The 141,136-nt window shown below is 52.0% G+C and overlaps 2 protein-coding genes and 3 long non-coding RNA genes across 5 annotated transcripts; 4 read left to right on the top strand and 1 right to left on the bottom strand.

Annotated features, from left to right (window-relative positions):
* The first annotated feature begins 10,160 nt into the window (after positions 1-10,160).
* Positions 10,161-29,744, top strand: LOC115515501. The gene is made up of 2 exons (XR_004343743.1): positions 10,161-10,601; positions 29,415-29,744. It is a non-coding gene; the product is annotated as an uncharacterized LOC115515501 (long non-coding RNA).
* A 20,764-nt stretch (positions 29,745-50,508) lies between these two features.
* ZNF710 (zinc finger protein 710) lies at positions 50,509-62,994 on the top strand. Its single transcript, XM_030317368.2, is given in 12 exon segments — positions 50,509-51,016; positions 51,018-51,072; positions 51,075-51,152; positions 51,155-51,223; positions 51,226-51,591; positions 51,594-51,861; positions 51,863-51,945; positions 51,948-52,268; positions 52,271-52,386; positions 55,912-56,103; positions 56,576-56,753; positions 60,309-62,994. Coding segments are annotated over 12 exon segments (2,181 nt in total). The 5' UTR covers positions 50,509-50,728; the 3' UTR covers positions 60,476-62,994.
* Positions 62,995-63,740: 746 nt separating this feature from the next.
* On the bottom strand, positions 63,741-81,198 carry IDH2 (isocitrate dehydrogenase (NADP(+)) 2). Its single transcript, XM_030317370.1, is given in 22 exon segments — positions 63,741-64,661; positions 65,060-65,132; positions 65,135-65,151; positions 65,241-65,274; positions 65,277-65,337; positions 65,510-65,533; positions 65,535-65,624; positions 67,465-67,484; positions 67,487-67,576; positions 67,579-67,612; positions 67,787-67,875; positions 67,878-67,923; positions 68,607-68,634; positions 68,636-68,732; positions 68,735-68,747; positions 68,840-68,971; positions 68,973-69,001; position 69,967; positions 70,574-70,711; positions 70,714-70,740; positions 70,845-70,936; positions 81,008-81,198. Coding segments are annotated over 22 exon segments (1,335 nt in total). The 5' UTR covers positions 81,123-81,198; the 3' UTR covers positions 63,741-64,576.
* Positions 81,199-81,433: 235 nt separating this feature from the next.
* On the top strand, positions 81,434-97,014 carry LOC115515503. Its single transcript, XR_003969300.1, has 3 exons — positions 81,434-81,664; positions 81,751-81,869; positions 96,926-97,014. It is a non-coding gene; the product is annotated as an uncharacterized LOC115515503 (long non-coding RNA).
* A 26,821-nt stretch (positions 97,015-123,835) lies between these two features.
* On the top strand, positions 123,836-131,252 carry LOC115515502. Its single transcript, XR_003969299.1, has 5 exons — positions 123,836-123,977; positions 124,467-124,625; positions 126,433-126,551; positions 130,733-130,835; positions 130,966-131,252. It is a non-coding gene; the product is annotated as an uncharacterized LOC115515502 (long non-coding RNA).
* The last annotated feature ends 9,884 nt before the right edge of the window (positions 131,253-141,136 follow it).

The raw sequence follows: 141,136 nt of genomic DNA, 5'->3' as shown, positions 1-141,136 counted from the left end.
CCTTGATGTAAACCCCGGGCCCTGCACCCGCAGCACCAGCATCGTCCGCCCGGCCCGCCCAGGAGCTTGTTAGCAATGCATAATCTCCGGCCCTCAGCAGACCTGCTGAATCTGCATTCTAACACGACTCACCTGCGTGGTAAAGTCTGAGAAATGCCAAAGGAATCAAAGTTCTGAACGGGGAGGGAGGGGGGCGATTCTCGGCTTGGCTGTGAATGAGTTGGATGACCACGGGAGAGTCACTTCTCCGGTTAATGAGGGAATTAGATCATCTCGCAAAGTTCCTTCTGGCTTCTGTCATCTCTGGCTTTTGCTGGTGTGTGCTGTTTCCAAGCTTATTAAGAGTGAGGGCCTGGGCGTCCACACCATCCACCTCTGCGGTGCCTCTGGTGGGCCCGCCCCCCCCCCCCCCCCCCCGCAGGCGCTAGTCCGTGTGGTGGTCTGACTTCCCATAAAGGCTGCAGACCGGCAGAGCTTTGGGGAAGGATCAGAATAATTCGCAAAGAGCGTGTGGGGCTTTGTTGCACGCAGAGAGATTGTCTTAAGGTGACCCAGGGAGGATTTGGCCTGAATCGAGAGAAAAAGTGTTCAAGGGTCAGAAGGGCTTTGGGGAAGAAAGGTATACCATTTCTGCCAAAAGCGGAACCTAAAACGAGGGAGTTGCTCAATAGTTCCTTGCCTGTGAACATAATACTTTAAGAATGGCCACGGAGTGTTGTGCCTGAGATCCTCACATCAGTGTGGAGAGGACCAGAGGGCCGAGGCCAGTGGTGCTGGAGCCTTGCAGTCTGGGAAGGGTGGGGGAGGGAGGGCTTCGCTTGTGCACGTGCAGCCGTGCAGAGTGTTGTGTGGACGTGTGCGTGCTTTGCTGGGGAGAACATCCAGAGCTTTTGCCGGCCTCAGAGGGACCTGCGACTTGCCCGAACTAGGGGCAAATGCCTTTCTTAGCTCATTGCACCCAACTCTCTTCCTACACAGCACTTACTGTGGACCAGGCACCATCCTAAACACTTTCCATATATCCGCTCATTTAGGATGAATAGCTTTCTGGAGGTCACGTGTCAGAACCAGGCCTGGCACTGGACGGTTGGGCCCCAGAGTCCCGGCTCACAAAGCCTAACTTCCTAGCAGGGCAGGTGGGACTAGGGGAGAGCACTTTTAGGAGAATGGAAATTGAGATGACAAAGGTCCCTAGGTTACAAGCAAGTGTCTCCCAGGGGCGCCTGGGTGGCTCAGTCAGTGGAGCGCCCGTGACTCTTGGTTTCAACTCAGGTCATGATCTCGCGGTTCATGAGTTCAAGCCCCACGTCGGGCTCTGCGCTGACAGCGTGGAGCCTGCTTGGGATTCTCTCTCTCTCTCTCTCTCTCTCTCTCTCTCTCTCTCTCTCTGCCCCTCCCCCACTTTCTCTCTGTCTCCCTCAAAATAAATTAAAAACAAAAAACCAGGTGTCTCCCAACTGCGCGTGCATAAGACAGAAAAGTTTTTCCCCAGGTTGCCAGGCTAGCCCACGAGAGTCTGTGTCACTACTGGGCCTAAGTCATTTTGTTTGCTTAGAAAAAAGAATTAGGAAACAAGACAGCTGCAGCACTGCAAGCTAAATGAAAGATTCTAGATTCGGCCAGAAGATGCTTGAAGAAGTGCACTGTCGAATAAGGGGTGGGGTGGTAGCAGGAGATTGGGACAGATTTTGAAAGGGGGATTAAAGGATATTAGAAGCCAAAGCAGGGCCAAAAATGTATGTCGAATCGGCAGCTTCCAAAGGTAAAATGGACTGGTTCTCATTACTTACTAATTAATGCGTGTAGCTCACAGACCTGACCCTTCCCCCATCCCTAATGCCTTACCCCCAAGTGCAGAGGCCTTGTGTTTTCTCTTTAATTCATTTCTGTGCTATTTGAATTTTTATCAGTGTGTATGATGTTTATAATTCATATACTTATAAATGGAGGGAAGGACTGTTAGAAGTGGGTTGACCTCTAGGGGGGTTTTAATTCTGTCTTCTATAACCGTCATCCTAAAGGCATCTGTGATATTAAATATATATGCTCTATTGTGTGTATATTTTGGGAATACTGAGAGAGGTGTTGGAAGCGGGAGGATTTTCAGTAAAGTCAGAAGCTGAGACCAGGGAATCCCAATGTAGCCCGACCACCTTCCCTTTCTTCGTTCCATACCCTCAGTGTGTAATAAATAGGGAATCAAGGTCAGGTAGGAAGGATCGCCACAGAAAGCGGGAATGTCCACCCTCCAGATTGACAGGGGAAACTATGACTTCTGTAATGACTCTTGGTTCAGTGTGGTTTGTCTTCTGGTCATGCCCGAATGCCATCTATGACCCCATCCCATTCCCAGTGGGGCAGCCGTGGAAGAACGGGGTTCCAGATGGGGAGGCTATCCTGCAGGTGTTCGGTAAGAAACAATAGCCGAACTTCAGTGGTGGTTTTATGCACCACGTCAGAATGTCCTCAAAAGGACCACATCCAAGCCGGCCTCTTGAAAAGCATCAGGTTCCCTTTGGAAGCTGGTGGTGCTGGTAGGTCAGCCCCACCCTGCGATGTTTGATCGTGGGGCCCCCGAGTTCACATGCCTCCTCTCCCATCAGGGCTCCGTTCACTAGCCACAGACCACAAGTGCGCTGTGGACTTGCTATTACCAGGAAGCAGGTCACCTCTGAAATTCTGAACTCTTCCCATCTCCCCACTGCACTTCCCTCCTTGAACACCCCTGCGCCAAGCTGGGAAACCTATGCCTACCCACCGGGGCAACATGTCTACCATCAACCCCATCCCTAGATCCCCTGTGTCCTGCCCTGGCTGCCCCGTAGGCCTGAGCACCCCACATCCTCCTGTGCCCTAATTCCCTGCCTACAGATACAGACACACTGTCTCCCTCCTCTTTGGCCCTGCTTCTCCCCAACCCACTTCCCGTGTCACTCCACCCAAAACTTCACAGAGAAGAGTTCACCCTTTCTGTCCCTGCTTCCTCTCCCTCTCTCCTCTCCAGCTCCAAAACAGCAGAGTATTTCAACCCCCACTCCAACCTGCTCTTGCAGAGGCCCCTGACCCACCCCCTGAGCATGCCTGGCAGTCCCTTTTGTGGCCTCTGCTTACTTGACTTCTCCATGGCAAATACTGGCTCGTCGCTCTGGGCCCTCCTCTTACGTCTTACTGTTTTCTGCCATTCCCTCCTCTCCCGCCAACACTTTGGTGCCTCGGCCATGGTTCTCTGCTACTTTTTCCCCTTCTGTCCTTATGGTTTCAGTCTGCAAGGCCAGGACTCTTGTCCTGTATCTATCTCTGTCTTCATGTCTCCTACACACAGTTCAGAGCTGGGTTTACATTGGTTATAGTTTTGGATACGTGTGGATTTCTTTGTACCATCTTATTTTGTGTTTTCTGTTTCTTCTTTCTCGGATTCTTTGTTCATTCTTTAATTAAAAAAAAAAAAAAAAAGATTTTATTTTTAAGCAATCTCTACACCCAACAGGGGGCTCGAACCCGCAGCCCCAGGATCAAGAGTCGCACGTTCCACCGACTGACTCAGCCAGCCGGGCTGTTCATTCTTTTAAGTTGATTAAAAGATTTTTTTTTTTTTCCCTTTCTTTCCTTCACTGTTTTTTTTCTTTACGGCTTTGCAGCTTACACACTCTGTTTCTATTCTTTTGATGCTTGCAGACTGCAGAAGATTTAAAGTTAGTTGGTGTCTGTCTCTTCTCAAATAATGCAAGGACCTTGGGAATGCTTTCTGTAAAGTCACTGTTGGGACACATGCAGTCGTCACCCAGTGGTTTAGCTGCATCGTGTTTCTCCCTTCAGTTCCACAAACCGGGCATTTATTTTTAATGTTCTATACAGTTAGCCTTTGCTTTCATTTTCTGCATATTTTCCATTTTGCTTACTTAACGTTTCTCCTTGCATCTCAGACCTACTTTCTGATATCGCAACATATGGTGAAGATCCTCTCATCGTAAACTTCTCGTTCCTGTTTGGCTCACGTTTTATGTCATCCTTACTGTTACTGTTCTAGTGGGTATAAAACATTAGCTTGCCAGTTATCTTCCCTAAGTTTTCTTCCCTAAGATAGTTTTCCATTGTCTTCTGGCCATTGTTGATGTTGAGAAGTTGGTGGCACAATTATTGTTCCTCGTAGGTAATCTCTTCTCCCTGGTTGTTGTTGTTGTTGGTGGTGGTGGTTTACATGTGTGTGGGTATGCGCTCATTTGTATGTTTTGCAGTTCAATATTATTTACTTAGGAGTGGATTAGATTTTATTTGGCTAAGGATTCGTTGGGTTTTCTGAAACCAAAGATTGGTGACTTTTATCAGTGCTAGAGGCTTTTCAGCCATTAGCTCTTGGAATATTGTCTCTCCATCATTATCTCTCTCTGGCCTCTCTTTTGGGAACTCCAGTTAGATGTGTTTTGATCTTATTTCTATATGTCTCTTAACTTTCTCATTTGCAATCTTTTGGGTTTTTGGTAGTGTTTTCTGGGGAATATCTTACTTGTCTTCCAGCTTCTTAATTCTCTCTTTAGTTATCTCTAATCTGTTTGGTCCACCCACAGAGGTATTTTTAGTATCAGTATTAACCCACAAATTGTAATATATTTGATGTGTTTCCATTGCAGTTATTATTTTTGATGCTCATGATTTGAGTTGTTTTTTTTTTAAGTTTATTTCTTTATTTTGAGAGAGAGAGAGAGGGAGAGAGAGAGAGAGAACAAACGCACATGTAGAAGGGACAGAGAGAGGGAGAGAGAGAGAATCCCAAGCAGGCTCCGCACCATCAGCATGGAGCCCGACGTGGGGCTCAGACTCATGAACCGTGAGATCATGGCCTGAGCCAAAGTCAGACGCATAACCGACTGAGCCACCCAGGTGCCCCTTGGCTTTGGGTTTTTAACCTGGATGATTATATTTTTGTATTGCTGTGTTTCTGTTCTATCCTTTCCTAATATGCCTGGTGATTTGTGTTTTTTAAATAATCTCTTACTCCTTAGTTGTGTTTTTAATTCTCCATTTTATTGATCACATTAAACATACTTATTTTGTACTCTGTATCCAGTAATTCCAATACCTGAAGTGTTTGCAGGTATAGTTAGTTCTGTTGTGTGCTGCTTCTGCTGGTTCCCACTCTTGAGGGCTTGCTTCCGTATGTGTCTCGTGATTTTTGATTGCAAGTTTATGTTTGTTAGAATTCTATCTGTGAGAATTCTTCAAGGTATGGGATGAAAGTACATTCTTCCACAGAGGATATGCTGCCTTCTACAACAGACACCTTCAGGCCCTCCAGATGGGTCCATTTATTTATAATTCTTAGCGTGTAGTTTTGAGGGCCTGCCAATGACCACAGATCCTCAGAGGAACTTTTTTTGAAAGTCCACCCACAGCTAACGCTAAGCCTGATTACTTCCCTCCTGGCTGTATACCACCAGACACCCCACTTTGTCTCATTGTTCCCCTATTGCCAAATACTTTCACTTCACATTTGGACAAGTCCTGGTCACGCCAGGCCCAGTTAAAAACTGTGAATCTTCTGAGCCTTCCCCATGCCGTCCCTTGCAAAACTGACCTGTTCTTCCACATCCATTGGCCACTGTTCCCTTACCGCTTAGTCTATAGGTGTGTGTGTTTAGTCCCCATGCTGGACTCTGAGCTTCTTGAAGACTCAGAGCTGTTATTTATTTCTGGAGCCCCAATGCCTAGTTCCCTGTTGGTCGTGGTAGTGGCTTGGTAGATCCCTATTGATTGAGCAGAATTTACGGCAAAATCAATTCTTCTCCTCTTCTTGGGTAGTAATTAAAGAAAAAAAATCCAAGCGCTAACCCACCCTGTAATCTTGGACAAGTCTAGTTCACCCTTTTGGATCTCAGCGTCCATACCTATGAAATGAAAGGATGCTTCTAAGGTCTCTACTTGTTCTAAGATGCCGAAATTCACCACCGCTTGTATGGTTATCAGTCACGATAACGTGGACCAGCCCTTGGCTCACAAACGGAACGAAGGCATGTGAGGACCACGGAGAGAAAGAGCATGATGTGAGGCAATTGGGCAGGATTTGGAAGAGAAAAAAAGACAAGGGACTTAGAGGTCAATTAAAGGTAAATTAATATGACATAAAGATGGCATTTTAAAATTTGTGACTTGGGACAACAACTTGATGGCCTTCTAAAAAAACGAGCACATTATAACACAGTATATTTCAGATGGCTTAGAGTTGGTAAATATAAAAAATGAATTCAGGAAAATACTAACTGTGACTTAAAACCCAGAAGTCATAAAGGAAAAGATTAATATACTTGTATGCAAGGAAAAAATTTCCGTGTGGCTAACATCATCATAAATGGAGTCAAAAGAGTCTGCTAGTTCGCAAAACTAGGGGACCGTTTTTGCAACGTAGGTCGTAGATATGAACTGGTTTCCTTAATATCTCAAGAACTCCTACAAATCATTAAGAAAAAGACCATCAACTCAATTTGTTAATGTTTTGTTTATTTATTTATTATATTTTATATCTTTTTTTTACGTAGCTCTACACCCAATGTCGGGCTCAAAATCACGACCCCAAGATCAAGCATTGCATGCTCCACCAGGTGAGCCAGCCAGGAGCCCCGCAACTCAATTTTTAAAATAAGCTAAGAACATGGGCAGTTCACAGAAAAGGAAATACAAATGGCACTTAACCATCCCACTACTAATTAGAGAAATGGAAGTCTACTATGGAGAAGTGACACTGGGAACAGATATTCTGATAACTGTTGATAGAGCACACAGTATACAGAGAGGATTTTTATTCAAAAGTCTCTGTTGTATAGAGACGATAATTTATTAAAATCAAAAGTGCATGAGGGGCACCTGGGTGGCTCGGTCGGTTATGTGTCTGAACCTAGCAAAGCGAGTTCTTTGCTGTCGGCACATAGCCTACTTCGGATCCTCAGTCTCCCTGTCTCTCTCTGCCCCTCCCCTCTCACACACGCACACTGTCTCAAAAACAAACTTAAAAAAATGTATTTGGAAAGAAAGAAGTTTGGGAGGAAAGAAAGAAGGGAGGGGAGAAGAATCTCACCTTTGCTCTGCATTTTCACTTAGGCTGTTTTAGTTATTACTCCCCTCAGCAACCCCCAGTGAGGTTACCATTTTTATAGACCAAGAAACTGAGGGCTGGAAGTCCGAAATGACTTGCCCAAGTTCATGGACAGAGCCTTGGAAACTGGCCTTGAATCCAGTTCTCACTCCAGAACCGTTGGGCTCCTGTCTGTAGATCAGCTTCTTGTTTTGGGGGTTTTTTTCTGGTTTTCGTCCTTTATCTCGAGGTGCCATCTCATTGGTCAAAGCCCAGTGACCCGTACACCGTGGCCTGAGGCCCACCGCTCCCGAGGGAGTGGATGTGCACTTCTGTCCCACCTCCCTCAGCTGGCTCGCTGGCTGACAAATGCCTATGGGGCAAAGCTCAGGCAGTAGGTGGTGGAGCCAGCCCAGAACCCAGCCAGCCACATCAGACACAACGAGGAGGATTAGGGATGGGCTTTGCAGTCCTACCTTTGAAGTTCCCAGCTTTTATCAGAGTGTCTGAACCTTCACATTATTTCAAGGGAGCTTTTATTACTGTCTGTGGACTGGCCTCAGGTAGGTACCAGCTGCTGCCAGGTGCCGAGGGAACACTTCCTGGTGCCTTAAGCTGGTGCCTTCGCTTTGTTATATGGCAGAGAAGTTTTTCGGGCTAAAGGCACTGGGTACTTAGAAGATTCTGGAAGAAAAAAAAATTTCTGTTTCAACTTTTCTATCGAGAGGTGCGATGGGATGGCATCCCTTTAATTAAAGGGAAGGAAAAGTGCTTGCTCGCTTTATTCTCTTTTTTTTTTTTTTTTTTGTCTCACAGAAACACCTCCTCTGCTGTTTTCAAAGTAGAGTATTGACTGCTTCCTTTTTGTCAAGGAGAAATGCTGTAGGAGAACAAAGCTAAAGGTGTTGGCCGTATATAATACGAGGCTGTAATTTATAGGTACGGCTTCACCCGGGGGAAGAATTTGATGTCTTTAAGAGATACAAAAATCATCCAGCACCACCTGTCCTGGGGTGTGGTGTCATATTTATTTGCAGAGTTGGAGTCATCATTTCTTAAGGAAAAAGCAGGGCTCGTGGGGGTAAGAAGTCTTCGGGATCCCGGGGTCTGAGCCGACCTTCCAACTCCCTGTCACTGTGCTACTTGGCATCTTTACGAGGGATGCATCCTAATGACCCACCCTGTCCATTTTTGTTTGTCGGGCTGGCAGACGTGGAAGTGCCCTGAACGTCACTGAGCTGTCCCCACGTGAAGTTCGTACCCAGCTGTTTGCTGAACGCGTGAACAGATAGGAGGCGCCCGGTAAACGTGCCTCAAACGGACACATTTTGATATTGGAGGTAGACTTTAAAGCTTTCGATCATAAAGAGGACTCGAGAAACGTAGACGTCTGCCATTATGCTTCCGTGGATTTTCCTGACTCTTGAATAATTGTGTCCCATGGAATTTTTCCTTCCTTGCGCTGTAGGTCATCTCTCTTTAGACAAAGGCCAACTTCTGTAAATGGTACACTCTGTGCTCTTACTGACTCTCCCCAGCAATCCCGTCCATTATCTGCCTGTGTTCTAGCTCATTCTCCAGAAAAACTTCCATGTAACGTCAGCCAAGTTCTTTTGCTTTGGTTACAAAGGCTTGTGAGAATTTCTCTTCCAAACCCCTGTTTTAGAGCTTTTGTACCTGGGTGGTCAAAATTCATTCCCTAGCACCAGGTAGATTAACAGATCTCGGCTCAGGAACTGGCCTCTCTCTCTCTCTCTCTCTCTCTCTCTCTCTCTCTCCTTTTTGAATATACTGTCTCAAGAGATGGCCACTGCCCTGTCCTCCATGAAGGACAAAAGTAACGTTTGTTTTGCCTTTTCGCACCTTGGCCCCTCGGCTTGCTGTCCTCTTCCTCCCCTGGTGACAATTATTCGAAGGAGCTAGACAGGAAAGTGGACTTCTGGCTATTCTGGGGGAGTTGGCTCTTTGCTTATGACTCACACCCTCCCTGTACTCATTCAGGCCTCCTGGAGGTTTTCATTCCCCTTCACTGGAAACTACCCCTTGTTGAAAATATTCTTAGGTGGTTTTAAGATGTCTCCATTCAGGGTTTGGGTTTTTTTTATTATTATTTGTTTGTTTGTTTTTTCAATTCCACTCCAGGTTTGAATGTCCAAGGAATGAGAGGTCTCTTGACTCCTGGATCTCTTCCTTTTTGTTTTTTTAAGAAAATAGATTTTATTGATTTTTTTTTCTTGTTACAAAGAGATTTATGATTTTTTGCAGAAAATTTAGGAAATATAAACAAGCAAAAAGAAGAGAGCAAAAACCATCTATAATTATTAATATTTTAGTATATTATATACCCTTCCAGCATATGTTTTTTAATTAAAATGAGATCATACCGTGTGTACCTTCATGTTGCTTTTTTTTCTTAATTTCCTTTTTTTTGCTTTTCCTTTTTTTGGGGGGATCCTGTTTTCTTTATTCACTCTGCCAATTTCTTTCTTTTTTAAATTATTAAAGCATATACATTTTTTTTTTTTTTAATTTACATCCCAATCAGTTAGCATATAGTGCAACAATGATTTCAGGAGTAGATTCCTTAGTGCCCCTTAACCATTTAGCCCATCCCCCCTCCCACAACCCCTCCAGCAACCCTCTGTTTGTTCTCCATATTTATGAGTCTCTTCTGTTTTGTTCCCCTCCCTGTTTTTATATTATTTTTGTTTCTCCTCCCTTATGTTCATCTGTTTTGTCCCTTAAAGTCCTCATATGAGTGAAGTCATAGGATTTTTGTCTTTCTCTGACTAATTTCACTTAGCATAATACCCTCCAGTTCCATCCATGTAGTTGCAGATGGCAAGATTTCATTCTTTTTGATTGCCAACTAATACTCCATCGTATATATATACCACATCTTCTTTAGCCATTCGTCCCTCAATGGACATTTGGGCTCTTTCCGTACTTTGGCTGTTGTCGATAGTGCTGCTAGAAACATGGGGGGTGCATGTGTCCCTTCGAAACAGCACACCCGCATCCCGTGGATAAACGCCTAGTAGTGCCATTGCTGGGTCGTAGGGTCGTTCCATTTGTAGTTTTTGGAGGAACCTCCATACTGTTTTCCAGAGTGGCTGCACCAGCTGGCATTCCCATTTTTTGCTTTTCCTTAACAATATGTGATCAAAATTTTCAGTGAGTTAAACCTCTTCCTTCAAGTCACATTATTTTTTTATTTTAATTTTCAGTTCCGGTACAGTTAACATATGGTGTTGTGTTAGCTTCAGGTATGCAATATAGTGATTCCACGTTTGGATACGGTGCAGAGCGCCCCTCCCCTCCAGCTCACTTTAAAGGGCTATCTTCTGAGCGGACGGACCATAATACATATAAGCAGACTCCTCCATTTACATTCTCTCCCCTTTTTCTCTCTTCTAAGGAATGCTGCAGCAAACATCCTTGGGCAGTTTTGCCCACGGCCTTGATTATTCCTTGGGACTTGTTTCTAGAAGGGAATCCCTGGGCCGAGGACCCATTCTAAAGGCTCTTGATTTAGAAGGTAATATTGCCCTCCAGAAAGACCGTATGCAGATTTTACTCCTTTGGGGTGAAGACTTAAGTCATTCTCTTTTAAAACCTGGCTGTGTGTTTTTCCGACATCCCTTTCCAAATGTTGAGCCCCTGTTTGTTACGAGTAAGTGGCCCTCCCATCCTCGAGGGCTGAGGCCTTTCTTAAGAGTCTCTGACTGCAGGCATCTGGGCAGGTGGGAAGCCCCAAGATGCCCATCCTTAGAATGCCCGGGACAGTGCTGGCTTTGAGGGTTCTGGAGTCTCTTGGGGAAATTTCTCGAAGCCTTTCTTCTAAGAGGATGCTCGTAAAACAAACATCCTACCCTAACGCCAGAGACCAAGGCTGCTCGTCCTGACCTGGGTTGGGGTTTGGGGTTGCGGGTGGGGGGATTTCCTATCCAGGCCCCGGAGTCTGTCCCGGAGGGAGTGCATCTGCCCAGACCTTCAGCCCTGGCAGCCTGACTCCTCCACCATGGCAGGGGGTGGGGGGGGAGACACCGCAGGGAGGTTTGATGGAATTACTGAGGAAGTAGCATTTGCTTAGGCTAAATCGGGCTTTCCTGTTCCAGCTCCACACTCTTCCCCCTTTTCGGCTCTCTTCCTCCTCCGTGTCAGCGTGTTCTTTATGGTAGTTTTAGTTGGTGTGGCCGCTGAGGACCTTCCCGACTTCTTAGCTTTCCTCTTCGCCGCTGGTGACACCCAGGCTGGTGCCCACCTCCTGGATCTGGCACGTGCAGGCTGACCACTACTCTTTCCCTGCACCTGCTCTGCTGTGGCTCCCAGCCGCCCTCCACCCTCCAGTCCCATCCGAGGCCCGATCCCAGCCTGCCCTCCTTTCCCAGGCCTGGCAGGAAGGCCACCGGGGCTCCTGGAGGCCCAGGCTGCGCCCCCCGCCCCACCCAGAGACACAGCATGCCAGCTGCTGCCCGTCGGGTTACAAAAAAACAAAAACACGAAACTCACCCCCTTGAGAGGAGGGACGGACGTTTCTGTCTCTATGAACCTGTTCTGGAAATGAGAGGCGTGGGTTGGGAGAGGGAGGCTGGAGGTTTCCCTGGGGTGGGCTTTGTTTAAAATTTAATATGCTCTTCCTTTCTCTCTCGACCCATCAGCGATGGCTTCTAGGTCCTTTGTCATTTTAGCCCCGTTATCTGTCTGGTGGATGAGATCTCTTATCTGCCCGGTCCTGCCTCTCTTCCCTGAATGGCCCATTGCCATCCCCCACTCTCCGACTTGTGACACGTGGTTAGATCCCATCCTGCTACCTCACATACGATGCAACTTGTCACTTTGCTTCTTAGCCGATTAAGATCCGGGGAAGACGGGGGTCTGCTTTTGATGATGTTGGATTCACCCAAGGCGCAAGGAGTGGGCAACTTTGGTGTCCTGTTAGAGGGGGTGTGGAAGCCCACCCTTAGCAGGTGGAGAGTGCTGGGTCCCAGGGTGGGGGTCTCGGTTCCGGGTGGCCTCAGAGAGTCCTAGGTTTGCTCCCGTGCGTGGTCCAGCTTCTGCCCTGACACCTTCTCGGCCTAAGGGAACACAGAAACACAGAAACACAGAAACACAGAGCTGCTCTTTTTCCCACAGGCTCCCCACCGAAGTGGGCTCAGAGGCAAAGGGGAGGACGTTACTTCAACCCACAGGACTCAGGATCCCAGGAAGCCTGACTCACCATCTCCTAGCCCCAGTGAGGCACAGCCTCCATGACCAAGCCTTGGTTTCGTGGCCTGTGAAATGGGTTTACGAGCCTACTTTTTTTTTTATAGCTGTGCTCTGTGCTGTGTAACACATGGTTATCATTACTACCTGGGTACCAAAGGGCTGTGAAGTCCAGGGAGAGGCCTGTGCCACCCTGGATTCTCTTTTCTCTTACAAATCTCCTTATTCGTTTCTTTATTCCTTCATCAGATCCGCAAACATTTACCAAGCACCTACCATGTGCTAAACTCTGTGATCTAAAGGGGAACGACAGGGTTTTTGTCCCCAGCAAGCCCTCAGCCAGAAGGAATATTAGAGAAGTAGACATGAGAACAGGAAGTGAGGAACGTGGTGGGGGCGGGGGTGTGTGCAAAGACTGCCTGGTGGAGGTGGTATTTAGCAGGGTCCCAGCAGACCAAGAGCAGGAGGAAGATCATTCCACTGGGTAACTAGAACACGCAAAGGCAGAAAGAACAGGCATGTTTGAAGACTCGGGCGGGGCGGGGAGGGGGGGTGGTGTTGGTGTGGCTGGAAGGTAGGATGTGCAGGTGGGATGTTGGAAGATGGGGCTGGGGGTGTAGGTCGGGGCCGATCTGGGAATGTGTCCAAAGGCTTGGACTTAATCCAGAGGCCAGGCAGAGCCCCCAGTGGGTCCTGAGCAAAAAAAAGCAACATGACAGATCACTGGCATAAACCAGGGGGACTTGGGGCTTGTGTTGTTGTTAAAACTCCATGTGGGGAAATCCCCTTGGAAATGTTGATCTGAGAGTTGAGAAACCCCTCAGAGGAATAAGTATGGCACTTTTGCCTGAACTCCTTCTCATTTCACCTAAAATTTCAGCTTTGTGCCAATTGTTTACAGATCATTTACAAAAGTACATTCTCTATGCTTCGTTGTTTCTCTTAAAACTCACCAAGAAAACAAAGAATACAAAATTAAAAAGAAAAAAAAAAAAAACCCTCATCAAGAAATAACCCCAAGTAAAATTTTTCCACCAGGGTGTGTTCCTAATACATATTTATAGTTACCAAGTTGATTTGAGAATGTAGGAAGATCTTTTGAAATGTTGCCTGAGTGCATGAGATCTTCAGGCTCGGGTTCCCAGAATCTGGCAAAAGAAAGAAAAAGAAAACCAATGTTTGTTGAGCACCTGCTCTGGGCCAGGCATGGGGCTAGACTCTTTGAATTCAATAACCCTGCAAGAAACAGCATTCCAGACCCATTTCAGAGGCAAGGAAACAGGTTCACAAAGGTGGCCACTTTCCCAAGGGCTCGCACCTGTAAGGGATTTGAACCCACAGTGCGACTGAGTCCAGAGTCCACACTCCATCCATTTGAACCACCCTGCCACCCAGCCACTAGGGCATAACAGACCAGTAAAGCAGGAGATGTAGAGGCTGGGCCAGATGAGCCACTGGAGAGCCTTTTGACTTCTAGATAAAAATTAGACCAAGGGGCGCCTGGGTGGGTTAGTCAGTTGAGCATCCAACTCTTAAGTTTAGCTCAGGTCACAATCTCACGGTTCGTGGGATCGAGCCCCGCATCGGGCTCTGTGCTGACAGCGCAGAGCCTGCTTGGGATACTCTCTCTCTCTCTCTCTCTGTCTCTCTCTCTCTCTGCCCCTCCTCCACGCGTGCCCTTTCTCTCTCAAGATAATAAATAAATGTAAAAAGCAAACAAACAAACAGGAAACCACGAGCTCACTCCCTTTCTCTCTCTGTAAGTCCTTCTGCTGGCTGATGTGGCAAGAACACAGCTTTCCTGGAGAGCACTCTTCCAGAAGGCCGTGGCTGCAAGTCCTCGGCTGCACTCTGATTTGGGTGTTTCACCCTGCCGTGTAGATGCTGCACGGAGCAGAGGGCAGGAAGTCGGTGCCTGGAAGTGGAGTCAGTTTTGAACGTAGACCTGTTTGAAGGTCACTGCCCAGAACCTCCAGGGTGGCGGGCAGAACTGCTTGGACAGAGGAAGAAACAGAGGCGGTGACAGTGGGACGGGGTTTTGGAGAAAGGATGTTCTTGGCTCTTTTTCCTGGTGGCATCATTGGGACCCTCGTCCACACCCCTTACCTGAGCCAAAGCCAGGCAGCGAGCGTTCCCCAGAGACGACGCTGCTGGGAGCAGGGCACACCCGCGTCTCTCTGCCCGCGTCCGTCTTTGCTTGGCCACCTTGATCCGTTCCCGGTGGGGAAGGGCACCTCCCTCAGGATTCTCTTCCCCAGCTTTCTAAGTGTCTCCTCCCTGTGACACAGGTGACCCCAGACTACCCACCAGACTGGGCAGCAGCTCGTCGGAAGCCAGGCGAGACATCTGAAGGTCCTCCAGGTCCCCCTTCCTCCCCAGCACGCTTTTCTCCCTCCTCCCCGCCGCCGTCTTCCAGGGCAGAGGGTTCAGGTCAGCGGGATTGGAGGGCAGGGAAACAGGAGAAAGACCCCAGTGTGAGGCGACTCCAGGTAATGAACGAGAGAGGGGAGTCAGCCCGGGTGGCTGGCTGGGCTGGGGTGCTTGTGCAGTGCGCTCACTGGCCCACGGTTATCGAAGGGTGGTTCTCCCAGGAACTCCTGAACTCCCTCTCCCCTCCCTGCTTCCTTGTCAGGGTGGGCAGTCACGGAGCAGGCTTCTGGATCTCTCCGGATCTTTCAGTCTCCAGAGCCGCTGGTATTGGGGTGACCTGCGGAGCTGGTGGGATAGTCGAGGGGGAGGTCAGCCACCTTTTCCAGTTCCAGGGACTCAAATAGGAGTGGGGGTGGGGGAGGGGTTTGGCCAGAGTTGCTCCGAATTCAGCTCTGGGAGTTGACGTGGGGCTGAAAACGCATTTTGGGGGGTGGGGGGCGGGGTGGGAGTGGGCCTTTGAGACCATGTTGAGGTACTTGGATTTTGCTGTTTTTTCCTTTGAGGGATGGCTCCGCCATCACAGTAATGAGGGGCGCCCATATGCGAGTGGGGACCCCAAAGGATGAGGGTGGCCCTCCTGGGTGCCCCCTGGGAATGAATGTCCTCTTCCAGAGGGGACCTCCAGCACCAGAGTAACTGGGTCCCTCACAAGGGCCACCGTTTTTAGGTATCATTGCTGCTCGGGGTCCAAATCCAGTCATTCTTCTGGTTCTTCATGGTGATCTCCTTCACTCTGGCCGGGGGGAGCTTTGCAAAATCAGTTTCAGCCACAGAGCATTTCTGTCCCCAAACCTTAGGCAAATAAGCATTCAAAGAAATCTTATTAAAATAGTAATTCTTACACTTACATAGAAACTTTTAAAAATAGAGACAAGTGGAGGCGTCTGCATGGTTCAGCTGGTTAAGCATCTGGCTCCTGATTTCAGCTCAGGTCATGATCTCAAGGTTGTGGGATCGAGCCCCGTGTCTCTTGGTTTCGGCTCAGGTCATGATCTCCAGGTTCGTGGGATCGAGCCCCACGTCAGCCTCTGTGCTGACAGTGTGGAGCCTGCTTGGGATTCTCTCTCCTCTCTTTCTGCCCCTCCCTCATGCGCTCTCTCTCTCTCTCCCTCTCTCTCAAAATAAATAAATAAGCTTTTAAAAGAAATACAGGAAAGTGTGAAGAGAGTAAAAATCGCCCCTAATCTCCTCAAGTAGACTTTTACCAACACTGTTGAGTACCTTTATGTATTTCCTCGCAGGCTTTTTCAGTGCACATATGTAAATATACTGTATTTTAAACATGGTTACAAACACATTGAACTTCATATCCTCTTTCTTTTTCATTTGACATAACATTATGGCAAGCAAGAACTTTTAAAACGCACTTGGGCTTTGCAAGCGAGCATATGCTTTGCAGACATTTCTGTCAGCCACCAGGAACCAACTGTAAGAACTCACGTTCCACCCAAAACAGAAATTGTGCCAGTTGGGGAGTCCTTTGATCACCAGGCAGTAAACGTAGCCAAAATAATTGTGCATTTAAACGGACTAAAACTGAAAACCCAACCGCTTGAAAACAATTTAAAACCCTCTCCTCAACTGCTATTTGGTCGAGGAAAAAATAAAGAATATAGTGACAAATATTTAGAAAGCACCGAAAACCAGAATGCCACATAACCAAACCTCTGGGAGGCAGCTGCAGCTAGTCTCATAGACCTAAATGCTTTTATTATTAAGAAGGGAAACAGAAAAAGGGAATAAGCCAAGCATTAGCCTGAGATCTTAGAGGAAAAAAAAAAAAAAAATGAATAAAAAACAGCCCCTAAGGAAAACGGGGAGAAACGGAGAATAAAGCCAGAAATAAATGAATTAGAAAACAGAAACACAGTGAAATTAGCAAATATATCCAAGAGCTGATTCTGTTTTTAAACAAACAATAAAGTAGACTAACCTCTGGCAAATCGACTTGAGAAATGAAAGAAAGAAAAGAAAAAAATAGGAGGAATAAGAAAGGGAACGTTGCAATAGAGAGTTAAAAATACGGATATGTATATATAAGCACAATTGCCTTAAGTTTGAAAATCTCAATTAAATGGAGGCTTCTCTGAAAATATATATGTTGCTAAATGAGAAAAAAATTTGTGATTGTTATCAAAGCACTGCCCCCTTTACCCAAAGAAGACACTGGTCCCAAGTGTTTTTTGCTAGGTAATTATTTTAAATTTGATGGTACTGATAACATTAAGCAGTTTCCATGGCTTAGCAAAAGATTGATGGAACGATCCAATTCATTCTACAAAGGAAAATAAGCCTGATATTAAGCATGGCAAAGAAACCATATTAAAGGATGGAAATGTTATGTCGGAAATAAAATTCAATAATGTATTAAGTCATCCACCATAACCCAGTGGGGCAATTGTCAATATCAGGAAAGCTTAATATAGTAACCGCGTCATGCTAATGGGTTAAAGAAGTACAACCGAATTGATTCCAATATATGTGGGGGGGAAATTGATTAAAGTCGAACCACCATTTCTACCTAATCAATACACCAAAAAAGGAATAGAAGGGTGCATTCATAGCGTGATTAAGAATATCTATTTCAGGGGCACCTGGGGGGCTCAGTCGGTTGAGCGTCTGACTTTGGCTCAGGTCACGATCTCGAGGGTCCCGACTTCGAGCCCCGCATTGGGCTCACTGCTGTCAGCACAGAGCCCACTTTGGATCCTCTGTTCCCCCTTTCTCTCTGCCCCTCCCCCTCTCACACTCTCTCTGTCTCAAAAATAAACAAACATTGGAGCGCCTGGGTGGTTCAGTCCGTTAAGCGTGTAACTTTGGCTCACCATGATCTCACAATTCATGAGTTCGAGCCCCAAGTCGGTCTCTGTGCTGACAGCTCAGAGCCTGGAGCCTGCTTTAGATTCTGTGTCTCCCTCTCTCTCTGCCCTCCCCTGCTCACCCTCTGTCTGTCTGTCTCTCTCTCTCTCTCTCTCTCTCTCTCAAAAATAAATAAACATGAAAAAACAAATAGATAAGCATTAAAAAAAAAAAGATGTAATTCAAACTGATGGCCAATGTCGTTACTAACCGTGAAACACTAGAGGCATCCCTGTTGAAACTAGTAACAAGCTAAGGAGGCCCGCCATCATATTCACTGTTGAACCTCGCTTTTAAAATCCTAGTCAATACAATAATACTGAAACAGAAATACGTAATAAAGAAGTAAACGTTTCGTATGTACAGTTTACCCTGCACCAAGTCTTGGGCTAGAGGTTGATTTCCAAAGTTTAGAAATAAAAAAGTCATCAAAAAACCGACAGATTTGACTACATTAAACAAATGCGGGGAGGGGCCTGGGTGGCTCAGGTGGTTGAGCATGGGACTCTTGATTTCAGCTCAGGTCATGATCTCGTGGTTTGTGGGATTGAGCCCCAAGTTGGGCTCTGTGCTGCAAGAGCAGAGCCTACTTGGGATTCTCTCTCTCTCTCTCTCTCTCTCTCTCTCTCTGCCCCTCCTTTGCTCTCTTTCAAAATAAATAAATAAACTTAAAAGTAATTGTAAGTACTATGTGAATTCTACAAAACAATCGACAGCCCAGGGGAAAAGATTTTATCATGAGATACCTAAAGGGTTAAAAATTCTATTCTAAGATCATGCATATGTTTGTTTAAAAAAAAGAAAAATCGAGATTTAAGCTTGAAGAGAAAACTGAACAGCCTATAAAATTAGCAAGAAAATACGCTGCCCGAAGAAATGCTGTGTGGTAAGTAAGCTCTGTGAGGTCAGGGACCAGGTCAGTTCTCTAGATAAATTAATGCAGTGCAAGGTTTCTTAAAGTATTATACGGTTTTTTACCGTTTAAATTTAAAGCAGGAGTTTTCATCAAGGTTTTATCATGAAATATTGCAAATCTATAGAAAAGTTGAAAGAATAGTACAGGAAATACTTACACACCCAGGACTAGAGAGAACAGATACTAACATTTGCCTTATTTGCCTCATACGTACATGTGTATGTGTGTTTGGTTTTTTCTGAGCCGTTTTGAAGTGAGTTGCAGAACACAACTTGTTCTTGAAGTAACAAATTACTTCAGTTGTGAGTCCCAAATTTCCCAGAATTTAGCTAGCTGTGCAGAGGATCTGGGAGCACCGTCCTCCCAGGGTGTCTCTGCAGATTGTCCTAGAAGGCATTCAGGAGCCACAGCTGTGACCTTCTGTTACTTAAGAGAAAAGAAAGTGCGTAATTAATTGTCAGGCCCCGCGCTGGGTGTTTTACTGACGGCCTCCAGTTTTCACAGTCTTCACAACTGTACGAAGGGGGCGTTAGGCCCATTTTCGGGGAAACTGAAGCTCAGAGAGGTTAAGTGCCTTGTCTGAGTTCACACGTGGCATTATTCAACCCAGGCCCTTCTGACACCGTCGAATTACACGTCTGCCTCTTCCCTTTATCTTCCCTCTGCATGAATGTAGGAAGGCATCTCCTGGGCAGTGTGGACAAACCGGAAGCAATCTGAGTGCCTTCGGTGTGGGTGTGGACAGGCGAAGGGGGGATCTGTGTGGACGTGCTGTGTCGATGAACATCAATTTTTGTAATGAACACACGACATGGAAAGTTGCTCGGTGGTCCAGGTGAGGGGCCACGAGCAATACACCAGGTTGTATATGCCATGATCAACACCTTGCGAAAACCACGTGCTTGGGGAGGACCTAGAAGAAACTCACAAGAAGTGGCTGGGTTAGGGCCAGAAGGAGTATTAATTTTTTTTTAGTTTTTTTTTAATGTTTATTTATTTCTGAGACTGAGAGAGACAGAGCATGAGTGGGGGAGGGGCAGAGAGAGAGGGAGACACGGAATCCGAAACGGGTTCCAAGCTCTGAGCTGTCAGCACAGAGCCGGACATGGAGCTCAAACTCACGAACCACGAGATCATGTCCTGAGCCAAAGTCAGAAGCTTAACCAACTGAGCCACCCAGGCGCCCCATCTTTTTTTTTTTTTTAATGTTTCTTTACTTTTTTTTTTTTTAAGTTTTATTTATTTTTGAGACAGGGAGAGACAGAGCATGAACAGGGGAGGGTCAGAGAGAGGGCGACACAGAATCTGAAACAGGCTCCAGGCTCTGAGCTGTCAGCACAGAGCCCGACGTGGGGCTCGAACTCACGGACCGCAAGATCATGACCCGAAGTCGGCCGCTTAACCGACTGAGCCACCCAGGCGCCCCTGTTTCTTTACTTTTGAGAGAGAGAGAGAGAGAGAGAGAACACAAGCAGGGGACGGTCAGAGAGCGAGGGAGACAGAGGATCCGAAGCAGGCTCTGTGCTGACAGCAGAGAGCCCAATACAAGGCTCAGACTCACAGACTGATCATGACCTTAGCCGAAGTCAGAGCTTAACTGACTGAGCCATCCATGTGACCCTTAATTTTTTTTTTCTCTTCCATCTTTTTCAGACTCTTTGCAACGGGCAGGTTGTTTTGTTTTGTTTTTTTTTTTTCAATTTTATAATAGAAATTTTTCATCAGAAGAAGAAATTTGTACCCATTTTCCAGTTTTGTAAGTTCATGGCAGGGGAAGGCTCTGCTGTGTGTATTGCTGTTCTTTTATTTCCCAGTGCCCAGGCCCACACCTGGCATATTACGGACATAATAAGTGTGCAGGAAGAGTGCCCACTGGGAAACCTCTCAGGGCCCGGAACACGTTTGCAGTTTCCGCCAGCTGGCCTCCCCAAGAGCAGCCACAGACCAGGCATGTGTCACGGGGTGGTGTATTTGCAGGGTGGGGAGATCTCCCGGCGCAACCAGAAAGGGCCCCCGTCAAGGTATAGGGGCCATTTGGGCCGTTCAGCATCACCATGGCATTTAGTGCTAATATCCATGCAGAGTAAACAAACTCCGGTCAGACAGAAACAGATTTTATGTCCTTCTCAGACTTTCAACGTGGATAGTAAGGATTATACGGGCAGTTATTGTTTATTGAGTGCTAGCCACGTAAGGATTATGAACTATATTATGTCCATTCTATGGATGAAGAAACTGAGGCACAGGGGAACGAGGCATGAGTTCCAGGGTGAGTGTTGGTTTTGCCAGGAACTGAACTTTCAGCAAATCACAAGCCTTCCGGGCTTCAGTTCCCTTGTTTATGAACAGCACCAGCTGACATTAGTTGAGCATTTACTCTGTTCCAGGCCCACTGAACCGAGATTGTGAGGCCGCCTTCAACCAACAAACTGGATTTATTCCACTGGTCTCTCCATGCCAGGGACGGACGCTGCCCCCGTGCAGTCAACCCAGTTGGTCCTGATCGTTTGAGCTTGTCTTATGTTCACAAGGCCAAACCTTTTTAGCCCCTGGTGACACCCTGTAACCCCCGGTTCTTACACAACAGGGGCGTGTTCAGTGGCCACACCATTTGTTATACACTGCTCGGGAACTTGTTACGTTACGGTTCCCTGAATCCAGCCCCCAATCCACCAGATCCCGGCAGGGCCCAAGAGTCCGCATCTTTCCTTCTGTGTTTAATTAAAAAAAATTTTTTTGACGTATCTATTTTTCACACACACACACACACACACACACACACACACACGGAGTGCGAGTGGGGGAGGGGCAGAGAGAGAGGGAGACATAGGATCCGAAGCAGGTTCCAGGCTCCGAGCGCTCAGCACAGAGCCGGACATGGGGCTCAAACCCACGCACCGTGAGATCATGACCTGAGCCGAAGCCGGACGCTCAGCTGACTGAGCCCAGGCAGCCCCGCCAAGAGACCACGTCTTGAAATAACGTCAGGTGGTTCCTACCTGCCAGTCTTGTTACGGCCAACGTGGGCCAACCTTGAACCGTTCGGTGGCCTTTTCCTTCTGGAGGAACCCAGCGGAGCGATGAACGCGGCTAAGGATTGCACATTTCATACTCGGACTGAACGCTTGTGGATTTCCCATTGACAGAACATTCTCTTCAAACCTCGGCTCCATGGAGCTCAGCAGGCCGTGTGCAGTTGAATGTAAATTCCGAGAACACTTAAGAAACTTAAACGTTTGTTATTTTTCTGTTTTGAAGAGACGGGAGGGGCCGCCAAGACGACCTTCGAGAGGGCAGACTGGAGGCTCTCTCACCTAGCACCGTTCGCACGAGAGCAAAGATACACATCTACCTTTAATCTCTCAAGTGTATGAGCACGGTCACACATTCTCAGGCCGGTGCCACACAGAAGGACGGGCCATGGGCTGAGGGTGTGCTGTTCTGTAGGGTGTCACCTGGCCGAGAGGAATTGAGAATGGGGTTTAGCAACTTGTCCTGTGTGATGCTACCTGGACGACATCCTGAGGGGTGGCCTACGGCTGTATCTTGAACCACTGTGGGCCTCGTTGACCTCCTGCGGCAGGGAGGAGGCCGCCCGGTAGCTTTGTTTATTTATTTTAATGTTTTATTTATTTATTTATTTTTTGAGAGAGAGACAGAACAGGGAGGGGGTGGGAACAGAGGGAGGGAGGCACAGAACCCGAAGCAGGCTCCAGGCTCTGAGCTGTCAGCACAGAGCCCAGCGCGGGGCTTGCACCCACAAACGATGAGATCGTGACCTGAGCCAAAGTCGGACGCTTAACCGGCCGAGCCCCCCCGGGCGCCCCTAGCTTTAGTTCTTCCAGGGATCTCAGCAAGCCAGTTCATGCAGAAGGCGATTGGCTGCCACACCAGCTGTCCGCTCCATTGTGAGCCCTTCTACTTGCCCCAGAGGACTTGTGTACAGCCTGGTCGGGGAGCCTGCGGGAGAGACGTGTTGTCCAGGGGTAGAGCGGGGTGGTTTTGGAGATGGCCCTGGGAGTCCCTGCAGGCCTGGCTTTGCAAATAGGCACTGGCGGCTGGGACTCTGGCCCCACTGGCTTTCTCTCTCCGTGTCTCAGGGGTTCAGAAAATGGGGAGTGGCGGTCCCTCCTGGAAGGGCTTTCGTGCGAGATAAAAATGAGATAATACAAGGGACTCCGCGCTTGAGAACGGGGGATGGGTTCTTTGTGTTGTTTTGTCTGTGTTGTTTGAAAAAGTAGATTGCATTGTGGGTCTCCAGGAAGTTGCCAGCTGCCCTCCCTGTTTCTGAATTCCGGGGTGTGTGTGGGTGTGTGTGTGGGTTTGGGTTGTGCCCTTGGTCCGGGGAAACAGTCATCAGTTTCCTGCTGATTAATTCAGTTCCTGGAGGGCCCTCCCTAGCAGTGAAGGGGCCCCGGCCTCCTGCCTCCACTCTCCTGGCCCCTTTTAAGAGGCCCACCTGCCCTCCTGCCACCCTGGGGCCCAGGACAACCTTTGCAGGTCTTTGGAGCCTGGCTTTGTCCTGGCCGTGGGTGGGGCTCCCAGGCCCCAGCTGCCTGGAGTTCTGTCCCAGGGTGTGTTTCCTTTGCACACCTGTCACCTGTGGGGACATAGGCTGCTTCCATGTCAGCCCCAGGTCGGGCCCGAGAGGTTTTGATCATCTGAACTGCAAGCCCTTGGAAATGATGCTGTCGGGGTCCTCTGCCCTTTGGGAGCAGGAGGCCGATGGCCAGGGCTCCAGAGAAGCACCGAAGTGGGAGCGGTGAGACCCTAGGATTTCCCTCCTGGTAGAAGGGGAGTTTGGAGTGTATGCCTTTGGTCTTCAGAAGGAAAGTTCTGGCAGCAGGGAGAGGCCAGTGTGTTAGGATTTGGGGTCCCTGGTCTGCACCTTGGCCCTTGAGTGAAGGACTAGCAGAAAAGGGGAGCTTGGATGCGAGCTGGGCTCGGGTCAGGCCTGTGGTCACCGTGTTGGGCTGGATCTGCTTTTCCGCTTCATGTATTTTATTTTTTTATTTATTTTTTTTTTTTAATTTTTTTTTCAACGTTTTTTTATTTATTTTGGGACAGAGAGAGACAGAGCATGAACGGGGGAGGGGCAGAGAGAGAGGGAGACACAGAATCGGAAACAGGCTCCAGGCTCCGAGCCATCCGCCCAGAGCCCGACGCGGGGCTCGAACTCACGGACCGCGAGATCGTGACCTGGCTGAAGTCGGACGCTTAACCGACTGCGCCACCCAGGCGCCCCGTTTATTTTTTTAAAGTTGTTTATTTGAGAGAGACAGAGTACAAGCAGGAGAGAGGCAGAGAGAGAGAAAGAAAGAGAGAGAGAGAGAAAATTCCAAGCAGGCTCTGTACTGTCAGTGAGGAGCCCGATGCAGGGCTCGAACTCCTGAACCGCGAGATGGTGACCTGAGCCGAAGTCGGTCGGTTAACCAACTGAACCACCAGGCGCCCCCTTGCCACTTCACTTAGAGACTCCGTGACCACACAGTGGTCCCCTGAATGGTGTGGGGGCCACACGCGTGAAGCCGTGGCCTTGTCCCCAAAACACGCAGCTCTCCGGCTCCCTGCATGGAGCCTCAGCAACCACAGACGTGGCGTCTCCACTGTGCGCCGAGGAGCCCAGCTGTTCCCGGATGTGGACCCTCGGCCGCTGGCCGACTGCGGACGGCAGTTCCCCAGGACCGGGCGGGCGTTCAGCCTGGCTTTTGCGCCTGAGTGCCACCCGCGCCTCTTACACGAGGGATGGGGTCAGGACCGTATTGTGCCCGGGGTATATGGCGGACCTGAGCGCCCCCAGCCTCTCACGCTCCTAGGAGTCAGGCCAGGGATGGAAGCCCTGTACTTGCTGATAGCTGCTGGCTGAGTCAACAAGGCCAGGTTGTGTATTTGGTTAGCAAACAGGGAGCTGCAGCCGGAGCCGGCCCACTGCCTTCCTGCTCCCTGCCTTTCCAGCAAAAGTGTCCTCTGGAAAGGTCAGCCAGGACCGGCCCATAATTTGCCGTTCCAAAATGAAAACGAGGGCCCCGTGTGTGAAAATTAGTAAGAGTCTCAAGATGGCTACAGCAGAGCTCAGTGGACCCAGCACCGGCCCTCCCAGGAGCCTGGCTGCCCAGGGGGGACCACACCCTGAGGTCAGCCATTTCCCAGCCTCATGGAGTTCTGATGCTTCTGGGGTGACCAAAACTGGGCTTCTCTTTGGAAGAGAGAGACTTTACTGCCACCACCAGCCGTGAGCTCTGAGACACGCTCTCCCCACCCCGTCCCACGGGCAGGCCAGCTTTTCTCAAGGGTTGGAGAGACTTCCACTTCTCTTTTTCTTCTCTACCCCTGTTTCCCCCCTCTCTTGGTAAACTCAGAAACGTTGGACCCTCCCTCCCATTCCTCCTCCTTTCCTTCTCACCCTCCCTCCGCCTCTGTTGCCCTCGTCCTCTCCCCATTGCTTTCATCTGGGGCAAAACCCTTCCCGTGTTTGCTGTCTAGCATCTCCCAACCATTCCTTAGGTGCTGTTTGATTTTCACCTCCCTTTGAATGAGCGAGAGTGCTCCTTGGATTTCCAAACGCCCCTTCCCCGAAGTGGCTCAAGCAACCACCTTCCCCCACTGAGGGATGTCCCTTCGGTGGCCTCTGGCTCTGTCCAGATGGTCTCTGCCATTGGGAGCCTGGAATGAGTTCTCATTGTTAGCATTTGTCACTCACCACGGCCTCCCCACATTCAGCTGTCAGCCATACTGGCCATGGTGGCGAGAAAGCCTGGCTCCATTCTTCCCTGTGACCCCCCATGAGCCCCGGTGACAAATCTGGCCACGGCTCCAAAAGTTGAGGCTTCCAGGCTTCCTCCAGGGGGCCGAGAGAGAGCCGAGAGCCGTAGGGGTGGGGACTGTGAAAGATTTAAACAGATAAGCCCAGTCGTGGCCTTCCGTCACACTGTAACCAGAAGGACTTTGCACACAGCCATTGGATCACAATCCTTCCTTGCCCGAAACCCTCCCCTGGCTTCCTGATGCCTGAGAATGGCATCCAGACCCTGGTGCTGCCTTCAGGGCCCTGTCCTCCTGAAGAAAGCAGGCAGCCCGGAGTGCTGAAGTGAGACTGGAGCCCCACCTTGAAGGATGCTAGAGGTTTGGGGAGGTGGGGATGGGAGGGGACATTACAAGGAAGGGACGGCTCCTGTAGAGGACAGGCGGTAGGGTGGAATCCTAGCATGGCTGGGGGAAGGAGGGCAGCAGGACTGGGAGAAGGTCTGTCTTCGCTCTGATCGGCTTCCTTGGGGGGCTGTACTCCACCCCGTGCACATTCGAATCACCCAAGGGCTTTCGAAATCACCAGAGCCTCTGGGATGGGCTCGTCCTGGGTGTTTTCATTTACTCCCCCAGGGCGGTGAGCCCCGGGAACCCCCTGGGAGCACTTTAGGAAGGTGGCAGGAGCCAGCCGCCAGTCCTGGCCGCAGCAAGAATGCACTAGGACCTTTCTCCGGCGATGGGAAAGGCTGCCTTGCCCAACCAGCCCCGAGCCTCCGGCCGGAATGAACTAAGGAGAGCGCTAAGAGAGCTGGGGTCCCCTAGAGAGTCAGCTGGAAGGACCCACTGTTCAGAAAGGGAAACGGAGGCCCGATCACCAGTGAGCATCACCCCTGGGTAGCAGAGCCTGGGGCTTCCGGCCTTCGCCACGGCCTGGCTACGGTGCAGTGAGGGCTGAGCTAGTACGTCACAGTTGAAATGATCTCCGGCAAGACTTTGTGGTTCTGACTGTTAGAGCATCTTCAGCAGCAGGATCTCGGCCTGAAAGAATTTGTAAGAACTCAGGATCCAGGGGGGCGATGGGCCCCGGGCATAAAATATTGAAATCTGGACACACAGGAGATGGGCCTGAGGGAGAAGAGATGAGCTCCTTGGGGGCGGACCCGAGAGGAAGCTGTGCCCAGGCACTGAATTTCCTTCAGCCCTCAAGCAGCGGGGCTGGGCAGGGCCGGGGTAGCTGGGGCCAAGGCGGGTTGTGATCCGTCTTGCCTGCGGACTCCAGTGCACGGTCCGTGTGTCTTCTGCGTGTGCGTGCGGATCGGGGAGCAAGGCATGGCCCCGTCCTCGCCACGAGCACCTCACTTTCTGCATCGGGCAGATTGGGTAACCAACCAAAGATTGGCCCAGCGCCTGCAAAGAAAAAGTCACACTCCGCCTGCGGGGCGAAGTTCTGTTTCCTCATAACTTTTTATTTTGAAAATGTCGAGCCTCACAGAAAAGCTAAGAACCTTCATCTAGGTTCACCAGTTGTTAACAGTTGTTAACATTTTGCTACGTTTGCTTTATCTCGCTCTCTTTGAGATGGTTTTGCTGAATCATTTGAAAGTGAGGTACAGGCGGCCCGACACTTCGCCCCTCAGTACCTCGGCAGGTGGCTTTTAGGAGCAAGGACTTTCCCCTGTATAGCCACCATGCCATTATCATGCCTCAAATATTACCATTAATCAATAATATAGTTGACATATATCATAATATAATATTCCCCCGTTGACCTCCAAAAATGTCTTTTAGGTTCTTTCCTGATCCCAAGAGGCTCGTGCATCATGTTCGGTGGTTATTTTTCTTTAAACTTCTTTTAATCTCGGACAGTCCCCCCGTGCCTTGCGTGGGCGTGGCTGTGGCTTTGAAGCGTCCAGGCAGGCCGCCGTCTTGTAGAACGGATTCCGGCTTTGTCTTCGAACGAGCGTGTACAAGTTCAGTTTGCGTGGTTTTGAAACTGGCCTGATCATTGATTGCTTCATTGTGTCTAAGAAAGTTCTAAGGCAGAGGGTACGGTCGAGGGTATCTCCTTTGTCCCCTAACCTTGTGTGAGTCACGGGATGCCCCGTCCAGCCACCAGTAAAAGAGGTGGCTTTAGCAACGTTACATTATATTATAAAATGTTTCCGCTGGCTGTCAAGATTATTTCAGTTGATCCCGCCAAGCCCGGCCGGAGCGGGCAGGCGTTCTCTATCCACAGTTGGTGGATGGGATTCTGAGAGACTGAGCTTGTGCACAGGTCCACGCGGTAAGCAGACCTGGACCAGAACCCAGCCCTTGTGACCCGCCATGGGGCTTCCTGTGCCTCTGCACAGAGGTGGCAGCTGGGAGACTGGGCAGAGGCAGTGCTTTGCTTGCTCCAGACTGGCTAAGTGACAAGGTGGTATCCCCAAACCTCAGCCCTGGACCCAACACGTGCATCCCTGAGTGCCAAACAGAATGTTGGATATACTCTAATAGGATCTAACCTGTCTTTAGTTTTGTTTTTTAAGTTTATTCATTTATTTTGAGAGGGAGAGAATCCCAAGCAGGCTCCACGCTGTCAGCGCAGAGCCCAACTCGGGGCTCGAACTCACGAACCGTTGAGATCACGACCTGAGCCGAAATCAAGAGTCGGGCGTTTGACCGACTGAGCCACCCAGGTGCCCCAGACCTACCCTGTCTTGACGGTCGTGAGCTTAGCATGTGATGTGGGTGCGGAGACGCCGAACTTGCCTGTCCCACCCTGGCTGGCCCCACACTGCCTGCTGGTAGTTTTCGTCCTGCGCCCTCGCCGTCACAGCCTCCAGCAGTGGTACCCCATCCACCTCCCCGCTCCTCCTTCCCATTTGCAGCTCGCATCTGCCGGCCTGGGAAGCCAGATACACAAGCTTGTTAGAACTGGGTCCAGAGGCTGCAAGCAAGGGGCGTGGTCCGGAGGGAAGAGCACAGACTGTTCTCGGAGGCACGCTCGTCCGATCAACTTCTGCGCGTTCTGAGCTGTCTGGTCTGCTCTGCTGTTCTCTGTTTGGGGGACAGGTGGGATTGCCGGAGAAGGGACCTCTGGACAAGTGGGGTTTTGCTGTTATGTGTTTCGAGTTTAAAAGGCCTACCAAAGACCGTAAGGCACAGCATGGTGGCTGGTGGGAACAGCATGCACGTGTGAGGGCCAGAACAGGAGGGCACTTTGGGCACGGTGGCCTCGATGCTGAGGGGCGGGGGCGTGGTGAGGCGTCCCAGGGCTCAGGCCAGTGTGTCCTGACCACCACCCTCCCGCGCATAGATCATGCTGCCCTTGCCCCAGTGGGCTGTGTTAACACGCACCCCAGTTTTCCCGAGGATCTAGGCCCCTGCAGGAGAGCCATGTCTGGGTCTCTGGATCTCCTCGCCGCCGCCCCCCCCCCCCCCCCAGGGAAGGATCCCTGGTGCTTTGGATCTTGTTTTTAAAACCACATGCCAATATTCTGCAGATTTTTCTCCCAAGGCACTTTCCCTCCATTCTGTTCTGTCTAATTATGTTACCTTGGGCAGGAGCCCGCTGAATTCTGTTCTTTCTCGGAGAAATTTCTGTTCTCATAAATGTCTACGCATGGTGCCCTTTCTGGGTCTCTCTTGGCTGAGTCCTCCAGAAAGATCCCAATTTGACTTAACAACGAGTCCTCTGCCAAGCCTTTTTTGCTTGTTTGCTTGCTTTTGGTTTTGTTTTTTCTCAAACGAATGCATATGCGTCTTTTTTAAAGTCAAACAATACTGGAGGTCTGGTAAGGGTACAGCCACGGGCCCCACCCACCTCCTCGCCCACCCCAGCCCTCCAGACCCATAAACAGTCTCTCAGCTCTTTTATGTCTCCTGTTGTTCACCTCCATATTTCGAAAGACTGTGTTTATCCTACCACTTCTCCATTTAGCAATTTGGGACATTATCTGTTGCTTCCGTGTTCTTGCCTTTCCTGCCAATATCGTTCTATCACGATTTGGGGTTAAACTCACAATGTTCATACTGTTCACGGCTAAGCCGAGCGCTGAGCTCTATTTCTTCTTTTAAAAAAAGTTAATTATTGTTCTCGGCAGCTTGGTTTTCTGGGTCTATTACTCATTCTTCCCAGTACACCAAATTGAGAAAACATCTATCAGGTGTTTTTTATCTATAGCTCATTGATCAATTCTGGTTTTTTCCTAGGCACTGGGGTATCTCGCCGGCGAAATTCTTTAAAGCTTTCTCAAGACAACTGAAAATCTAGTTCATGGGAACGTATTACAATAACCCGATGCCCCCTCCTCTGAAAAGGCTTCTCTGAACCCCCAGCTCCCCGAGGCTGCCCCTCCTCAGGGCGCCCACAGCCCCCTCACCCTAAATTGTAATCACCTGTTTCATTGCCTGACGCGCCCCCTATATACCATGAGCGTGAGTTCTCCAGGCAAGCCTTGGTCGGGTTCACTGCCTCCTCCCTAGAAATGCACAGAGCTGGCTGGCACATAGCAGGCGCTCAATAATATTTGTTGGAATTTGCATCTGTTGGATTGAAATGCAAGAGTAATTATATGCTCCTGGCGGTTCAGTGAAATTTCCGACCCTGCGCTCCTTTGCATTTTCCCGGTGCCTGTTCTCTCGGCTTCCTTGTTGGGTTTGGAGGCCTTTCTGGGCCCGTTCCAACTGAACAGCCCTTCCCAGATGAAGCTAGCAAAGGCAGGGTTTCCTTTCCCAGCTCTGCGGTGCACCCCCCCCCCCCCCCCCCCCTACTAGATTGGCCTCAAGCATCTCAGGGCCTCTGATTGGTCCTTGTCACTCTCTAATCCCAGCCCACGCCACTGAGCTCGGCACAGACTGATGGCTCAGTGGAGAAGTGAGATGGAGGCTCGCTCAATCAATCAGTCAATAAACCAATCAGTCTTCCCGCGCCCAGCCTCTCTGTTCCCAGGCATTTCTCATTATCCAGCTTCTGGATGATCAGAAGGGAAAAAGGAACCTCTGCGTAAAGGTGACCCCATTTCGGGTTTCGTCATGACTCCATGAGTATTGAAAGACAGGAAGAGAGCGAGACGAGGAAAGGCAAAGAAAGGGGGACCAGGGGCCTTCACCTGTGATCTCAGAGGGACATCTTGGGAGCCATTTGGTCACTAGACTGAGGACTGTGTACAAGTAGGGACAGTCCCGTGCGCTGTGTTACCTGGAGCTGAGCACACAGGAGGTGCGAGTCATTACTGATGTCTGACCGCAGGGAGGAGGAAGGACAGAAGCCCAGATCTCGGACTGTTCCGAAAGAGGGACCCGGAGTTTTTTCTTTTTTTTAATTGATCTTTATTTTGAGAGAGAGAGTGTGTGTGTGTGCGAGCAGGAGAGGAGGAGAGAGAGGGAGACAGAGAATCCCAAGCGGGTTCCAGGCTGTCAGCGCAGAGCCCGACGTGGGGCTCTATCTCACCAACCGTGAGCCGAAACCTAGAGTCGACGCTTAACCGACTAAGCCACCCAGGCGCCCCAGGACCTGGGCTTCTCGGGGCACCCGTATATCTTGCAGCGTTTGGGTCTTGGCTAACTCAGGAAAGTGCTGATCTGTGATGTGTCCATGGAGGCCCCTCCCTTGTAAACACGTGATCCCACCACCGGCAGCTAATGAAAACGACTCACCCGCCTCTCACCCTCCCTCCCAGAACGAGGCCTGACCCGAGCAGGCCTGAGCAGCGCTTCCTTGGCGCCGTCCCTGGAGAGGGTGCCCCATGCCCGAGCCGCCAGTGTCATTCGTTCCACAAGGAGCATGTGCCTCCTGCACGGCTGTGCGGCCCAGGCCGGCATCTAGCCAGAACAGCTGCCCGGCGCAGACCCTCCTCTGTCGCCCTGGGCCTGGGCCCTCAGCTCTCAGCCAGCTCTCCACCACGAGGGCCAAGCCGCCCGCGGAGACCGGGCCTCCCCGACAGTGTCACAGCCCGGGGCCCCTCTCCACCTTGGCTCACCCAGGACCCAATGGGAGGAGGCCGACCCTGGAATAAAGCCGACGGCCACCGGCCTGTGCCCCCGCTCCCCGAGAGGGAGCACTTCCCTCGCGGGTGTAGTGAGTTTCGGGGAAAGCCTTTCAAGCCACTCTTTGATGCTTCTCCAGTGGAACTGAATTTATTTTTGTATTTTTAGGAATTAACTTGCAGTTCTCAGCCTCTCCCTCCCTCCCTTTCTCCCCAGAAAGGAGAGAAGGAGAAAAGAAGAAAGGGTCTGCATTGTCGCTGTGATTGGCACCGAGTGTGAATGAGGGGTCACTGCCTCGGCTGCTCCTTTTCAAGTGCTCCCTCTCCCCTGCACCCGTATTCACGAGGAACACTCTTCCTTTCAAAGCTCCTGTCTTTCTCTCCTGCTTTGTCTGTGCGCTCTCCTTCCCTTCACGCTCTGCCTTTCATTCTGAGCCCTGCCGGCTCCCTCGGGGACGCTCTCCTCCCGCCCTCCTTCCCCTTCTTCCTCTTCTATTCACTTCTTTTCTTGTTGCCTCTTTCTTTCTTCTTTTTTCTTTCTCTTTTTGAATAGTGCTTCTGTTTTCAAGGGAGAGAACGAACAGAGAAGTCGGTTTATTTGAGCAGAGAGAATGTGAATGTGTTCATTTCCCTCCGTGGCTCCAAATGTGTTAAAAAAAAAAAAAAAAAAATCCCCATGCGGGACATGGCTTCCTCCAGGCTCCCACTCCGAGAGGGAAGGGTGTTTGGAAAAGAGGCTCCGCCAGACCAGAGGGAGCCACTCACGGGCAGATGGTTCTCACTGGGAAGTCCTGAGAGTCTGTCACCAGCGGCTGGCCTGGTCCTGCCTTGTGCAGGATTCAGACATAACCCTGGGGAGACCTGCTCCCTCTCTGCCTGGCCCTAGGGGCGGCCTTGACGTGAGGGTCAAGGTCCGAGGTGGATGCGGACCCCCCTCCCCACCAAACCACCCTGCTCTGTGGGAGCCTCGCTCTCCTGCAAGGGAGGGCCCGGTGGAGGCCGTGGGAACGCCGTGCGTAGGCCGAGCATCGGGAAGAGGGCCGGGTTCCACACGGAGCCACGGTTGTCCGGTGTGGCCTCGGCCCCGGGGGGCGGGGGCCCTGCCTCGGCTGGACCTGGAGTCCTGGAGAGGAGGCTGGGAAACCGGAACTGGAGAGGAGGATCCTTGGAGTTTAGAGGGATGGTTGACAGAAGGTTCGACACCCAGGAAACGCGGGGGGGGGGGGTGCAGGGAGGAGAGGTGTAGGCCGAGTGATGTCAGCACGGAGGGGGAGTCGGAGGAAGCCCTGGGAAGATGGGAAAGCGGAGGCCACTGAGCTGAGGAACAGAGGTAGAAGGAAGCCGTGAGCGGCCTGGAGCCCAGGGAAGATGCGGGGCTGCTGCCTGGTCAGGGAAGAGCCCTGGATCCTCTGTGTTCGGAAGTGGTCACCTATGGCGTCCAGTGGGGGGAACAGAGAGCAGGGTCCAAGAGGGGGTGGAGGACCTGACCCCGTGATCGGGGGTAGAGAGAAGGCAAGAAGTTGGGCACCGCCAGGGCTGCAGCCGGCTAGGACAGCTCGGGGGACACGGGCGTCTCTGGAAGGAGCCCTGGGGTGTGGGTGGCCTGGACGATGCACAGCAAGGGTGCTGGCATAGCCGAGAGGCCAAAGCGGAGGCCTGGGCGAGGGGGTGACTCCCAAGGGCGAGCTCTGTGTGTGTCCTCTGCCGCGCCCCGCACAGCTGGCCCACGGACGATGCCGCGTAAATGTTTGTTGAAGTGTGAACTGAATTTGTCCTCAGCAGATGTTTTAATGGTTACCGCACACAGCACACAGCCGAGGGCTGTGTAGAACGGAAAGTTGCGTTCCCAGCGGGACCCCGTCCCCCACCCGCTGAGGGCGCAGGGTATTGAGGGAAGGGGGTGGTCTCCTCCCCAAGGAAGATGGAGACAGGGTTCCAGCCACGTCTGTGGAGCAAGGTAGAGGGGACAAGTCAGCAGCGGATGGGGAGGGTGGCGTAAGCAGGAGCGGCCGGGGTCCAGGTGGAGGGAGAGGCTCGGGAGGTCCATCCGAACCCCTTGAAGGGTGGTTTATTCAGGAAATGTGCCTGGAGCATGGACTGTGTCCTCCCCGTGGGCCTGGAGGACGACGGGGAAAGGTAGCAGGCAATGTGGTTATCTGGGGAAGTTTGGGATTTGTACTCCGGGGAAGGACGGAGATGCCTGGGGGCAGGTGCTGTCCCCGCTGCAGAGAGACATGTGAGACTGGGGCCAGGCGGGGAGGCCACCACCACTGCTCTTCCTGACCCCACCTGCTTCTCAAGACGCCTGCTGGCAAACCTGGAGATTGCAAGAGTTAGGCGTGCTGGCTGCCCGTCAGGTATTTCCGGTTTGGGCAAGAACATCTCACACCCTATTAAGGCCCCCACAGCCACCCTGGCCTAGAGGTGAAAGGGGAGCAGGTCCTGGGGTGGGGGGCAGGGGCAGGGGGCAGGGGTGAGGGTCTGCCTCTCGGGAAAGGCTTTCGGAGGCAGGCGTGTTTCATGGGCCCTCAGCTACCAGGACAGCAGAGGAGCTGGTGGTCAAGAGCTACATCAAGGACCACAGCACCTCCAGTGACCCACAGTATGGCCCCCAGCAGGTTGCCAGGCGCTAATTATAGTAGCAAATAGGCGTGGCAGGTTCTTCTGTGAGCACCTTGAATTTGTTAACTTGTAAGCAGGTGCTGTCAGGACCACCCCAGTTTAGTAAAGAGAACAGAATATGGGGCACCTGGGTGGCCCAGTCGGTTAAGCCTCCGACTTCGGCTCAGGTCATGATCTCACCGTTCGTGAGTTCAAGCCCCACGCCGGGCCCTGTGCTGACAGCTCAGAGCCTGGAGCCTGCTTCAGATTCTCTCTCTCTCTCTCTCTCTCTCTCTCTCTCTCTCTCTCTCTGTCCCTCCCCATCCATATTCTGTCTGTCTCTGCCCCTCCCCCATTCACATTCTGTCTCTCTCACACATAAACATTGAACATTTTTAAAAAGAGAGAGAAAAGGAATAATCACACCTCTGGGAAGGAGCAGAGGCCAGACTGAACTCAGGCCTTCAGAAACCAGTCTGGGCTCTACGTGAGTGCTTCTACTTTTAAAACTCCTAGTATTTGTGATCCTCACAGACCGACACCTTTTCAACCCTGCCTGGATGTCCTAGCAATTTCTTTCCTTTTTTTTTTTTTTTTTCCTTTAAGCGTTTATTTATTTTTGAGAGACAGAGACAGAGTGTGAGTGGGGGAGGGGCAGAGAGGGAGGGAGACGCAGAATCTGAAGCGGATTCCAGGCTCTGAGCTGTCAGCACAGAGCCCGAGGCGGGGCTTGAACCCATGAACCGTGAGATCATGACCTGAGCCAACGTCAGACGCTTAACCGACTGAGCCACTCAGGCGCCCCATCCTGGCAACTTCAAGTTGCTGTCAAAGCTTCTAAATGCTTCCTGCAGGCATCAATATGGAGGCAGTCACGGGGAGCACTGCTCTAAAGATGTTCTTAATCTTTCCGTGCCTCAGTTTCCTTATCCGTAGAGTGGGGGTGATGGTGCACACAGACAGTGGTCAGTACCGACTTAGGTAATGCGCGTAGAGTTGGCCCCGGCGGGCACCGACACCCGCCAGCCGGTCTGCTAACATCAGGGTCGTCATCCCCCATCTGTCCAGTGGAGGAGATGCCCATACAGATGCCAGCCAGATCGGCACCCAGCAGGGAGGATCCAATGGCATTGTGCCTGGGAGGGCTTTGTAAACTGCAGAGGGCCGTGCCTGCGTGAGCGGGCGAGTTCACTCCCCGGCCTGAGTCCCCGACGAGCTTGTGTTCCATCATGTGCTTGGCGCCCAGATCTGGGGGCGTTTGGGGGAGGGACTGCGCCAGGCCTCCCGGAGGCAGCGCTTGCTCTGAGCTGGGACGCTGCCCAGCCAGGCCTTGCTGTAGCGCGGGGAGCAGGGTGACCCTTGCCCCCTGGCCTGTGCACGTGTGAGTTCGTGTGGTTCTCACACGAGAAACTTCTCGGGCATTTTCGTTTCAGGGAATCGGGCGAAGCACAGGGGATCTCATTCTCGAATTCTCCCTTCCCCTTGTGACCCCCCCCCCCCGGGGCTGTGTTTGTGGACGGTGGGTCATCCCAGCTGTTGGAGACTGAGAAAGTGCCCGGGGGCCCCAGAAGCGGGCTACACTTGTGAGGAGAGTGGAGTTTTGTGATTTGTTTCAGAATTTGGTCTTTTTTTTAAGTTTATTAATTTATTTTCAGAGAGAGAGAGAGGGAGAGAGAATCCCAGGTCGGCTCCGTGCTGCCAGCACAGGGCCCGATGTGGGGCTCGAACCCACGAACCTTGAGATCATGACCTGAGCCAAAATCAAGAGTCGGTCACTTAACTGACTGAGCCACCCAGGTGCCTCGGAATTTGGCCTTTTGAGCCGCCTTGATGGGTTCCATAGAAGAGACGATGTGTGGCATCTATGAGGACGGCTTCCACATCCTGCCAGGAAAGACACTCTTGCCTCTCCAGGGCTCCACGCTACGTCCTGGGCCCCAAGGGACCCTCATGGCCCTACAGGCATGGGGTTGGGAACGTCCAGCCCCAAGCAAGCGGAGGCTCCTTTGTGGGCTGACAACTAAGCTAGAATCTTCCATAAGGTCGGGTTCATTTCCAGCCTCTCTCCCTGTGCACCTGACTTGGCTACTTTTTCTTCCTCAGAATCGCAGCTGCTTTTTGCAAGTGGTCATGCTCGTTCATGGGAGTGGTAAGAGCATATTTTTAGTAGTAATAAGTATATGGCAAATATTTTAGGGTCCTAGGTGATTCACCTTGTGTGTGTACATATCTTGTACGTATATATTGGTGAAACCAAGAAATCACCATTTACCAAATTCCAGCCCCGTATGCCAGGTACTTTCACTCAGTTATATATATACACATATATATATATATTTAATGTTTGTTCATTTTTGAGAGAGAGAACGTGAGCAGAGAGGGGCAGAGAGAGCAGGGGACAGAGGATCAGAAGCGGGCTTTGAACTCAGGATCCGTGAGATCGTGACCTGAGCCGAAGTTGGATGCACAACCGACTGAGCCGCCCAGGCGCCCCGACTCAGTTCTTTTTTAATCTTCTCCATCATTCGGTGGAACAGGCAGCTGGCATCCCCATTTCACAGTTGGGCAAACTGAGGCTCTGAGAGATGAAGCAGGCGGTGGCCAGGCTGACTGCCGCCCCCGTAGGCTGACTCCCAACGGCAGGGACAGTGGTCGTCCTCAACCTGGACCACAAGCACCTCCGGGGAAGGCAGATATTTGCTCGTTTTATTATTGTCACCTCCACTAAAATCACTCTGGCCCTTGGGTCACGGCCCCACATGCGTTTGAATTGCAGCACCTGGGGCCCCCCTACGCAGATGAGGTCTCTGAAGCGATCTGGATTGAAGAGGAACCCGGGTCCCGCTTGGGCTGTGCTGGCCGCTTGGGACACCTCCTCTGAGTCTGCGGAACCGCCCCCCTCTGGGGACCTGGCCTCCAGGCCCCTCTCCTGGCTCTCCCTGTCCTCCAGGACTCCCCCCCACCTCTCCTCCAGCCCGTAGATGAGGCCCCCCGGGGCGCACCCCGTTAGCTCCCGGTACCGTACGGACCCAGCAGCACCCGGCTGGGATGCTTTCCTGCCTTCCCTGCCAGTCTCTCGCCTGACTTCTTATCTCACAGCTGCACTGTGGGTTCCCGCCACCCGCCCTGTGCATGTGTTCCCCCCGCCCGGGCCGGTCCGCGGGGTCCTCAAGTATGCACATGGGCTCCCACTCCTCGCGTGGGTCCTGTCCCCCAACTGGCTGCGTGAAGGTGACTAAGGAAGAACAGAGTTGCAAGTTGCTCCGGCTTGCCGCTGATTCCAGCCTGTGTGGACGGCGTGTGTGCCTGATGTCTGCACGCACACTGTCAGCCTAAGTGTTGCACCAGCTGTCCCTCCCCCCAGGAGATACAGGGAGGCATTACGTGAATGAGAGAGGCATTTTTTTTTTTCCCTCCTCTCCTGGCATAAATCTGTTCTCGAGTTGGGCGTGTGGGTGACTGCAAAATAAATGTTGATTACGGCATGGGCATCAGCAGGCAGGCGTGCCAGGGGCTCTGCCGGGATGGAGTCCCTGGGGCGACTCACACGGGTTGCTGTGAGAAAGAGAGGAGGGCTCTGGGCCCAGGCCCCGCTCCTCCCCCACCCTCGCCCCTCCGCACCTTCTCTGCCCGCTGCTCTTCTCCCCTCCTCCATCCTGGGCCTCCAGCTGGCCCGGCCCTCTTCGGCTCTCCTGCATTTCAGCCTTCCCCGGCTCTGGGCCTCCCCAGCCCCCCCCCCCCCCCCCCCACCGCCGACCTTTGTGTACTGAGCACCAGGGATCAGGCTCACTGGGCTGGTGGGCTCAGTTAAACCTGCCGGGGAGATGGTTGTCGCAGATGAGGGGATAGGCACGCACGCAAACCAACGTGTTGGGATGCGGCCGGCTCTGTGGTCCACTCCCTGCACGTCTGTGGCCGCCTTCTGAAGGGCCAGCTTACAAGGAAAAATGTTCCTGACCCCTTAGGTGGAAATGGAGGAAAAAAGCAAAGTAGCTCCGTCCCTTTTGTGGTGCCCGCACGTTACTGCTTATTTCCTGTCTGCTGCGCTGCTCTACTGTTTCGTAGTTCTTCGTCTTGTCTTTCTCACCAAACCGGGAGGTCCCTGAGAGTGGGGATCTTTGGGTCCCCCCAGCACCCGGCACTGGCCTGGCCCCAACAGAGTGGATGGAGATAGAAAGAATAAGAATGAGAGCTCCTAGAAACTGAGTCCTTCCTGTGCCCCGGCCGTGTTGTCAAATTCGATCTCCCTGGTCTCCTTGACCTTAAAAGCACCGGCATTTGAGTGAGACCCAAGAGCGGAAACCCAAACACCAGTTTTCTTGGGCGTATCTGGGACTTTGCACAGGTGGCTCAACTTCTCTGTGCCCGGGTTTCCTCCTCTGTAAAGCGGGTTCTGTTATCAGGATTCCATGCTTTCTATACACGATCCCATCCGGGACAAGCCTGACCTGAAGGAAGAACCTCGGTACGTGCTAGATCCTGTCCATACGCCTACTCCAGCTCACAAGGAAATTGCCCCAGGCCATGCAGCTCATAAGTGGCAGAGACAGGGTGCAAGCCAGACCTGCCGGACTGAGAGCCGGGTTCCTCACCTCTGTTCCTCTGCAGAGCCGAAACCTGTCCTTCCCTTCCCATGTCTTCCTCCTTAGGCCTTGCTCGTGGGGTTCCTGAGGCGCTAAGCCAGCCTCTGGGCGGAGAAGCTGAGTTGTGTCACTGACGCCTCTGTGACCGGGCCCTGCCAGCTGCAGCCGATAGGGTAGGCCGCCGCCGGGACCTGCTCCCGCAGCTCGGTCCCAGGGCTTAGGGGACCAATACCAGGACTAATGCCCTGGCCCAGGAACTGGTCACAGCTCCCATAGATGCTCACAAGCCTGCGGGGCTCCCAAAGACCCAGGACCCCTTTTTCTCCATGTGACTCTTGTCTCACAGGGGAGTAATACCATTTTCCACCAGCCCATCTATTCTGTCTGTCGCTTTGAGACGCTGGGGCCACAGTGATAATCGGCTTGCTTGTAATTTCTGTGGCAAATCTCTTTGTTTCTCCTGTCATTTCTGATCACTCCAGATTAAACACAGAAATGTAGAAAGAAGGTCAGGGGGGCTGGGCCAGGGGCGGCCTGACCTGCCCCTCCTGGGAACATGGGAAGAAGGGACGTTAAAAGGGGGAAAACATGATTATAATCCATTCAAAGCCCCCCTTTACCTCTTACTGGCTGCGTGATCTGGACAAGTAACAGCCCTCCCGAGCGTCGGTTTGCCCATCTGTAAAGTGAAAATTAAAATGCCCATCTCCCTGGGCAGACCTGGTTACAAGAGTGGACACTTCCTTATCTCAGAGGCAATTTAAGATTATGGTGAAGAGTGAATCTTGACAAATGAATGAATCCAGCATCCTGTTTGGAGGGGGAGGGCCTGGTACGTTGGGCATCCCCCCTGCCGTGTGCCGAGGGGGGCGGGTGGTCCCTGGGCGGCACCGAGGAGGGATTCTGGACCTGGCTTACCCCGCATTCTAGGTCCTGCCCTTGCTTCATCCTGGGGTGGGGGGAGGCCTCTGGCGTCTCCCCCAGCCCCCTGGAGTGCCTGCCCCCAGTGAGCCCTCACCTGGGCCCCTCACAGCTGTCCCCCCTGAGTTGTGCCTTTGCCTCCTCCCTTCCACGGGTGAGGCCAGAAAGGAGCCTGCGTGGTGGCAGGCAGGGGCCCATTCTAGGATGTGTCTGCGTCTGTGTCTGCGTCTGGGGCTACCTAAGAAAGAGAATGGTGGCTGGGACTGAATGGAGAGGCCAGGGCTGCTGGCGAAACGGGGTTTCTTTTCCCTCCTTTCTTCCTTCCTTTTTCTTTTCTCCTTTTTCTTAAGCAAGAGGTAAATAAACGTTGCCCTGAGATGACAAGAGAACATTGAAGGAGGTAAAAGCACGGCAAAAAGGGGGTGAGAGACCGGAGGCAAAGGACAGAGGGGCATTTGGACCTTACCCCGCGCTCAGGGGAGAGATGAAAGAGGAAAGAACGAGATGGGAGCGCGGGACCAAGTGGCGGAGCGGAGGATGGGGTTGCCACGGAAACAGGAGGAGGGGAGGGATGGAGGGAGAGGAAGCCGGGATGGAGAAAGCTGAGGTCTCAGTGAGGGCGGGGCCTGGTGAGAGGAAGGAAAGCCGCGAGGGGCTCCCAGGGCTGAATTAGGCCCTGGAGGAGAAACTGAGGCTGGCAGGGGAAAAACACACGCCCCAGAAAGCTCATCCCCGCCCAGGGCTGGCCTGGGCCCTGGGGAGACCCAGCTGGAGTCGGCTGCACCCACCCTGCAGGGGCCTGCCTCTCTCCAAGCCTCAGTTTCCACAACTGTAAAACAGAAACGGTCCTCCCAACCCCAGAGGGCCACCTGGAAGCCTAGAAATTGTGTGTGACGAAGTTCAGGCCCAGTGAATGCCCGTTCCTTCAGCTGTGATTCTTCTCTTTGTTCGTTTGTTTTCCCCTGTTACGTGAAGCTGGTGATCTTTGGGTCCAGCTTGGTATAGTTGTTTGGAGGGCAACATGTGCTTTTTGCTTCAGGGATCGGAGGAAAGACATGGAGTCTTCCGGAAACAGGAGGCCAGCTGTCCCTTCCCCTGGGAACAGACGGTGGTCCTGAAGCTCAAGGAAGGAAGTCAAGGCTCAGGGAGGAGGGGTGGTTCCACCTGGGGCTCAGCAAGGGACCTCTATTTTTCTTTGCATTTGAATACGGGTGTTCTCAAAAGGACAACCTTTATTCTATATGTACACATACAGCAGATAATGGGAGTGCAGAGCGGGGAGGGGGTGGGGGGGGTACAGAGACAAGCTCCCTGCCCCACCTTTGTAGTCTGTCATCTAACTGGAGTTCCAGATAGTAAGCCAACAGCTGTATAAATCAATATATCATTAAAAATTGTAATAAGGTCCAGGAAGAGAAAGGGAGAGTATTCAACATATAACTTCTTAGAAGTTGGGGCAGACCTGATTGGGGACACGGAGGGAGTCAGGGAAGGCTTCCCGAGGAAGGTCTGCGAGCTGAAAGGTGAAAAATCGGGAAGAGCATTCCAGGCACGGGGAACAGCATGCGAAAAGGCGTGTTCAGGCAAGTCTGTTAAAGAAGATGGAAAAAAGCCGCGTGTCTGGAGGGTGATAAGTAAGGGGACTTGCCGCTCGCTGTAAAGTTGCCACAGGGGCAGAGACCAATCATGCAAGTTCTTCTAAGCCCTTGGGTGAGGTGTTTGCTCTTGATTGTGGGAGCAGTGGAAATGCCTGGGGTTCTCGGCAAGGTGAGAAGCCAGGATTGTTTTAGCGTTGAAGGTCAAGAGGCGGCTGTGAGGCCGAACTCTTGAGAGCTCAGGACGCTTCCTGCAGGCTGGTTGAATGGTGGGAATCCCTTGCTGCCCAGTCCCACCGTGCCCACCCTCACTGCCACCAGACAATGGAAGGCAGACGCCCTGGCGGGGAGCCTGAGCACGAGTGGCCACCATGTTTGATGTGGTGGGACAGAAACGTATCAGGAATCAGGGTCCGTTGTGGGGCGGGGCTTGGGGCCCCAGTTCCCACATCTCTAAACGATGGCATTGGACAAGAGGGTCCACAAAGTTCCTTCCAGCCTTGCCAATGAAGATTCCAAAGCCAGCATTGAGGGTACACAGCCCAAGTGGCCGAGGCCAAGGGCCATCAGCAGAACCACTGTTCTGCTGTGGGAGAACCCATCTTTCCTGCTTTGTGGTAAAGAAACAGACGCATCTGGCCAGGGAGCCGGAGGGTGTCAGCCAGGAGGACGCAAGGCCCACGGCTTCTGGGGCCTGGTGACTTCAGGTCAAAGACACCATATCATTCCCATACTGGCATCAAGGGGAAGCCTCCCTGTGTCCTGTGGGCAGCTCTGCAGGCGGCCTGGCATTTGCCCCCATAATTTGTGCATCGGATGCCCGGTTAGTATTTAGGCTCATTTCTATAAGGATCAGAGACCCACCTGCCTTCCCTCAGGACAAAGGGTTGACTGTCGGCAGGGATTCCCCAGGCTAGAAGCAGGGCTGGCCCCATCCAGCGACCAGGGCTCCCCGGGCCCTCCCGAAGGTGCCTCAGTCCATCTCTGACCAGGGCCTCGCTCCTCTGGAGGGGAGCCTCCTTCTCCTCCCCAGCCCCCACTCACCGTACCCCAGTCTTGCTCAGGATCTCTGCCCCCTCGTGTCCTGGCCTGACTCCATCTAACGGCATGTCTTCGTGAGTTCCTTGTACGTCTGCTCCTGAGGGTGAGGCTGTGAGGCTTGGTGCCTAGCCCTGTTTCCAGAAGAGGAACCCGTTTCGCCTAAGTCCATCTGGGCACGGGAGGAGCAGGCCAAGGTGTGGGTCCAGCTCCTGCGTGAACTGCCTGTGTGGGGTGGCCCAGGCTGGGAGCGAGGCAGCTGCCCACAGGGGAGGGGGAGGAAGGAGCCCACGTGGGATGGTGTGTCACAGCTTCAGGAAGGTAGAGTACTCTTTGTTTTAATTCCAGTACAGTTAACATACAGTGTTACGTTAGTTTCAGGTGCACGATACAGTGATTCAACACCTCCATACGTCACCCGCGCCCATCACAAGTGCCCCCCTTAGTCCCCATCCCCTGTTTCCCCCTCCCTCCCATCCCCCTCCCCTCTGGTGACCCGCAGTGTGTTCTCTAGCGTGAAGTCTGTTTCTTGGTTTCTGTCTCTCTCTCTTTTGTTTTTCCTTTGCCCCCTTTGTTGTGTTTCTTAAATTCTACATATAAGTAAGGTGGGGTGGGTGCCTGGCTGGCTCAGTCAGAAGAGCCCGCGACATCTCTGGGTCATGAGTTCGAGCCCCACGTTGGGTGTAGCAATTATTAGAAATAGATAAATAGGGGCGCCTGGATGGCTCAGTCGGTTAAGCATCCGACTTCGCCCCAGGTCGTGATCTCGCAGTTTGTGGGTTCGAGCCCCGCGTCGGGCTCTGTGCTGACAGCTCGGAAGCTGGGGCGTGTTTCAGATTCTGTGTCTCCCTCTCTCTCTGCCCCTCCCCAGCTCACACTGTATCTCTCTCTCTCTCTCTAAAAGAAAAATGTAACAGTAATAAATACATAAATAAACAAACAAACAAACTTAAAAAAAAAAAAGCTCCCCGGGCCCCATTCCCAGATACCCGAGGCCCGGGCACCGGCACTCTTAATCAAACGATGCCTTTGGACCCTGTGAAAGCAGGATGTTTGCCCTTGGGAGAGTTTGAGGCAGAGAGGTCACACAGATACAGTGGGCCCAAGGTTGTCCCTCTTGCCACAGGGCTCCATCCCTTGTTTTCTTGAATTTAGGGGTCCCCGTGGCCTCCCTGGAGGAGGGGCCTCACACAGTGGCCACTCTAGGGCAGCCAGGCCCTCCGCCCTCAGCTTGTAAAGCAGAGGTGTGGCTCCCAAGGTGGGTGCGTCTGGGTGCCCCCAGGCGTGGGAGGCCAAACAGGGAAGGGCTTTCAGACCAGGCCTTGCTGCCACAGGTCTGCGGGAGGAACTGTCCTGCCTGCGAGGGTGTCCCAGGTAAATAACTCAGAGCTGCTGGCCTGAACCCCTGGGACTCTGAGCAAGGCCTCCTCTGTGCAGCCTGGAGGCCCCCCCCCGTGGAAGAGGCAGGATTGTCCTGAGGTTGAGGCAGGTAGAGGGGCAGAGAAGAGCAAAGCATCTGTGGAACAAGGATTTCCCCCAGGTCCCACTCATTCCTTCATTCGTTCATTCCAGAGCCCTCAGTGACCGTGGGCTCTTTCCTCCCGGCCTGCCTACCCCGGTGTCTTTCTGTCAGCACTCTCCCCCACTGGGCCCACCGTGTTCCCCCACCGTCACTGTCCTCTGGGTGGGCTGTCTGGTAGGGAGATGATCATAAACATACAGTTATGAATCAGCGTGATCGTATAGACTTTTCCAGAGAAACAGAACCAGTAGGATATATATATATATATATATATATATATATATATATATATATACACACACACACACACACACGCACAAAGAGAGAGGGATTTATTTTAAGGAATTGGCTCACCCAATTGTGGGGGCTGGCAAGTCCGAAATCTGCAGGGCAGACTGGCAAGCTGGAAACTTGGGCAGGATTTCCAGGATTCCGTCTTGAGGCAGAATTCCTTCTTCTCTGGGAAACCTCCGATGTTCTCGTAAGGCTTCAGCTGGCCGGATGAGACCTGCCCCCATTAGGGAGGCAGTCCGCTTTGCTTAAACTGGTTGTACGATGTTAATCATACCCACAGGTTAGTTCCCTGCAACATCTAGATGGGTGTTTGACCAAACGGCGGGGCACCGCGGCCCGGCCAAGTGTACAGTAAAATTAACCTGAGGGTCTCAGGCTGTGGAAGAGGCCCTCGCCCTGCCCCACAGGCTGAGGAACGCTTCCCCGGAGGCGGTGCCTGCGATGAACCTTAAAGGATGAGGGGGTTTTCACTCAGTGCAGGGGAAGGGCAGGCCTGGCAGAGGGGTCAGCCTGTGCAAAAGCCCTGAGGTAGGAAACAGGTTTTGTGCATAAGCACACCGCAGAGGTACGGGAAGATTTAGTGGAGGGTCAGGCAGAGCCTGGCTGGGGACAGCACCGAGCACTCAGCTAAGGCACGAGGACTTTATCCCATAGGCCACATGGCTGAGGGTGGGCTTGGGGCCACAACCCGTCTTTGCCTTGCCCTCTCACTGTGTGACCTTGGACCAGTCCCTTCCCCGGGCCTCCCTTTCCTCATCTGTAAAAAGAAGTGGTCGGGCACGCTGTACGTGCGGTTTGTGGGTCGGTGGCACTGTGTTGGTGGCCCGGCCACTCTGACTGCTGGAGGCGGGCTCAGCAGATCTGTCCACGGAGAAAAGGGGAAGCTGAGACAAAGGGAGACTCACACACTTCCCCCTGGGCCGCCGCACCCCCCCACCCCCACCCCCCACCCCCCCCCACCCCCGTCTGCTCCCTCGTTGCGGGCCTCACGCTGCTGAGTCCAGTGAGGCCCGGGGCTGGCAGAAGTGAGACTGTGGCAAGGAGCCCCGAGGTTTGCACAAGACTCCAGCTCTGGCTTCTTCCTCTTCCTTTCTGGGGACGTGAGCGGATTTACCTTTAAGTCTTCGGTGAGGGAGACGGCCGCGGAAATGGAGGGCGGTTTTGCCACAAGTTGAAGTCCATGAGTGCTTACACCTGGGACCGCCCTCTCTCCTCTCTGGAGAGCCACCTGTCGCGCACAGGCCAGGCTCAGCCTCTCTGGACCCAGGGCCCAGACGCACATAGAGCCCCAGCAGTACAGCTGGTGACGGGGCAGAAAGAGGAGCCGGATGCCATGGGGTGGGAATGCCCGATGGAGGAGTGAGACCATCCTCTGTTCTCTACTGGCCCCCGAACTGGCTCCCCAGGGCCCCACCCCCAGTGCTGCACCCCCCAACCCAGAGAGCCTGCCCAGGGCAGCTCCTTGCGGGCGGGAACTTCATTTTGCTGTCGACAGTATCCCTACAACCGAGACTGGTACCCAGCTCCTTGTGGGTCCCCAGTAGCTGTAACTGGGAGTGGTTCCATGGCAGGACTGGAGACTTTGCCTCTGGGCCACCTGGTGATTCAAGGCCAACATGAAGGGTCAGGGGGTTAACTCGCCCTCCAGCAGAAGCCCAGAGCTCTGTGGCCCGGGTCAGGGCACAGGTCCTGACACCTACTAGACCCTCCACGGGCGGTCGGTCATCAAAGTGAACTGATCGTGGGCGCGTGGGGACATCCCAAGGCTGGGATGGCAGAAGGCCCAGGGTATTCCTATGTCAGCAGTTGGATTTTGAGACGATGTCCCGGTGGTAGAATTTAGTCCGAGAATACCGGTGGTCACTTCCTTCACAGAGGCTCCTATCCCAGCAGCCCCAAGCCAGTCCAGGCCTCCCACATCTTCCACCCGAACTCTGCCCCCAGTCTGTGTTTTGGGGACCCTGGCCACCCCAAGTGCCCCAGCCCTCTCCTGCTCTCCGAGGGAATGTGCACAGGGCAGGGACTCCCTGACAGGAAAGGTGCTTTCAGAGCAGTGTGGGGAGAAGAAATGCAGCGGTGATGCTGGGTGACGGCAGGTAGGCCAAGGATTAACCCGTGCTCAAGGTTCCAACGAGCCACTTGTGCCCTTTTGACAGATGAGGAAACCGAGACCCTGTGCGGTCAGGTGACTTGTCCGGGTCACACAGCAAGTCCCTCATTAATGCATTTGACAAGAGTGTCCATGTTTATAGGGACCATTGTAGTACCCAGTAGTGAAGGGACAGCAGGACAGCGCTCTGGGGGGTGGGGGGCGTGGGTCCCTGTCTGGCTGGGGAAGGCCTGCTGCTGGGCCTCAGGGGTGTGCTTGGGGCCCTCCCAAGGGGGCTAGCACCCTGGGAAATAGGACTGCTCCTTCCCTCTCCTTCCTCTGCTTTTGTTTCTTGACCTCCACAGCCTCTCCCTCCCCTTTCCCCCCACTTCCTCGTCCCTCCCCCCTCCCCCTCTCTCCCTTCCCCTCCTTCCCTCTCTCTCCCTCTCTCCCTACCCCCCTTCCCCTCTCCCCCTCTAAGTCTCCCTCTCTCACTCTTCCCTCCCCCTTTCTCTCCCCTCTCACCTCCTCCGCCTCCCCACTTCTGCTGTGGCCTCCCTTCCCCCCACTCCCAGCTCCAGGGTTTAAGCTATTCCCTCCCCTTCGGTTCCCTGCTGGAGCCATGTCCTTTCTCTGCACCCTGGGGAACCAAGGGCACCCTGGCAGGAGGCTGAACTCCATCCTGCCCGGATGGATGCCCCTCTCCTCCTAGCAGGCTGTGGAGAGCCCGCGAAGGTCCCAGTTCCCCTCTCTCTTGGACACTGGTGAGCTTTTGTTCTGAGCCCCGGCACAAGTGGTGGGGCAAAGGCCTTGCCCTGAGAGGGGAGCGCCACCAGGGGGCTCCAGGCAGATGACACAAGGGGCCTGGGTTGGGGGAGGTGCCTGGCTCCCAGGTGGTGCTCCCGCCCTGGGTAGCCTCAAGCTGGGGCCTAAACACAAGGGCCGGAGCCAGTGTGTGCGGAGGGGAGACCTAAAAGGTGGCCCAGGAGGAGGAAAGTAGTGACACTGGGTTGCAGAGCCCCCGCCTGCCCAACGACCCGTTTCTCTGTGTGGCGGACGGAACACGCACGTGAAATGCAGGGGGATCAGATTCCGTCTGTCTCCTTTCTCGGGGCCTCTGTCTCCGCACACGGGGCCCCTGCGCAACCCGCACGCGCATGCGCAGTGTGGTAGTGTTCTGCTCAGGCAAGTGTCTGTCCCGCGTACGTGGAAGGCAGGGTTTCGCCTGGCCAGGCGGGCGCGGGGCTCGTGCGGACTCCAGGAGGAAGTGCGGTCGGGGTGCAGACCCGTCGGGGCCCCTGGCCGCCCTAGAGGGGACCCCGGAGCAGCCAGACAGGAATAGCCCCGAGGCTTCCCAGTCGCAGTTTGCCCAGGGCCCAGGAGCACCTGCTGTCTCCCCGGGACCTGAGGACCCCCGGGCAGCACCTGGGAGCTGCGGCCGGGCCCACACCCCTGACGCCACCTGCCGGGGCACAGGCAAAGGAACCGAGCTGGGCGCGCCGGACCCGGATGGGACCGGGCTGGAGGGCCCACAGACCCAGCTGTGCCCCGACAGGACGCTAAGCATGTGTCTTAGGCGCAGGGTTCCTGGGCTGTGAAACGGAGTGCATGCGACCCCCACCCCCACTCCCCATAGGGTGGCTTTTCGCATTAAATGAGTCACCTGGGACCTTCTGAGCGCTCAGCAAAGCCAGACCTGTAGCCCTTTTGCCCACATTTGTGGCTCGTTGGCCCTTCTGCGTCCCGCCCTGCGTGGGCACAGACCCCTGAGCAGGTCCCTTTTACACCCAGGCATGGGCTCCTGTCACAGAAACCTGGAGTCCAGCCCCAAAGTCAAAACCGCCTGTCTGCTCCCCCAGGAAGGAGACGCCTGCCTGGTCGGGGGGGGGTGATCCTTAGGAGGGGCCCCTTTCAGTCTTAAAGGTCACTCCTAACAGGATGGTCACCTGTACGGTGACCCGCCCCCGGGGGGGACCACACCAGACCTGAGCTCCGGCTCCCCACGGCTCCTCTGCCACCAGAGTCAGGATTTCTTTGCTCCCGCTCCCCGGGTCCCTTGAGGTTGCCAGGAAGGGAGGGTGCCAGCTTTGGGGTTGAGGAGAGGAAGACAAAGAGAAACTAACATTTTTTTTAAATTATTTTTTAAGTTTATTTATTCTGAGAGAGAGCATGTGAGCAAGTGCAGGCAGGGGAGGGGCAGAGAGAGCAGGAGAGAGAATCCCAAGCAGGCTCTATGCCATCAGCACGGAGCCCAACACAGGGCTCGAGCCCATGACTCCGGGTTCGCGACCTGAGCCGAAATCAAGAGTCAGACACTCAAGCGACCGAGCCACCCGGGCGCCCCGAGGGAACGAACATTTGCACTGACATCCTTACCTGTCCTTACCACCCCACGGCCAGGCACGGCGTCCCCTCCACAGAAGTGAATCTGAGGCTCGGGACACTGTGGGATCTGCCCCAGCGAGAAAAGGGCAAAATGCGAATTTGAACTCCAAACCTAGCATAGGCTCCCTTGCTGGGGATGGGTTCCTCCCTCTGCTGGCCCTGACTTCAGGGCAGTCTAGAAAAAGTGCTGCGTTTGTGGTTCGCTCAAACCCACAACGGGGCGTGAAGGCTGTCACCTGGAGCTGTGTCACACTGGCCACTGAGAGCAGAGGCAAGGATACTGCCCCACCGGGTGGCCCTAGGGGGCACAGTGGTCTCCTCTGAGGACTCCTTGAGGGCAGGACCCTGCCTCGCCTCCCTCGAATGTCTGAGCGCAAGGCCCAACCCATAGCAGGGATTTAGCAAAGTTTTTGTCGTGCTAGAAAATGAATGAGTTCTTAGTTCCTAGAATGAATGAGTTCTTGTCCCAGAAACACCCCAACCTTGGCAGAATTTGGGGCCCTGGAATGGAGAAATCTCTAGGCTCTGTGGCCTTACCAGCAGGAAAATCTTCTTCCAGAGGTCTGGGCAAATAACGAAGTTAATTGTTTACATTTGGTGAGGGCTTTATAATTAACTAATCCCCCTTCACCGAGTTATGACCTGGGCCCTTGCAAGCCTTCCTCCAAGGGGTAGGTGTTTCCATTCCCATTTTTTAGATGGGGAAACTAAGGTGCAGAGGTGACTTTGAAGTGACTCTCCTCAGAGTGACTCTTGTCACTTGTAAGTGACAGAGCTAGGACTTGGGGCCGAGCTGCCTGACCTCCATTTCCGTGCTCTTTCCAGCAGGGGAAGTGGGGGTGGGCTGAATCAGGTGTAGCCCCTCCAGCCTGTTCCAGGTGGACCCTGAACCCCGTGTCAGGTTCTGTTCATCTGACCCCTTCCACGAGAGCCTTCCTTGAAGATTAATAGTTTAATCTGTAGTGTCTGTTTCAAGGAAGCTAAATTCCTGTCTGGGGTATTTTATTTTTAGCCCGCTTCAGGAAGGGGAAGCTGCACCGGCCTGTGGGGGGAGGGAGACACCAGGCTCGGAGCCGGCTTCCTGAGGAAAGGCCGCAGCCCGCGCGCCATGCGCCTGACCGTGACCCTGAGACCAGACCAGGCAAGGCAGGCGGGAGCCACCCCAGGAACGTCTTTCCCCTTCGCCTGGAGCAGGCGCTGAGCGGGTGGGCGTTCTAACCGTGCCCTCCCACATCCGGGGCACACATCCTGGTCCCGGGGAGGCCCGGAGAGGGCGCCAGGGTGGGCGGGGAGGGCCGGGAAGTCCCGGGAACAGGTGGAATTTGAGGAAAGCCTGGGAGGCCCGCGGGAGGGGCTGGGTGCTCAGCACGGGTGCGGGTGCGAGAACCCTGGGCAAGGCCGGCTACTCCGCCCCTAGGAAGGCCAGTGCACCCGGGGTCTGGACCGAGCAGGTGGTGCCTTGGCTTCTGTGAAAGAACCTGGTAGGTCAGAGAGAGCGTGCCTGGGAACCTGGGAGCTGGCTCCTCAGACCTTCTCTCAAACATGTTAGCCATCACGAGGCCCTTCCTTCAAATCAGATCTCACATGAGGTTCCAGTTGTACAAATCAGATAAAAGCTGTATTTAAAAAAAAATTTTTTTTTTAATGTCTATTTATTTTTGAGACAGAGGGCGAGTGGGGGGAGCAGAGAGGGAGGGAGACACAGCATCTGAAACTGGCTCCAGGCTCTGGGCTGTCAGCACAGAACCCCATTTGGGGCTCAAACCCCTGAACCGCGAGATTCAACCCCAAGTCCAACGCTTAACCGACGGAGCCACCCAGGCACCCCAAGAGCTGTATTTTTAATTGGCATACATTTGGATATCTGAATGTATTATACTTCGCTAATCCAGAACAGTAACCTGTTGTGACAGACAGTCTTAGAGCATCAGGCTTGAAAGACAGATCGACCTCGGCTCCTTATTTATTTTTTCTTTCTTTCTTTATTTTTAACCAAAGCACCTCACTCGTATGGTCAAGCCATTACAATGGTGACAGCTGTTTAACACCTCACCGTACAGTCTGAGGGTCTGTGCGAAATTAATTGCCTTGGCAACAAAGCCAGCGGAGCTACAGAATGTGTTGGAATGAGGTGTATATTACATGTAGGGAGATGGGTTTTCCAAAATTGATTTGTAAAATAGAGGGGGGGCCCCTGGGTGGCTCAGTTTAAGCGTCAGAATCTTGATAACCCTCAGGTCATGATATCCACCGTAGGGGATCCAGGCCCTCGCCTGCTTGGGATTCTCTCTCTCTCTCTCTGCCCCTCCCCTTCTCTTGCTCTCTCCCAAGATAAATAACTTTAAAATAGAACTTTACTTTCTGCGATTTGGAAGCCGATTTTTGAGCTGCTCTTGGAAAGACATTGTGGGGAACCTACTTTAAGAACCGCCGAGGCAATTCGACCCTCCTGTGGCAGGTGGGAAGACCGAGGCCAACAAGGGGCAGGGCTTACCCGGATCCCACAGGGAGATGGAGAGATGGTCAGATATGCGGAGGGTGTCATTGCTCCCGGTCATTACAAGTGTGTCCTGTTCCCAGGGCAGGAGGAGAAAGACGTCAGGGACAGACACACCCCGGATCGGCCAAGCGCTCGCCGAATGCGTGTCTGCGTGTTGTGCGGGCGGCATTAACGTTCCCTTCTCTTCCCGCAGCGATGCCCTCCTAGCCAGCCGCCACGGGATGGAGGGCTTCATGGACTCAGGGACACAGACGGATGCCGTGGTGGTGCTGTCCTTGGCTCAGGCCGCCGTGCTGGCCTGGTCTCGGAAATGAGCTCTTTGGAGCCACCATAAGCGCCGAAGCCTTCTACCCGGACCTGGGCCTGAGCTGTCCGGGACGGCCATTGGGGAGCCCGGGCCCCCGGGCCCCGACATCTACCAGCTGGCCTGCAACGGCGGGCCCTGGAGGAGAGGCGGAAGAGGAGGTGGGAGGTGGAGGCGGCCTTCGAGAAGCACACCCGGCGGAAGACCGGCCGCCTGTGCGGCTGGTGCCCAAGGTCAAGTTCGAGAAGGTGGAGGAGGAGGAGGAGCAGGAGGTCTACGAGGTGTCTGTGCCTGGTGACGACAAGGATGCAGGCCCAGGGGAGGCCCCTGCCGAGGCGGCCAGTGGCGGCTGCGAGCCCCTGGTGCAGAGCAGCGCCGTCAAGATGATCGACCTCAGCGCCTTCAGCCGCAAGCCCCGGACGCTGCGGCACCTGCCCCGAGCCCCGAGGCCGGAGCTGGACGCGGCCCCCTACGACCCCCACTTCCCAGACCCGGCCCGGGACGGCTTCTCCGAAGCCGGCATGGCGCTGCCGGGGCCGGAGGCCCTGCCCGTGGAGTGTGGCTTCGAGCCGCCCACCTGGCCCCCCTGAGCGACCCCGAGGCCCCCACCATGGAATCCCCGGAGCCCGTGAAGCCGGAGCAGGGCTTCGTGTGGCAGGAGGCGGGCGAGTTCGAGGCCGACTCGGCGGGCTCGACGGTGGAGCGCCACAAGAAGGCCCAGCTGGACCGGCTGGACATCAACGTGCAGATCGACGACTCCTATCTGGTGGAGGCGGGTGACCGCCAGAAGCGCTGGCAGTGCCGCATGTGCGAGAAGTCCTACACGTCCAAGTACAACTGGTGACGCACTCCTGGGGCACAACGGCATCAAGCCGCACTCGTGCCCGCACTGCAGCAAGCTCTTCAAGCAGCCCAGCCACCTGCAGCGCACCTGCTGACGCACCAGGGCACCCGGCCCCACAAGTGCCAGGTGTGCCAGAAGGCCTTCACGCAGACCAGCCACCTCAAGCGCCACATGCTGCTGCACTCCGAGGTCAAGCCGTACAGCTGCCACTTCTGCGGCCGCGGCTTCGCCTACCCCAGCGAGCTCAAGGCCCACGAAGTGAAGCACGAGAGCGGCCGCTGCCACGTCTGCGTCGAGTGCGGCCTGGACTTCTCCACCCTGACCCAGCTCAAGCGCCACCTGGCCTCCCACCAGGGCCCCACCCTCTACCAGTGCCTCGAGTGCGACAAGTCCTTCCACTACCGCAGCAGCTGCAGAACCACATGCTCAAGCACCAGAACGTGCGGCCCTTCGTGTGCACGGAGTGCGGCATGGAGTTCAGCCAGATCCACCACCTCAAGCAGCACTCCCTCACCCACAAGGTAGGGCCGGCCCGCCTGGCGCCTCCCCCCCGGGGCCCCGCCCCCTCGCCGCCCGGGCCCGCCCCTCTCCCCCAGGGCGCCTCCTCCCTTACCCCCTAGGGCCCCGCCCTCTCCCCCGCAGGGCGCCTCCCCCCTTACCTTCCACGACCCTCCCCCACCCTCCAGGGCCCCGCCCCTCTCCCCCGCAGGGCGCCTCCCCCCTTACCCTCCAGGGACCCTCCCCCACCCTCCCAGGGCCCCGCCCCTCTCCTCCAGGGCGCCTCCCCCTCTCCCCCTAGGGTCCCTCCTCCACCCTCCCAGGGCCCCGCCCCTCTCACCCCAGGGCGCCTACCCCCTTACCCTCCAGGACCCATCCCCTCCCTCGGAGGGCCCCCCCTCTCTTCCCAGGTCCCCTCACCCCCCCAGGGCCCCTCCCAAGGGCCCTGCCCCAGATCTGAGGTCCCTCCTGTAGGTCTTCCACCCGGTGCTTACAAAATCGTGCTTGAGATCATCTAGGTGCTAATATAGATGGTACGCAGGTGAACTTTTCTTATGTTTGTAGTTACGTGTTTATTGGGATGAGTATTAGAAAAATACAATTGAAATTCGGGGGTTTTTTAATAGCAAAACTTACTTTGTAAAGTTTTGAGTGAGGGGACCTGGGTGGCTCAGTCCGCTGAGCAGCCAGCCTTGGCTCGGGGCTGGTCTCGTGGTTCAGGGTTGGAGCCCAGAATTGGGCTCTCTGCCGTCAGCGTGGAGCCCGCTTCAGAGCCTCTGTCCCTCTCTCTCTGCCCCTCCCCTGCTAATGCTCGCGCGCGCTCTCTCTCTCGCTCTCGCTCTCGCTCTCGCTCTTGCTCTCAAAAATAAACATTTTTGGGAGCGCCTGAGTGGCTCAGTCGGTTAAGCATCCACCTCTTGATTTTAGCTCAGGTCATGATCCCCGGGTTTGTGGAACCCCCCCCCCCCCCGGGGGTACCCTGTGCCCACAGCCTGGAGCCTGCTTCAGAGCCTCTGCCTCCCTCTCTCCGCCCCTCCCCCACTCTCACCTGCTCCCTCTCTCAAAAATCAATAGACGTTAAAAAAATTAAGATAAATAAACGTTTTTAAAAAATAAGTAAAATAAAAATTTTTGAATGCAACGTTTGAGGAACCCCTGCAGGCCCCGGGGAACACAGTTGGAGAATCACTGAAGCAGCCTGCCCTTCCTTCCTATTTTAGACCGGAGGGTCGAGGCCAGGAGGCCCCAAGGCAACGGTCATGACAGAAATACAGAGGGTTTCCTTTCTCCTTGTAATTACAAAAGTGTATCAAAACCTGTGCCTTCCCTTTAGGAAAAGTTTAATTATCTTTCTCTCTTCTCTTCTTTCTTTCTTTCTTTCTTTCTTTCTTTCTTTCTTCTTTCTTTCTTTCTTAGTTTATTTATTTGAGAGCAACAGAGACAGCGTGAGTGGGGGAGGGGCAGAGAGCAAGTGAGACAGAATCCCAAGCAGGCTCCACTCTCAGCCAGAGCTGAGACCACCCCCACCCTTCCCAGACCTGGCCCCAGAACCTAGCATCGTGCTTCCTGAGCCGGAGGCTTGGCCCCCAGAGTGTGGCTTTGAGCCGCCCTACGTGGCCCCCCTGAGCGGGACCCAAACCCGTGAAACCGTGAGATCATAACCTGAGCTGAAACCAAGAGTCAGACGCTTAACCGACGGAGCCACCCAGGTGCCCCAAAATACATTTCGTTTGAAAAGAGAGCAGACGTAAGGGGAAATACTTGTTACGGAGAAGTCCAGTGTGGCCAAACGAGGCAGAGCGGTTTGTGGGGCTAGAAGATGGAACACACCGTCCTGCTCCACTACGTCCCTTAGACGTAACTTTGACCCATTGTCCCCTGCCGCCCTTCCCGTCCCTTCAGCCACTGCCCCCCCTCCCAGAGGTCCTTCTGTCCAGGCAGACGGAACGAGGCCTCTCGGGTCCCCCAGCCCCTTCTGGCACTCAGGCTGCCCCATCGTTTCTACCCCAGATCCGACCAGCTTCACGCTTTGGCGCCGAGTGTGCGCACAGCTCCCACCTTCCCTCGTGGCAGCCTTAGGCACACTCCAGGGCCAGCCTGCGTCCTCGCCTCTCCTGTGCACACGGCAGTGAGTGGGAGTGAGGGCCTGTCAGGCCTTCCCTGCCCCGGGAACGTTTTCTACCGGCGCAGAGAGAGATGACTTGTAGGTTTAGGCAGCTGTTCCCCCCCCAGTCAGCTGGTAGAGCTGCGGAAGTGTCGTGTTAAGAAGGACTCTGAAGCTGGGTCTGAGCTCAGCCTTAAAAGCAGAGCAGGGGTGAGGGTGAGAGTGATACGCGCTCGTGCCCCGTTCGTACCGTCTTTCTCCTCTACCGAAAACCCCACAAGTCTGCAGAGCGTCCAAAGAGAAATAATACTGTGAAGCAAAACTGAAAACAAGAATCAAAGGCTAAGAAAATCGCACGTAGCTCTGTCATGGGCGTGAATTTGCACAACGTGTGCCACATGCCCTTGGGCGGGAGGCGGCCCGGGGCAGGGCCCCCTGGTGGTCAGACACCTCTTCAGCGTGTCCAGCAAGCATACCCGCGATATGACGTGTCCCCATCTGCCAAAAGAAAGAGACACAGGCACCGTTACATTATGATACGAAACTTTGTCCCAGTTAAGCACTTGGGACAGCAGCTGTGACCACAGACGTGTGCGTGTCCTACTGGGGATCTTCCAAGTTACTGACTCAGCAAAGAGATGAGCCCCCAACTTTTGTCCTTTCCTCCCGGACAATACATCAGACCCCCTGTGACCACAGCACCCTGTCCTGCACTGGGGGTTATGTCCAGACCACGGAAGACCATGTTGACAGTCAAACCAGAGGGTTCTCCCCTGGAATTTTTGTCTCCTGGGGCCGAGCGTCCCAAACTCCTTCAGTGATGGGAGTCACTTGGGGGACCTGCTGAGACTAAAAATTCCTGGGCCCACTGGATCGGGATCTCCAGGGAGGAATCTCCTGAGAGGCTGTATGGGTAACGAGAACTTCAGGTGGTTCTTATCACCAGGGAAGCTTGCAGAACTCTCTTGGGGTCAAGTGGATGGGCTCCAGAGGTTTGGGAACTCTTGTACTCAGATTCGAGTGTCATTTTTCCTGGAGCGTCCATGCTTTTAATCATATTCTCAAAGGGGTCCGTGAACCAGAAAGACCCCTGAAGGATGGGACTGAGGGGGAAGACGCGTACACAGGCTCTTGACCTGAGGACAGTCCACCAGGCTACGGCTGCCTTCTTGGCCACAGGTCCCTGGTGCCTGGCGTGTGTGATGCTGGCTGGTAGCAGGTGCCCAGGGAATAGTTGCTGGATGAATGAATGAATGAATGAATGAATGATGAATGAAATGAACGAATGATCCCCCACTTTAAACACATGGTCCCTGTTCAGAACACCCCCAGGAAGTCATTTCACTCAGATACTATGGTCCACACACACACACACACACACTTCCAGAGGCTGTGCCCGTCGTGTGGCCCTGACCATCACCCCTTCCTCCCCACCCCCCGCCAGGGCGTGAAGGAGTTCAAGTGCGAGGTGTGCGGCCGGGAGTTCACCCTGCAGGCAAACATGAAGCGACACATGCTGATCCATACCAGCGTCCGGCCCTACCAGTGCCACATCTGCTTCAAGACCTTCGTGCAGAAGCAGACCCTCAAGACGCACATGATTGTACACTCGCCTGTGAAGCCATTCAAATGCAAGGTACCAGGCTGTCGGGGCCCCAAGGCGGGATGTCCCCACGGGCGGCCCAGAGTCAGCACGACGGCCGCAGCTGAGACCCACTCAGAGCTGGCCTGGCCAGCACGAGCAGGGGAGCCCAGCTTGGGGTGAAAATGCCAGGGTTCAGAGCCTGGCTGAATACAAGCTGCTGCGGTTGTATTTTTTTCAAAGCTGGGGAGAGGGTGAAGGTCCCCGCACAGCCCCAGGGAAAGAGCCCAGGCGTGGGACTTGTGTGGTCGGAGAGCCGGGCCCTGGGCTTCTGGTAACCCCAGCTCAGGGAGGGTGGTACAGTGACCAGCAAGGAGCGGCTTCCACTCTGTCTCACAGGCCCCTGGGGTCACAGAGTGAGTGCCGTGCATAGCGATGGGGACTCCGGCTGCGCCGGGGAGGCGGGAGCGGGCAGGGGGTTCGGGGACGGCGGGCTCCCCGAGGGCTCAGGGTCGGTGTGTTCCAGGTGTGTGGGAAGTCCTTCAACCGCATGTACAACCTGCTGGGCCACATGCACCTGCACGCGGGCAGCAAGCCCTTCAAGTGCCCCTACTGCTCCAGCAAGTTTAACCTCAAGGGCAACCTGAGCCGGCACATGAAGGTCAAGCATGGTGTCATGGACATCGGCTGGACAGCCAAGGTGGGTGGGCCACGCGCAGCGGACGGAGCGGGAGCGGCGCTGTCACGGCACACTCAGGAGCCTCCTGGCCGGTTAGGGGCGTGGGGAGGCCGGCCAGGCCGGAGACCTCACTGGGATGCGCTCAGGTCTGGGGAGGAGGCACCCTGGAAGGGTCACGGTGATAACGATGGGATGTTTATGTATTCTTCAGAGGACTTAAGTGGGCCCACATAAACAATAATAAATACAAATAAATAACCTTTTTTTTTTTTATGTTTAATTTATTTTTGAGAGAGAGAAGAGAAAGCATGGGAGGGACAGAGAGAGAGAGAGGGAGACACAGAATCCAAAGACAGCCTCCAGGCTCTGAGCTAGCTGTCAGCACAGAGCCCGACGCGGGGCTCGAACCCACGAACCGTGAGATCGTGACCTGAGCCGAAGTCGGACGCTTAACCGACTGAGTCACCCAGGCGCCCCCAAAATAATAAGTAATATTGATCGAGTGCTAACTGTGTGCCAGGCCTTTATTAACTCACATGGTCCTCACGGTGAGGTTGGCTCTGTTATTATCCCCATTTTTGAGATGCAGGGACTGGAGGACAGAGCAGTTAGGTAACTCATGCAAGATCACAACACACAGGAGGTGACAGACACTTTTACGTTGACGACTAGAAGATGACATTTAAAATAAATGGAAGGGGAAGAAATTAACAAAAGGGAAAATAGCCGCTGGAAAGATGAGGGAAGCCAAGTGAGGTCACAATTCCAGATGTCCCACGGGAGGGTCATTGGACTTCCCTGGGGAGCTCTGAGCATCCCAGCAGCCAAGGCAAAGCGTGTAATGCGATCCATCACACTCCTGTAGTGCTTGCCAAGAGAACGTAGCCCACGTACTCAGGTAAGGGGCCTCACCCCTGCGCTGGGTGGAGGTTTCATAGGCTCTTTGTTGTCACATCCGTAAGGTTAGTGATAGCCTTCCCCTCAACACTTGTCAGTAGTGGAAAACATTAGTCTCTCGGGCCTTACTGAGGGGAGGAGGCACTTTAGACATTCTACCGGAAGCAAGAGATGATGGCGCTTCAGGGAGGTTCCTTGTACAGTCAGGAGCTATCTGACCCTCTGGTGCACCTTCTGAGACAAGGTAGCCGGGAACATGCCTGGACAAGAAGGGGTGAGTTGACTTGCCCGGACTTAACTCACGAGCAGTCCGTCAGATGCTGGGGGGTGCCTGCAATAATCCCGATTCGGTTTTGCAGCAGCTAACCAGGGAGTGGCCTGGGTTTTCTGGCAGAAACAGGCGTCCTCAGTTTTGTTCTTGGGGGCAAGGATGAAACCCTGTTGGCTGCAGACCGGTGCCCTCTGTAGCCCCTTCCTACGCAAAGTGTGGCACGAGAACCAACAATATGGGCGGGAATCACCTGGGATCCCGCTAGAACCGCAGACTCAGCCCTACCCCAGATCTGCTGAGTCAGAATCTGCATTTCCAAAAAGATCTCAGGGCGGTTTGTTTGCACAGTGGGGTTTCAGAAGCAGGGAGCTAGGGTGGTGGTTTCAGACATTAGTATTCACTGGAAACGCTTGGAAGCTTGTTAAAACACCTGGCTGGGCTCCACCCCCAGCGTGTCTGCATCTGTACGTCTGGGTCATGCTGCAGAATTTGCATTTCCAGCAAGTTCTCAGGGGATACCGAGGCTGCTGATCAGGGACCTCCCTTGGAGAACCTTCGATCTAGACTCTAAAAGGACTGGCACTCAAACTTGGCTGCACATTAGAAGCACCCGGGGAATTTTTTAAATGCTGATGCCGGAGTCGCAACCCCAGAGATTCAGATGTAATTGATCTGGCATACGGCCTAGGATCGGCACTTTAAGGCACTTTATAGGCTGGTTTTTTTTTAATGTTTATTTATTTATGAGAGAGAGAGAGAGAGAGCACAAGCAGGGGAGAGGCAGAGAGGCAGAGGGAGACACAGAATCTGAAGGAGGCTCCGGGCTCTGAGATGTCCGCACAGAGCCCGACGCGGGGCTCGAACTGACCAACGTGAGATCATGACCTGAGCCGAAGTCAGACGCTCAATCGACTGAGCACCCAGGTGCGCCAGCACTTTAAAGCACTTGAGATAATTCTCTGTGCGGTAGAGTTTGAGAGCCCCTGCGCCCCGCAGACCTGCCATGCATCTAACCTACCGGGAGGGAGCGGAGAAGAACTCTTCCCGTTGGAAACAGGTCTCTGCACACCTTGACCCCAGGGGGTGGTGAAGGCACAGGCTCTGTCCCGTGAGGTCAGTCACCAGGAACGTGCAGGACGGCTCTCTTGCTGGCTGCACCAGGGAGTAAGGTGATTGACACTGGAATGGCTGGGACCCAAGCCAGCCTGCCTCTCGCGTATAACCTTGATCTGAGAAGCTCAGGCTTGTGTGTCGGATGCTCTGGGTGCACGCACACACACGCACACTCAGGCTGGCCTTCTTCAGAGCTGGCTGATTCGGCCCCATAATAATGACACGGGGCGGGGAGGCTCCCTCCGTCTGTTTGAGGCATTAGCTGTGATTTTCCTCATGGTCACAAGATGGCTGCCAACAGTCATCAGGGCAGTGTGCTTCCTTGTGCACAACCAGTGGGGAGAGTAAGAGCCTCTTCCCTTTTGCTCTAGGAAACCAGTGAGAATTGGGTGACTTCAGAGATTTCACACACAGGCCTTTCCTCGTGATTCACTGGCCTGAATTCATTCCTGAACCGCTCGTCGGTAAGGGGTGAGGTTACCCTCACACCATTGGTTCTCCACTGGGGGTGATCTGCCGACGTTTGGCTGAGTCTGGAGACATTTTTGATTGTTGTACCTGGGGTACCCAGGCGCCCCCCTCCTGCCACTTGAGGCAGAGCAGAACAGTGGATCAAAACAACAGTGCTTTCGGGGCACCTGGATGGCTCAGTCGGTGAAGCGTCTGACTCCGGCTCAGGTCATGATCTCACGGTTTGTGAGTTCGAGCCCCGCGTCGGGCTCTGTGCCGACAGCTTGGAGCCTGGAGCCTGCTTCGGATTCTGCGTCTCCCTCTGTCTCTGCCCCTCCCCCGCTCGCACTCTGTCTCTCTCACTCACTCAAAAATAAAGAAGCAAAATTAAAACAACAGTGCTTTTGCTGGGTGCCCTTTGGCAAGTTGATTAACCTCTCTGAACTTCCTTTTGACCTCCTACACGGGGTTGCTGGAGTATTCGTGAGAAGTACCACGCGTGCAGTTCGTGCTAAGCGAGTGGTGTTGCAGAAACATGACAGAGAGCAGCAGGCTTGCATGTGGCCAAGAGAGCCTGCAGAGGACCCCTAGGAGAGGCAAGAGAGGCGTGACAAAGAAAAGCTCAAGGCCAGCCTGCACCCACCCACACAACCTTAGGGCTCAGGTCTGGTGACCCAGGTGAGAAGCCACAGGGAGCCTGGGGGCCTCTCCGCGCAGGAAGGGAGGCAGCTGAGAATCCTCTGGAAGCAAGGACTAGGAAATCCCGTAGGAAGGTCCTCTGCCTCCGTGTAGAAGGGCCTGGCTCTTCCCACGAGGCGGCATCCGGGCCTCACGGCGCCTCTCTTGCAGACCCCATGATGGAGCTGACGGGCACGGACCCCTCGGAGCTTGACAGCCAGCAGGAGACGGAAGACTTCGAGAACGCCTATACGTACGCTGGCGTGCACAGCAGCACCGAGGCCAGTGTCCTCACCGAGCAGGCCATGAAGGAGATGGCCTACTACAACGTGCTATAGCACAAGCCGGGCGCCCACAGGGCGAGGAGGGCTTGGGACGCGGGGGGAGACCCACGTGCCGCGGGCGCACCTCGGCTGAGAAAGCTACTGCCCCGCTGTCCCGAGCCCTCCCCTCCCACGGAGTCGTTTGCACCACTTCGGGACCCGTAGACCAAATGGAGACTGTACTACTGGCCTCAGCTGTGAACAGGCCCAGGCCCCAGGCATCTGGGGGAGGAAGGAGAGCACAGGAGGCCCAGCTCTGGGTCTCCTTGGCCTGCTGCTGTGGGAGGGTGGGAGGAATGCTGATCGGGGCCGTTGGGGGATAGGTCACAGGGGCACGGGTCCGTGGGTCTCTCCGGGGGCCCAGCCGAGCTGGGGCAGCCAGTGGGGAGGGGTTTGATGCGCTTCCTGGCGGCTCCTCCCGGGGTCCCGGCACCGGAGGAAGAGAGAACGTGAGTCTTGCCTTGTTTCTCCTCTGGACCAACTCCTGCCTCTAGGGATGTTTGAGCTCCTGTGCTGGTCAGCACTGCCCCCCCCCCCCGATCCCTCAGCCCCTGGGCCGCCAAAAGCCCAGGCCCCAGAGCCCCCCTTCCCCACCTTGTCCATAAACAGCCAGGCAGGGCCTCTGCCTTCTACCTCCTGGTGCCTCCCGCGCTCTCCTCCAGCCAGGCATGCATGCCGCCCCGGTCCTGGCCTTAGGAAAGCAGGGTGTAGCCCAGCCCCCGGCGAATGCCCGCTCCAGCCAACCCCCAGAAGGCCCCCCTCCAGCCGTTTAAAAGTGGGTGTCCCTAAAGTGGATTTCAACAAATGTCATCCGGTTCTGTGCTGAACTGGTCCCCGCACCAGGGTCCCCCGATGTGAACAAAGCTGGGATGTGCCTTTCGCTGGGCACACACTGAGACAGATGGGGGCCCCCTCGAGTGAGGGGCAGGGCACAGCGAAGGGATCACGGGGACTGAGAGGGGCTGTCCCCAGAGGAGGCCAAGGACCACCTGGGGGGTGGCTGGAGTATTTTATTATTAACAAGTATCCATTTTGAGGGTGGGGACAGCCAAGACTCAACAGGTTCCCAGAAAGAACAACATAGTTAAAAAGAAAATGAAGACCATAGAGAAAAAAAAGTTTTTGAGCAAAAGGGGTATTTTGAAGGTAATTTATTATTTTTTTTCCTTTCCAACTCTGTCACCTATTCTTTATGCTGGAGATCATTTTCTTTTTCCTAATGGAAGCTCCCTTGTGTGCCGTGAGCGCTTCACGCCTCCCCAAGCTCCGGTGGCCCGCCAGGCAGGACTCCGGCGCGGAGGGGGGCTGGCAGGGAGCCTCGGGCCCTGGCGAGAGGCAGGACGCAGAGCTGGGCAGGCCCTCCGCCCTGCCCGGCCTCTCCAGCCAGTGACTCGCTCTGCACCACCCACCTCAGTGGCCAAGGCTGCTCGATTCTGCTCAGCCGACAGCTCCCTCCCTTGCCTGCCTACTCATCGCCTCTGTCCCCGCGCCAGCTCCTGCCCTGGGAACCGAAGACAGGCCCAGGGCATGAAATAGTACATTCAGGAATGCTAGGGCACCCGGACTCCTGCCCACTCGCCTCCTGAGGCCTCAGTGGAGAGGGGCAGGCAGGGCTGTCCCCAAAGGCACGAAGGAGGTGAAGCCACCAACTTCGGCCCGGAAACCAGGAAAGGAGGGGGAACAGCCAGGGTGGGGGGGGGGACCAGTTTGAAATGCAACTGACTACCCCCAAAGCTGTACCCTTAGTGAAGGACCAAGCCAGGCTTCAGGGTGGCTGTGATCAGGACTGAGGGGAGGACAAGGTGGCCTCGGGATCAGGCAGCCAGGTGCCCCTTCCTCTCTGCTTAAGCTCATGCTAAGGGGCAACAAACGAGAGGACTGGGGGCTCAAAGGAGCCTTTTCCCCTCCAGAACCCCGAGGCCCCCCCGAGCCCCCCAGGTGCCCGCCATGATGACCCTCAGGTGGCAGTGACCCCGTCACTGTAGAAGACATTTTCTCCTGCTGAGCAGAAGCATCACCCCCTGCAAACTACCTCTTCCCACAATGTCTTTCTCCCCTGGTACCAAAAGAACCCTGTACCTCCTCCTCCTCCTCCTCCTCTTTCCTGCCAGCGCAGTGGCCTTGGTCTTGGAAACCCAAGGGAGACGGTCTGGCCCCCAGGGCGGGGCTCTCCTTTCCTCCCCCAGCCCTGCCATCAGCTCGGCCCTCTGCGAGGTTCAATACTTGAACGCCCCCTGCCCTGTGCCTTGGACCCAGGCAAAGCTAAGAGAAGGAAACAGCACAACTTAAACAATTTGAGCTGGGGGGTGGTCTCGGCAAGGCTCCTGTCCTCACCCCTCCCCAACCTCTCAAGAGAGGCGTGCGGCCTCTTGGGTGACTTGGAAACTCCTGGACGAATTCCATTCTAACTTATTTTGACGTGTATACGAACCAACTGTTTAGAAATTCCACTTGTGCAAAGCCCTACTGTTTTTATGTTCCGTTTAAGAGAGAAGTTTACTTAGCAATAATTATAAATAAATGAATATTCTTTAGCGAGGTGACTGTGAGTGCTTCTTCCCGTGGTTCTTGGGGACTTGGTCCTCACCCCTCCCCAGAAGGAACTCCCAACAAAGCTGCCCTGCCCCACACAGCAGGGCATCCGTCGCTTGCTCTCCGAGGAGGGGGAAGAAAGCAGACCATCCTTCAGACCATCCTTGGCATTGGAATGGCCACCTGCAGGGCCAGGCGCCTACGGGGAGCCGCTCCAAGCCCAAGAGAGGAGGGCTGCGGCCAAGGCCCCAGAATTCCCACCACTTGCAGAGAAAAGCCGCTTCTCCTCTTGACCCACCGACAGGGTACCAGGACAGAAGCCAGCTCACGACGCCAGACTGCGCCTCCGAGGCTGCCAGCCCTTCCTACTGACGGGCAAGAAGGGGCCGGAAACCTTGAGCTTTGCCCCAGGAGTTGGGCCCTTAAGCAGAGCCAGCACACCAGCTTTCTTCCCACAGCCCTGGGAGTTGAGTATGATTAATGCAGACGCGCGGTCCTTCAAATACACGGAGGCCACCAGGGTGAGGGGCGGTTAGAACACATCCGAGCTACCGAGGTCCCAGCTGCCCAGTTTCAAGAGCCATGAGAGTCTCCCCCCCCCCAACCCTGGAAACTGGGGAAATGGACTTTGGGTCGCCAAGTATCTGTTAGATCAGGTGAAAATGGCACAACTCTTCCCCCCGCCCCGCCGGGCATTGAGACCCCAAAAGTAGAATATATTCCCTGCATGAAAAGATAGCCCTTCAAGTTGGATCTGTTTTGCTTTACTGCAACTTTCCATCTTACTTTTCTGGTTTTGCCAAAGAATGGCGAGGAGGAACCCAAGTTAGGGACCCGATGGGCCTAGACTACAAGGGACCTCCATTCACAGTCCCAGCCCCGAGCCGCAGGCAGCCGTGCAGAGGGCCGTGAAGCCACCGCTGTGTGGAACCCATTCTGAGGACCAAGCAAAGGGTAAATAAAGAGGTCTCAAGATTTTTAGGAGGTTAAAACAAAGCAAAAAAAAATCAATGAATCAATGGCAACGTAACCAGAATCTACCAGGAAGTGGTAACAATCCCCAAGTGGAGATCAGCATATAGGAACCGGATCGTGTTTGGTAATTTCAGGCCTGCACACCACAGGCCCAGCGGCTGGCCGGGCGGCTCCTGTAGAATTCAGGACACTCACACTGCTGCCCGGCCCCCTCGCCTCACCGTGGCCCCTGTGAATGGAGGCCTGGGACGTGGGTGGAATCCCCCGGCCCTTTGAGGGCCTCTTTCTCTGGGGCCCCGGGCCGGGCTGCCTCCTCCCTCGGGCACAAACACAGCGGACGGTTTTGTGAAGAGCTTTTTAGTAGCTAAATATGGCACCATGTGTTCCAAGGGCAATATAAATTACAGTATGCAAAACTCACTGACTGGCTGAGGTAAAACACGCTGTTCCTGCCTCACATCACCATGAGGGGAAACACACAGATATTCTTAAAAACATCTTGCTTATAAAAAACCCTAGAAAGGCCTCCTGAGAGGGGCCGGGAGGCTCAGCCGCGGCCCGCTGCCCCCCCACCCCGGCCCGCCCGCTGCGGGCCGCGCCCCGCGCCCACTACTGGCCCAGGGCCTTGTCCAGGTTGTTCTTGATGGTGTCCAGGAAGTCCGAGGTGTTCAGGAAGTGCTCGTTCAGCTTCACGCTGCCGAGAGAACACCGTTCACGTGAGGCGCGGCTCTCCAGCCTGGTCCGGGCAGAGCCTGAACTTGGGCACCGAGAGCTGCCTCCCGTGCCCGTGGGGCGTGGCACGCCCAGGCTGCGCGTCAAAGGTTGCCTAGGGCCCGTCGCCAAAGGGCCACACAACTTCAGACATTTTGTACAGACGGGGACGGCAAGGCTCTGAGCCCCTAGCCTCGGGGATGGGGGCAAACTCACAGGGTCTCAGGGCTTGGACCTGGCCCACCCCAGGCCCTTGGCAGCTAAGCTGACCTGAGGATGAGGAGGGGGGGAGGTGCCTCTAAGAGGGAGCTCTGGCTTCTTCCCACCCAGGGAAGAAGGTCCCAGAAGGCCAGGCCCCTCCCTCTGCCACCAGCCACGCACTTGCTGAGGCCATGGATGCAGCCCGCCAGGTCCTTGGTCATGGCTCCGCTCTCCACCGTCTGGACACACACCTCTCCAGGGTCTGTGCAAACCTGCAGGGGACGGGCCAGAGTGAGGCCCCGATACAGAGCCTGCCCAGAAGCTGCCCTGGGCCAGCTCAGGCCCCTCCCTCTCCGCTCACCTGACGAGGTCCTGGTTCCCATCCAGCTTCCCCGGTGCTCCAGGCCACGCGTCCAGGCAAAGATGCTGGCGATGGGGTTGGTGCTGGTAGGCCGGCCCTGGGGGCGGGGGTCGTAGGGGGTCGGGAGCCGAACCGGCCGACAAGGGGGCCACCCGGATGCGACCGCCCACCGTAGGCTGACGGGTCAGTCCCATCCCCCCAGCCCTCAGAGCCAGTGGGTTCTGAGCCCCCGGGACAGATGGGCATGCGACCACGGTCCCTACACTCACCTTCTGGTGCTCCCTATAATGGCGGTGTGACCGTCCCATGAGCGGCCTCAGCCTCGATGGTCTTCCCATCTGGCAGACCAGCACAGACGTCACTCAGGCCGAGGGAGCCCAAAGCCTGAAGAGCGGAAAGACCCTCCATTCGGTGCCGGCACCCACCCTCCTCAGGACCACCGGGGTTGAGTCCCCCTGCCCTTCTGCTGGAGGAGACCCCCTCAGCTCGTGACCCCAACGGCACCCAGGAGGACAGCCACTGTTTCGGGCTTTGCCCACCCTTGTCGTGGGTCTCTAGAGCCCAGCACAGGGCAGGGGGGCGTTCAAAGGTGGCTATCATCAAGCCTATTAACATACATCTGGGTTCCCAGAGCCTGGGGCCCCCAGAGCCCAAGACCCCAGGACTTCTGCCCACCCAGCCTGGCTCGCAACCGCACGGTTCGTTCACGCAGAAGAAAGCAGAAAGCCTGCCACCAGCTACATCACAACGATCCCTCTGTGTGCCTCTCTCGCAGGCTACTGTAAAGCTTTGTGACTTTATTTCCAAATTCTCCCAAATCCAGATGTCAACCTTTTCTATGTCAAGGTCTCCTGGCTTCAAAAGCACCCCACGGCACCAAAATAAGAACTGTGTTAAGTCCCAAGAAAAAAAAAAGGCGAAAACTTCTCCAGGAAAATTCGTTGTCTGAGAAGTTCTGCTGCTGAGACACGGGAAGGGGTCCTTCTCCATGTTTTCCTGGACCTTCGCACTCACCCATTCCTGTTTACTTAAGGGCAACTTTCATGCCTCTCTCGTCTGCTATGGCTTCTCATCCTTCCATCCGAGATAGGATTGTTCTAGTAGAGGACCACTACCCACACTTAATGAAATAAAGGCCAAGGTTTTATGAAACATCAGGAATTCTTATGCATTCTCCTTGCAACCCCGGGGCGGGGCGTCCACCTGTCCTTCTCGGGAGCTAGACCTCAAACCATCTCACGTACCCTTCTTTCCTCTTCCGCTCTCTGCTCTAAACGTTGTCTACTCCTACTCTTGTGGGCGCTGCTCTTGTGCCCAACACACTGGGCTATTTCTTCTTTTCTTTTTTTAAGATTTTACTTTTAGAATTCTATTTCTATTTCTATTCTATTTCTATTCTTTGAGAGAGAGAGTGCACGCAAGTAGGAGAGGGGCAGAGAGAGAGAATCTCCAGCAGGCTCCAGGCCCAGCGTGGAGCCAGACGCAGGGCTCGATCCCACGACTGTGAGATCATAACCTGAGAATGAAATCAAGAGTCAGGCACTTAACCAACTGAGCCACCCAGGCGCCCTGAGATTTTATTTCTTACGTGATCTCTACACCCAACTTGAGGCAGGAAACCACAATCCCTGAGATCAAGAGTTGCCTGCTCTTCCGACTGAGCCAGCCGGGCACAATCAGGCTATTCTTACGGCTACTTCTCTAAGGGTCTCGTCCGTGCTGTATGTTGCAATCTGAATATCTCTTAGAGGCGTCCAGGGCTTGGGGCTCTGCCATCTTCCCCAGTATTCTCCTACAGCCAACAGGTTGACTGTGCAAAACGAATTCTCTGTAATTCGACAAGTACCCGGTTGTGCTCAAAACCATTTTTCTACTGGAGCCAACCCTGGCCCAAACCTGGGGGCACAGTCGCTTGGCTTCGTGGACAGGAACAACCGTCACAGCTGACGCACCTGGCCCCTTAGAACTTGAATTCCTAGGTTCTCCTTTTTCTGTAACAGCAGCCTTAGTACTACACCAGTCCAAAACCTAACTTGTGACCCTTCCTCCCTCAGATGCGGCGAGCTCCTGCCCCCTGCTGTCCACGGGGAACCTGCAATGAGGCGGCCGGCCCCAGTCCTGATGCCACGCTGGGACACATTTTCTACGAAGGGGGTCTGAAAATGCCCCCAGCCGGAGAAGACCGACGATTCCACCCCTTGGGGAACAGGTGCTCCCAGCATACCTGGGCCAGGATGTCCGATGCACGTCTCCATCATAGTTCTTGCAGGCCCACACGAAGCCGCCTGAAGACTTGAGGACCTGAGCCACCATGTCATCAATGAGCCGGTGCTCTACCAGATCTTATTCTTGCGAAGTCGGTCTTATAGTGCCTGGGAGCAAAAGGGCCTGTTGTGGGGAGAGGGCGGGAGGCTGACAGGTTGAGGATCTCTCCTCGAGCCGAGCCAAAAGCACTGGGACGGGGCCACCCCGTAGGACAGGGACCCGGGGGGACAGGAGGAGAAGGGCTTGGGATCCTGGGAAGGAATAAAGGGAGAGGCTGTTACCTTGTCAAAGATTTCCTGGAAGATGTCCTTGAAGCGCCCGTCGTAGGCTTTCAGGATGGTGTTCTTGGTGCTCATGTACAGCGGCCATTCTTCTGGATGGCGTACTGGAAGCAGCTGTGCGCAAAACCCGAGATGGACTGCGGGGGGAGAGAGGTCCCTGGCGTGGGGCCCGGCCGGCCTGCGGGCTACCAGCCCTCCCTGGGCTCCCCAGGTCTTAGGCCGTATGGCCGGGGTAAAGCTAACTTCCCCCAGCCCCACCTGCCTGTCTCTAGAGTTGACGGTGTGTCCCAGCCTATCCCTCTGAGCCCTCCGTGACTGGCTCAGAGAGGGTCATGTGACCCAGGCCTGGAACTTTCACTGGAACAGGAGCAAAAGAGGCTCTTTTCTGACAGGGTAACCAAGTCGGCAGGGGTAAGCCTGGAGCTGCCGGTGGTCACTTCCTCACAGCCTGAGAATGAGGCCAACCGCAGAAGAAGAACGAAAGCCAAGAGACGGGGAGGGGAAAAGACTGCTTATCCAGCTCGCTTAAGCCAAGAGTCCAGACAATAACACGCCCCCAGAGGTGTGTCGGGGAGTGAGTGCGGGGGCATCTGGCTAAGCGGGGGGTCTGTCTTACAGCCTCACTCCACACCAGGTCCACAGCAGGTCCCCCCGAAACATAGCCAAGATGCACTGGTCCCCCCCGAAACACAGCCAAGATGCATTGGCTCACGGGCCTCGGACCTTCCTCAAGCCACTGACGCGGGAGTAGTGAGCATCACCAACCCGAAGCGGCCCCAGAGGGAGGAGGGAACGCAGGAGCCACCCGCCAGGGCCTCACCTCATCCGTGTTGTACATGCCCATCCCACGCCGCGGCAGGGAAATTGAACACTTCCCACTCCTTAGCGCCACTGCCATCCTTCGGGGAGAAGACGATCTTGAACGTGCCGGCCCGGTCGACCACAAGTCTGTGGCCTTGTACTGCAGAGACAAGAGCACGGCTCGGGCCAGGGGTTCCGAGCGAGGGGCCCAGGCCGGGAAAGAGCCGAGTCCCGCCTCCTGCCGTGGCCAACCTGGTCGCCCATGGCGTGCCTGCCAATGGTGATGGGCTTGGTCCAGCCGGGGACGAGGCGTGGGATGTTTTTGCAGATGATGGGTTCCCGGAAGACGGTCCCCCCAAGGATGTTTCGGATGGTTCCGTTGGGGACTCTTCCACATCTTCTTCAGCTTGAATTCTAGGAGGACAGAGGTGAAGGGACCCCACTGCAGCCCCCACCTTCCAACCCAAAATCTGAAACCCTTAGCAAGAACGCAGCCAGATGGGAGCCCTAAAAATCACCCTGGGGAAGGTCTAAAATGTAAGTATGTGGGCTCTGGGACCATACTTCTTTCTTTTTTATTTTTTTTTAATGTTTATTTATTTTTAGAGAGAGACAGAGAGACAGAGGGCAAGCAGGGGACGGGCAGAGAGAGAGGGAGACACGGAATCCGAAGGCTCCAGGCTCCGAGTGGTTAGCACAGAGCCCGACGCGGGCTCGACCCATAACTGTGAGATCATGACCTGAGCCAAAGTCGGACACTCAACCGACTGAGCCACCCAGGCGCCCCTCTGGGATCAGATTTCTTGGGTTCAAGGTCCAGCTCCGCCACCTGTAACTGTGAGTTTTATGCCAGTGAGTTAACCTGAGCTATAAAATGAAATTACTGATAAAAATACCTCGCATCTTGGGTTGCTGTCGGGATTAAATAAACCTCTATGGAAAGCGCCTAGAACAGCGCCTGGCACATCGGGGCTCCTGCAGCTAGTGTATTATTCCCGCGTCATGCGTGGACGTAGCTCGGTCTGACGAAGTCTGGCAGTATGGCGTCTCGCTGGACAGAGGCCAGAAGACCAGAGGGCAGGCCTCAGTACTGCCACAAACCGTGGAGTCCAGCCCACGTTACCAGGACTGTTGGCTCTCTACTTCCCTTCTCCATAAAACAGGGGTACAGAAATCCCAGGGTTCAGGAGAAATGAAAAGAAACCCCACAAAGAAGAGCTTAGCACTTAAATGATCCCGATGTCCCAGGGTCAGGTACAAACCCGAAAGACGGAAGAAGGTCTGGAGTGTTTGGAAATGTGCTTCGAATGCTTCCTTCCAGCTCCCTCGTGCCGTAGGACGCAGGCAGAGAGAAAGAGCTCTGCACACCCCTGAACGACCCTTTCTCGAATTTTCCAAACGTGGCCCCTTTATCCCCGTACTGGTGCCATTGTTTCGGGAAACTCTCAAAAGTGCTCCCCAGAAGCAGGGACCGGCCAGCCGGTCCAAGCCTGGTGAGCGCACCTCTCTGAGACCCCTCCGCGGCCGCAGGGGGCAGGGGACAGACCCGCAAGGCCAAGACAGCGGCAAGACACTAGCGACGCTCCCTAGAGCCCGCTGCAGCTCTGAAAGATACAAGCTGACACGCGGCACTCCGCTGGCCAGAGGTGGCCCCGAGGTGGTGTCTCTGTGAACCTGCCTGCAGGACAGCCCAGGAGGCGAGAGGGGCGCCCGAGGAGGCTGCCCTTCCTCTGACGGCTTCAGCAACGTGTCCGTGGCCCACGACACCTACCGGTGCTGGCCAGAGCCGCGCGAGGACAGCAGCAACGCCACGGGCCTGGATTCCGCCCTGCCACACCCCACGTGGGTGCCAGCCCCTCACCGGCCCTCCCAGCCTCCTCTGCAGGAAACCCCACGGCCCCAAACGCCTCCCGCGAAGTCGCATGGAGACGGGGTTCGTGTCGCGGCCCCCTGCGCCCCAGCCCACCCGCCTCCGCACCCTCACACCTTCCCACGGGCCTCATCGGGGGTGATGGTGGCGCACTTCACAGCCACACTGTACTTCTGGGTGGCCAGTGCGGAGGTCTACGGTGACCTGGTCGTTGGTCTGGTCCGGTTTGGGAGCCCCAGGTCGAAATACTTGGAGGCTGGACATCCACGTGCGGCAGGATGAGCTAGAAACAGATGACCAGGGCAAGGCATCAGCCCAGATGACTGTGACTCGGGGGCTCGAGGGGGCCTGCGCGGGGGCTGAACGCCCACTTTGGGAGGGAACTACCTTCTCCTTGATGAACTGCCAAATGATCCGGGTCATCTCATCGCCGTCCATCTCCACCACCGGCTTCGCCACCTTGATCCTCTTGTCGGCATCTAGGACCGGGCAACACGGCGCATCATACCTCTGGGGGAGGGGGGGCGTTCTGGGCGGAGCTCCTCTCCTCCCCCGCGGACCTGCCCTTCACCCAGGAGGGCAGTGTCAGCCAGGGCTCGGTTACCCACACTCACTCCCCCTCGGCAGGACCAGCTCCCGGGCGGGCCGCCTGGGGGGTAGGGAGGGGGGGGACCCGGACCCCCCACGAGGATGGCCAGCTAGGACTGAAAGATGGTGGCCGGAATCTGAAGGCAGAGGAGCCCAAGAGCCAGAGGTCCAGAGCCAAGCAGGGCCACCTGTCCGGGAGCAGGCAGGGGAGGGAATGCCTACAGGCTGTCGCCACCCCAGTTCCGAGGGCAGGCGCTGTGGCCAACCCCAGCGATCCTGTGAGTTTCCTCGTAACCTTGTTACAAGAGCCGACTAAATCAAGTGGGACGGAAACTGCACTCGCACCTCCTCTGCGCCTGACGTGGTCCCCTACCCCCTTTGCGGTGATTCCGGTTCATCCTCAAACCACTCCCAAAGGGAATATGGCTATCTCCACTTTGGGTGCGCCTGGGTGGCTCAGTCGGTTCCGCGTCTGACTTCGGCTCAGATCACGATCTCACGGCTCGTGGGCTGGAGCCCCGTGTCGGGCTCTGCGCCGACAGTTCAGAGCCTGGAGCCTGCTTCGGAGTCTGTGCCTCCCTCTCCCTCTCTGCCCCTCCCTGCTTGTGCTCTGGTCTCTGTCTCTCAAAATAAATAAACGTTTAAAAAATTATTTTTTTAATGTGGTGCAACTGAGGCTCGGAGAGTTTGCCAGCTTCCTGCCAAAGATGACACAGCTTGAGGACAACAGAGCTACCAGGATTCCCACTTGCTCAGTGGCAAGCAGAGGCTTAGGGCACCCAGAATGAGGACTCCGAACCCTTGATCCAAGCTGGCAGGCTGGCCAGTCCTGCCGGAGAAGCATCAAAGGTCCAAAGCGACAGTGGAGGAGGACAGGAGCCGGGCGGGGGAGGCTCTTCAAGGAAAGTCTGACTCATGAGAAAAACAGCAGTCCTGGGAAGTGAACTCCCGAGCAAACTCAAGAAAATGACCCATCCAATTAAATCAGCGCAGGCTACCTTGAGCTGAGACTTGTTGAACCTTAGCCTGTAGCACGGAGGTACCCACGGCCTGGGAAGAAACAGCCCCTGCAGAGTAGGAGGGCAACAAGACAGGTGCAAAACCTACAGCCGGGCCTCGACCATCAGAAGGCTCGCTCACCGCTGACACCCGGGCCGGAGTGAGACAGCTGAGAACTGACTGGGCTCTGTCCCCAGCAGAGCCCCCTCCGCCCTCGCTTAGGGCCCATTTACTCTTAGGTTACGCACAATCCTTACAGATGTCATCGTCGTGGATCTTCTGCCTCACCAGACACGAGACGGCGAATCAGAAGAAGGATTAGGATGTTCACTTAAAAACACCAACGGTCAGAAGAAGCGACATCTGCTAGGTGGACGGCAAGGGACGGACGTCTACGAAAAGCAGGCCCTGACACTGAAAAAGCATGACCGCCTAAGCACGTTACAACAGAAGCGACTGGGGCGCCTGGATGGCTCAGTCGGTTAAGCGTCTGACTTCAGCTCAGGTCGCGATTTCTCAGTTCATGGGTTCGAGCTCCGCATCGGGCTCTGTGCTGACAGCTCGGAGCCTGGAGCCGGCTCGCGATTCTGTCTCCCTCTCTCTCTACCTCCCCCCCCACCCCCACGCTCACGCACACGCGCGCACATGTTCTTTCCCCCTCTCTCTCCTCTCTCAAAAGTAAATAAACATTAAAAATTTTAAAACAGAAGTGACCAAACCCAACAGATCCCCCACATATCACTGCCCTACAACACGCACCATAGCCATGACTCGTGCTGACATCCCCAACCCACTAAGAAAAAGGTGAATTATGTGCAGCGAAATGATTCACTATCCAAACATGTGCGCAGATTTTTTTTTAATCTAAAATAGTCTCCCAAAGATGTGCAAACAGGTTTTTTTGTTTTCTCTTTTCTTAATCTAAAAGGAATCTTGGAGGTTATTTAGGAAGACAAATGAGACCCAGGAAGCGTGGCTCTGTGTCAATGTCAGGCCTGATCCCAGGTCTCTGGCCCCAGTGTGGCCTCTGGACACCCTCGGGGGTCACGTATGGAGAAGCAGAAGGCAAACACAGACTCCAAACATTCCATTCCCTGGAGGACAAGGTGAGCTCAGCCGGCACCTCTCCGCCCCCCCTTTCCAGGAGGCACAGGGGCTTTGGACCCAAGCCACAGAATTCCTTCACCTTTCCGGGCTGGAAGCCGAGTGGAAAGGGCTTTAGGACTTGCAGAAAGTCTACTGGGCCCACTGAAGAGCTAGCTTCGTTTTGTTTTAATTTTTTTTTTCAATGTTTATCTTTTGAGAGAGACAGAGCATGAGCAGGGGAGGGGCAGGAGAGAGAGGGAGACAGAGAATCCGAAGCAGGTTCCACGCCAAGGAGATTCGGTGCCAAGCCCGATGCGGGGCCTCAAACTCAAGAAACCGTGAGGACCATGACCTGAGTTGAAATCAACAGTAGGACGCTTAACCAACTGAGCCACCCGGGTGCCCCAAGCTAGCTTAGTTTTTAGAGCATCTCCTATGAGTTAATGTCATGCGAGCTAATCAAGGTTGTTTTAATGTACTGAAGCTACCTTAATCATAATCCCTAAGGAGAATTCATTTGTGGCCCAGTCTTAAAGGTTTTCTGCCTCGATGGGCTCCACTCCAGTTTTGGGCTTCAGACCCAGCAGCCTGTGGGCTGTGGGCTCCACACCTGCTCATCTGGGAGTTCAATGTCACGATCATAGCAGGCAGCCCTCCCTGTGGTGCCTGCAGGTGTCAAACCCTCAGAGACCACAGGGCCCACTTATTTACAACCAGGTGTAAGCACCTCTTCCTGAAACACCAAAAAATATAATAGTTCCTGGCCTAAAGGAGTGAGTATGAAAGGGAAAACCTACAGACAACGGAGAGAGAGCAAGCAGCCCAGTTATCAAAGTCAGGAGCACAGCCTCCTTGAAAGGGCCCTTCCCAGAACCGGGGGGCGTGGGGGGCACGGAAGCCAAAGCAGCAGAGACTCCTGATTGGCTCGCGCAGCGATTTTAAAAAAGCATATTCAGGGGCGCTGTGGGTGGCTCCGTCGGTTAAGCCCCTGACTTCAGTTCAGGTCATGATCTCCCAGTTCGTGAGTTCGAGACCCAGGTCAGAATCTGTGCTGACAGCTCGGAGCCTGGAGCCTGCTTCGCCTCTGTGTCTCCCTCTGTCTCTGCCCCCCCGCCCCCCGCTCATGCCCTGTCTTCTCTCTGTCTCAAAAATAAATAAAAACATTAAAAAAATAAAAATTAAAAAAAAACCATATGCATTGGTGACCAAGGTTTAAATCAGGCGATTTCAACAACACAACAACCACAAAAACCAATTAATAAATGGGCAAGGACTTGAATCGACATCTCTCCAAAAACCGATACATAAAAGACCAATAAGCGTATGAAAAGTTGTCCACAGCACTCATCGTCAGGGAAATGCAAATCAAAAATCACAATGAGGGGCGCCTGGGTGGCGCAGTCGGTTATGCGTCCGACTTTCAGCCAGGTCACGATCTCGCGGTCCGTGAGTTTGAGCCCCGCGTCAGCTCGGGGCTGATGGCTGCGGAGTCCTGGAGGCCTGTTTCCGATTCTGTGTCTCCCTCTCTCTCTCTGCCCCTCCCCCGTTCATGCTCTGTCTCTCTCTGTCCCAAAAATAAATAAAACATTGAAGAAAAAAAAAATTTAAAAAATCACAATGAGATACCACCTCACACCCACAAGGACGGCTGCCAACAAAACCAAAACAAACCCAAAACCCCAAGCCGAAAACAACAAGTGTTGGTGAGCATGTGGAGAAGCTGGAACCCTTGTGCACAGCTGGTGAGAATGGACAGTGCGGCAGCTGCTACGGAAGGCGGGTGTGGTGCTTCCTCAAAAAATCAAAGATGGAACCGCCATATTGTTCGGCCATCCCACTTCTGGATATCTATCCAAAATAAGTAAAACAGGGTCTCAAAGAAGTATCTGTACACCCACGTCCACAGCAGAATTACTCACAATAGGCAAGAGGTGGAAACAACTCCAGTGTCCCTCAAGGAACGAAGGGAAAAACAGAAATGTGGTATGAGCCTTCGAGAGAACAGGACTCTGGAAACGGATCCAGGACGGCTAAGAAAAACGTCCCTCCAAAAGGTTAAACGAGTTCACGATTTCGAGCTTCTCCCAGACTGGGCTCCCCGCCACTTAAATGTGGATGTGCTTGCTCAGAAATTGAAAAAGGAAGTGCCGCCATTGTGAGCAAGAGCGATGGATCTGGACCTTCCTCAGTAGCGTTTGCTGCTCATTCTTTCGTCTCAAATTCCACAAAACAGTTGCCCTTGGGACGGCCGGCAGACCTCTACTGTGGCATACTTATATAAGCAACACGGCCACACTTCCCCACACACTTTCAATCCAGCGACGATGAACATTTCTGAACTCTTAAAATAAATGAGAAGCAGTGATAAATAGGCAGGGAATTCATAACCATATCGCCCAAGCTTTGCACAATTCCCGTACCTACCCAGAAAGTCAATACATTTTAAGTGGGATATTTTTTACGTGGGTATACACATAGAATGGAATATCAGCCTTAAAAATTAGCAAGATGCGGACACAAGCCACAGCTCCGGCAGGGATAAACCTTGAGGACAGTATGTGAAGAGCAAGCCAGTCGCAAAAAGAAAACTACGTCTGATTCTCCTTACATGCGGTACCTAAAAGCAGTCAAATTCACAGAAACAGAAAGTATGATGGTAGTTGCCAGCGGCCGGGGGAGGAGGGAATGGGAGCTGTTGTTTAACGGTACATACAGATGTTTCAGTTTTGCAAGATGCTGAAGCTCTGGGGGTTGGTTTGCCAACAGTGAGAAAGTACTTAACACTACCGAATGGCACACTTCAAAATGGCTAGGACAGGAAATTTGTGTTATGCGGTATTTTTACCACAATAAGAATAAGAAATAACGGTTTTTTAAGTTTTTAAAATCTAAATCAGTCAAGGGGTGCACCTGGGTGGCTGAGTCAGCCAAGCGACCCGCTTCGGCTCAGGTCGTGATCTCGCGGGTCCGGAGTTCGAGCCCGCATCGGGCTCTGTGCTGACAGCTCAGAGCCTGGAGGCTGCTTCAGATTCTGTCTCCGGCTCTCCCTCTGCCCCTCCCCTGCTAGCACTCTGTCTCTCCTCTCAAATATAAAATAAACGCTTAAAAATCTTAATCTGAACCACTCAAACAAAAGCAACCCAGGAGATTTTACACAAAGATTCCAGGCCTATCGCGTACCCTCCAGAGGACCAGGCCCCAAGGCATCAGAGTGGGAGACCTTGTGTGTGGTTCAGCCCAATACGGCGAGCCACCCCATTGTCCACCCCTCTCTGGGTGACAAGAGATGACGAACAATCTGAAACCCAAGGAACAGCACGGGGGTCTCCCTGAAAGCTTCAAGGGACAGCCACCGTGACATTTTCGGATGACATGTTGCACACTGGCCTCTTGGCCAGAGTGTGGGATGGAGTTACACCAGTCCACAGGGAGTCCGGGAGGCCAACTCTCCTCCCGGGTCTGGGATTCAGAGCACCCAACACCAAGTAAGGATTTCAAAACCCGGCCGCCTGTTTCAGGATTGGCCCGCTGCTCCAAACTCAAGGCTAAGGTCCCTCCCAAGATGGCCACCCCCAAGAATAAGTGCGTAACCACACGCCTGCCCTGGCTGTCGGCCAAGAAGCTGCCAAGCCGGCGTGGCCCAGCAGCATTGTGGGGAGAAGCCCCCAGTTCCTGGGAGCTCAAGAAGGCAGGGCAGCAAATCTGGAAGAGATTTCCTTGGGGTCATCCTTCACTCCTCCCCATTCCCTCACACGCGCGTGCCAACCATTGAAACATCCTATTGGCTCTTCCTTCAAAATGCCTCCAGAATCCAACCACTTCTTACCACCCCCAGGGCCAATAACCTTGCCAGAGTATGACTACACCCTCCCACCAGGACCCTGAAGCCAGAATGCGCCTGTTAAATGTAAATGGGGGAGGGGGGCGGCGGGGATGGCTCCTGGGTGGCTCAGTTAGTTGAGCATGACTCGGCTCAGATCTCTCAGTCTGTGGGTTCAAGCCCCATGTGGGGCTCTGTGCTGACAGCTCAGAGCCTGGAGCCGGCTTCGCATTCTGTGTCTCCCTCTCTCTCTGCCCCTCCCTACTCACCCTCTGTCTCTGTCTCTCTCAAAAATAAACATATAATAAAAATAATTTAAAGATTAAAAGAGCTTTAAAAAAATGTAAATCAGGCCACAATACCCTTCTCAACCCTTGCAAAACTTCCCTTTTCAGTCAGAGTAAAGGCCAAAGTCCTCACAAAATGTGTGGTCCCCACAACGCTTGACCCATCTGTCACTGACCCCCTTCCCCTGACCTCTGCCTGGCTCAGGACTCTTCCCTCTATGCTTCTCCCAACAAGCAAAGGTGTACTCCTCCATCAGACACTCCTCCACAGAACGCTCCTCCATCAGGCTCTCCTCCATCACTAACCCTTCATCAGACACTCCCCATCACACATTCTGACATCACACTCCTCCATCAGACACTCCTCCATCAGGCATCCTCCATCACGCACTCCTCCATCAGGCACATCCTCCATCACAATACTCTCTCCTCCATCAGACACTCCTCCATTAGACACTCCTCAGCAGGCACTCCTCCATCAGGCACTCCTCCATCACGCATCCTCCATCAGACACTCCTCTCCTCCATCAGATACTCCTCCATCACGCACTCCTCCATCAGACACTCCTCCATCACACACTCCTCTCTTCCATCAGACGTTCCTCCATCACACATTCCTCCATCAGACACTCCTCTCCTCCATCAGATACTCCTCCATCACGCACTCCTCCATCAGACACTCCTCCATCAGACACTCCTCTCCTCCATCAGACACTCTTCCATCAGGCACTCCTCCATCAGACACTCCTCCATCACGCACTCCTCCATCAGATACTCCTCCATCACGCACTCCTCCATCAGACACTCCTCCATCACGCACTCCTCCATCAGACACTCCTCCATCACACACTCTCCACCACCCTCCATCAGACGCTCCTCCATCAGGCACTCCTCTGTCAGGCGCTCCTCCTTCAGACACTCCTCCATCACGCACTCCTCCATCACACATTCCTCTCCTCCATCAGACACTCCTTCATCACGGCCTTGGCACCTGTTGGCCATAACCAAATGGCCTGTTTCCTTTGTTCCTTCGGTGACTCTTCAAGGAGGTCTTTCTGTGCTTCCTGCCCCCCCCCCAAGTTCCAAACCTCCACGCACACCTTCCTGGCCTCTTTGTTCTCCAAATGCCATGCTAGCCAACTTCTACCTTTTTACTAACAGTCCCCCACATTAGCATTTAAGCTCCACACGGGCAGAAATCTTTGCCTCTTACTCCTGGCTCTGTCCCAGCACTTCACGTGCCTGGCACACAGCAGAAGCACGACAGTTGTTGAAGTCACAGATGAATGTCAAGTACAGTCTATTTGGTCTATAGTAAGGGCTGCCCTGCCCCCACTCCTGTTGGGATGAAATGTGCCCCTGGGATGCACTGTCACATAGAGGCCACTGAGTTCTTACCATCAGATTGCACCAGACCAGCACAGATGTATGGTATGGGACAGGGGTCTCTGCCAGGCAATGGGCAACTTGCCCTGAGAAGATCACAATTATACTGGTTTTTTTTTTAATGTTTATTTTTGAGAGTGAGCGAGGGGCGGGGAGCTGAGAGGGAGACACAGAATCCGAGCAGGCTCCAGGCTCCGAGTTGTCAGTGCAGAGCCTGATACGGGGCTCGATCCCACGAACCGTGAGATCATGACCTGAGCCACGATCAAGAGTCAGATGCTTAAACGACTGAGCACACAGGCGCCCCTCCACTGGCATTTTAAAAGTGTACACAAGTGTCAACTCCAGGGCAGGTCACAAGAGCCCGGCTTCCAATAACCAGAAGGCAGTTTCCAGCACCTCATGCCCTGAACGGAACCAGTGCCAGAGGCTCCCAGCTCAACTGGAGCACCTGGGGGCGGGTCCCAGGCTTCCAGAGACTTCTCCAAACGTTCCAGGCCTAAACATGACCACCCAAAACACCTCTGATGGGGCAGCCCTGTTCTTATCTGATGCAGTTGAAACAAGCCTCGGGGAGGAACACATAATAACTCCCCAGGCGGGCCTCCAGAACTTTCAACAATCATTAAATAATAATCTGCCCTTGAATCTGAGAGTGCAGGCAAGTCACCAAGATGTGTAAAGTGAAGAGGCAGTGTGAGGAAAAGTAAGAAGTTGCCAGGCAAGGAGTGAAGCTAAGGAAGGCCAGATAAGTCGTTCTCACAGTGAGGCTTGGGCACAGCCCACCCTCCCCTCCAGGACGTCGGGCTCATCAGAACCGCCACCAGCCGTCGCTGGAGGCCTAGGAAATGCAAACTATGGAGCCGGGGAGTTACCAAGCAGCAAAGACACAGAGTGTTTTAGCCAAAAGAAAACGTATCCGTTCCTTGTCATCAAGGGGAAATGCCAAATATTCTGTCTCCGGTGGTGTTGCCGGGTGACAAGCTCGAAGAGGCCACAGCTGTAAGTCTCATGTCCAACTCAAACACTAAGCCTTCTCCCCATTAATAACCCAACCAGCTTGGGAACTTCTGGAAGGACCTACAGCTAAAGAACTTTCTTTTTTTTTTTTTACCATCAATGCAGGGGCACAGAAGGGAGAAAATATCTTTACTCTCACGCTGTTTTGCTAGAGGGTGGTTTGGGGCCTTGGGGGCACTTGGAACCCTGGAGTTGCAGGCTAACCACTTACAAGACAAATCCCAGAAGTACAAAAGCAGAAATGTCCCTTTCTCCTTGGCAGGAGAGGTGGGGGCTGGAGCCCACGCTCCAGCCCCCACCTTCCCCTCCCCAATTCTGGTCAGCTGCTCCCACACTAGTTAAAGATTACCTACCGGAACAGTAAGGCCAGGCTGCCTGGGCCCCAATCCCTCTTCCTCACTGTCTGGCTCACTCCAAGGGGTTCCAGGCCAGTCAGGAAAGGGGTTTCCGTGGCAACAGCAAGACACACGGGCCAAGGGACCCTACATTCTCCCTGCCTTTTGTCGCTGGCAATGGAGAGCCACGGTGCAGGCCACATGCCACAGAGGGCAGCCTGCGAGGGTAATGGGGGTTCAGGTTAATCCTGCTTATTATGACCCGACTGTCTTCTTTCCTAAGGCAGGGTGCTAAGGGCACCACAGGAAGCATGAGTAACTAGTGGGGGGAAAGTGACATTTTGGGAGCAGCTGCCCAATCACCCAGTCTGGCAGTCGGTGAGTGGGGCCGGCGGAGCAGCGTAGAACCGCTGGCAGAGAAAACGCCAGGTCAGGCCAAGGAGAGGCTCCAGGATGGAGACTTAAGTGCGACGGGAGGGGTGGGGGTGTCCAAACACAAGGGAAAATCAAAAGCACGCTCCTCCAGCTGTCGCGTAAAAGGCTCCAAAAATAGCTGACGCGGGCCTGACAGCGAGAGGGATTTACAGCGCGCCCGGCTGAAAAGGAAAGGGAAGTGGAGGCCGTCTCCCCGCCTTTGTCTGAGCAGGGACCGCGCCGAGACCCTCCCTCGCACGGGGAGACCGGGCCTGGCGCTCCAGCCCCCTACTCGCTGGCCTGGCCCCTCCCGGGGCGCAGGGCGCGCAGGACACCCTCCTGGCCCGGGACACCCCCAAGCACCCGCCACGGAATAGCTGGGGGGCTCGGAGCAGCCGGTAATCCCCGCCACGCGCAGGGCCGCAGGACCAGCAGCTCCCGGGCCACCGCTGCCACCGCCTTCAATCCCGCCCCCCCCCCCGGTCTTTTGTGTGCCAACCCCGCCGTCCCCGGCCCGCGATCGCCCCGAGTCGCGCTCCCCGGCCCCCGCCCGGGAGGCCGCCACGTCGCGGTGCCGGCGCGCGCCCCGCCCGGACCCCTCCTCGTGGCACTCACAGTGGCGCCGCGGCTGCTCCTGCAAGTTCGGGCCTGTCGGGGCTGCCGGCGCCCAGGCCGGCCCGGAGCCGGAGGCCCTGCAGAGCGAGCGTACGACCCGCAGGTAGCCAGCCATCCCGCCGAGCAGGCGAGCGAACCGACCCGCGGCGGGCGAGATCCGAGCGCCGGTGCTGCTCCCGCTGCCTGGCGGCGGGCTGCCAAGGCCCTCCAGGCGCCCGGGCGCGGGCAGGGGCGGGGCGGGGCTGCCGGGGGGCCGCCACCCGATTGGGCCTCGCCGGGAGGAGGAGGGGCCGGGGCCGAGCCGGACCCCTCGGGAGGCCCCCGCGCAGGCCGACCCCGCCCCAGCGCGCAGCCCGCGCTGCCATTGGCGCCGCGCGCAAGCCCCGCCGAACTGCCGGGCAGAGGCGGGGGAGACGCGCACCGGCCCGCGAGCGGGGCAGGAGCTGCGGGCTCAGGGCAGCAGGTAGCGAGCCGAGCCCCTCTCTCCAGACGCCCTATTTAAGCCAGGGTGTCAGTTGCTGACGAATCATCTTAAACCCCCCCAAAGTGAGCAAACTCCCGCGCCCTTGGCGTTTGCTGGCGGAAACTCCTTCGCCTTAACCAAGCGCGGGTTCCGTGTTCCTGAACTGAGACCACGGGCACGTCGGCTCTTTTCAGGTGCGCTCTCAGATACTCCTGTCCCCTCCACGGGTTGCGTAGACTGTCGGAGTCAAGAGCCGAACTCTCTCCTCTGCTTCTCCCAGAAGGTCAAGCGGCTAATCCTCGAAGTCATCCGGCATAGCCAGAGTCTGTTTTTTTCCCCCCCGTCCGAAATGGCAATTGTAACAGCCACAGGGCTCCCAGGAGACGTGGGTGCAATAACGTAAGTAAAAAGGCTCCGAGCAACCCTGTGCTCAGCGGTTGTAGTTGATGGCTTATCACGATCCAGATGAGTCCTCGTGCAGCCTGGACTGAATGAGCGAGCTCAGCCCCCACCCTGGCAAACAGGTCCATGTTTGTCTGTTTACACGCACAAGACCATACTGATTGGTTCTGTCATCAGCGACTAAGCTCTCCTCACCCATGTTCTTGAAATGGGACACCAGCCCGGGCTGGGTTTTATTTAGAAAAATCTGACCCCAGCCCCCACTGTCCGGGTCACCCCATCTCACTCCGAACGTTAGCAACCAACGCTCTGCCCTGTGTCCCCAGCTCTCCCCTAACATTGCCTCAACAGTCAACATTGCCAGATGGGGCTGGGCCAGGAAAGCGACCTTGAATTACCGACTTTAGTGCTTCTTCTCCCTGTCTCCAGCCAGACAGAGCTACTGCTTTGGCCCTGAGATCCAGCAGACTGGGTCCAAGGGGAGGTTGCTTTTGGACCCCCTCAAAGTCTGAGGTCTCAGTCAGAGGCCTGATCTGGGCCAAACGTGTCCCAGAATGACTCCTAATCCCTTTCACTCCGTTCCCAATTCTCTTGCTCAAACACCATCAAAGACCTTGGAGGCCTCTGGTATTTGGATTTATGCCATCCTGGCCTTATCAGGCACCTGGGCCTCAGTGTCCATACCTGTCAACGGGGAGAATGGACCCCCTGAGATCCTTCTGGCCCAAACAATGAGATTCAGTTAATGTATGTCAACTACCCAGACTACCACTTCTGAAAGGTCGGGAAGAATTTGCCTGCCTGTCCCCAGGGCTCATCTGTTCCTTTACATGGTAGACCAGGGTGTCAGAGGCCCCAGTGAGAGGCAGCACGGAAGCCTCCGTGTGTCCCAGAGTCCAGCCCTCACCTGCACAGGGATCAGGGTGGGGGCACATGTGTTTTTCGCAAGCACAGTAGCAGCCCAGGGCAGTTGAGGCAAAGTCTTGAGATTAAACTGCTTCTTACTCCCTGCCTCCCAGGGCTCCAGCTCCATGCCAGCCTCCCCCATACGGTGCCCGTTTGGCGAGGCAGCTGGTGTCAACTCCTTTGGCTCAGAGAGGTTAGGACACTTACTCAAAGTCACAGAGCCAGGAAGTAGCAGAACTCTAGTTCCTACCCATGTATGTGACTCATAGTCTATTGCTCTTTTAAGAAAAAAGGAGAAAACAGAATCCCTATTAAGTACACTTGCTTGGAATTCTTTTTTTTTTTTTTTAACCTTTATTTATTTTGAGACAGAGAGAGACAGAGCATGAATGGGGGAGGGGCAGAGAGAGAGGGAGACACAGAACCTGAAACAGGCTCCAGGCTCTGAGCCATCAGCACAAAGCCTGACGCGGGGCTTGAACTCACGAACCGCGAGATCGTGACCTGAGCCGAACGCTTACCGACTGAGCCACCCAGGCGCCCTACACTTGCTTGGAATTCTTGGTGGTCATAACTACTGGCCCTGACAGCCACTTCATAGAAAAATAGTGTTTAAAGGAAAAATGCTCAGATCCTCCCGTTTGGGGTCAGCAGGAGGCGAAACTCCACCCTTCCATGTTTTTTGAAAATTTTTTTAAATTGTATTTTAGAGAGGTTGGGCAGAGGGAGAAAGAGAATCCCAAGAAGGCTCCACGTTTAGCATGGAGCCCAACTTGAGACTCAATCCCAAGACCCTGGGATCATGATCCGAGCGGAAATCAGGAGTTAGATGCTCAACTGACTGAGCCACCCAGGCACCCCATACCTTTCCATATTTTAATCAAACCGAAATTGGTATTGAGACTAGGTCATACGCAAGTTTCCTGTGGGGGGCACAAAAATGCTCATCGCTCAATCCCTTTGGGAGCCAGACACACATGTGTGCAATCACCACAAACCAGGCACGAGAGGCAAGTGTCCCAAGAAGAGCTTAGATGACAGTGAGGCATCTCTCAAAGCCAAAATTATTTCTGATGAGGGAGAGCCTGGTGAGCGTAGGGTCAGAGCATCCAGCAAGCTGGCCCTTAAGGATATTTAAGATCCGGGAACACCTGGGTGGCTCAGTCGGTTTAAGCGTCTGACTTCCGCTCAGGTCACGATCTCACAGTCCGTGAGTTCGAGCCCTGACGGCTCAGAGCCTGGAGCCCGCTTCGGATTCTGTGTCTCCCTCTCTCTGCCCCTCCCCCACTCATGCTCTGTCTCTCTCTCTCTCTCTCTCTCTCTCTCTCTCTCTCTCTGTCAAAAATAAATAAACATTAAAAAATTTTTTTAATAAAAAAATATATTTAAGATCTGGGAGAAGGCTGGACAAGAAGGCGGGAGAGGCGAGGGGCTTGTACTTCACCCACCTGAGCATTAGTTTCCTGGTATGTTTGCAGGCGGGGTGTAGAGTCTGACAATAGCCGTGAGGGGGTGTTGGGGGATAGAGGATCAGGACTGGGCAAGGGAGGCCAAGAGTCCCTGAACCGGGCGCAGGCCTGACATAACGTCCTGGCAGGACCCTTAAGACTCCAGAGGCCGGGTAGAGATAGAATCAGCAGAAATTGCAGCTGGCAGGACTTGGGCAGGGAGAAGAGTCAGAGTGACTCAGACTTCCATCCCTGGGTCCCTGGGGCTAGAAGAATAGGAATGCCATTATTAGAAATCCGAAAAGAGGAGAAGGCAGGGTGAGTATATGTGTGTGGGGGGAGGGGAGGGTGTTGATAGCAGAGCTATTTATGGTCATTTCTAAACTGATTTCCCTGCCAGCAGTCTGTTCCCTCCCCTTCCCAGTCACCTGACCACTGCTCCCACCACGCCACCCTGAAGCACAGCCCCGAGAGCTTTACCCCACAGCCAGATACCTGCACTAGCTCCCCACGCCTGATACAGTAGAGTCTGAATTAGCTTATAACATTTCCTGGCCTTTACTTTCCTCACCGTCTTTCTCTTCTACTGTTTCCTCTCCCCAAGAACCCTAAATTTAGCCATTCCCCCAAACAGTCCCTGACTCTATGCACTGCCCCTTCCTCCCATCAGGTAGACTCTTTGCACTCCCAGGTGGCCAAGCCCACCTTTTCAAGCCTGCACGGGGGGCAGGGGGCACACAGCATTCGTCTCCACCTAAGTCATCATGCAGGGTAGACAACTCCCCAGAACCCCTCCCGATGAAAGAGCACACACTATGCCACTCTGGTTTTAACTCTGTAAAACAAATCTATGGATAATAACAGGCAGGGTCCAGACACAAATTTGGAAGATGTCAGAATACTATTTAATACTTTTTTAAGTTTATTTATTTATTTATTTTGAGAAGTGGGGGGCAGAGAGAAGAGAGAGAGAGAGAGAGAGAGAGAATCCCAAGCAGGCTCCACACCCTCAGCACAGAGCCCGACATGGGGCTCGAACTCACAAACGGTGAGATCATGACCTGAGCTGAAGTCAGGAGTCAGGTGCTTAGCCAATGGAGCCACCCACGCACCCCAGAATACTACTTACCTTTATGAAATATTCTCTCAGGTTGCTTCAGTTAATCCCTAAGAAAACTGGAGATCCAAAAGATGGGGCAAGGAGAAATGATTAAAAAGGCATTAAAAAGGAACCGGAGGCATCATTACTGGAGGGTAATCATTCCTGGAGGGTAAAGGTTTCTGCCTGTTTGCGGGAAGTCGACTGGCTCATTGCCTGGGCAAGCCACTCAAGTTCCCAGCCTCAGTTTCTTCATCTGCCAATGGGGATAATGACAGCACCCACTCCTAGTAGTTATGAGGATTAAAGAAATTTGTGCAGATTGAATGCTTAAAATGGTGCCGACGCACAGGCAAGAAACCTGTTGGTGGTCTTGACATTCACCTGAGTAAAATTTAAAGGTTGTATTGGCTTTATTCAGTACTTCATGAACTGGGCAGCGTCCTGTCTAGCAGGTAGAAAGGAGCTCCAAAGACCTGTACAAAATGAAAGGCTTTTGGAGCGCCCGGATGGCTCAGTCAGTTGGTCATCCAACTCTCAGTTTCAGCTCAGGTCACGATCCCAGGGTTGTGGGATTGAGCCCAGTGCCAGGCTCTCTCTCTCCCTCTCTTTCTGCCCCTCTCCCCCACTTCCTCTCTCCAAAATATAGTAATAATATAATATAATATAATATAATATAATATAATATAGTATCATAATGGCTTTATAGGGGACGCCTGGGGGCTCAGTCATTTAAGCACCGACTTTGGCTCAGGTCATGAACTCACGGTTCATGAGTTTGAACCCCGTGTCAGGCTCTGTGCTGACAACTCAGAGCCTGGAGCCTGCGTTAGATTCTGTGTTTCCCTCTCTCTCTGTTCCTCCCCTGCTCACACTCTGGCTCGCGCTCTCTCTCTCTCTCCCTCTCTCTCTCTCAAAAATAAAGATTAAAAAAAAAAGTAAAAAACAAATAAATAAAATGGCTTTAATAGGCAGAAGGGAGCAGGACGAGGAAGTTGCTAGCAAAGAGTGGATTATTTCCAGACAAGGTTACCTTCCTATGGAGGACACAAGGGTCTATCAGGTGGATTACCTTACCAGTGCTGAACAGGTAATTCCAGATTGACTGGTTAAAGTTCACATCCCTGGGAGACGCTGAAACAGCCATTAAGTTAGGTATTAAGTCTTTTTTCTTTTCTTTCCTTTTTTTTTTTTTTTTGAGAGAGAGAGAGAGAGAGCACAAGTGGGGGAGAAGGAGAGAGAGAGAGAGAGAGACAGAGACAGAGAGAGAGAGAATCTAAGCAGGCTGCACACTCAGCCTGGAGCCACACACACAGCTCCATCCCAGGATCCTGGGATTATGACCTGAACCAAAATCAAGAGGCAGACATTCAACCAACTGAGCCACATGGGTGCCCTTGTTGTGTCTCTCTCTCTCTCTCTCTCTCTCTCTCTCTCTCTCTCTCTCTCTCTTTTTTTAACAGTGGTGTTGTTCATATTGTCCATTCATTCATCCACATCCGTTCATTCACATGGATGAGCTCCTGTGACATGACAGTTGTGACCCAGGGATAGAAAAGAGGGCACATTCCAATTCCTGAAGGGACCTCAGCTCACTGGGGGTGTCAGGGTAATGGATGTATAAAGAGGTCGTTTCAAAATACAGTGGATGTGGTTGGAGGGAGTGTTAGCTAGTATAATCTCTTTGGAGGGCAGTTGGGTGGCACACATCCTTTTATAAAACGGGCATACCCTTTCATCCAGAAATTTCACTTTGAGTGACTGGATACCATAGAATACTCACCGTAAGATGCTCAGGGGTACAAGAAGAAGGGTTTCACTGCAGCACTGTTTATAGTCTCTTGGGGCACCAAGGTGGCTCGGTTAAGTGTCCAACTCTTGATTTTGGCTCGGTCATGATCTCACGGGGGATCGAACCCTGCATAGGACACCTCACTGAGCACAGAACCTGCTTAGGATTCTCTCTCCCTCTCTCTCTCTGCTCCCCCCCCCAAGATTAAGTAAAATAAACTTAAAAAAATGAGATCTTTATTTTTTTTTAATTTTTTTTAACGTTTTTATTTATTTTGAGACAGAGAGAGACAGAGCATGAACGGGGAGGGGCAGAGAGAGAGGGAGACACAGAATCGGAAGCAGGCTCCAGGCTCTGAGCCATCAGCCCACAGCCCGACGCGGGGCTCGAACTCACGGACCGCGAGATCGTGACCTGAGCTGAAGTCGGACGCTTACGGACTGAGCCACCCAGGCTCCTCTGAAGTAGATCTTTAATTTGCTGATTTTTTATTTATTATTTTTTTATTGCTGTATTACAGTACATTAAGTGGAAATAGAAAGTTGCAGAGAATATCCCATTGTCATATACATACATATGTATGAAAAATACATATATGTGAAAATTTGAAGGTTCCTAAACCAGAGCATGGGGGGAGGGGGATTAGGGGAGACTCTCAATTTCTACTGTATACAATTCTGGGTGGTTTGAATATTACGCAACAAGCATCTATTACTTTTATAACCAGAAAAAGAACAATCAAGATATATACTTTTTTCATTTCTAAAACAAACTGCCACAGTAACGTGGGTGCTCTACAGTGTCCCAAGTCCTGGCACGACTCACTCTGGCTGTGTCCTTCAATATTGAGGCTTTTCCTCTGGCTTCCTTTCCACCCTGGGGGTGGGGGGGGGGGAAGTGAAGGGTTAATGAGCCTGGGGGAGGGGAAGAGGGGAGTGAGGTCAGGAAAGAAGGGTGAGGGGCTCTCAGGCAATCCCTACCAAGGGCAGCTGGCCACTCCCCAGTGCTGAAAGCAGCCACCTGCTGGAGCAGAGCAAGTGAGCAGGGAAGGGAAGAGTGGGGGGGGGGGGGGGGGAAGGGGCAAGGGGGGGGGGGGGAGCTGCCCTGTTCCTGGGAGCAAGGAGCACGAAAGATAAGAACTTAATGTAAAGTCCGGTGGAGAGGAGTGGGAGGATGTGGTTCGGTTTTCAAAGTGTGGCCCTCAGACCCAGAAGGGGGAAGGATGGGGTTATCCTGGAGGGCAAAACTGTTATCATAACGATACTGAGAAGTTACTTTCTCAGTGTTAATGTTTGCGCACCTGGGGAAAACTGCTGGCAATTTACCAGGAATCAGACACAGGCACCAAACTCTGGTAGCAGTGATTTGATTGCACACCGCATGCATTCTTTGGGTTTAAGAGACAGTATGAAGGTATCCTTAATAAAGCAGTAAAATTAATAACTGTATTAAATATTACTCATGGGTATACCTCTTTCAAATAGCCTAGATAATAAAAGTGGGAAGTGCGTAGAAAGGGCTGCTGGTGGAGACCCAGGTAAGATGATTGTCTTCTGGAAAGGCATTTAAAGGCTTATTGAGTTGCCTTTTTCATAGAACACCATTTTTTAAAATATTTATTTATTTTTGAAAGGAGGAAGGGGCAAAGAGAGAGGGAGAGAGAGAATGCCAAGCAAGCTCCACAATGTCAGCACAGAGCCCCATAGGGGGCTCAATCTCACGAAGCATGAGATTATGACCTGAGCCAAAATCGAAAGTCGGAAGCTTAACTGACTGAGCCACCCAGGCGCCCCCATAGATCACTATTTTATTTATTTTATTTTATTTTATTTTATTTTATTTTATTTTATTTTATTTTTTTAATTTTTTTTAATGTTTATTTATTTTTGAAACAGAGAGACAGAGCATGAAGAGGGGAGGGTCAGAGAGAGGGAGACACAGAATCTGAAACAGGCTCCAGGCTCTGAGCCGTCAGCACAGAGCCCGACGCGGGGCTCAAACTCACGGACCGCGAGATCGTGACCTGAGCCGAAGTTGGACGCTCAACCGACTGAGCCACCCAGGCGCCCCTAGATCACTATTTTAACTGGAAAGAACAACTGATAGAGAAACTATAGTTTTTCAGACTTGACTATCTGGCAGATATTATCTCAAAAATGAATGAAATTAGTCATTTCAAGGAAGTAATGGACAGTATTTGTTGTCAATGATAACATATGAGCTTTTTTTTTTTTTTTTTTTGTAATGTTTATTTTTGAGAGAGAGACAGAGCGTTAGCAGGGGAGGAGCAGAGAGAGAGGGAGACACAGAATCCGAAGCAGGCTCCAGGCTCCGAGCTGTCAGCACAGAGCCCAATGTGGGGCTCGAACCCACAACCAGCAAGATCATGACCTGAGCTGAAGTGGGGTGCTCAACTAACTGAGCCACCCAGGGGCCCAACATTTAAGCTTTCAAGGTAAACTAAAATTTTGTAAAACTTGTACATATCCCCTGAACTTGAGAGCTTCTCAGTTCTTAAGGATGTTGCTAATGAGATTGGTGGCATTTCCAAATGTGATTTTTTTTCATATTGTGTAGTGAAATATATCAGTTTTTAGAAGATTTGCATAACTCAGCAATCCAGTATTTTCCAGGTGACCAGTACTGATGTTAAAATGTTATGCATGGGTTAAAAAGTCTGTCCAAGAATAAATTTGAGGGGCACCTAGGTGGTTCAGTCAGTTAAGCGCCCGACTCTTGGTTTCTGCTCAGGTCATGATCTCACGGTTCGTGAGTTCCAGCCCCGCATCGGGCTCCACTCTGATAGCGCAGAGCGTGCTTGGGATTGTCTCTCTCCCTGTCTCTCTGCCCCTCCCCTGCTTGCTCTTTTTCTCTCTCTCAAAATAAATAAATAAGCTTAAAAATCTTTTTTAAATGAATGCATTTGAATGTAACAGATACGAATGTAACAGTAGGAGAGGCACATTGACGTTGTTCTGGAGTCCACGTTACAGTTAACCTTTAAGAAACTACCACTTGTATGTTTTGTTATAATAAAAGAATCCCCAGGTGGGGTCTCACCCAGTCTCGGGAACCAGGAAACACAGGAAACCAAGGCTGGGCAGTGGAGCGCCCAGATACGCAAAGCAGAAAGGCCACCTGGGCCTTTCTGGATCAAGGAGCCGGGTTGGCGTGCAAGTTGGGGTGGCCCTGATGCTTGCCGTACCCACCCCCGGGGAAGGACCGTGGTGCAGGCCTAGCACAGAGGTGAGTCCCAGGATGACCCAGGGTGGCCTCACCGCCCAAGAGCCCGGCTGCTGGGTCAGTCTGGAGCCGCCACGGCAGCTCCGCGTCCTTTACTGGAAAGCTGACAAATGTGTGCGTGACCCAGAATGAGAAGGGATCCAATAAGGGAAAGTACTCTTGGATGCATGTGATAACCATATGCAAAGATAAACTGGAAGAAACAAAGAAAAGATGAAGGCACGTGGTAAGGAGCCGTTGGGCTTGGATGTAAGATTCACCGCCCCTCTGCTGTCAGTGGATACTTTGATGTAAGAGGTAAAGAGGACGAGGGGATCCAGGCTTTCATAGAAAATGACGACATTCCAATAACTCCTCCTGCAGGAATCTATCACTGCCTCACACCGGATGAAAACAAGCATGTGACAGTCACGAGGCTCCTGGTGGGAGGACCGGTGTGGACTCTATACGACCGGCCAGTTGGCTGTTTTTCACGCTCAAGGACAGTACATAAAATTTTTGGCACAGACAACATAGCGGTGCTTCTGGGAACACTTCTTAAAAAGATCCTAAACCTGATAACTGGGCAGAAAATCTATCATTTTCTCTCTGCTTTCATGTCACAGCCTTGAAGCTAGGTTATCTTTCCTCTGCAAGATTATTTGATCAGAATGTGTTCTGGGGCACCTGGATGGCTCAGGCCACTTCGACTCAGGTCGTGGTCTCACAGTTCATGAGTTCGAGCCCTACATCTGGCTCTGTGCTGACGGCTCAGAGCCTGGAGCCTGCTTCAAATTCTGTGTCTCCCTCTCTCTCTGCCCCTCCCCTGCTTGCGTTCTCTCTCTCTCTCTCTCTCTCTCTCTCAAGAATAAATAAACATTAAAAAAAAACATGTTTTAATGAAAGAAGCTATAAAGCTAATTTTTGACACAGAAGCAACTGTGGAAATTTGGAAAATCGCAATCATTTTTCTCTAACCCAGTCAAGATCAGTGGTTGAGACACGCATTCAACTTTAACTCAAGTGAAAGTCTTGTGTCCTGAAATGTAACTTCTTAGATGTTCTGTTCATGATTCTTCAACTCTAAGCCAGATGTATCCATCAATGCCTTGCCTGTCTTATAAGAAAGTTGTGGTATAGAAATATTTTTGGTCTTTGTCCCCAGTCCCTGGCACAGAACTCCTAAACCCCTTGGAATTTGCTGAGTGACAGGAGTGTCCTTCATTATTTATAAACTGGGACAGAATCTCCTTTGCTCAGGACCTTCTGGACCTCACTCTAATGTACCTCTTCATCTGACTGTCCATCGGAATCCTTTAGATATCCCGTATAATAAGTCAATACATGTGAATCGATATTTCCCTGAGATTTGTGGGCTATTCCAGCAGATGATGAACCCGAGGAGAGGGTCCTGGGAATCCCCAACTTATAGCCGATTGGTCCAAAGTGCAAGTGTCCCAGATCTGCAGCTGGAATCAGTCTGACGGGAAGGAGCCCTTCCCCTGTGGGATCTGATGCTGTCTCCAGGCAGGTGGTGTCAGAATTGAGTTAAATTGTAGGACATTCGGTCCTGCGAGGATTGGAGAATTGCTTGTGTGAACACCAACTAGAAACGTGTACTGGTAGATACCATAACTAACTAGGTATAGCACACTTTTTTTTTCTCCCCAAATTGTACCTTACGGTATGGAGCGGCAAGGGGGGAAGAGCTGTCATATTAGAGGCACGCTCTCAGCTGCTGATGCCTCTTGCTGCTTTCTTGTTCAATATCAAGGACCTGCAACTGACTTCATTAAAAAAAAAAAAAAAAGCCACCTGTGTCTGGTCTCCTTCCTGGTGCAGGGAAACCTGGGGAGCTTCAGACGGCATGCTGGCTCCTCTGACCTGTGTGTGCATGGCCCTGCTGTCTCATCTGTTAATTTTTTCAAACTCATGTTTTGCTTTCTTCCACTCCATTGTCTGCTTTTGGTATTGCGGATCCTTAAAAATTTAATAGTTGGGGGGCACCCGGGTGGCTCAGTCGGTTGAGCGTCCGACTTCGGCTCAGGTCATGATCTCTCAGCTCCATGAGTTCGAGCCCCGCCTCAGACTGTGCTGACAGCTGAGAGCCTGGAGCCTGCTTCAGATTCTGTGTCTCCCTCTCTCTCTGCCCCAACCCACTCACATTCTGTCTCTGCCTCTGTCAAAAATAAATAAACATTAAAAAAAAAAAATTAAACGGTTGGGGGATAAGTCACTGGAATCTACTCCTGAAATCATTGTTGCACTATATGCTAACTAATTTGGATGTAAATTTTAAAATAAACAAAATTAATTTTTAAAAAATTAAAAATTAAGTTAAAAATTAAACATTTGGGGTGCCTGTCTGGCTCAGTCGGAAGAGCATGTGATTCTTGATCTCTCGGTCATGAGTTCAAGCCCCATGTTGGGTGCAGTTTACTTAACAAAATAAAATGATTTTTTAAAAATAAAGTAAGTTTAAAAAATAAAAGTTAAGTGGTCTTTGATAATCGGAGGGGAGAGATTATCTGCAATATTCGAAAAGCTGTTAAAATCCTCCTTCGTGGCGTGCCTGGGTGGCTCAGTCGGTTAAGCAGGCAACTTCGGCTCAGGATATAATCTCAGGTTCATTATAATCTCAGGACCCTGCACAGGGCTCTGTGCTGACAGCTCAGAGCCTGGAGCCTCCTTTGGATTCTGTGTCTCCCTCTCTCTCTGCCCCTCCCCTGCTGGTGCTCTTTCTCTCCAAAATAAGTAAACATTAAAAAAAATTTTTTTTAATCCTCCTTCATTTTCCTTTTTCCAAATATAAATCTGTGTGTGGCCGGATCTCCTTCATATTCCTCAGGCAAAACAACATTCACAACAGACTGAATGCAGAAGCAGAGATGAGAATCCAACTATTTCCATCAACTCAGCCAGGAGGAGATTTGCAAAAATGAAAACAAACAACCCTCCCCACTAAGTTTTTTTTTTTGGGGGGGGAGGGGAATGTAGTGTTTTGTTTTTTTTTTTTTTAGGGAGAGAGCATGAGCAGGGGAGAGGGGGAGAGGAAGAGAGAGAGAGAGAGAGAGAGAGAGAGAGAGAATCTCAGGCAGACTCTATGCCCAGTGTGCAGAGTCTGACACAGGGCTCAATCCCACGACCCTGAGATTATGACCTGAGCTGAAATCCAGAGTCAGACACCCAACCGGCAGCCACCCAGGTGCCCCTGAATAAATAAACCTAAAAAAAAAAAATCTGCTTTAACTTTTAACTCAGTAAATGTAGTTTTGTATAACTCCTGTAGCTTTGTATAACTCCAAAGCTTTTTGGAGTCCTCAACAACTCCCAAGAGTGTACAGGGGTCCTAAATCCCAAAAGTTTGAGAGTTATGCTAGAGGAAAGCACTGGTGAGTCAACAAAAACGGGCACCACATCATCATACACAAAAAATTTAACATTGATGCAATAATGCTATGTAATAGGTAGTCCATGTTCCTTGTTCCAAGTTGTCTCAATTTCGTGAAATTTAGGGAGCAAGTCAAGGATCCAGAATCCAATAAAGATCATGCCTTGCTGTGGTTGTCATGCCTCATTAGTTTTCTCTAACCCAAAGCACTACCCTGTCCTTTTGTGTGTGGATGGGCGGGAGGTGTTTATAACCTTGCTATTTTTGAAAAAGCCATGTCAGCTGTTTGGTAGAATATCCTAACAGTTACATTGTTTCTTTTGTCTGATGGTTTCCTTATCACTGGATTCAAGTTAAACACCTTTAACAGGAATTTTACATAAATTGTGTCACACCCAATGCACCCCATCGGGAAGCCTGATGTTCATGCGTCCTATTTTAGTTATGACTAACTCTATGTTTGAGAATTTTTTGATTGTGATTTTATATATTTACTTTAATATTTGATTTTTTGAAGTTTATTTATTTTGAGAGGACGATCATTGGGGGAGGGGCAGAGAGAGAGCCCCAAGCAGGTTCCACACCGTCAGCGCAGAGCCAAATGTGGGGCTCGAACTCACAAACCATGAGATCATGACCCTAGCTGAAGTTGGACGCTTAACTAACTGAGCCACCCAGGTGCCCCTTCAGATTTTATTTTTGAGAGAGAGAGAGTGAGAACGGGAGAGGCAGAGAGAGAATCCCAAGCAGGCTCCACACTCAGTGCAAAGCCGGACATGGGGCTCGAACTGATGACCTAAGCTGAAATCAAGAGTTGGACGCTTAACCGACTGAGCCACCCAGGTGCCCCTAAAAATTAAATTCTTTTTTTTTTAAGTTTATTATTTATTTTTGAGAGAGTGACAGAGCATGAGCATGAGCATGAGCAGGGGAGGGGCAGAGAGAGAGGGAGACACACAGAATCCAAAGCAGGCTCCAGGCTCTGAGCTGTCAGCACAGAGCCCGATGTGGGGCTTGAACTCATGAACTGTGAGATCATGACCTGAGCCATAGTCGGACGCTCAACCGACTGAGCCACCCAGGCGCCCCTAGAAATTAAATTCTTTTTTTTTTTTTTTTCACGGTTTTTTTTTTTTTTTTTTTTTTTTTTTGGGACAGAGAGAGACAGAGCATGAACGGGGGAGGGGCAGAGAGAGAGGGAGACACAGAACCGGAAACAGGCTCCAGGCTCCGAGCCATCAGCCCAGAGCCCGACGCGGGGCTCGAACTCACGGACCGCGAGATCGTGACCTGGCTGAAGTCGGACGCTTAACCGACTGCGCCACCCAGGCGCCCCTAGAAATTAAATTCTTAACTTGACTTTACAAAGTTTAAAACTGATAATTTTTCTTTCTGGGTCTTACAAATACGAGAAACTTCTATGATTTCTCTCCAATTTCTTCTCTGCTATATTCCATGTTGTTATTCCATAGTATTTTAGTTCCAGTGAGTTTTCTAAGTTCCTTCATGTTTTTCCAGTAGATTCATCAGCACGTTTTGCCAGTTTCTTAGCTCAGGGTAGTGTCTTGTATTCCATCATTGGACAGGCATCATTGAACGGGTCTTTCAACAAAGGTCTGTGAGTAATTAATATCCTCTGTCCAACTCTGTCTCTATCCTCCCTCCTTTTTTTTTTTTTTTTTTAGACTTTTTACCGGAGCATAATATATGTATTCACATATGCAGAAAAGTACACAAACTACTGATGTATAACTTATGAATGTTCCCCCAGTCACTGCCCAGCTCAGGAAACATAACATCACCAGCACCCCAAAAACCCTCCTCATGTACCTCCTGGCACTGTTTTTCCCAACTTCTCCCAAAGTAACTGCTGTCCTAAATCCTACTAAAATGGACTGGTTTTTGCCTATTTTTGTTTTGATGGAAATGGAATCAGACGCATGTATTCTGCTGTGTCTTACTTCTCAACATTGCGTCTGTGAAATTCATCCATGCTTTTGCATAAAATAGTTATAATTCATTCTGTTGCTGTCTGACACTCCATTTTATGAATCTGCCACAATTTATGGATCTATTCTACTGGGTTTTTTTTTTAATTTTTTTTAATGTTTATTTATTTTTCACAGAGAGAGAGAGAGAGACAGAGCATGAGTGGGGGAGGGGCAGAGAGAGAGGGAGACACAGAATCCGAAGCAGGCTTCAGGCTCTGAGCTGTCCGCACAGAGCCCAACACGGGGCTCGAACTCACAAACCGTGAGATCATGACCTGAGCTGAAGTCGGTTGCTCAACCAACTGAGCCACCCAGGCGCCCCGGATCTGTTCTACTGTTGATAGACATTAGGGGTTTTTCTGGTTTGGGGCTATTTTAATGAGGCATGGTGAATGTTCTAGCCCTTGTCTTTTGCTCCATGTATGTATGAAATTCTGTTGGACGACACTTAGGAGTGAATTAATGGCTCACAAGTTACTGTGTAAGTGTTCATCTTTCACGAACATTGCCAAATGGTCTTCTAAGGGATTGGTTAATTTCTTTTCCACCAGCAGCCTATGGGACCTTCAGTCTCTCATGTCAGTCTCGCCACATTTTCGCTAACCCTCAGCACTGTCGTTCTTTTCGATTTTGGTCATTCTTCTGGGTGTGCAGTGGTAACTCATGGAAGTTTTACCTTATTATTTTTCTTAATGTTTATTTATTTATTTTTGAGAGAGAGAGAGAGAGCATGAGCAGGGGAGGGACACAGAGAGACAGAATCTCGAGCAGGCCCCACACTGTCAGCACAGAGCCCCATGCAGCACTCGAACCCACAAACCGTGAGATCATGACCTGAGTCAAAATCAGGAGTTGACATTTAACAGCCTGAGTCACCCAGGCGCCCCTTGTGGTGGTTGTACATTTCATTTCCCTGGAAACTGAGGGGACTGCGCTCCTTTTCATATGCTTAATATTCATTTCATTATTCTCTTTTATGAAGTGCCTGTCTCAAGTCTTGTGCATTTTTTTTTCCCATTGGATTCTGTCCGTTTGTGACTTGTAGGAGTTTGATATATATTCTGGTATGAGTTCCCTTTTTTGGATACATACGCTGTAAAAGTTTTCTCCTATTCAGTAGCTTTACTTTAATATTTATTTATTTATTTATTTATTTATTTATTTATTTATTTATATACTTACTTACTTACTTATTTATTAATAGGCTTCATGCCCAGTGTGGAGTCCAGTTCGAGGCTTGAACTCTGGAACCTGAGATCAAAACCTGAGCTGAGATCAAGATACGGATGCTTAACTGAGTGAGCCACCCACATGCCCCAGGGGCTTACCTTCTTATTTTCTTAATACGTCTTTTGATGCACAAAAATTCCTTAATTTTAATGTAGTCCAACTTACTGGCCTTTTATGGGTATGCTTTGTTTCCTGTTTCATTAATCTTTTCTTACCCCAAGACTATGAAGATATTCTCCTATAGTATCTTCTAGAAGCTTTATTGTTTCACCTTTCACATGAATATCTATAATTCACCTGGAATTGGTTTTTGATGCACCCTATTTCAGATGTTAAGAGGTGAAAAGCAACACGTATCCAAAATTGATAAAATACAGTAATGTGTTCACCTCCATTTTTTAACCAAATCCTTTATGGGCGTTTTTCTCTGTGATTAAGTATTCTTCTATAAGAGGATTGTTTTTAGGTTTATTTATTTCTTTTGAGGGGCAGGGAGAGAAGGAGAGATTGAATCCCAATCAGGCTGTGCACCATCAGCACAGAGACAATGTGGGGCTCAGTCCCATAAACCGTCAGATCATGACCTAAGCCAAAATCAAGAATCAGACACTAAACTGTCCAGCCACCCAGGAGCCCCTATAAGAGTTTGCTATGTGTGTGTGTGTTGGTTTGTGGGGTTTTTTGCCCTTTATTTATTTCTTTTTAATTTTTTTTAAATGTATATCCAAGTTAGTTATAGTTGTTGCATATAGTGCAGCAATGATTTCAGGAATAGATTCCTTAGTGCCCCTTACCCATTTAGCCCATCGCCCCTCCCACAACCCCTCCAGCAACCCTCTGTTTGTTCTCCATATTTATGAGTCTGTGTTTGTCCCCCTCCCTGTTTTTATATTATTTTTGCTTCCCTTCCCTTATGTTCATCTGTTTTGTATCTTAAAGTCCTCCTATGAGTAAAGTCCTATGACAGTTGTCTTTCTCTGACTAATTTCACTTAGCATAATACCCTCCAGTTCCATCCACGTAGTTGCAAATGGCAAGATTTCATTCTTTTTGATTGCCAAGTAGTACTCCGTTGTATGTATACACCACATTTTCTTTATCCATTCATCCATCGATGGACATTTGGGCTCTTTCCATACTTTGGCTATTGTGGATAGTGCTGCTATAAACATTGGGGTGCGTGTGCTCCTTTGAAACAACATGCCTATATCCCGTGGATAAATGCCTAGTAGTGCAATTGCTGGGTCGTAGGTAGTTCTATTTTTAGTTTTTTGAGGAACCTCCATCCTGTTTTCCAGAGTGGCTGCACCGGCCTGAATTCCCACCAACAATGCAAAAGAGATCTTCTTTCTCCGCATCCTCGCCAACACCTGTTGTTGCCTGACTTGTTAATGTTATGTGTTTTTTTAATGTTTATTTATTTATTTTTGGGAGAGAGATAGAGCGTGAGTGGAGGAGGGGCAGAGAGAGAGAGACGGAGAGAATCCCAAGCAGGCCCCGAGCCATCAGCTCAGAGCCCGACGTGGGGCTCCAAGTCATGAACCATGAAGTCACGACCTGAGCTGAAATCAAGGCTGCTTAACCCACTGAGCCACCCAGGCTCCCCAAGAGGTGTTTTTAAATAGCTGCTGAATACTCATCACATGGCTCTCCCTGGCACAGGAGCTCTGGAATCAGACAAGCGTGGTGAATATCCTGTCCTAATCTCTTCCAAACTGTGTAACTTTCAACAAGCTATTTACACGCTCCGGGCTTTAGCTCTCATGGGAAGTGTCCAGATCTTGAACTGAGTTAGGTATGTAGTCAGATCTCAATTCCTAATTAATAATTGATTGACTTAGAAGCACGCCATCAACTGAAACAATGGATCATTAACTCTAGAACAGTGTTATTTACTCATTAAAGTCTCCTAAAGACCTGGGATGGGTCGAATTTTGTAAGTCCACTGTTTTATTGGATGTGACTAAAGACAGTACAAGTACATCAGAATCAATGCCCCGTGGTAGCTGGAAACTAAAGCCAGCATTGGCAGCTGTGAAGGAATGGTAACTGAGCCACTTAATCGCATCCCCTTATCGGCTCATCGGATTATTGTTCTTTATCTGTAGAGCTAGTGGTTGTGAGAGGGTTCCAACTTTTCTTGGCTGATGGCCTCAGGAGAGAGTTGCTTAACTTCTCTGTGGCTCACTTTGTCATCTATAAAATGGGTCAAGTCAAAGTTCAATACCAGCCCATCAGTGTTGTCAGAGTCAAGTGAGTGCTTAACTGAGGGAGGACGCAGCGAGGGCCAGGGTCCAGAGTAGCCACCAATGGTCACACCTGTGGTGGGGGACGGGTGAGACGCGGCCCTCTGGGGCAGCTGCCTCCAAACCTGGAGTCCGGAAACCCAAAAGGCTGGACTGTGTTTATCTGGCGCAGATCGAGAATGTTGGAACTGATGAGAAGACAGAATTCCTGACCCCGGTTTGTCCGGCGAGGTGCTGGCAGATGTTACTGACGACCAGTGCTATGGCGGGGGCAGTGTGTGTACGTGCCCTGATTTCCTGACGTAAATACTTCAGCCCCGGCCAATTTCAAATTCTAGATATGACAGCACTGATCAGAGTCGAATAGTGTTTCTATGACATGGTGTTTCTATCATACAGATGCAACAGGTGTGAATGTCCTCAAGGGAATGGATACTAGTAAAATACAGGAAATTAAATAAGAAGCTATGAGTTTTGGTTTTTTTAACATAATTTTTTAAATCTTTTATGTTTATTTTTTGAGAGAGAGAGAGAGAGAGAGAGAGAGAGAGAGAGAGTGTGCGAGCTAGGGAGGGACAGAGAGAGAGAGAAATCCCAAGCAGGCTTCGTGCTGTCAGCGCAGAGCCCTGATGCGGGGCTCAAACGCACAAACTGTGAGATCCTGACCGAAGCCGCAACCAAGTGTCGGACGTTTAACTGACTAAGCCACCCACGCGCTTCCTAAATACAATTTATTTAATTATAAGTTTATATAACTTCTTTTTTTTTTAATGAAGGTCTTTTTTTTTTTTTTTTTTGAGAGAGAGAAAGCACGAGTGAGCACGAGGCAGAGAGAGAGAGAGAGAGAGAATCTCACGAAGGGCAAAGAGAGAAGGAAAGAGAGAGAATCCCACTCTGAAAGCATGGAGCCTGAATCGGGGCTCGAGCTCAACCGATGTGGGCTCGAACTCATGAACCTTGAAACTGTCACCTGAGCTGAAGTTGGTTGCTTAACTAACTGAACCACCCAGGCACACCTATAACTTAATTTTATTTAAGTTTATTTGAGGAATCTCTACACCCAACATGGGACTCGAACCCATGACCCTGAGATCAAGAGTCTCTCACTCCTCCAACTGAACCAGCCAGGCGCCCCTGTGTAACTTAGTTTTTAACAATGGCTGTGTTTAACAACTGGCTTGCAAAATTCCTGCACATTTAATAATTGACTCTCATGGGTCCGTGTAAACTGGGTCCAGCCACCACTGAACTAGTCCCCAGGGCTGGAGCCTATAATTATGGACAAAAAACATTCATGTTTAGCCCTGGACACGTGTTAAGAACAGGCTCAGTGTACTTCTTAAATACCAGTGCTCGTTCCCCTGGGAACTGTGTTCCCTCCCCCACGACACAGCCCAGTAGGTGACCTTTTCCTTCCCTGGCTCTAAGCTGTTTATCATCCCAAACCACCAGCAGCCCCCACACACACTTCAGGACAGACCATCTCAGGAATGCCCGGGACGTGCACATAGGGCGCGATGGCCAGCCATTCACTGAACCCATGTCAGGTGCTCACAAGGTCATCCGGACGGCCGGAAGGAAAACAACAGCCTCCTCCTCGGCTCTCAGCCCATGACGTGGGTTAGGAATGCCCTCGACAAATAGACCTCACCAGTCCACTGCCCTTGTACGTTCCAAAACCTGGATCTAAACTACCATTTCTCATTTGACTCCTCTTCTCTCCGTGGTGCCTCTACCCCTGCAAGTCACAGAGACCGTTGCGATGTTGACAAGTATGTGCTCTGGGAGCGTGCTGTTGAATTATCCCACGTAAGCCTCATAGCAACGCTATGAAGTAGGTACTATTCTTGTCCCAAGTCCTGTGGATGAGAAGTCAGAGCTTGGGGTGGTGTGCTAACTTGCCCACGGTAGTCTGGAAAGGACCCGGTATTTTTCCTTTCTCCCTCAAATGTCTTCCTTCACATGGTATCCTCCTCAGTTCACGCACGATTATTTTACATTCTTTCACGTACTGCTTACTACTAAGGATTCTCAGGCGTAGAGACAGTAGTAGGAGCCATGGGTCTGAAAAGATTGCTCAGGAGAGAGTGAGCTGCGCAATGGGGTGGGAGTGGGACCGTGATGAGACCCTGGGGGCCACCAACACTTAAGGGCCTCTGAGGAAGAGAGGACCCAGAAGGGCTGTCACAGATGTCCAGGCGATGGTCCGCGGTGGGGACCTACAAAGTGGAGGAGTAAATAGGCACCAAAATTCTGGATTCAGCAATCCAGAAACCATCGCTGATCTTGGCAGGGGACTTTTCTTTATTTCCATACCAGACGGTGAAGAAGCGGGACCAGGACAAGCAAGAACCCAATCACAGTGGGTTGAAGAAAGGCTGGGAGGTAGCAGTGAGGTCAGCCAGTATAGACCTCTCTTCCAGCAAGAACGCACGAGAGAGATGCTAGATGCAAGGAGGGCTTTTGGGGTGTGGCTTTTAGTTTGTTGTTTTTTTTTTTTTTAAAAATTTTTTTTCAACGTTTATTTATTTTTGGGACAGAGAGAGACAGAGCATGAACGGGGGAGGGGCAGAGAGAGAGGGAGACACAGAATCGGAAGCAGGCTCCAGGCTCTGAGCCATCAGCCCAGAGCCCGACGCGGGGCTCGAACTCACAGACCGCGAGATCGTGACCTGGCTGAAGTCGGATGCTTAACCGACTGCGCCACCCAGGCGCCCCAGTTTGTTGTTTTTTAATGTTTATTTATTTTTGAGAGCAAGAGAGAGCAGGGGAGGGGCAGAGAATCCCAAGCAGGTTCTGCACTGTCAGCGCAGAACCCGACACGGGGCTCAAACCCACAAACTGCGAGATCATGACCTGAGCCCAAGTCAGACGCTTAACCGACTGAGCCACCCAGGCGCCCCTGTTGCTGTTGTTGTTGTTGTTGTTGTTGTTGTTCTAAACTGGGAATATCCTTAGCAAATTTATACGCTGAAGAAAAGGAGCTGGCAGAGGTGAGGCCGAAGATGCCAGCGAGAGAAGAGGGTGACGGCGGGAGGTAGCTGAGGCTTCGCGCTGCGGGGTCCAGGCTGCAGATGGGGGAACATCCACCCCGGCGCCTGGGGAGGAACAAGCTGCAGTGGATGCTGCCTCGTGGCCTCTAGTCCTTCTGATAAGTGAGGGGGGTGAATAGTTGGGGGCATCGAGGGGAGTGTTGGGGAGCACGGCGCAGGGAGGCTGCCGGGAGAGGCAGCTGAAGTAGGAAGTAATGCACATATGCAGCAGGACGGTCCCCCTACGTGTCATCGCCCAGCAGCCCTATACCCGGACTTCCTTCTGGATGCTGTGTATGTCTATGGTCTGTAAGCTCATCAAACTCATTCTTCACCTCCTTTCTGGCTGTTTTCGCCCCCAGGAGGTGACATTTTCTCCAGGTTCCGAGGACAGCTCACCACGGCCCCTCTGCAAGAATTCTTGGGGCGCCTGGTTGGCTCAGTCAGTTGAGCGTCCAACTTCCGACTTCTGCTCACGTCGTGATCTCCCGGTTCATGAGTTCGAGCCCCGCGTGGGGCTCTGGGCTGTCAGCGCAAAGCCTGCTTCGGATCCTCTGTCTCCCTCTCTCTCTCTGCCTCTCGCCACTCGTGCTCTCTCTCTCTCTCTCTCAAAAGTAAATAAACATTTAAAAAGTTAAAGAAGTGAGGATTTCTTTCCACCATGTGAGGTTACAAGAAGTTGGTGGGAGCTACCAGTCTGCAGCCTGGAAAAGGGCCCTCACTAGACACAGGATCCGTCTGTGGACCTCCCTGCCTTCAGAACTGTGAGAAATCAATGTCTGTTGTTGCCAGTGCACAATGAGGAAGTTAGTCGTTTTGCCCAGAACAGGGCAGGACTTCCAGCTCAAGGTCAGTGATTTTTCCACTGTGTCACGGGATGTACCACAAGGTGGTACTTGATCAAACAGAAAATACGTCCTTGGAACTGGCCTCCTGGTCTCAACCTAGATTCGGGACTTCACTTCATTGCAAGCACCGGCCCTTTTCCTCTGGAACAGATTTACCGCTTCGATAATTTAGACCTGACTTTCAGGAAGAGGCCAAATAGGTTTCCCCCCTGATCTGTGGGGAGTGGCTACACAGGGGCCCATCTGGAAAGCGTTCTGGGATCAATTAGCCAGGTCTGCCAAGGGCAAGGCAGGGGGAGAGTTAATCCTGTATGCTAAATATTTGCCCAAACTAGTAAAGAGGTGGGGTGGGTGACAAACTGTAAAGATTAGCTTTGCAGAAAAGCCTGGGAGGGGAAGAGATTCCAGAGAAGTCTGGTTTCTGTCTCCTGGCTGAGCAGTGTGGAGGAGTATGGCTGCCGATTGAGAACAGTTATGCCTATTCAGGGAGTCAAGGCGGGGGTGGGGGTGGGGGGGTCCAGAAGGGAGAAGGACGTTCGGCAGCAGCTCTTGGGGTTTTATATCCCCCACCCTGTTGAGCCCAGGGCCCAGTGAGCAGGGCAGTTACCAAGATTTCTGGGCAAGGCTTACTCTTGGCACCCAGGCCTGAGGAGATGGGGCGGGGGGGGGGGGGGCGCGAGGAAGGGCCTGTCAAAATAGCTTGGCAGGAGGAATGCTGAGTTTGTCTTCCAGCCAGAGGTAGGCACAGGGCGTCCCCAGTGCAGCCTGGTCCTTCGCTCTGGCTACAAAACGGATTTAGATTCCGTGAGACCTGAAGCTCGCACAGTTGGGTCAGCCAGGCAGAGGGCCCCTTTTAAGAAAAGAATACAAAATTAGGTACTGACCCTTGGAGGGGGCCCTGAAGCTTAAGCTTCAAAAAGGGGTGTGCGTGGAAAAGAGAATAAAATGGGATGTGGCGGGGCAGCGGGGGTGGGGGTGGGATCCCTGGGCGGCTCAGTCGGTTGAACGTCCAGTTCTTGATTTCAGTCTCAGGTCATGATCTCACGGTTCGTGAGTTCGAGCCCCGCATCTGGCTCTGTGCTGACAGCTCAGAGCCTGGAGCCTGCTTCGGATTCTGTGTCTCCCTCTTTCTCTGCCTCTCCCCCGCTCATGCTCTCTCTCTCTCTCTCTCTCAAAATAAATAAATATTTTAAAATTTTAATAAATCAATAAACTTGAAAGAAAAAACTAGGATGAGGGGATAGAGCACAAGGGAAAGGAGAGTGCTCTAGACGGGGGTCGTCAGGGAAAGTGGACAAGCGACCAGCCACGGGGAGATCCGTGTGAGGAGCATTCTGAGCTGGAGGAACAGCAGTGCACAGGCCTCAGAGGCCGAGGCAGGCTTGGGATGCGCCCGGCCCGGGAAGATCAGTGCACCTGGAGTGCAGCGAAGCCAGAGGAAAGGGAGACGTGGTGCCTCCGGTGGAATGGGCAGGGTTCACGCTGGGCCTCGAAGACCAGGTAAGGACACCATTACTCTGGGATCTGTAGGAAGTCCTCAAGGGCTGTTCCGTGAGGCTAACTATGAAAAGAGTAGTACGGTGGTATCTGGAGAATGGCTTGCACAAACTTCCAGAAAGAGCGGCAGGCGGAGGTGGGGGTGTGTCGGCAGAACCTGGTCCTGGATGAAGGACAGTCATCAGGGAAGGGCCGTGTCCTCCCATGTCCTACAGAGCCTCCTTCGGATAAGCCTCCCGGCGTCACCCACGCTCACCCCCCAGGGCACTTTGGAAACTAAAGGGCCAGTCCCTACTTGCGTCGCTGGGCTCCACGCGTCTGGGCAGCTTCAGGAGCCCCAGGTCAATGGGGCGCCCGCGTGGCTCAGTTGGTTATCAGCTAAGTGTCCAATTTCGGTTCAGGTCATGATCTCATGGTTCGTGAGTTCGAGCCCCACATCGGGCTCTCTGCTGTCAGCGCAGAGTCCCCTTTGGGTCCTCGGTCCCCCTCTCTCTGCCCCTCCCCCACCCTTGTGCGTGCCTGCTCTCTTTCTCTCTCACTCTCAAAAATAAACATTAAAAGAAGGAGGAGGAGGAGTCTTCCCAGATCAAACCAACGTAGAGGATGTAGGGAACGAAGGCAGAAGGAGATGTAGATAAAATTAAATTTCTTTATAACCTGCAGCCCATTGACAAATACTTGAGGCAGGCAAAGTAGGATTTTCCTCCAGGAACTGCCAGCTGTCTTACTGTTAATGCTTGGCCGGAGGGAAAAACCGCCTCGGCCGGACCAGAGCTAGGCCTCGAGGATCCTCTTTGTTTTCTTAACAGGTGGAACCTTGTGTTCTTTGTCTTGCCTCCCCAACTCCAAAGTGGATAACCAGTGTCTCTTCACAGCCCCAGGGCAGCTCTTTGTGCCCAGGGTCCTGTCCCTGTGCTACAATAAAAACGCCTTGGGGCGTGGGCGTCTGGGTGCCTCAGTCCATTAAGTATCTGGCTCAGATCGTGATCTCACCTTTCTGTTCCTGAGATGGAGCCCTGCGTCTCCTTGGGATTCTCTCTCTCCCTCTCTGTCTGCCTCTCCCCTGCTTGTGCGTGTGCTCTCTCTCAAAACAAAACGAAACACCTACCTTTTTGCCCCGTAAACATCTCAAGAACTTTTTCTTCCTTCCTTCCTTCCTTCCTTCCTTCCTTCCTTCCTTCCTTCCTTCCTTGAGAGAGAGTGTGTGAAGGTGAGCGGAGCAGGGTCAGAGAGAGAGGGAGAGAGAGAATCCCAAGCAGACTTCACGCCCAGCATGGAGCCCGACTTGGGGCTCGATCTCATGACCGTGACAACCATGACCTGAGCCAAAATCAAGAGTCGGATGCTTAACCTGATGTGGGAAACAGAGGCAGAAGGAAGTGGCAGATAAGATTCAATTGCCTTATAACCTGCCGCCCATTAACAACTACTTGAGGCAGGCAGAGTAGAACGTCCCTACTGTCCCTACTGTCCAGGTTAATGCTTCGCTAGAGGGAAAAACAACCTCAGCTTGACAATAGCTGGGCCTCCAGGATCCTGGGAGTCCTCTTCAGTATATGAAAATCTCTTTGGAAACTTCTTGCCTTTACTTCCCCCACCTCCCAAGTGTATAACCAGTCACTCCTCACAGCCCCAGCGCAGCTCTTTCTGCCCACGGGTCCTGTCCCCATGCTTTCATAAACTCACTTTTCTGCACCAAGAATTCTTTCATGGCCGTCAGCTCCAAACCCCCATCACCCCCCAAAAAACTCATCATTTTTGGCACCCCAACGGGAGGCGATGAGTCTTTTCATCTGGACTCTGAGCTTCGGTGCAAACTTGGTGAGTGCTTTCTCTTTTCTTCCTTAACTCTCATTTCAGGGGCCTTCTGAGAAGTATGGTCTTAAAGGAACACTTTCATGTCTATCGCTCAGGCTGCAATCCTCTAGCCCGTGGCTCCTCTTCTGGGGAGGAGAAAGCCTGCCTTTTGGCTGGAAGTTAGGACCCCGGCCAGACCAGTAATAGGACCAGAAACATGATGCCCTCTCTTTGTTCTGTCCTTATACCAAGCTGTCTGTCTTGGGCCTGGTAGCGGCACGGCTGCCAAATCTGACTCCCCGTGTGAGGGGCGCCCGGGGTGGCTGGCTCGGTTAGGGGGTCACACTTGGGCTCAGGTCATGGCCTCGCAGTTCATGGGTCCAAGCCCCATGTGGCGCTGCTTGGGGTTCCGTGTCTCCCTCTCTCTCTGTCCCTCCCCTGCTTGTGCTCTGTCTCTCTCTCAAAATAAATAAACATTTCAAAGAAAGAAGGAAAGGAAGGAAGGAAGGAAGGAAGGAAGGAAGGAAGGAAGGAAGGAAGGAAGGAAGGAAAAAGGAAGGAAGGAAGGAAGGAAGGAAGGAAGGAAGGAAGGAAGGAGAAGACAGACTTGTAGGTTTTCCTCCTGATTCGTCCTACCGCGATCCCCTCCACATCTCTGGTCTAGCCACTTGTGGCCGCTCAGAGCCGCCCAAGACCAGTACCAGATTGAATTAAAACTCAACTGGGGACCGTTTCCTAGGAAGGCGGCTGTAAGGACTACGCGTGTTGGAATGTTGCTTAAATCATGATGGATTTCTAGCTTTACTGTTTTCTGTCCTTGCCCTCAACTGCAGAATTGGGTAATTTTGTAAAACTTCTCCAGTGTTTTCCATGGATTAAAAACAATGGATTTTTCGTGGCCTTCTCCGCAAGGCAAGCCACAGTGTGGCACAGCATGGCCGCCAATGGCACAGCGCAGCTTCGAACCCCACCATCACCCCAAAACTTCACACCCGCTGAGCCAACCCGGGGCCCCTCAAGAATTCTTTCTTGGCCATTGGCTCCGAACCCCAACACTTCAAACCACATCAAAACCCATGGAATAGAGACAACCTCAAGATGCCCTAGCAACCCATAGGGACCTCAGGAATGAGCACTCTTGCTTCCAGAATAGCTGACAGCCACACCTGGAGTGGAAAGAAAGGCGAGTCCTCTCTGCGCCTTTCTGTGGTGTCCTTCCTCCTCAGGCTGTTAAGTCCTGGGCATCCGGAAGGCTGATCTCCGTGGGAACCTTGGAGGTGCCCAGTGAATAGGTCCGCCCTGTGAGGAAGGGGGGCAGGGCGGAGGGAGGTATGGAATGGTTAAGAGGGTCTTCAAGCCCAGGGAAAGGGGAGGAGGTGGGGGCCTGTGAGGGATGAGCCCCTCCACCACTCCCCACTCCCTATCCCCCCATCTCTTGCTGAATCTGAGGGAACTAAGGGCCTTCCCCCGGACAAGGCCAGGACAATAACTCTGTAGCCCCCTGGGGTCCTGTCTAAGTCAAGAAACCAATCAATACGGTGACCCACGTTCACTTCCCTGTCTGGGACCAGGGAATGGGAAGCCGGCAGATCCAGAGCTGGGTCTCCCGACAGTGCCTCCTGGTGGAGAGTTTGAGCTTTAGCACTGAATTTGAGACCTCAAAACAAAGGGCTTTGGGCCAAGTCATAGAAATTCCCAGGGAGGGGGAGGGGCAGGAGGAAAGAGCCCACAGTTGAGGTAAGAGAGAGAGAGAGAGGGAGGTAACGAACTGTAGAAGGGGAGGGGGAAAAACACCTTGACAAACTCCAGAGCCTGGTTAACTGGTCACGGGGATCCCAGCAAGCCTGCCTAGGAAGGAACAATAGTTGGGAGGTGCTGGGGATTTCTAGCAAAAACAACCCGCCATCCAACAGAGAAACAATGGAGAAGGGCCTCAGCAGTGTTGTGACCCGGATGCCTCCCAGCCCAGCGGTCCCAGCCCCCCACAGTGAGGCCCTGCCCCTAATCAACTGAAAATTAAGGCAGATAAACCATCTGTGGCGAGGTAGTGAGGATTGTGTTAAGCCACCGATGGGAAGAGACCAAGGGATGACGCTTGAGACCAGCCAGACTCTAACGCAGGTGACCTGGGTGCGGCCCCAGGAGGAAAAGGATCGTTAGAGGTGAAGGCAACCTCGTTCCATCTTTTGTTTCTTGTTCAGGAGAAAGCTCTTCTTGGGATGGGGTGGGGGCAGTGGTCAACAAAGAGCCAGAAGGTGGCAGTGTCTGCTCAGGGAGGGGCATGGGGGCTGGTGTACCTCACCCAACTGCAGCGAGACTCACCCGGGTACGGGTACGCAGCCTCATGTGGCCTCTTGCCAAGATCCACGCTGCCCTGCCTTCCTCCCTGGGCCCGGGCCCATGTGGTAAGGCCAGCTGGGGTGGCCCTGGCCTTTTGAGATCTAAATAGAATCTCCTCCCACTCCTGTCCCACGGGCAGTGGGACTCCCAGCTTCCTCCTTGCTGTTCCCAGGGTTCAGGAGGCCTTGTTTTCCAGTACCTCTGGCCAGAGCCGTGCGCCCCTGACCCCCTAAGACCCTGCCTCTTGCATCCAGGTCCCTTCTCCTCCTTTCGCTGTGTGCCATCCTAGATTCGGCGTGAGTCTCAAGTTTGAGATCCCTCCTCACGCAAGATACAGCTTGGGGCAATAAAGGAGTACACCTAGTGGTACCAGTACAACCCGTTCGAAATGGAACCTTACAGACCCTGGCCTAAAAGTCCTGTAGCGCGGGTGCCTGGGCCCCTCAGTTGGTTAAGCATCCAACTCTTGATTTTGGCTCAGGTCATGATCTCACGGTTCATGAGCTTGAGCCTGAGGCCCACATTGGGCTCTGTGCTGACAGCATGGAACCTGCTTGGAATTCTCTCTCTCTCTCTCTCTCTCTCTCTCTCTCTCTCTCTTTCTCTCTTTCCCTCCCCCCCTCCCCCGCTGGCTCATGAGCTCACTCTTACTCTCTCTCTCTCTCAAAATAAATAAACATTAAAAAAAGAAAGAAAAAAAAAAACTCATCCTGGGGGCACCTGGCTGTCTCAGTTAGTAGAGCATGTGACTCTTGATCTCAGGGTTGTAAGTTTGAGCTCTACAATGGGTATAAAGTTTACTTAAAAAAAATATTTAAGAAAAAGTAAATAAAAGGGCTGCCTGGGTGGTTAAGTTGGTTAAGTGTCTGACTTTTTTTTTTAATGTTTATTTATTTTGGGGGCACCTGGGTGGCTCAGTTGGTTAAGTGTACAACTTCGGTTCAGGTCATGGTCTCACAGTTCATGGGTTCGAGCCCCACGTCGAACAGCTGACAGCTGTTCTGTGCTGACAGCTCGGAGCCTGGAGCCTCTTTCGGATTCTGTGTCAACCTCTCTCTCTGCCCCTCCCCTGCTCACGCTCTGTCTCCCTCTCTCTCAAAAATAAGTAAGCATTAAAAAATAATAATAATAAATAAATATTTATTTTTGAGAGAGAGAGAGCACACACATGTGCATGCTCAAGAGCAGGGGAGGGGCAGAGAGAGAGGGGGACGGAGGATCCAAAGTGGGCTCCATGATGGAGCCCACTTTGGAGGGCTCAAACTCATGAATCAGGAGATCATGACCTGAGCTGATGTTGGTAAGCATCTGACTCTTGATTTTGGCTCAGCGTTCGTGAGAATGGTTCTTTCTCTCCCTCTTTCTGTCCCTTTCCTGCTCATGTTCTCTCTCTCAAAATAAATAAAAACACTTTTAAAAAAGTAAAGAAAAGAAAAACACATCCTAAAATTCATATGAAGTCTCAAAGGATACTGAATAGCAAAAATAATCTTGACAAAGAACAAAGTTGGAGTCTCACACTTCCTGATTTCAAAAGTTACTACAAAGCTATAGTAATCAAAACAACGTGTTACTGGCATAAAGACAGACATGTAGGCCGATGGATTAGAATAGAAAGCCTACAAATAACCCCTTGTGTGTGCGGTCAAATGATCTTCAACAAGAGTGCCAAGACCATGCAATGGGGAAAGGACTGGATTTTCAACAAATGGTGTTGGGAAAACTGGATATCCACATGCAAAAGAATGAAGTTTGGACCCTTACCCTCACACCATATACGTAAATTAACTCAAATGGATCAAAGACCTAAACATGAGAAGTAAAACTATAAAACCTCTTTTTTTTAATTTTAATATGGGTTTACTTTTTGAGAGAGAGAGAGACAGAGTGCAAGCAAGAGTGGGGCAGAGAGAGGGAGACACAGAATCCGAAGCAGGCTCCAGGCTCTGAGCTGTCAGCACAGAGCCCAATGCGGGGCTCGAACCCACGAACCCTGAGATCATGACCAGAGCCAAAGTTAGACACTTAACCAACTGAGCCACCCAGGCACCCAAAACTACTATAAAACTCGTAAAACAAACATAGCAGAGAAGGTTCATGACATTGGATTTGGTAGTGATTTCTTGGACATGACAGGACACAAAAGGAGAAATAGATAAATCAGATTACATCACAATTAAAATCTGTGCACTAAAGGAAACAATTAACAGAATGAAAAGGCACCTCACAGAATGGAATAAAATATCTAGAGATCAGAGATCTGATATGGGGTTAATAACCAGGGAACAGAAATAACTTCTACAATTCAACAGTGGGACAACAAACAACCGGTTAAAAAATGGGCAAAGGACTTGAATAGACAGTTCTCCAAAGATGATTTTTGTTCCTTGTTGAAATTGAAGTATAGACACACAACGTAACAATATTACATTAGTTTCAGGTGTACGACATAGTGATTCAGTGGCTTCGTACATGATGTCATGCTCACCACAAGTGTAGCTGTCCCCCGTCCCCACACAGCACTGCTACAATACCACTGACAGTATTCCCTGTGCTGTATCTTCCCTCCCGTGACCAGCTCATCCTGTAAGTGGAAGCCTGTACCTCCCGCTCCCCTTCACCCTTTAAAAATGATCTATAAGTGGCTAATAAGCAAAGAAAAAGTTGATCAACGTAAGTAGTCCCTGGGGAAATGCCACCGTGAGATAGCACTTCACAGTCATTAGAGTGGCTACAATTAGAAGAAGACGGGCACCTGGGGGGGGCTCAGTCGGTTAATCGTCCAGCTCTTGATTTCAGCTCAGGTCATGATCTCAAGGTTCATGAGTTCAAGTCCCACGTCGGGCTCTGCGCTGACGGTGCCTTCTTGGGATTCTCTCTCATTCTCTCTCTCTCTGCCCCTCCCCTGCCCCTGCTCACACTTGCTCTTTCTCTCTCTCTTTCTCTCTCTCAAAATAAGTAAACTTAAAATAAAAAAGAAAATTACCAAAAAAAAAAAAAAGAGGAAGACAAAAAACAGAAAATAACAAATGTTGGCAAGGATGTACAGAAACTAGAGTCTTCGTGTCCTGTTGGTGGGAATGTAAAACGGTGAATTATCATATGATTGAGCAGTTGCACTTTTGGCTGAATACCTAAAAGAGTTGAAGCAGGGTTTCAAAGAGATGTTCGGACGCTGTTCACAGTAGCATTGTTCCCAGTAGCCGAAAGGTGGAAGCATCCAGTGTCTACCAACGGATGAACGGATAAACAGAAGGCGGTATAAACATACAATGGAATATCATTCAGCCTTAAAAAGGAAGGCAACGTGGGCATCTGCTACAATATAGGTGAACCTTCAGGACATTATGCTAAGTGAAATGAACCAGATACCAAGGGACAAATACCGTATGATTCCACTTACATGACGTGCCCAGAGTTGTCAAATTCATAGAGACAGAAAGTAGAATGGTAGTTGTCAGCAGCTGGGGGGGGGGGGGAGAAAATGAGCAGTTAGTGTTTAATGCATACAGAGTTTCAATTTGGGAGATGAAGAAAGTTCTAGAGAAGGATGGTGGTAATGGATGCACAATAAGGAGAATGTACCTAATGTCCCTGAAGTACACACCTAGAAATGATTAAGATGGTAAATTTTGTTATGTGTATTTTACCACAATTTTTTGAAGTTTATTTAGGAGAGGGAGAGAGAGAGACTGAGCAGGGGAGGGATAGAGAGAGAGAGAAAGAGAGAGAGAGAATCCCCAGCCAACTTGGGGCTCGAACCTATGAACCATGAGATCACGACCTGAGTGGAAAACTAAGAGCCGGATGCTTAACCGATTAAGCCACCCAGGTACCCCTACCACAATTAAACAAAAAAAAATCCTTTGGGGATTCCCAGCTGGCTCGGTCGGTAAGCATGTGACTCTTGAGCTCAGCGTCCTGAGCTCAGTCTCCACATTGGGTGTGGAGCCTGCTGAAAAGTAAACAAATAAGGAAGTCCATCTGTCCTCGGTGTCCCGCCACTGGAAATTTCTCACTGGAATTCATGCAGGCTGTGGCTCCTGCCATCTTGTTTGTGCCCCACCCACTTCATTTCATCTCTCTGACCTTCCCGTCTTCTCTCTCCTTGGGGTCCCTTTTCCCTAAGCTCCCGTTATGGCTGGTAAAGCCGTTGAGTCCCTCATGTATTTATTTAAACCACGTCCCTTCAACCATGTCCCGGGCACCGCCTCCCCTTCCTCGACCAAAGTGGCTCATCAAGATGTTTTCCTAAACAAAACTGTTCTCACCCCTGCTAAATGCATCGAAAACATGCCATCTGCTGTATACGCTGGTCTCCTGAGAAATTGAGGAGTCCCAAGCCCCGCAGCTGAGACTCAGAGCTCCTCTCCACCAGCTGCCAGGCTGAGGCTAGACCCCGGGGTCCAGGAGTGAATTTGTCAGAGTAAGGCCGCTTTGGGCAGCCTCTGGCAGCCTGCCGACAGCCCCTTCCCGAGCCACTCCGTCTCAAGCCTCAGATGTGCGGGCCCGAGGAGAAAACGGAGGATGACAGCAAGGACCGCTCGCCAAGCCGAGGTGTGGTGACCTCAGTGGAACGGAGGTGCTTGGGGTCCAGAGCCACCGGGAGACAGGAGGGGTTGGAGGACTGGATGTTGAGAAACTTTGCCTCTGCACAGAAACCCTGCGTGTGTGTGTGTGTGTGTGCACGCGTGCGTGTACACGTAGGTGCACGTGTGTGATGCCTCTAGGGAGGTCTCGGAGCTGGGGAAGATGAAAGGCAAGGCCAGGAGCTCTTACTGTGGGTGAATAAGAATGACAAGGCAGGCGGGGAAACAGACGATGCTTTCTAGGCGTAGATCTGCGTGCAGAGCCCAGAGAGGGCACAGCCAGGAGCCTTCGGGACAAAAACTGCCACCAGATAAGCACTTCCCCGTGTGCCAGGCACTCGATGCTGATAGTAGTTAGTTACTCTTCCTACATGCCAGCACCCTCTAGTAAACACACAGTGCCAGCCACATACATAATTGGAATATTCTAGGAGCTGCGCTGTATTTTATTTGCTTATTAAAGTACAGAATATTTATTAAAATACAGATATTAACAAACAGAATGGTGCCTGGGTGCTCAGTTGGTCAAGTGGCCGACTCTTGATTTCGGCTCAGGTCATGATCCCAGAGTGGTGGGATTCAGCCCCACCTCGGGCTTAGCACTGAGCATGGAACCGGCTTGAGATCCTGTCTCTCTCTCTCTCTCTCTCTCTCTGCTCCCCCCCACACACACTCGTGTATGCTGTCTCCCAAATTAACGATGGAGGGGGAGGAGGGGGAGGAGGAGGAGAAGAGAAAGAAGAAGAAGGAAGTAAGATACCAACAAACACAAGTGCATTACATGTATACCTAATGTAACATGGGAGATAGTCCATTTTAAAAAGTAAAAAAAATAGGGCCACCTGGGTGGCTCAGTCGGTTGAGCGTCTGACTCTTGACTTCGGTTCAGGTCATGATCTCGGGGTTCGTGAGTTCAAGCCCCGCGTCGGGCTCTGTGCTGACAGTGCAGAGCCTGCTTGGGATTTTCTGTCGCAAAATAAATAAATAAAATAAAAACCTATTAAGTAAAGTAAAAAATATACATATGTAGTGAACTTAATTATAAAATATATTCTATTTAACCTAACAGATGCAAATTTTTATTTCAACATGTAACCCATATAATTATTGGTGAGATACTTACATTCTTCCATATTAAGACTTCACAATCTGCCGTGAATTTACACTTAATGCACACCTCAGTTTGGATGAGCCACATTTCAGATGCACTCTAGGTACACGTGCCTGATGGCAATTCTATTAGAGTAGTTTAGACACATTAATTCTAAATGTAAGCACTTTAGGGGAGCCTGGGTGGTTCAGTCAGTTGAGCGTCCGACTTCAGCTCAGGTCATGATCTCACGGTCTGTGAGTTCCAGCCCCGCATCGGGCTCTCTGCCGTCAGCACAGAACCCGCTTCCAATCTTCTGTCCCCCTCTCTCTTCCCCTCCTCCACTTGTTCTCTCTCTCTCCCTCAAATATAAACATTGAAGAAAAAGGACTGAAAACAATGTTGCACTGTATGTTAACTAGAATTTGAATAAAAATTTAAAAAATAAGGTAAATATAAGCACTTAGATATATTAATTCAATATGCTTTTGGGTTTTTTTTAATGTTTATTTTGAGAGAGAGAGAGAGCTTGTTTGCCCATGCTTCAGCAGGGGAGGGACAGAGAGAGAGAGAGAGAGAATCCCAAGCAGGGTCAGCACAACACGGGACTCAAACCCACAAACTGTAAGATCATGACCCGAGCTGAAATCAAGAGTCAGACGCCTAGCCGACTGAGCCCCGCCGCCCCCCCCGGGCATCCCATAACCATGCTTTTGTTATCCTCATTTTACAGATGAGAAAAATTAAACACGGAAAGAAAACGTCTGAGCTGGGGTCTGAACCACCGAGCACAGCCAAGCGTGGGTCCGGAATCTGGTCTCCTAACCACCACTCCATGCTGCCACCACTATAGGGCTCCGCTCCCTTGAAAAATTCCACCTGCTATAGCTATCCTCTGTTTGACACAAGAGAAACTGAAGGTAAGAGAAGCTAAAAAGAACTTGCCCGGTAGATGGTCCCGCTGGGATTTGAACCCACGTGGAGTGAAAACCGGGTGGCCATCTCATACTTCAGTGAGTGCCAGGAAGGGCTGGGCACGGCGACCTGCATCCCACACTCAAGGTTAGGTCCACTTTGAAGAGTTCAAAGGAACAATGACCCCAAAGCTCGAACTGGGAGGGGAAAGAGGTGTTTGCACCATCTTCTACAACCAGCATCTTATTTTATTTATTTATTTATTTTAAGTAGACTCTATGCCCAACGTGAGGCTTGAACTCACAACCCTGAGATCAAGAGTTGTGTGCTCTACCGGCTGAGCCAGCCCGGAGCCTCTATAGTCTCTGAAACAACACATCGTAATTCATTTCAGCAGTCCCAATGCAAGGACAATGTTTCACTATTATAATAGCCCTGCAATGACCATTCTTGCAAATTATTGTTTCCAGTAATTCAATGTACAGCCAAGAAGTTTTCATTCTCTGCCACTTTATTGTCTGGTGTTCAAAGAGTGTAGGAGAGGGGCGCCTGGGTGGCTCAGTCGGTTGAGCGTCTGACTTCGGCTCAGGTCATGATCTCACAGTTCGTGAGTTCCAGCCCCATGTCGGCTCTGTGCTGACAGATCGGAGCCTGGAGCCTGCTTCGGATTCTGTGTCTCCCTTTCTCTCTGCCCCTTCCCTGCTCCTTCTCTCTCTCTCTCTCAATAAATAAATAAACATAAAAAAAAAACAAAAACAGAGTGTAGGAGAGAGCGGGCAAATACCCCCAAGCCTGACCCCAACTGCAGAGAAGAGTCCCTGAACAGGTCCCCCTAAACCCTGGTGCTTTAGGTTCATATGTTCACTTTCTTGTCATACGGGCCAAGTTCATCTGCACCCAACACTCGGTTCCACCTATCTTTCTGCCCTCTGATGAGCCTCTGCTCAGGAAGAAACAGTTCTGAGGCCACACCAATTGGTTGGGGCTGACCCTCCTGGGCACGATTATGCAACAAGGTTTTTTTTTTTTTTAAGTTTATTTATCTATCTGGAGAGAGAGAAGAGAGCACAGGAGGGATAGAGGGAGAGAGAGAGAGAATCCCAAGCAGCCTCAGCACTGTCAGCACAGAGCCCGATGAGGGGCTTGAACTCAAACCCTGAGGTCACCACCCGAGCCTAAACCAAGAGTCAGGTGCCCAACCGACTGAGCCACCCAGTCGCCCCAACGAGATGCTTCAGCTCCTCCGTCTGGCCTCTGCTCTCAGCAAAGTCCCATTTATTGCCCCGTGGAACCTTCACCCTTCTGCTTCGTGGAATTGTTTGTGCAGGTTCCTGGCTTCTTCCCAGGTTATATCTGACTGTCCTTTTACCTTCCGTTCGGTCTTCTCTCTTACTGGGGGCGTCGTGTTTGCCCTGCAAGAGTCCTACCGACACAGTCCCGTAAATTAATTTTTTACGTTTTCAACTGGAGCAGAGGTTTTTAATTTAGGGGTCCACAATGTTGGGAGTGGCGAGGACACAAAGCCCCGAAGGAGTGTGCGAAATCTATGCGTGTGCATCTTTGCAGGGAGAGGTTGCTTATTTTCATTCCGTTTGCAAAAGGGCCAGGGACCCACCTAGAGCACGTGCTGGGCCCGCGTGGCCACCCGATTGGACACTGCACTGTCTGCTCCCTTGCAGACGTTTCTGGCCAAGAACCACCCCTTCTGACTCCTCCCCTCGTTCTTCCCTCGTGTAAGCGGTGGCTGGTGGCAGCTTAGGGCAGAGAGGCCTGGCCTTGGCTCGTATCCTCTGCTCACCCCCTGCCCCACAGGCTGGCGCTCAAGTTCTAGCTGCAAAGAGCAGGGGAGGGGGGTTACAAATTCCTTCCCGAAGCCCTGGGTTTCTCGTGGCCAGCAAAAAGTTTCAGTGTGAAAACTTGAAATACCAAGAGCTTGTATCTGCTTGCCTGTGTCTTTTTAATTACGTGGTGTTTTAGTTTGCCAGGCTGCCTAACAAAGAACCGTAGATTGGGTGGTTTAAACAGCAGGCATTTATTTCCTTACAGTTCTGGGCTCCGGAAGTCCAAGATCAAGGTGTCCACAGGGTCCTTCTTAGCTTGCACATGGTTGTCTTCTTTCTGGGTGTCTGTGTGTCCTAATCTCCTCTTATAAGGACATCAGACATATTGGATTAGCACAGACCCTAATGTCCTCAGGTTAATCGAATCACCTCTTTAAAAACCCCGTCTCCAAATACAGTCACATTGAGGTATTGGGGGTTAGAATTTCAACATATGAATTTTGGGGGCACACAGTTTATCCCATAACACATATGTTAACATTTTTGTGATTATAAAAATAACACAGAAGGGGCACCTGGGTGGCTCAGGCTGTTGAGCGACCGACTTGAGCTCGGGTCACGATCTCGCGGTTTGTGGGTTCAAGCCCCGCGTCGGGCTCTGTGCTGATGGCTCAGAGCCTGGAGCCTGTTTCAGATTCTGTGTCTCCCTCTCTCTCTGCCCCTCTGCTGTTCATGCTCTGTCTCTCTCTTTCTCTCAAAAATAAATAAACGTTAAAAAAATTTTAATAACACGTTTCCTGTAGAAAATGTAGAAACTTCAGAAATGGAGAAATTAATGAAAGAATCTCTGTAAAAATCATTCTCTTTCTCTAAGTGTGTACAGTAAAAAAAAAAGTGAAAACTTTCCTCTCTTTCCGCACTTCCATTGCCTCCTCCCCAAAGAACACCTGTAATGAAGTTTCATAATAATAGGGTCATGTCCATTCAAACCTTTTCTGTGCTTGCACAAGCTGCTTCCGGGAACGTCCTTGTCCCCACACCCCTCTACCTGTTCATGCTGGCTTCCTAGGGAGCACACCTCTTGTGCTGTGAATTAAGTCCTTGTGCACCTTCGCACTGACTCAACTGTTTTCTTGAAGGCTCCACAAAATGTGAACAATTAGAGCTCAGATTTAAGAGGAAATTCTAGAGACGCCTGGTAGGCTTAGTCGGTTAAGCGACCGACTTCGGCTCAGGTCACGATCTCGCGGTCCGTGAGTTCGAGCCCCGCGTCGGGCTCTGTGCTGACAGCTGTGTGCTGACTTCCAATTCTGTGTCTCCCCCTCTCTCTGCCCCTCCCCCACTTGCACTCTGTCTCTCTCTCAAAAATAAATAGACATTAAAAAAAAATTTTTTAGGGGTGCCTGGGTGGCTCAGTCGGTTGAGCGTCCGACTTCGGCTCAGGTCATGATCTCACAGTTTGTGGGTTCAAGCCCCACATCAGGCTCTGTGCTGACTGCTTGCTCAGAGCCTGGAGCCTGCTTCAGATTCTGTCCCCTTCTCTCTCTGCCCCTCCCCCGCTCACGCTTTGTCTCACTCGGTTTCTCAAAAATAAATAAAATGTAAAAAAAAAAAAAATTTTTTTTAATTGTTTTTAAATAAGAGGAAATTCTATAGTGATGTATTTAGTGCCATTTTGTTACTTGTTTTATGGTTGTTTTTGCAGTTCTCCGTTTCTCTCTTCTTTTGCTCTCTTCTCGCACCCTTAGTTGTGTTAGGAAATTCTAAAAAGGAGGCGCTTTTAAGTAAACGAGACCCGTCAGAGTGGCTTCTGACACGTTAACCAGGCTTGAGCGTAGGCAATGGGGCAGAAAGTTATTTTTCTCACTTCATCTTCTTACTTAGTTGGATTTTCTACATTTTCTCTAATGAGCTTATATTACTTTTTAGAACGGGGGAAATAAAGAACTGTAATAGACCACTGCCAAAGGGGACGATCAAAAGGAACCTTGAGCTCCTTTCAGAGCCAGAGGAGGAAAGAAAGAGGGAGCCAGCTGCCACAGGAGCTGAGGGAGGGACGCTGGCGGGGGCCACAGGGGAAGACGGAAGCGCTCCGGGTCGCTGGCCCTGTGCCTCTCGGACGTGGCAGAGAAGAGTGCACGCGTGACAGGGAGAAGCCAGCTCTGAGCCCGTGCAAGGTGGCTTGCGAGTGTGCAAATGAGCTCCTGGCTACTTAAAATAAAGTCCTTTGGTCTGGACTAATTATATCCCAGCTGCTGAGAAGTAGATGCTGAGTCACTGCCCGTGGTCTTTGGAAACTTGCGGTGGAAACAAGCTGGAAGGTGGACGAGGGTCAAAAGGCCATTCTCGTTTTTTTGAAGGGGAAGGACGTGGAGACTTCAGACATTGGGCCAGAGAGCTGAACAAGGATAAAGGCGTGGTGGTGGGGGGGGGGGGGTTGGGGACGCCCTGGAAAGAAAGTGATGACTCCTGGGAATCAGAATGGGTTCACCAGCTCCAGATGAGGGTCGGCTGTGACCCTGGAGTCGAGATGGGGAAATATGGAGCAACCGTTAGCACAGTTAGGTCAGATGGTAGCAGACTGAGTTACCGTGACCACAAAACCAGGGGATCAGTGTCCAACGGGAGGCAGGTCTGTAGGTCTGTGTGGAAAGTTTCTGTCCTGTTCAAGGTTCCTTATCAATCTCTAAGGATTAGGGATGAAGTGGAAAGCAAGAAAAATATACGCCTGCCCTCATGGAGTTGATACTCTAGTGTCATCTATTCATTCATTAAAGCAAGTTTATTTCTATCTTAAAGGGAAAAAACCTATTCCTTGGACCCGATCGAGAGAGGAGTAGCTCTTGTCACCATCCATTAGTGGTTTTGATGACCTTGTTGGCCCACAGGTAGGGCACTCGGTCACTGCGGGGCTCCCTGCTGGCTGTCTCCCCAGCAGCCATTTCTCACCTCTTCCTTTCTTTATCTTATTTTGTTATTAGTTTATTTTATTGTTTCATTATTTTTTTAAATATTTATTTATTTATTTTTGAGACAGAGAGATAGAGTGTGAGCAGGGGAGAGGAAGAGACAGAGGGAGACAGAGACTCCCAAGCAGGATCCGCACTGTTAGCGCGGAGCCCTACGCAGGGCTGGGACTCACGATTTGTGAGATCCTGACCTGAGCCAAAACCCAGAGTTGGACGCTCAACCGACTGAGCCACCCAGGCGCCCCCCACCTTTTAAAATGTTATATACAGAGAGAGTGCAAGTGGGGGAGAGGGGCTCTTAAGCAGGTTTCGTGCACAGTGTGGAGCCCGATGTGGGGCTCAATCCCTGGGATCATGACCTGAGCCTAATTCAAGAGTCAGATGCTCAACCAACGGAGCCACTCAGGCGCCCCTCACCTCTTCCTTTCTACAAGTACCACATCTCCCCCCTACACCGAGCACTTTTCTTCCTTGCATCCATTTGTCTCAGGGAAAGTTGACCCCCATACCTCAAGAGTCACCCCATTGGCCTGAGGGGAATTCTGTTCCCCTTGAGGGCAGTTGGTTCAGGCAAAGGCCTATGACCCAGTCTGACAAATATCCTGAGAAGTCCAGGGAGGACTGGGAAGTTTTCTCCCTCCTAAGAGAAAGCCATAGTACATCAGTTAGAAATGTTTTTATCAGCAGGTAACGGAACCACCCCCCATACACACACGCACGCACGTGCACACACACACACACACACACGCACACACACACACACACACACACTCTCTGACAAATAACGGTTTAAGAGTGAAGATATTTAACGAGCTCAGTATAAAAGTCTGGAGGTAGGTGGTTCCTGGTATTGGTGTCTCAAATAATATTAGGATCAACATCTCTGTGATTCTCTTTTTCTTTCATTAATGGTGTTTCAAAGGCTGCCACTCCAGCCGTTATGTCCATGTTGAGGCCTGGGAAGAAAGGAACTTTGTCAGGGACTGAAACCTGTCCCTTTTCTAATCAACGATTTCCCAGAAATGCCCTGGCTTTCTTTCACTTTCATCTCATTGGGACAGGACTGTCACCTGGCCACTTCTAGCTGCAAGGCAGACTGGGAAGGTGAGTTTTTGGCTCTTCTTGTCTATAGAAGAAACAGGAAATGAAGAGGACGTTGGGTTGGGAAGTGGGACTAGGTTAGCTACACCCAGGAAGCAAGCCTCCGGTGTCTGGAACCACCTGCTGCCATCTTGGTTCTGGCCGGAGCAGAGAGATAGAAGGAACCTACCTACAGCCCAGATGAAAAGTGAGCAAAGTAGGTGAAGACACCATTCACGGAGAAAGGAAACAGTAACCCTCAAGCATATGAAAAAATGCCCAACTTCACTCATAAGAGCAATTAGAATCAAAATAACACCATGATACTACCTTTTTACCTATCAGATTGGCAAAAATCCAAATGTTTGACAACACATTCTGTTCATAAGGCTGTGGGGAAACAGGCATTCTCCTGCGTGAAGGGCAAAATAGCACGATCTCCTGTGGTGGCGAAAGAGTGGATGAAGGAACGCATGAACTAGGGTCTTCATGTCCTCACCAAGATGCCACATCAACTGACCTGGGGCCCAGCCTCCTGTGGGACTTCCTGGTAAGTGACACAATCAATGTCCTCACTGATTAAGCCCGTTTGAGGGGAGTTTTTGTTACCCAGAACCCACGATATCCCAAATGATGCCCCTGCCTCCCACCTGAAGCCCAGGAGCAAAGGTATTCTGGCCAGAAGCCAGATCATGGAATCTCATTGGGTCACCCAGTGACTAGCCAAACCCAAGCAGGTACGGATCCAAAAGCTGAGCTCATTGCTGACAGAAGAATTCCTCCCAGAGAATGGGCCGTGAGCCTATTCCCAAATCAGTGGGTGGGTAACTGCCTAAGGTAATATCTAACCCATGTGGTCATGAGAGGGGCTGTATCTTGAGTGGTTGAAAGTCCTGTTGGAATCCAAATTGTAGGGAATGCCCTAAGGAGTTAGACCTTGAGGTGGTGAGAGGGCTGCCATGGTCTTGCTTGGCCCGATGTCCTAGCTTGCTATTTGGTTTCTTGGATTGCCTTTATTTGCATTTCTTATTCACGGGGCAACCTCCTGGTTCCTGAGTATTCCCAAATTGTGTGGCAAGTGAAGAGATTAGGATTCTGTTTGTCTTTTGAAAAATAGCTCGTGAAGAATGGACAAGCCCAGTGGAATCCCTTCATCCTCCCATCCAACATTCCTCACTAATGACCTTCCTAGTCTGAGATGCGGTTCAAGACGGATGGCTCGTGCCCTCGGGCTACACCGCTTCATATGCTGCATTTCAAAATCCATGCCCTCTGTACTGAACACCAATGACTGGGACAAACTTCCAGGATATTCAGAGTAGATGGTAGCCACTCGTGAAGCCCTATCCATGTGTAGGCCTGCACCAATTCTGCCCAGGTGTCAGGCAGGCGAGAGCCAGGATACCTGGCTTCTGAGGATGGGAGCCTTCACGGCCCTGGGGATCCAAAGGACTTGGTTTGTTCCCTTCTAAGGTGGAGTCAAGGCCAGAACAAAAGCATAAGCAAGAAAACCTCATTGAGGTCATACTGCCAACGGACATTCTGATGCCCACAGCTAGGGGCAGTAAGAGGTGGGTAAGTGGGCCAGTGTGATCCCTGGTGGGGTTCCTGTGTGATCACGTGGCAGCCTGACAGGAGCAGGGAGGTGGGTGGGAATGCAGGGTCTTCCGCAAGGACAGATACAGAAAGCAGGTGCCAAGAGCGCCACCATGCCTTGGGGGCGTGATGGCCGTATCTCCAAAGTTGGGTAGATGCTGGCCTCTTCCTTGGCATCCTTCTAGCCCCCAGAAGGGCTCAGTCTGTGGGCGTGGCAATCGTCCAGACTCCCCTCGAGCCGTATTTCCGGCAAGCGTCCCGCCACCAGCGTCATAACGCACTCTGATCACTGCTCTCAGCACATGTATATTTAGTTTGTCCCCTGCTGTTCATTTGTGATTGTTTGCAGGTTGTGTCATGTGTGTATGTTATGTCTACGCTGGATACAGGCCCCTGAGACCAAGGTCTGTCTTCTAGTTTTTGTGAATCACCATCCCCCTCCTCCACGAACCACACCACCACCACCACCAATAAGAACTAAGACCTACTACGGGGCATTGCATAACACAGACAAAAATGCTTGTGAATAAGTTACCATTACTGACAGTCCGAGGTTCACCCCCACTGTGAACCAACACTGTGGAGGGAAAAGCTGAGGGTCAGAGCCGAGGAACATGTAGAGAGGGGCTCTTTGTTAAGAACAGACCAGGCATCTATTTGCCCCGAGAGGGCTGTCAGAATTACAAAAAAAAAAAAAAAAAAAAAAAAAAAAAATTTGGGAGGCGTGTCCCATAGCCTCATGGGACACATGCACCTGGGAAGATTCTTCACAGACCTGGCCGGTAGCGGGAACGACAATTGCCAGCCATCACATCACCCTGCCATAGCAGATCAGTGCACAAGAAATTAGAATCAGAACATTTTGCTATGGCTTGGCGAAATCTAAGACAGCTTTTTTCCAGAAGTCTTTTCCTATGAGATTCCTTGACATGGCGACCCGTCCAACTTAAAGGATTTATTCGTGTTGTCAGCTTTTCAGAAAGGTATTTCTTGAAACGAAGCAACGAAAAACACCGACTTCGAAGGGAGGGCGCAAACTGTAGAGGTCGCGGGAAGACCAAGGTGCGGGGTGGCTCCTGGCCACCAGGGGGCGTGGTCTCCCCGGTCCTAGGCTGCAAAGCCAACCGTGGCGACCGCAGCCCGCCCCGCACTGTCACACGGCCCGCAGCCCCCTCCGCGAAGCCCGGGCCCGGGGATCCGGGTGGGCACCAGGCCTCTTCTCCCACTTGGGCATTTCCTGCAGCGGGTATGTCTGGGGTGCAGAAGGCCGGGAGCGGCCAGGCCGGGAGGAGGTCACGTTAAATTACAGGCTGGGCGGGAGTGCTGTGCTGGCGGCTTCGCCCAGGAGCCAGGAAGGCGGTGGTGTCTGGGGCATGACCTCGGGTGGCTGTGGTGCTGGATGGGCCGCTGGGCAGAGTCCCACCGGCGAGGCCACGGAGAGCGTGGGTGTGGCAACCACAACAGAGACGCGGGGGTGGGGGTGGGGGACATCGTGTGGTGCGACCCGGGCGAAGTCCATGCTTTGCGGCGAGGTCCGCCCTGGTCTGGTCTGGTCTCCCTTCCTCAGCATTACTTTCTCTGGGAGGAGCTCTTCTCCTGCCCGGTGACCCGCTCCTCCCCCGGGGGACTTCCGTCCCTCTCCCATCCACGCACCCAACACTGGTGAGCGCCCGCTGTAGCCGCTAGTCTTGGGCCTCCGTGGCTTTACTCATGCTTTTCTCCCCGCCCTTCTCAGCCCGTCCAGGTTTCACCATGCCTCAGTGAGGCCCTGGAGCCTCACCAGCTCCAGGAAGCCCCCTCTGATTACTCCAGAGTGAGGAAAAGGATCTAGTCGGCCCCATATGCGGTTATATCCCCAGCGCCTAATACTATGCCTGCCACTAGCGGGGTCTCAGTAAGTATGTATTCGCTTGAAGGAATGAGGCGATCTTGTGTGACGTCACAGCTTTTTTTAAAAGATTTTATTTTTTTAAGTTTATTTATTTATTTTGAGAGAGAGTGAGAGAGAGAGAGAATGCATGTGCACGAGCAGGGGAGGGGCAGAGAGAGAGGAGGACACAGAACCCGAAACAGGCTCCAGGCTCTGAGCCGTCAGCACAGAGCCTGATGAGGGGCTCCAATCCATGAACCACGAGATCATGACCTGAGCCAAAGTCAGACACTTAACCGACTGAGCCGCCCAGGCGCCCCATTTTATTGTTTTTTTACGTTTATTTATTTTGAGAGAGAGAGAAAGAGAGCACAAGCAGGAGAGGGGCAGAGAGAGAGGGAGAGAGAAGATCCCAAGCAGGCTCCACGACGAGAAGACTCAGGGCTCCGTCCCACAAACTGCAAAACTGTGACCTGAGCCAAAATCAAGAGTCCCACACTCCACCAACTGAGCTAGCCAGGCACCCCTGATTTGACAGCTATGATTGCCCAAAACTTTCACTTGGCACATCGTCAAGTCCCGCCTGTGACATCTGTCCTACTGAACTGTTGTGTTTATTACCACTGGATGCTTGCTGGTTGGATTAGGCAGGGCTCTCGAGCTGGAAGGGCCAGAAAGGAATTTATTGGCTCATTGAACCACACCATCAGGGGATAGGCAGGAAGGGTTGAGCCTGCTTCAGGGACAACAGGAACCTGGGATTATGTCAGGACGCCCTGCCGCTCATCATGGCTTCTCTCTTTGATGTCTTTATCCCTGCTTCTGCAAACTGGCTTTCTCCACCCAAAAAATGACTGTCAGCTAGCCCAGATTCACATCCTTTGCGCTCGCCAGTCCAAGAGGAATAGGATTTTCCTCCCTGGCTCCTATTTTATTTTATTTTATTTTATTTTATTTTATTTTATTTCTTTTGTTAATGTTTGTTCATTTTTGAGACAGAGTGTGAGTGGGGGAGGGGCAGAGAGAGAGGGAGACACAGAATCCGAAGCAGGCTCCGGGCTCTGCGCTGTCAGCGCAGAGCCTGACCCAGGGCTTGAACTCACGAACCGTAAGATCATGACCAGAGCCGAAGTCGGACGCTCAATTCACTGAGCCACCCAGGCACCCCTCCAGCTCCGATTTTAAAATCCTGACAAAAACTTCAATAGGGCTTGGTTTTTCTGGATCTCGTGCCTTTTTCTTGCACCAACCACCGTGGCCAGAGGCAGACACGTAGAATAATCGGCAGCTCGTACCTGAATGGCAGAGTTGGACGAGAGAAGGAGCAGCTGAGCCCCAAAATGTGGATGAGAGAAACAGACGTGGCCACTCAGAAGAGCTGGGGCCACCACCCTGATGTGTGTTTATGACAGTGACTGCGCACACGTTTTGTGATTATTCCCTGTTATTGAGGACAAGGACGGTACATGCCCATGGTGCCCTTGCTGAAGACAAGAACTTGATGAATACAGGCTGATTTATAGGAGAGGAAGGGGTGTGTGTGTGTGTGTGTGTGTGTGTGTGTGTGTGTCTGGGTGGTGGAATCTCGGGTGGATCTCCCCTGCACTTTGCATGAACCTACAACTGTCCTTCTTGTCCCGGCTGCTGTGGGTGAGGCCTTCTGTTCAGGGTGTGGATCTAGAGAGAATTATGGCTTAAGCTGTCGCTTCTGGATTTCCTCCTGAGAAAATCTTCTGAGCCCAGCAGCGTAATATTGGCTTTTTGTTTCGCAGGGGGAATGGCTCTAAGGCTGGTTTTTCTGTTTGTGTTTTGTTGTTGTTTATTTCGGTAGAGAGCAAGAGGGAAGTTTTGGACGATGGCGTCTTCCTCGGACGGTCCCAGGAGTGTGGCTGTTTTGAAAAATCAGGCGTTCCTGCCAGAGGCGCTTCAGGCTTTCAACAGCCCTCTTAGGTAACACTATTCACCTAGTTTCTCTGATGAGGAAACTGAGGCTCAGCAGTACACGCCCAGGTCACGGAGCTATAGGAAGTAGGGAGGACAGAAAGACGCGTCTGGATTAGGAAGCGTGCACCAGCGGCTTTGCCTGCCTCCGATCATTTCATCTACACAGCAGGTGACAGGCTTGCTGAAGTGTAAATGCCTTGCCCAAGGTCATAGAGGCCAGTGAGCCCTGGGATTTGTTGATTCCAAGTCCCTACTATTTTTTCCTTTTTTTTTTAGTGTTTATTTATATTTGAGAGAGAGAGGGAGACAGAGTGTGAGCGGGGGAGGGGCAGAGAGAGACAGAGACACGGAATCCAAAACGGGCTCCGGGCTCCGAGCTGTCAGCGCAGAGCCCGACTCGGGGCTCGAACTCACAAGCCGTGAGATCATGACCTGAGCTGAAGCCAGACGCTCAACTGACTGAGCCACCCCAGTGTCCCTCTACTATTTTCACTTCCTTACACTTGTGGCTTTGGTCTCTGTTGTGCCTCCATTGCCGAATCTGTAAAATGGGGGTGATGACAGTACGTACTTCATGGTGTTGGGGGGGGGGGGGGAGAAAAATGACACCCGGCCTGCAGTAAGAGCTCTGTAAGTGGACGCTATTGTCACTGTTTTTGTTATTGCGCTGCAAGACCTCCCTCAGGATCACGAGTCGGACCACTCCCTGTGGCGGGAGAACCAGATCCCGTGGGAGCCCCCTCCGGGCCCAGGTGCTCCTGAGGCCCAGCGGCCGCAGGTGCCTGGGAAAGTCTGCGACAGGAATAAAGGGAACAAAGGCTCCAGGTGCTCGGCTGAAGCTTTGTCTGGCTCAAGGCCTGTTTCCTGCTCGATCAGGTTGCTCTTGGCTGGCTGGGCTCCGGGAGCTGACCCCTCCCCCCTGCCCCTGCCCCTGCCGCTGCCCCTGCCCGCCGAGGGCTGAGGGCCGGGCCTGGTGATGCAGGACGGGGCCCAGCTGGGCAAAGCACTGCCTTTTTAGAGCCCAGCCTTGGAGTTTGGCTGGCTGAAGCAGGAAGCCTTGAGACACCAGGCCCTCCCTCCAGCTCTGTGGTTTCAGTGAGCCCCCCTCCCATCCTCCTTAGGTGGGGTGGCCCTGGGGGTAGAGCCTGGGGCTTGAATGCCAGCCCAAGAATGGAGCCGCAGCCCGAGGCAACCTGTCTTTCTCTCTGCCTCTCGGTTTTCCTGGCAAGGATGTTCAGAAGGTTGTGCCGGTTCATGGAGAAAGCCCTTGCAAGCCCTAACAATTCCCTGGGGCCCCCAACACTGCCTGTAGGAGACGGAGCTTCAGACCCGGTGGCGGGGGATCCTAGTATAACACAAACTGGGGCCTGTCTCCCTCTGCTTCACCCCTACCGCAACCCCGGGCTGCCCACCCCCCTCCCTGCGCGGCAGCTCTCGGTCAGAACCTTAAAGAAAGGTCCTTGACCGGGAGTTTATTCCTGCCTCAGGGCTTTTGCACTTGCTGTCCTGTTGCCCCGGAACACAGTGTGCTCCAGGTGTCCATGTGGCTGTCCTTGTCGCTCAGGTTTGAGCCTTTAGATGTTACCTCCTTAGAGAGGCCTTCTTTGTCACCCTCTGAACCAGCCCCTGCCTTGTCCCTCACTTTCAACCTCATCCTGTTTTCTAACCCTCAGAGGACTCACCTCCGTCCCTCAGAGTTTCTTTTTTCTTTTTTTAATGTTTATTTATTTGAGAGAGAGAGAGAGAGAGCACACGATGAGAGAGGGGCAGAGAGAGAGGGAGACACAGAATCTGAAGCAGGCTCCAGGCTCTGAGCTGTCAGCACAGAGCCTGACACGGGGCTCAAGCCCATGAACCGTGAGATCATGACCTGAGCCAAAGTGAGACGCTCAACTGAGTGAGCCACCCAAGCGCCCTTCTCAAAGTTTCTTGTTCTGATTTATCTCCCTTCTTTTTTTTTTTTTTTTTTGAGCCATTTTTTTTTTTAATTTTTTTTTCAACGTTTATTTATTTTTGGGACAGAGAGAGACACAGCATGAACGGGGGAGGGGCAGAGAGAGAGGGAGACACAGAATCGGAAGCAGGCTCCAGGCTCCGAGCCGTCAGCCCAGAGCCCGACGCGGGGCTCGAACTCCCGGACCGCGAGATCGTGACCTGGCCGAAGTCGGACGCTTAACCGACTGCGCCACCCAGGCGCCCCTTTTCTTTAACTTATTTTTTAAATTTACATCCAAGTTAGTTAGCATTTAGTGCAACAATGATTTCAGGAGTAGATTCCTTGGTGCCCCTTTACCCATTTAGCCCATCCCCCCTCCCACAACCCCTCCAGTAACCCTCTGTTTGTTCTCTGTATTTAAAAATCTCTTATGTTTTGTCCCCCTCCCTGTTTTTATATAATTTTTGCTTCCCTTCCCTTATGTTCATCTGTTTTGTCTCTTAAAGTCCTCATATGAGTGAAGTCCTATGATATTTGTCTTTCTCTGCTGACTAATTTCACTTAGCACAATACCCTCCAGTTCCATCCACGTAGTTGCAAATGGCCTCCTTTTTTTTTTTAATTTTTTTAATGTTTGTTTTATTTTTGAGAGAGAGAGTGTGTGTGCACAAGCAGGGGAGGGGCAGAGAAAGGGAGACAGAGGATCCGAAGCAGGCTCCGTGCTGACAGCAGAGGACCCCAACACAGGGCTCGAACTCATGGACCGCGAGATCATGACCTGAGCCCAAGCTGGGTGCTTAACCCTGACTGAGCCACCCGGGCGCCCCTATCTCCCTTTTTCTCGTCTGCCTCTTCGCTGGAATCTACGCCCCCTGAAGGGAGGGCCTCTCTGTCTTTCCTTCCACCGTCTCCAGAGCTGGGCCTAGCACTGGACAGTCGGGTACTCCCTGTAGCTGTCACCAACCGTGAGACCCGCCTTAGGATGAATGTCTTGGTGTCTGTTCCCGTCTGCACTTCTGTGGAGGCAGCTTTGCGGGTATGAACGCACTTCAGATTCCCAAAGCACTTTCAAATAAACGCACTGCCTCGTTGGTACCTCATCTCACAACTCAAACCCATTGTTCCACTGGGTCATGTTACAGATGTGCGTATATTCAGACTCACTGCGTTGGGGTGTGGGGTGGTAGCACTCTAATCTCCGAGATTCTCGTAGGCTCTGGGTTGTTCTAGGACTCTGTCGATGCAGGTGTTACCTTTAGGTCTCAGCCAGGGAAACTCTAAAACGCTTGCTCTCTTCCATGGCTGGGACATCCCACTTTCTCTTCTGCTCTCGGGCCTTGGAATCAGAGAAGGACCTCTAAATAGCACAGAGTACTTCGTACTTAGCATTCTGCCCTCTCAGGTTCACAGATATTCAGCGGCAGGTGAGGCTTGGAGGCGAAGGGACCCAGCCGCCAGGAAAGTGGGGAAGGCGGGTCTAGAACTCCGCTCCAGAACCCTCTGGTCGGACTCCAAACCGAAGGCCCAGCTCACCACGCGCATCTGTATGTGGATTCATTTCCAGCTGCCTGGGGGGTGGAGCTCTTCATGGTCTAAATTGTTAAAATCGTAATGGCATCTTTAGGTGCCTTTATTAAGCTCATTAAGGGCTTATGAGGTCTTGCCCTGGCTTTCCGTTGGATCCTGCAGCCGGAGAGGGAGGCGAGGCTCCCAGCTGTGCCCGTGTGATGGCGTGCATGGAAACTCCTCAAAGGACAGCAGAGATCCATACTGACTGGGAACCTGGCAAAGATAAGCCTGCGTGGGTGTTCAGGGACACATAGGCACCGTCTGGAAGGATGTGCTTCAGAATGCCAGCAGGGACATGGGGCGCCTGGGTGGCTCAGGCGGTTAAGCATCTGACCCTTAGTTTCGGCTCGGGTCATGATCTCACGGCTTCGTGGGTTCGAGCCCCACATCGGGTTCCTCCGCGCTGAGGGTGCAGAGCCTGCCCGGGAGTCTCTGCCTCCTTCTGTCTCTGCCCCTCCCCCACTCACATTGTCTCTGTCTCTCTCAAAATAAATAAATAAACTTAAAAAAAAAAGAAGAAGAATGCCAATAGTGGCGTCCCTGGGGATGGCCTTCTGAGTGATTTTTCAGTCTCTTCTTTATGCTTTTTGGAACTGTCTGAATTTTTTTTTATATATAATGAGCAAGCATTTCCTTTATAATCAGGAAAAGAAATAAATAGAGTCATTTTCATCTTGAAAAGGAATGGAAGACAGCCCCTGAATAGAAATAAAGGAAGGGGAAGAGTGCTTATGAAGTGCGTGATCGGTGTTTTCAGTCGGATCACTCAGGGGGACGTCCCGCAGGTACAATCGGAGTCAGCCGCTGGGGGGGGGGGGGGGGGGTTCAAAATATTAACGTAACAAGGGCTGATTGGACTTCTTCTATGAATGAGGCCCATCATTATCATCCCCTCGGCCCCCTGTCTCTGGGCAGCGCTCCTCTTTCTCAGGATCCCAGTGATTAACGTCACAAGCCCTTCCCGGAGACTGTGCAGCGAGTCGCTGGAGGAGAACCGAGAAGTGAGACGTCAGTGAGTCAGAACTCATTCAAAGCCCCGGAGTTTCCCGGCCGTTACCTTCCACGCCTGGACCTATGAGTCAGGGTCATCTCGCCCCCGTTGTGTGTGGTGCATACATGCTTCCCTGCCCTGCTCTTCCGGGGGCCCCATCCCAGCCCTCACGCGTGCACACACACCGGCCCCGGCCGGCCGCGTCCCCGGCCGCGTGTCCTGGCGAGGGTGCGGGTGCAGGCGCGCCCGGCTTATTCACTCACCCCCGGGGGATGTGCACGGGCCCCTTGGGTGCCGAGCTCAGGCTCTGCACGGCCAGAGACGAACCGAAAAAAGAAAAATAAATATCAGTACTTCCTTTCCCATAAATGTTGCAACAGTCTAGCTGTAGCTTAGAGCGTATATTTTTTTAAGTCCATTTATTTGGGGGTTGGGAGGGGCAGAGCAGGAGAGAGAAAGAATCCTAAGCAGGCTCCATGCTCAGGGTGGAGCCCGAGGGGGGGCTCCTATCCCACCACCCTGGGATCGTGACCTGGGCCGAAAGCAAGAGTTGGACACTCAACTGACTGAGCCACCCAAGTGCCCCTTACAGCAGGTATTTTGTGAATAATCAGAATTAACCCACATGTCTGGCGTTAGTGGTCTGTATCCAGAGAACAGAATACTATGGAGGTACTAAAAAGAGTGAAGTAGATTATGTAAAGTGACATAGAAAATGGTCATTTTGGGGGTGTCTGGCTGGCTCAGTCAGGAGAACATGCGACTCTTGATCTCGGGGTTGTGAGTTTGAGCCTCATGTTGGGTGGGGAGATTAGAGATTACTTAAAAGTAAAATTAGACATTCTTTTTTTTTTTTAATGTTTTTTATTTATCTTTGAGAGAGCCCAAGCAGAAGAGGGGCAGAGAGAGGTCGGAGGATCCAAAGCGGGCTCCACACCGACAGCAGCAAGTCCGATGGGCTCGAACTCATGAACGGTGAGATCAGAACCTGAGCCAAAGTCGGATGCTCAACCGACTGAGCCGCCCAGGCACCCCTCACAAGTGTTTTTTTTGTTTTTGTTTTTGTTTTGTTTTTTTTGTTTTTTTTTTCAACGTTTATTTATTTTTGGGACAGAGAGAGACAGAGCATGAACGGGGGAGGGGCAGAGAGAGAGGGAGACACAGAATCGGAAACAGGCTCCAGGCTCCGAGCCATCAGCCCAGAGCCCGACGCGGGGCTCGAACTCACGGACCGCGAGATCGTGACCTGGCTGAAGTCGGACGCTTAACCGACTGCACCACCCAGGCGCCCCTCACAAGTGTTTTTAAAGAAATACATAGTCATTTCACAAAAATGAAATGTCATATACCGTAGGACAAAATTAAATATTATAAACCAGAAAAATTGTTTATGGTTCTGCATAGATATAAAAATATTATCAAAACATTCATATCCCTTCAAATAAAAAAATAAAATTAAACATTCTTTAAAAAATAACTTAAGAGAAAGAAAATGGTCAGTTTTAAGGCACAGCCACGTGTACATGATGTTCTTGTTCGTGTGAATCTGTATTATGACTTTTTAAAAAAAAAAATTTTAATGTTTTTATTTATTTTTGAGACAGAGAGAGAAAGAGCATGAGCGGGGGAGGGGCAGAGAGAGAGGGAGACACGGAATCCGAAGCAGGCTCCAGGCTCCGAACTGTCAGTGCAGAGCCTGACGTGGGGCTCGAACTCACAGACCATGAGATCATGACCTGAGCTGAAGTCAGACGCTTCACCGACTGAGCCACCCAGGCGCCCCGTATTATGACTCATTTTAAAAAGTAGATATCTTCCCATTGTAAAAAGATAAAACCGGGGCGCCTGGGTGGCGTAGTCAGTTAAGCGTCCGACTTCAGCCAGGTCACGATCTCGCGGTCCGTGAGTTCGAGCCCCGCGTCAGGCTCTGGGCTGATGGCTCGGAGCCTGGAGCCTGTTTCTGATTCTGTGTCTCCCTCTCTCTCTGCCCCTCCCCCCGTTCATGCTCTGTCTCTCTCTGTCTCAAAAATAAATAAACGTTAAAAAAAAAAAATTTAAAAAGATAAAACCTCCAGAAAAATTTAGACAAAGACCTGAAAAGCCCCCATCAGGACCCGCATCCATCAGGACAGGCCAGGTTATGCTCTAGTAACAAACACCTCTGAACATCTCAGTGACTTAAAATAACAAAGATTTATTTCTTGCCCACGCTTCATTCCCAGCAAGGCTCTCAAAGGCTCATCTCTTTGTAGTCATCAGAGCCCCACTGTCATTGTATGATGTCACTGTCCCCATGTGAGACTTCAGGGTTCACCACTGCAGGGGAAGAAAGCCTAAGAACCACACACGGGTTCTCCAATGCCTCCCCCAGAAGGGGCACATGTCACCCTTCCTCACATTTCATTGGCCAAAGCAAGTCACATGGCCACCTAACTTCCGGAGGAAGTATGATCCTCGAAAGTATACTCGGAAGAGAAGAGAGCTGGGGGAGTCCGTGAGCCCTGGTGACGTCTACCGCCCATGACAAACCGACTGCACCCTTCCAGGCCTTGTTCACGCTGATACACAGAGTAGTTTTGCAGTAATTTCAAAATATAACCCAGATCCTGTAGTCAGACAGACCTAGGTTTGAATCCTAAGTAAGCTATCTACCTGCTGTGTTCCCTGAGATAAGATGCTCGATCCACCCAAAACTCAGGTTTCTCATTAGCACCTGCTTCCTGGATGAATGTAGCAATGAAATGCCCTAGTGTGAATCAAACCCTTAATAAGCGGTGGCTTACAAAAGTAGTCATGTCTAACGAAGCACTAAGGAGTGCTGCAGGGTGGTTGTTTAGAAGACTGGCGATGTCAATATGCACAAATCAATACGGGGGGAAGAAAGCACTTATCCCTCCATCAGAGTTTTCTAGGGCGGTATCTGGAGGTTCTCTTGTATCCACAGCCCCAGCTGTGGATATGAGTGGTAGTTATTAACTCTAGGGAATACAGACTGGGGGGGGGGGGCATCTTTACAGCCGGGCAGAGGCTGCCAGTGAGAGAGCCGTGGGTCAGGTGCAAAACAGCCGCCCTGCGTCAACTGATCTGGGCTCTGCTCCTTCCTACTCTGGCTTTCCGAGCTGAGTGTCCTGTTAAAGAGAACGGTTTTCTTTTCTTTTCTTTTTTTAAATTTTTAAAATTTATGTTTATTTATTTTTGAGAGAGAGAGAGAGACAGAGCGTGAGCGAGGGAGGTGCAGAGAGAAAAGGAGACACAGAATCCGAAGCAGGCTCCAGGCTCTGAGCTGTCAGCGCAGAGCCTGATGTGGGACTCGAACCCATGAACCGTGAGATCATGACCTGAGCTGAAGTCGAATGCTTAACTGACTGAGCCACCCAGGCCCCCTAAAGAGAACAGTTTTCTAGTGAAAGGAGCAGTCTTCATATATAAATATGTTGTTTTAAGATACAACAATCGTGACATTTCTAGAGGACAATCTGGCAGCATGCATCAGAAGCCTTAAAAATAGGGGCGCCCAGGGGCACCTGGGTGGCTCAGTCGGTTAAGCGTCCGACTTTGGCTCAGGTCATGATCTCACGGTCCGGTCCGTGAGTTCGAGCCCCGCGTCGGGCTCTGTGCTGACAGACAGCTCAGAGCCTGGAGCCTGCTTCTGATTCTGTGTCTCCCTTTCTCTGACCCTCCCCCGTTCATGCTCTGTCTCTCTCTGTCTCAAAGATAAATAAACGTTAAAAAAAAAATTAAAAAAAAAATAGGGGCGCCTGGTGGCTCAGTGGGTTAAGCGTCCGACTTTGGCTCAGATCACAATCTCGTGGTCTGTGAGTCTGAGCCCCGCATCAGGTTCTGTGCTGACAGCTCGGAGCCTGGAGCCTGCTTTGGATTCCGTGTCTCCCTCTCTCTCTGCCCCTCCCCTGTTTGCACTCTGTCTCTCTCTCTAAAAATGAAAGCATAAAAAAAAAATCTTTTTTTTTTTTTAATTTTTTTTCAACGTTTTTTATTTATTTTTGGGACAGAGAGAGACAGAGCATGAACGGGGGAGGGGCAGAGAGAGAGGGAGACACAGAATCGGAAACAGGCTCCAGGCTCCGAGCCATCAGCCCAGAGCCCGACGCGGGGCTCGAACTCACGGACCGCGAGATCGTGACCTGGCTGAAGTCGGACGCTTAACCGACTGCGCCACCCAGGCGCCCCAAAAAAAATCTTTTTAAAGAAAGAAAAAAGAAAATCTTGGGGCACCTGGGTGGCTCAGTCAGTTAAGCATCCGACTTCAGCACAGTCATGATCTCACGGTTCGTGGGTTCGAGCCCCATCAGGCTCTGTGCTGACAGCTCGGAGCCTGGAGCCTGCTTTGGATTCTGTGCCTCCCTCTATCTCTGCTCCTCCCCTGCTCATGCTCTGTCTCTCTTTCAAAAATAAATAAACGTTAAAAAAATAAAAATATATAGATCTTTCAGGGGCGCCTGGCCAGCTCAGCTGGAGGTGCATGGGGCTCATGATGTTGGGGTCTTGAGTTCAAGCCCCACACTGGGGGTAGAGATTACTTTTTTTTAAGTTTATTTATTTATTGGGGGGGAGGGGCAGAGAGAGAGAGAGAGAGAGAGAGAGAGGGAGAGAGAATTTCCAGCAGGCTTTGCACTGTCAGCAGAGCCTGACTCAGGGCTCAAATCCACAAACCATGAGATCATGACCTGAGCCCAAATCAAGAGTCAGACACTTAACCAACTGAGCCACCCAGGCGTCCCAGGGGTGGAGATGACTTAAAGAAAAAAAAAAAATAGACCTTTTGATTCCACTGTCCACTGAGACGAATTTATCTTGAGAAAATAAAACAAGTGAATAAAGGTAGAATTTTGTTGCTCATGACGAAAAATTAAAAACAGCCTACATGTCTAGCGAGAGGGGATTAAACAAATCATAGAATGCTTTGTTTGTCTCACTATGTCTAGACAAAAAATGCTGTAAATTGTCCAATGAAATGTTGTATAGAAAAGAGCGATGCGTATCTAAAAATCTATATATTCTATGATCTTGTTGTTGAAAAAAGCCTGAAAGTATATACTCTATACATTGAAAATATGAACAAACGAATGCCAGAATCTGAGTAGTAGTTATTAACTCTAGGGAATGGAGATATGAATTTTTTGTATGCTAATTTTTCTACAAAAGAATATGATTAAGTAACAAAAGCCAAAGGTTATTTAGATGTGTCTTTAGCTACTTTTTATTTTCTATCAATGCTTAAAGTAATCTGCTCAACTCTAGAGGGACCTAGGATCGGAGGCCAGGAGTCAGGAAACCTTTGTTGTATTGTGTGTGACCTTTAGCAAGCTATCAGGAGTGAGAGGGTATTTGTACCCACTTTTTACTAATGGACACAGATACATAGAAAGGACCCACTCTGTGTCCAAGAGCCCACAGCTCATGGTCCCAGAACTGGATTGGGATTTTGAACACAGATTTCCTTCCTTCCTTCCATCCTTCCTTCCTCCCTCCCTCCCTATTTCTTCCTTCCTTCCTTCCTTCCTTCCTTCCTCCCTCCCTCCCTCCCTCCCTCCCTCTTCCTTCCTTCCTTCCTTCCTTCCTTCCTTCCTTCCTTCCTCCCTCCCCTCCCTCCCTCTCTTTCTTTTTAAGTAGGTTTCATGCCCTACTTGGAGCCAAATACAGGGCTTGAACCCACAAACCGTGAGATTATGACCTGAGCCAAAATTGAGTTGGGTGCTTAACCAACTGAGCCATCCAGGCGCCCATAAAGTATTTTTAAGCAATCTCTACACCCATTGTGGGGGCTTGAACTCCTGACCCCGAGATCAAGAGTCGCATGCTCCACGGACTGAGCCAGCCAGGCTCCCCCGAACACAGGTTTTCTGATTCCCGGTCCAGGATCTTCTATACGACATGACAGCCACCACTGCCCGAGCCTCGTCGCTAAATGACAGGGTCAGAATACAGTCCTTCCCACCGAAAATATTCAATGTCCACAGGAAATTGCCTCCCTGCCCCCATCACGCCTGATGCATCACAGGCCCGAGCAGTTGGTGTGTGTGCCCTGTTGGTCGGATGCCAGCCTTCGGCAGGCTGGCGGGACTCCAGGCCGGAGCCTGGAGAACTCTGGTCTGCCCATGGCCATCTCGAGGGGGAGGGAGGGCTTTCTGGCCGGCTGCGAAGGCTGGCGGAGGGCCGGGAACTCGTTGTCTTCCCTTTAAACAGACACAGGCTGTCTGTTGAGATGCTGGAAACATCTGACCTTTTGCAGAGCATCTCAAGAGTTGTCAGGGAGGGCCAGAGGGAGGTCCCTCCCTTTCTGTAAACGCTTTAACCCTTTGAACACGGCACTGAACAACAACAGAGAAACGGATCCGTCTTCAAGGAACTAGAAGGATTTGTTGCGCCTGTTTTCCTTTTGGGGGGTCAGTGATGGGCAGATCACCCCTGGAGACGTAGACATGTAGCCCATTTTCTCAGTTCCCGCTCTCGGGGACAAGAGGCCCAGGGAGAGGAGAGGTGTTGAAAGGGGGAACAGGCAGCCCCACAAGCTCAGGGCAGAAGGCCCCCTGGAGGCCCCCACGCCCCACGTGAGAACAGGAGCAGTTCTGCACTTTTTTTTTAATTAAAAAAATTTTTTTAACGTTTATTTATTTTTGAGAGGGGGGGCGGGGGAAGGGCAGAGAGAGAGGCCTGAGCCGTTTGCACAGAGCCCGACGTGGGGCTTGAACGCATGAACCGTGACATCATGACCTGAGCCGAAGTCGGATGCTTAACCAACTGAGACACCCAGGCACCCCAGTTCTGTCCCCCCTTTGACTGACTGGTTAATGTATTCCTTCACTCATCCTACAGAGGTTTGTAGGGGGCCTGCCATGTGCCAGGCACTGTATGAGGCTCTGGTGACACCAGAATACCCAGATCGGTATGTCCCATGCTCGTTTCATGGGGGAGTAGACTGTGAACAAACAATGCCAAGCACAATTACCAAACGCAGTAGGTAAGTGCTGGGAGAAACAGATCAGCAGAGCGGGACGGGGGAGGGGGGCGGGGGGGAGCGGATTTAATCCCATCTGATGGGCAGATTGAATTTAGGGAGGTCTGGGGAGCTTTTCCGGAGGAGAGGATGTGAGCAGGGGTCGAAGCTTTGCCACTTGAAGTTGAGCACAATGAAGAGCCCTCCCACCCCAGACCTGCAGTACCTAAACCCGCGTTTTAACACGAATTCTCCCACATGATCTGTGCACACACTAAAGCAGTGCTAGGGGTTGAACGAGGAGTTACCAGTCTAGGTCCGGCTGGAGACCAGAAGAGAACCTTCTAGGTAAGAGCCCTGGGGTGGGAAGGGGTTCACAGTGCAATGTGGAAGTCAAGGAGTATTTGTGTGTGTGTGTGTGTGTGTGTGTGTGTGTGTGTGTGTGTGTGTAATTTATTTTTTTAAATGGGAGAGATTTGAGCATACTGAAAAGCTTTTAGGAACAAACCAGTGGAGAGAGTGGGCGTGGGACACAAAGAACAGGGGAGGGGATGCCGGGAGGAGGAGCATTTCCTATAGGGCAGCTTGTCAATCTCAGCTGTCAGCTGGGGTCACCCAGGAGCTTGAGACAAGACTGATGTGGGCCTGCCCCCAAGGAGTCATATTTAAATGGTCTGCAGGTGGGGTGCCTGGCTGGCTCGGTGGGTAAAGCATATGATTCTTGATCTTGGGGTCTTGAGTTTAAGCTCTCATGTTGGCCGTAAAGCTTACTTAGATAGATAGATAGATAATAGAAATATAGATAGATGATAGACAAACACACAGATAGATAGATAGAAGGGTAGAAAGAAAGAAAGAAAGGTTATAAATAGAAAGATAGAAATATAGATAGATAGATAGGCAGATAGATAATAGATAGATGACAGGTAGGCAGATAGATAGATAGGCAGACTGCAGGTGTAGCCAGCTTTCCAATGATGGCAACGGTGCGGCCAAGGTAGAGCTCCTCCACAGTGGTGGGGTAAAGGCCAGGAGAGAAAGTCCTGAAGAAGGTTGGAGGAAGAGGGAGCCTACCCAGCGTCCAGGAGGGCCCTTCAGCTGGTTCTCCCATTCAGCAAGGGCCTCAGCTTTAGACTTTGGATATTACGGTCGAGTGTATCTGTACCTATAGCCATTGGATTTGCGTGGTCGTGTTGAAAAAAACTGACTGTTGTGCCTGAACGTTTAAAATAGCTGCAGTTTTCGTAACCTGGTTTTGGCGTGCTCTCTGTCCCCAGACCATCACCCTCTTCGTGAAAGTGGTCTGGGTCTTGCTCTCTGCAAATAGGAAAGAGATAAGGGAGACCCCCTCTGCTGACTTCTGTTTTGCACGTTGGAAGCAGGGGGAGGAGGGAGAGCTGTCGTTGTAGACGGCGGCACAGAGAAGTGAGCAGAGAACCCAGTAGGACAGCGGGCAGCGTGCACTTGCCCCTGGATTGGCAGCGGAGCCTCCCCCGTGAATGAAGCTCCTGGCTACCGCTCAGGAAGAGGTAGCAGGAAGGTAGGGTCCACAGCCGATGCAGGGCTTTGGCCCAGCAGTGAAAATATGGCAGCGAGGGAGCTTGGGGAAGGTTGTTGCAATGGTGAATCTAAGTTGGGTAGGGAGGGAATGGAAAAAGGGAAAGGCTAATGGGTCGGGAGAAGGCAGAGATGCTGGTGAGGTCCCAAAAAGGTGAGAGGGAGCGTGTTGAAGCAGAAAGTTGGAAGGAACAGAGACTGTGGCCAGGGAGAGAGACGCCCGGCTTTGCGATCTTGGTGATGGAGCTGTTATTGATGGTAAAAGGGAGGTGGTGTCGGGGTGAGGTGGGGGAGGTCCCTGGAGACCTGAGAAACCAGACGTAGGACGTATCTTCCATGTGGACGCCGAAGTCACCCAAGACAGAGACAGGGCTTTAGTTGGAAATAAGGGTGGGGAGCCATGTGCCGAGGTGTCCAGCGACTACAAGGGAGCGGCCAACCTTAAGGAGGCGGACAACCTTAAGGCTTTTGCCAGAGGTTCGAAGAGTGTGGTTCAGGAGGAGCACGGGGATGTGGTCGTAACATGTGTGGATGGAGTCCCACGTCCGGGGAGACCTGGGGAAGGTAGGGGAGGAGTGCAGGACGGAACATAGTCGAGAAGTAGGCCACTATGGGGATGCCAGTGAGCTGGAGAACAAAATCCATGAGGTTCAAGGTTTTTTGTCGAGGGCAGTTGTTCTCCAAGTGTGCTTCCTCTGCCTCCACCAGTGGCGTCACCTCATTACCTGGGAACTTAGTAGATATGCAGATTTTCAGGTCCCACCCCAGGTCTACTGAATCAGCTGGGTGGGGCCCAGCAATCTGTGCTTCAACAAGCTTTCTTCTGATTTTGATAGAGGCTCAAATTTGAGGCCCACGGGACTCTAGCTTTAGGAAAAGTGGTTCCCTTGGCAGAAAAAAATAAAACTGAATTCCAAACCTAGCATCACATGAACAAAGCGGACCTCATATGGATTAAAAACCTAAATGTATCCAGAAAACTCTGAAGTTAACAATGTAAAATGTTGAAGAATATGTTTGTGACCTTGGGGCAGGAATGAACTTCTTGAAATTTCAAAAGCAGAAACTGCAAAGAGAAAAGATGGATCAGTTCGATTAATCCCAATTAAAGATTTCTGCCCGATGATGGATACACTGACAAGGTTAACAGGTGGCAAGTTTGGGAGAATATGTTTGTGACATCTAAAGCTGACCAGAGGGGGCGCCTGGCTGTCTCAGTCAGTAGAGATGCAACTCTTGAACTTGGGGTTGTGGGATCGAGCCCCATGTGGGGGTTAGAGATTACTTAAAAATAAAATCTGTAAAGCTGACAAGGGACTAATGTCTAGATTCAGAATATGCCACAAACTTCTGCAAGTCAATAAGAAAAAGATGGGACTCAAATGGGGGAAAACAAAGATGTAAATAGGTGATTTACACAAGGAGAAATATAAAAGGCAATACACATAGGAGATGGTAAGATGTATTAGAAATCCAAGAAACACAGGGCCGCCTGGGTGGCTCAGTCGGTTAAGCGTCTGGCTTTGGCTCAGGCTGTGATCTAAAGGTTTGTGAGTTCAACTCCTGTGTTAGGCTTTCCTGCT

This window comes from Lynx canadensis, chromosome B3 (genome assembly GCF_007474595.2).
Source record: "Lynx canadensis isolate LIC74 chromosome B3, mLynCan4.pri.v2, whole genome shotgun sequence".
Lineage (NCBI taxonomy): Eukaryota > Metazoa > Chordata > Mammalia > Carnivora > Felidae > Lynx > Lynx canadensis.
The sequence above is the reverse complement of the archived record's forward strand: the minus strand, read 5'-3'. Positions and strand labels throughout refer to the sequence as shown.